Source organism: Natrix helvetica (assembly GCF_964273705.1).
Source record: "Natrix helvetica genome assembly, chromosome: 1".
Taxonomy (NCBI): Eukaryota; Metazoa; Chordata; class Lepidosauria; order Squamata; family Natricidae; genus Natrix; species Natrix helvetica.
The window spans coordinates 72,096,853-72,214,619 of record NC_138548.1 but is presented as its reverse complement, the minus strand read 5'-3'; the positions used below and the strand labels follow the sequence as shown (position 1 = coordinate 72,214,619).

Genomic DNA, 117,767 nt, shown 5'->3' with positions numbered 1-117,767 from the left:
TGGACGTAAACTGATGACTATCTTTAAAACAGCAAGACCATGGCATCAAACAAAGTGAGACAAAGAATTAATCCAGCCTCATTTTCTATCGTAGCCTTTAGTAATCAACTGGATTCTCAGGGGACAGGCATAGACCACCTACTGCCACCAGTAGCCTCCCACCATCCAGTACGATCCCACAGAGTTGGCCTCCTCAGGGTGCCGTCGGCCAGACAGTGTCGGCTGGTGACCCCCAAGGGGAGAGCCTTCTCTGTGGGAGCGCCTTCCCTCTGGAATGAGCTGCCCCTGGAGCTTCACATAATCCCTGACCTCCGGTCCTTCCAACATGCCCTAAAAAGTTGGCTTTTCCAGCAAGCCGGCCTGGCCTGTTAATTTTAACTTATTTTAAATATTGTCTTTTAAATTCGGTTTGTTTTTTTGGATATGGATTTAATTTTTTTTTTTAACTTTTGGGATATATGTTTTTTAATGATGTACGCTGCCCTGAGTCCTTTTGGACTCATGTTGCATTGTTTCAATCCAAATAAACAAACAAACAAGCATAGTATAAGGCAGTGATGGGATTCAAAATATTTTAATATTTTATTATCAGTTTGGTGGGCGTGGCTTAGTGGGCCTGGCAGGGGAAGGATTCTGTAAAATCTCCATTCCGTCCCCACTCCAGGGAAAGGTTACTGCAAAATCCCCATCTCCTCTCAATCAGTTGGGACTTGGGAGGCAGAGAAGAGATGGGGGCGGGGCAAGTCAGAGATGATATTTACCAGTTCTCTGAATTACTCAAAATTTCCACTACCAGTTCTCCAGAACAGGTCAGAACCTGCTGAATACCACCTCTGGTATAAGGGAGGAAAAGATTTATTAGAAAGAAGGATTATCACTGCTCTGTACTTCTGACCTCTTTAATAATTGTTTCTCTGTGTATCTCTCCACAAGAGGCTCCCAAGTGCTATCTACAACATAAGGGATTTTCCAGGATGATACACCACTTCCATTACAACATTGCTAACAGCCCAACAAAGTTACCAAACGTATTTTCCCCCTGAATCATGTTGAAACCCCAAAGGATTGCTAAATAAAGTATGCTAAAATAAACTATGAACAATAGTTCATACATGGGCTATTTTTGGCCAATTCCTAAGACGTCCCATCCAACTATAGCTCTACGGAAGATTTCCCAACCCTTAGGATTCTAAAATATGCATGAAAACCCCTTTGGTTAAATAGTAATTCAATATTTCTGGTTGTATGTACTTGTTTGGAAGACAGAAGGCATGCAATAGCATTTTGTTCACATAGGATTTGATGCTGCATTAGAAATTTCCAGGTCATCAATAGTACAATTACAGAGTTTGAGCACAATATCTGTTTCTCTACTGTACAGCTTTTGGGTTGAGGCCATATGAAATTCCTTTTTTCAAATATTACGGTACTTCGTTTTTGTACTATTGCTAAAAATCTTGGATGTAATCTATTCTTCGACATCTAATTTTGTTATTGTTTAGGGTCACATGTTGCATTGTTTCAACAATTGTATTTCTCTCTTTTGCAGTTTTCAAATACAGCAGTCTTTTAGCCCCCCCCCCCATTGCTAATGGACTTAAAATAATTGCTATTTATTAAAAGCAATGCAAAACGTTATTTTTTTCTGCAATGGTCTGCCATCTGGTGGTTACAAATAGCATTGATATTAGACTACTGCAGTATTTATATGTCACTGATATAAATTCGGTCAAAGATTTGAAAAAGTGACTGTTCTGATTGTTCTGATGTTTTTCAGTGCTTGAAATATTTCAATGATTTTAGATGAATAACTGAAAATTTCAAAATTCAGGACATTTACTTCAATTCAGCTTTGAAATGAAAGCATATTGTACCCTAAAACTTTTTTAAAGGTTTTAAATATGTGCGTAAAAAACCAGTTTGGTGTAGTGGTTAAGGCATTTGGCTAGAAATCAGAAATCATGAAGCAGAAATCCAGCTAAGTGACCTTGGGCCAGTCATACTCTCTCAACTCTAGGAAACCACCTCCAAAAACATTGCCGAGAACTGAAGGGACTTGTCAACATTGGAATCGACACTGACTCAAAGGAGAAAATATTGTATTTGGTAAACAAAAACCAAAAAACTTGTTTTTTCCCAAGAAAATTGAGAGAATGTAGGTATTGTGAAAAATGGATAAAGGACAATATAAATCAAACAACTGATATTTCACAACTGGCAATAAATGTGCTAGGCGTCGCTGGTATTTATAGTGGTTACTCACTATAAATTTTTTATTACCAAATCGTATTTCCTACTGACACTCAGGGTTCAAAAATTCACTAATGCAAGAACATGACTCATTTACTTTAAAAGAAAAGGAATTTATTAGTTTCGGAATACAGTCATGCTGGTTTCCTTGAGTGTCACTCTGAAGTTGTGCCATTTTCTAGAGAACCTTGAGTTTTAATGTTTTATTGGTAGAAGCCTGTAAAAATAACACATTTTGCTTCATAGCTAGGATGGGATATACCTTTCCATATTACATCACCACTAGCCAAAATGGTTGGAATTGGATAGTTGAAAGCCTCCTTCAAGTCCCTGGAAATTGACACCACCTCCTGGGAAACCCTGGCACAAGGTCAATCAACATGGTGTGCACTGATCCACCAAGGCTGCCAGACATCTGAGGACAGAAGAACAACCATAGCACAAGAGAAGGAAGCAAGCCAGAGCTGCAAATGCTGCAACAATGGTGCCCACACATGTCTGCCCAACATGTGGCAGAACATTTAATGCCCGTATAGGCCTTACCAGCCAACTGCGGACACATCGTGGACAGCCCACAACCTGTTAGATGTCAAGGTCCTCTTCGAACACGACGGGCAAACATCATCATCACATCACCACTGACCAAAATGTTTGGAGTTACTTGAAGTTCTTAATCCAGCAAAACACATCTTGAATGTCATGATTTTCCCCATTCCACTTTAACTCATTATTATTTGAAGTCACTCATTGTCCTCATAGTTATTGCTCTGAACAGGTGATAGTTCTTTTTTCTTCTTCGTTGGTTCTTGAAAGGCAATTACATTAGGCAGTGGAAAAAAAATATTTTCTATCTTGAGCCCTTTTCTTAAAAAGTAGATTTTAGCTACCCCAGAGCATAACATAGCAGAAAATGTTAAGAGGAAAAAAGTTTAAGATAATGAAGTTTCTTTAAAAAGAGGGAGTATTAAAAGTACAGCTGCAAAAAGTTCCAGTGGTGGGGTAGGAGGGGATCCAATAAGAAAAAAACAATGGCAGATAGCAGAAGAAGCCAATGCAGCTTTACAAAAAGCTTTCTGAGGATCACAAAACAAAGATAAATAGGTGCATAGAAACAGACCACTTCATCAAGTAACAGTACATCAGATAAATCAGAATGAAGGCAGAGAGATGACATTCTGAGACACTGTCCAATTACCTCTCTCATAAGAATATATTGTTAGATTTTTACTAGTAATACTTTTCTTCACATATCATTTTCAAATTTGTTTTTGTTTTTAGTCACGCCATTCCCCAGACCCAAGTTTAAAAAATAGTATTTCCAACAGTCTGTTAGGATTAAAGGAATAAACAAACATGGGAAAAGCACAGAGACCCTGGTTTTGGGAATTATTTCATATTGCCCACAGGCCATGTCTATACCTTGTTTCCCTGAAAATAAGGCCTATCCCACAAATAAGACCTAGTATGTTTCATATGTCCAAATAATATAAGTCCTACACCCTCCCCCCAAAAATAAGCCCTACTTAAGAGCCTGCACAGCCGGCTGCCCCCCCCCCCATTTTATCTGATTGCTCATGGTGTCGCAGCCACAAGGCGAAGTGCGGTGCCCCCTGCACCGGCTTAACTCAGGGTCCCACACCCAGGCGGCAGCACCAGCAGCCATGTGCAGTAAGAGCCCATGTGGCTGCTGGCCTACTTCTACTTGCTTGTGGCCACAGCAGAGCAAGAAGCCGAGCAGCACACTGGTGCTGGGGCCATGTGGCGAGGCAGGTGCCAGGGCATAGATGACCTGGCTGCGAGGACTCTGAGGTAAGCCAGTGTGGAGCATGGGCAGCTCCACCTCCCTTGCCCGGTCTTATTTTTGGGAAAACATGGGTATTTTCTTCTGTGTAATGAAATAACATGTTATTTCTTTATGCATTGCGCTTTTTTCTAGGTATTGACCAAGTTGTATACATATGCATATATACTTCCTATATGTCCCAATGTCTATGAAAGTCAAACTAGGCGGGGGTATAACTATTGTGGCTTTAGGTATGTGTTTCTCTTCTCCCTTTATGTTGTGTCTGTGTGTGTCTGTGTGCACTGAGGAGCATGGTATGATGTGGCTGCAGAGAGGGCAAATGTAAATTTAAGTTACATGAAAAAAGTATAGTTTCCGTATCACAGGAAATAATAGTTCCATATTATTCTACATAGCATTGGAAAAATTGAAAGGGATATGAAAGCTTTTATAAGCACTTGAAGGTTAAGATTAGGAGAAAATCGTCCCCAAGAACCTTTTGTGTATACAATGCATATCAGGCTCAGGAAATAGGAAGAATTCCTCTGGGCCTTTACAAGAACAAACAGTATAAATACAATATAGTGAAGCATATTTAATTGCTGTCAACTTCAATATGGGAGGATATCTACATCCATGTATAGTAGATGTCACTCCATGGGCACCCACAGAGTGGGTAAGGAGGTGCAAATGATGTCCCATGCATCATGATATCATCATGAAAATGATGAAACTCTTGTACTAGATAGAATGATGTGATTACAGAAATATTTCATTTGCTCAGTGATATCGTGACTCATGTCATCATTTTGACATCATGATAGTTTTTTAAGGACACTTCTAGACACATCTAAACTGCACAACCTACTGGTGTTACATTGTATTCTTGTTGGCCTGAGGAGGAAGAGCATTCAAAATTAGTCTACTGCCTAACTCAATTCACACAATACTCTTAGGAAATCAGATACTGTGGTTGGTTTGTTTGGGTTTCATTAAGCAGGGGGGGAAATAAAAAGTGGAAAAACATGTTGCTTAATAGGTATAGATTGCACATGGAGAGTTATAATGAAATGTGGTCATGCATTAATGAAAATTTTACATACCTATAAACATACATTTTTTTTACATATTCATAGACATATATAAAATGCCTATATGCAGAAACACTTTGTTACTTTAAAAAGGTTACTAAACTATATCTTTATAATTGATATTTATTTATATATAGCTTCCAGAAGTTGTGAATGCTCCAGCACTGGAAGTTTTTAAGAAGAGATTGGACAAATCTCTTTCATTTCTCTGAAATGATATAGGATTACCTGTCTGAGCAGGGAGTAGCACTAGAAGGCCTCCGAAGTCTCTTCCAACTCTGTTATTCTGTTCTTACATAAATTAAATGATTGTTGCCAACTGTAGCCTTGTACCAAAGGTGCTTGTTCAAGAGGTAAATATACTTTCTTGTTTTTCTTTGAAGATGTTTCGCTTCTTATCCAAAATGAGAAGCAAAACGTTTTCAAAGAAAAACAAGAAAGTCCATTTGTCTCTTGAAAAAGCACAACCATGGGACAACCATGACCTGGACAACTCAGAATCTCCATAGACATTTAGCGATGCACTTTGGGATGAGTGGTGAGGGAACAAACGGAGCTGAAGAAGCTTCTTGGATGAGAAGCAAAACGTCTTCAAAGAAAAACAAGAAAGTCTAGCTACCTCTTGAAAAAACACCTTTGGGACAACCATGACCAGGATGACTGAGAATCTCCATAGACATGTAGACTTCTGCAGACTCATGCACCAATGTGGCATGTAAGTACCCTTTTTTTCTTTCCCGTGGCAACTTTGCATCTTTACTTGTTTTATATCAGATTCTGAGGAATGTGAAGTAGTGATTCTGAATATGCCATTAGCACAATCCTTTTGCCAAGAACCTTTACCCCCAATGTTCTGATAAACTTTTCTTTCCTGGTCAGATGTTCATGGAGATTATAAATACTTTCTTATTATCAAAGTTAGTATTCAAAGTTCATTGTGTGTGCACAAATAGGCCACTGGTTTGGAATGAAGAAGCTCTCATTTGAATGATTGCTTTCTGAATTTAACAAGAACATCTTGGCAAGATCTAAGTAAGTGAAGATTTTACAGAATTTTTTTCTATTTCTACATAAATAAGAAACAAATATGTGTTGTAGCTCTTCCTGGCAATGTTAAAGGTATGCTTATATTTTAAATCAAAGGTCATTTCTTGCTTTTTATAAGAGAAGAAAACTTTTACAGTAAAAAATGTGGATTTTCTTCAATAGAAGCAAAAATTTATATGAGAGATGAATGAAGAGTCTGTTTAATTTGGAGTGTTTCAATCTTATTAAAATAAACCAGTCATTTGCTGAAGTTGGGAGTAGTGTTAGAGAAAAAGAATTGGAAACTGGATTATTTTCAGAAGCACAGATATGAGAACTTTATAAACCTTATAGCTGCCCAGAGTTACCTTGTAGAGGAGATGGGTGGCATAGAGATTTAATAAATAAATAATATAACATATAAAATTTCCAGGGAATACAAATTGAATGAAATCTGGGAGAAAACATCTCGCAATCATAAAGGATGTACAAAGCTAAATGGCATACTATAAGCAATTAGTTAGAATTAAAAACAGGAATTAGATCAGAGTTGGTTCCATTGGTTTTGGTGTCCGTAAACTGAAAAATATCTTATTTGCTACCTTTATGTCTGTTCTGTATTTACCAAGATCAGAAGAGGACAACCAGCAGCAAAACAGATGAACTCAGTTGCAGTGGCGATGAGTGCACCATTGGAAGATCCGAAAAATCAGGTTAGAGACAGGTCATCATGGAGAAAATGTATCAATGTAGCAGGATTCTGGTGAGAGAGACATTCCCTGAGGATGGGCTCCAGCATGAGTCTGAAAGCTTAGAAGACTGGTCCAAGTGACCAACACAGATTGGATCCTACAATATTATCCTGGGATATGTATACTCATTCATGTATCAGTGTAGTCACAAAGCGTTGACAAACTCTTGATACCACACAATCAATCAATCAATCAACTTTTGCTAACAACCAATGTTATTTTTAAAAAGTAATAAATTAAACATTAACTATATCAGTATTTTGCTTACTCACAGAATTGCTTAGAATGGACTTGTGCATTGCAGATGCTATAATTCCCAGCTCATATGGACTTCTCTACAAGACCATATCTGTTCCTGAATTTTTTATTGTTAATACAACAGTTCAAAGATGGTGTCTGCCTATGGATCACAGAGTTCACTGTAATGAAGCAAAACAAAGAGAATCAAAAGAAGACATGTTCTCTATTACAATTTGTTTTGTTTTCAAATGAGAAGTTTAAAATGTTAAGTTTAATGTTTGTCACAGGTTAGATCTTGTCTTACACAGTACCATTTAAATTGTTTCCAGTGTACATGTTTATCATGATGATATGTATGTATTTAATTTACTACCTGATGTAATCCCAAGAGCCTTGGGTGTTTATGATAATAACTCCCCTCCCCCCCCCCAAAAAACAATACATCTATACTAAAAGATCACTTTTAGTAAGTGATAAAATCTAAAGACCTTAATATCTTTATCCAATCTAGGTGTCTGCAAAGGATCTTTTGGTAGACAAGTATTAGTTGATAGGTCTATCTTTCCTATTCAATACTTATCCAACAAACAATACTTTTTATCCAAAAAATGCTATGTCCAATAAATTTGATGTAAAGAAGAGGAATCAGACTAAGAACTCAGGGGAATTGGTAGTAAATTGGGACATCTGATTCTGTGGGCGTCATGTTGGAATATTCTTGTTTTTAGGTCTCCATGGAGGAAGAATATGTACAAGGACAATTCAAGAAGTTGCAAGCGCAACGTATGATCATGCAGAAAAAAACATTTACCAACTGGCTGAATAATGTTTTCTACAAACACAGTGTAGGTAGCTTTCTTGTAATGTTCTTCACAGATGATCCCTTAAAACACTTTTTGCTGATGTTAACAAATTCTTCAGCCTAATTTCACCAATTAACTTAATCTCTGATTTGTTCATTATTTTTAAAATAATAACAGCAAGAATAATACTCTGCAGAAAAGTCTTAGAAATAGAACTTCATAATAAGGTATCTGAGCCTGTTAGGTCAAGATAAAAGAGCATTGCCTCTCTTATTACTGAGCAGTTGAATAACTACTAGTCCAGTATCATTTTCATGTCACAATTTCCATAAGCAAGATAGCATTAAGAACATAACATCATGCTATTGTTGTTGGCTTTATTTGTGATCTTTTAATTTTGTAGGCAAACATTAAGATTCTAGATCTCTACACTGAACTGAAAGATGGTATTTATCTCCTGCATCTTTTGGAGCTACTGTCTTCTGAACAACTACCCAGGCCAAACAAAGGCAAGATGAGAGTACACTTTTTGGAGAACAATAGTAAAGCCATTCAGTTCCTCAAATCTAAGGTGAGGTATAATGTTTGGGGTTGTAGTAGTATTAATCAAGTTTGGTTGGGATGGGAAGATGGAAAGTCATATTGCCAACTGATATGGTTCTATCTACTGATGATTTTCAATATTTCCTACCTCCACTTTCATGATGGGGAGGGAAAATACCTACTAGGACTGTGAAAACATAGTCACTCCTGAAAATAAGTTGATTGCACGCATCACCTTTGTCCAATTGCTGAAAACCTTGCAAATTAGTCAAAATGTAAGAAAGATAGCAAAGATGGAGAAAAGTTTATCTCTATGTTTCTCATGTTTTCTAAGACCTATTCCTAAATGTACTGGTTGATTCTTCTTCTTCTTCCTCCTCCTCCTCCTCCTCCTCCTCCTCCTCCTCCTCCTCCTCCTCCTCCTCCTCCCCCTCCCCCTCCCCCTCCCCCTCCCCCTTCCCCTTCCCCTTCCCCTTCTTCTTCTTCTTCATCTTCATCTTCTGATTCTGATTCTCAGAGACTTTTGTAAACACACTAATGATAAGAGCCTCTTCTGCATTCAGCAGGTACATGTGAAGCTAATTGGACCAGAAAACATAGTAGATGGAGACCAGACCCTCATCCTTGGATTAATGTGGATAGTTATACTCAGATTTCAAATTTCATTGATAAGTCTTGACAAGGTAAAGTTGTGATTTAAAAACTCCTCACTTTTTTCTTTCGGATTTGATCTGTTGGCTTAATAATTCTTCAACAATCTAAAATTTGATATAACATTTAAGACTGAAAAGAAGGTGATTGTACTGTCTTCATGAAATTGTATGATATTGTTCTCCCATAGGTCCAAGATCAGAGCCTTCATACAAAATTTGTGAATGTTTAAGTTAATATTCTACATATCTATATAATATAATAACTGAAATCAGTATCCAGTGATCTAAGAATGAGATAAAATCTGTCACTCCTGAGACTTCTGAACCCTCGGAGAGATGGAGCAAATGCATTTAAAAACCCAACTAAATTTTGTATTTACAGCTAACTATTAATCATAGGAGAGAAGTGTTTGTCAACTCGTGAAGTTTTCCTGACCTGCTTCTGAGTTGCAGGGAACTCAGGAGGCAAGGGGATAGGAATTGACAGTAGATGTGTCCTGACAGTGTGATGGTTCAATGATTAAAGATGCTGGGCTTGTTGGCTGGAAAGTCAACAGCCCAGGTTCAAGACCCAATCACCACATGACAGAATGTGTTCCCATTCTTGCTCCAGCACCTGCCTACCTAGCCATTTGAAAACATGCAAATGCAAGTAGATAAATAGGTACCACTTCAGTGAGAAGATAACAGCATTCCGTGTGCCGTGGTGTATAGTCATGCTGGCCACATGATCATGGACAATGTTGGCTCCCTCAGCTAAGAAAGGGAGATGAGCACCACCTGCTAGGGTCAGAAATGACTGGACAGGAGAACCTTTCCTTTATTAACCATATAATTAACTATAATTTAAATCTGCATGTACTTCTGTTGCTGGCTACTAAACGTTTTGCTTTGTTTTGGTTTTTGTGGAGTCTTAGTTTTGCTGATTTAGGTTTAGATGAATGCTCTTGCCTTGTTGACTTTCTAGGATGAATTTGGATCCAGAGTTGATACTCTTTCTTCCAATGAAGCTCTACTGGTTTGGTGTCAACGTAAGACAGCCAGCTATTCTAATGTCAATGTGAAAGACTTTTCCAAAAGCTGGAATGATGGGCTAGCTTTCAATGCCCTCATTCATGCTCACAGGTAAGGAAAAGTGTCGGTTCGTTCTTTCCTAAGTGTTCTGATATATTATTTCTGTATAATTGAGAAAGGTACTGAAGGATAACAGAAAAAGATTTTCATCTGGAAGGAACATAATGAAACTTTAGCAAATTATGAGTGGTAGGGTGAATGTGGATGGGACAACTTTATTTTTTGTTGTTTCTGTCTCTCTGGTATACTATTAGAATCCATTATTCTAATGAATTGTATTCTATTATGCACTCTACCAGTGATGGCAAATCTTTTCGGCACTAAGTGCATATTCATCTGGGACATGACCTGGAAGAGGAGCTGCCCAGTAGGCATGCACACACCAGAAAATGAAGTTCTGGTTTCTGGCATGTGTATGCGCACCGGCCAGCTAATCTTCCGGTTAATGTGCACAATGATCAGCTGTCTGGCGAGCATGCTCATGCCAGAAAACGGAAGACCACTTCTTCCAGTTTCTGGCACTGCTGCATGCAAAAGGCCAGCTGATTGTCACATGCATATGCAAACCAGAAACCCGGAAGAGGAATGGGCGATGCCGCCTGTGCCAAGCGACATGTCTACGTGTGCCACTTTGGGCACGCATGCCATAGGTTTGCCATCACGGCACTATACTATATATATATTCTGTAATATTAGAATCCATAATTACCCTACAAACATGAACAGCCAAAAGTTCAGGACAGATATAGGAAGCATTTCTTATTTATTGCTGAATTATGATACCTGTTAGAGTAAGTTATAACAAGATAAGAAATTGAATAATGTCACAGAGACTAAGTTGTCAGTTGCGACCTTTAAGCTCCAAGAAAGCATGCCTCTGAGATGAGTCATTGGAGAGCCACAAGAGTCAGGGTCAATGTCCTACTTATGGTTTTTGCAACTGCACCTGTCTGGCCATTATGGGGAAAAAGAATCATGAATGCATGCTGAATGTCCATTTTGAGCACGAGAGATATTTTCTTACTATGCTCAGAAAAAAAAACTACTAGAATGGAAATTTTAAAATGCTGCTTTAGAAGATACAAATCACAGCATTTCCATGTCTTCTAGAACAGTGTTTGTCAACCTCAGCAACTTGAAGAGGCATGGACTTCAACTCCCAGAATTCCCCAGACAGCATGGTTTAAGATACATGAACTTTAACTCCCAGAATTGCTGGCTGGGGAATTCTGGGAGTTGAAGTCCATGAATCTTCAAGTTGCTGAGGTTGACAAACGCTGTTCTAGAAGACAAATTAAATCTTATTGTTCTACTGTTTGTTCATCCTTATGGACCTCTCCAAATATGCTGAAACATGTAAGAAACAATATTTTACCCCTGCACATATAGAAGCGTGTATAAATGTTGAACTATAATTTCTTTAAAGATGAATACAAATATATAGTTTGCTCACATTATTTCAGATTCTTGCATTCTATCTCTTTAAAGTCAGATGTAGAAAATAACATTCATTTCTATGTTTTGTAAAGCAGATATATATATATATACTTCTGAGGGGAATTTAATAAGATTAACATGGTGGGGATGGCTCTCCAGTAAGGTCTGAAACTCTCTTATCAGGTATTGGAAAAGTTATTTTAGGTCGTAAATCTATTATAACCTTTAATCAACTGGCCATCCCCAAATTCATATTCTTTTGATTCTATAAATTGTAATTGTATGCTGATGCTATGGATTCTTATTTTAAAGTACCTAATCCAGTCAGAGAAGAAAGATACATTGAGCTTTTCCTCCATAAATATTGTATTACATTGCCTCTGACACCCCTATCAATAGCCTATTAAAACTCTAGCAAATTTCTAAAAATCCTAAGGGAAAAATGCCCTCTATGTACACTTCCTTGCATTTTCTAAACATAATCTCCTTCATTTACTTGTTTTTATTTTTCATCTTTTCAGGCCTGATCTTATACAATACAGCTCCCTGCGGCATGACCAGCCCATAATTAATCTAAATAATGCCTTCACCATGGCGGAGAAGCACTTGGGGATCTTAAAGTTGTTGGATGCTGAAGATGTGGCAGTGCCATTTCCAGATGAGAGATCCATCATGACCTATGTGTCATTCTACTACCATTACTTTTCCAGGCAGAAGCAGGGTCAGACAGTCCAGAAAAGGCTTGCTAAAGTCAGTGTATTGCTGTTTGATAATTAGCATTTCTATTGTCTGGTATGTCTTAAGTAAATAATTTCTGTGGCCCAAATATAATGTAGACTCCATCTTTATCTATGGAACACATAGTTTTCCATAGGCAAAAAATGTCTAAGGAAATACAGATGCTGTTAAGATGAATCTTAGCTGAACTCCTATAACATGGTAACATCTGTAATTTGGAACTGATAGATTATGACTTCTCAGCACCTTGAGGATGGAACACACGTCCAATGCACTGGCTTAAAGTAGCCAGTTGCAGTCAAGCTTTTCATTCATCTAGAAGTGGTATAAACAGTTGCACATCATTTTAATTGCTATTTGCATTTTCTTCTGGGTAACTCAGCAGCATTACAGCGATAATTTTGTCTGAACACAATCCATTTGTTTCTAGCACTGTGTGATTAAACTCCGCTTACAAAAAATATATAATCATGCATATTACACTTTGGTGTTGTTTTTTCTTTATATCCAAGATAAAGTTTGGAAGAAAATTTCGATCAGGAGTATGTTGAAGGTATATTAATGTAGAGACGGTCCTGGTCCAATTAACAATTGCTGGTTTTAGTGGAAGACTAAGACCGCATGATGAATTGCTCATGGAACATGTAACTTTCTTGCATGAAATTTATCTTTGCTGAAAATGAGAGTAGAATTCTACTCACTAAGATCAAGGGAGAAAAATACGTGTTATGTTTGATCTTTCTGCAGTTCGTGTTCTGCCTGAAGGAGACAGATGAATTGAAATTCCAGTATGAACACATGATCTTTGAACTCTTGAAATGGATAAAGCTCAAAGTGACAGAACTGGATGACCGTTCCTTCCCCAATTCTCTGGAGGAAATGCGCTTCCTCATGAATAACTTTAAGGTCTTCCGCACTATGGAGAAACCACCCAAATACCGTGAGAAGGGAATAATTGAAGCCAATTTTTTCCACATAAGGACCAAACAGCAAGTCAACAATCAGCGCCCTTATTTGCCCCCTGAAGGAAGAACTTTAAGAGATCTGGAAAAAGAATGGACTGCTTTGGAGAAAGCAGAGGCCAGTCGAGGAAAAGCAATACTGCAGGAGCTGTTAAGACTTGAGAAAGTTGAACAACAGGTCCAGATATTTCTGAAGAAAGCAGCCATTCGTGAGGCCTATTTGAGGAACATGAGAGAGATAATCAAAAAGCAGAATGATTGGCAACCTGACAATGTAGAACAGCTTCAGGCAGGCACTAGGAAACTAGAGGCAATTGAAGCAGGCATGCTTCCCCAAGACCAGCGCTTCACAGCCTTGTCTACAATGGCTGCTGAAATCATGCGGGAGAACTATCAGGACAAGGCCTTGATTGCCAAAAAGTGAGTAGGATGCCTTCAGATTGGGGCAGTAGTCAGAGATTTATTTATTTTTATTAATTCAATTTATAGGCTGCACCCTCTCCACAAAGGGACTCGGGGCGGCGACAAAGGGACTCGGGGCGGTGTTGGAGAGAATGAAAAGTGCATCACAGATGTTTGTTTAGCATGAATTAATGCAACCTCCATCTTTGGAAAGAGTAAATTCAACCGATCATATTATATGTTGTATTCTTCCAATAACAAAAATGTTAGGACAGATGATAAAGGAAAAAAAGGGCAATCACAATAGTAAAACATCTTAGTAAGTAAAATAAGAAAGAACAAAATATGCTAATATAATGCAAGCATTTACAGTTTCAAAATTACACAATTAAAGTCTAATATGTCTACAAATCTTTGAGTGTGTGTCTATTTACACAACTCTTTTAATCTTATTTGCACATGCTGCATATTTTATTCGATGGGTTTTGATTTATGTAGATTTCTTTCTCTTGCCTTAATGTAGCCTATGCTTTTTTGTGGGCTTCCCTGTTTCTACGCTATATGTATTTGTGTACATTTTTGTGCATTTCTTTTGCTCCCCCTGCCCTTTCTCCCCCCCTTTCTTTTGTTGCACACATTTCTTCTCCGTGTCTTCTTTTCTTCTCCGCCTGAATCCTAAAAACCCTTTAGTCAATCTAGGTTTGGATGCTTTGATTGCAGGCTGTTTTCTACACTCTTAGCTTTGATTGCTTTTTACTTGAGCTGCTGCCAATTTAAGATTCCTATGCATTCCCTAAGCCAATTTTGTCCTGGGCATCTTTTGTTTGCTTGGCCAGTTCTGCAGATCTCACCTGCAAAACACTTGGATTTTCCACTCCACTCCAACCCATAGCATTTCCTCCTGATACACTGATGCCACCTGCCCAGAAGTCATGACTTTTTTGAGCTGGGCCATGGTCACAGTCCAACTAATTCAGCTGCACTAAGTCCCAGTGGGCATGAAAAAAAGGAAAATGAAATTCTACATGGACTGTTATGAGAGTCTCCTTCCACATTGTTCTACAATTCACTTTTTTCACATATCATCAGGTGATCAAGCTAGAAGTTGAAAAAAAATCAGAATTGCTAATGAATATTACAGTTTGAAGTTGCATTTCCCCATTGGATTAAACCTCATGTTTCTCCACAGCAGCTAATGTTATAAATAAGATATATAGAAATGTATCACGTAATGACATCCAAATATGGTGTAATTTGAATTGCCCATTAGTGAAGTCTTGTGATATCACATTTCTTCTTCTTCTTTTCTCTCTTTACAGGCAAATGGACATCATTCATCAATGGCAAGATCTCTGGGACCATCTCAAAAGACAAAAACATGCTATGGGAAAGATGGGGGAAGTGCTAGTCCTTTTGAGGGACATTGACACCATTATGGAAGAATTTAAAGGCATGCAGGTATATTGAGTTATTCATTCTAAAGACAGACGTTGGTGGCTATGGTCTTTAATGAATGCTTCCAATTCATAGCCTATGGAAAGAGAGCAAGAAGGATGTGTTATGCAGAGGGGGGTATCTGGAATGAGAATTTGAACTTAAACCATAGATCATAACTACTCTTAAAAATCTATTCATGTGTCTTTGGAGGGATTGTCTCCATTACATTAGATTATATGTTGAAAACCAACGATATGTAGGAAGGAAGATTGTACAAATCCAGAAAGCATTATTAATTAGTTTACTTTTTTTCTATTACAAAGCCTGGTATATATAAAGCCTTTTGAGGCAGACAAACAAATAGGAACCATTTGGATTTATGAAAAGATCTATATTGATAACAAAATCTTGAAAGCCTGTTAAAAGAAGTCTCCAGCTTAGCATTTATACCTAGCAAAATCAAGACAGTTACTCCAAGTCTCTTTTACATACAGTGGTACCTCAGTATATATCTAGAACCAACACTAATTGGTTTTGGGAGATGTAATGAGTACCCAAAACAATGAGTACAAAACATTTTTTCCCATAAGGAATAATGGAGTTAATCACAAGGTACTGCTGACATAGGCAAATTCTAGCTTGTGCATTGAGTACCAAACAAATGATGAGTACCAAAACAAAATGTTCACATCAAAATGTGTTGAGTACCAAACTTGATGAGTTTCAAAGCAACTGAGTACCACCTTATTAGCTTGAGGAAATTGTTTTGCAACAATCTTGTTTCTTCCTCCACTTTCCCTGTTCCATCACAACACAAGATCTTATACAACCATTTATTAGAACATTTCTCTCTATCTCAGCAGATGGCAACATATTATCTATTATTATTATGGTCAGCCAGATGTTTAAACTGGATTTGACATTTTTGTTCATTTATTTAGTCCTTCCCAAAGACCTTGTTTAATATTATTAAAGAAATCATCACAGAATATATGTCAAGTAGCATAAGTCAAACTTTCCCACTCTGGTTATTTCACAATTCTTCTTCTGCTCCCCCAAATATTAGAGGGCACCAGATTAGGAAAGGGTGTTGTAGAGCATGTCACCATTCCATGATTTCTTATATTTCTTTTCATATGTGAATACGTAATAGATGTCATGATTTAGCAAGTTGACATTATCATACTAAGCATCTACGGTGACATTACTTCTGTCAGGCCTGCAGTTATATTCCTTTTTAGGATCTTTGGCCTGCCACACTCTCTATTATTTCATTATGCTGTTTCATTAGTGTAGGAATTGGGAGGGGGAATAGAAAGGAGTAGAATTGTGGAATGTGTTGTTGTCATTCCTTTCTAGAAGCCCAAGGTCATCTTTTGTTTCCGCACCTCTGCACCTGACCAGAACCAGCTGGGTGGAGATGCCAGCGTGGCCGAAGAAGATTGGACCATGTGATGGATTTATGGGTGTGGGGTTAAGATCATGAACTTTCAACTGGGTGGAATCCCAGGAAGTTTTAGATGGATTTCCACAGATGTGCCAACATGTCTGTCTTATTAAATTGGAACTTTAAGGATAGCTCTGCCTTGGACTCTGATTTAATTCTGCATGATATTTGGAACGCTGACAACTTCATTGACTTGGATTATACCAATAATATTTGCTTGTTTTGAGTTTGATGTGTAATAAGGATAAAATTAGTCACTGTCTTTTGTAAATCAAGATTTGTGGCTTAGTATAATGTATGAACCCAACCAATTGTAGTAAATTATTTAACACATTATATTACAAGCTATGTATAAATTTGGGGACCGCCTGCAATCGAGTAGCTGAAAAACATACAAAATATTTTTCTTTCATTCTATTTCTAGATATTAGTAAGCTCTAAGGATTGTGGCAAGGAGCTCTTAGAAGCAGTGGAGTTATTACAAAAGCACAAATTAGTTGTCTCCCAAATTTCTTCTCTTGAGGAAAGCATCATGCACATTGCTGCAAAAACAGAAGATATAATAAAAAGAAAACCACTCAAATCAGAAATGCTTCAAGCCAAATATCAGATGCTTCATCAGCTACATCAGAAACTTCAGGATTCCTGCCAAACAAGGTAAAATTCTTGTAAATATTGATGAATGCTTTGACTTAATCTACAAAAGAGAAAGATCCTGATTTTAGATTGGGATTCTCTATGCATATATTGTGTTTCTTTGTTCCACGCATTCATCAGAGAGAAATGAGAGGCCATGGAGTCTCAGTCCCCTCAGATAAACCCTTTTGTCAATGATTTAAAAAGGCCTGTGTGTATGCAGGCATGCTATAAATAATCCCAAAGCAAACTATTCTCCAAAGCACCTGAGGGTAGAACAAGAAGCAATGGGTGGAAACTAATCAAGGAGAGAAGCAACTTAAAACTGAGGAGAAACTTCCTGACAGTTAGAACAATTAATCAGTGGAACAGCTTGCCTCCAGAAGTTGTGAATACCCCAACACTGGAAGTCTTTAAGAAGATATTGGATAGCTATTTGTCTGAAACGGTATAGGGTTTCCTGCCTAGGCAGGGGGTTGGACTAGAAGACCTCCAAGGTCCCTTCCAACTCTACTATTATATTGTATTGTATAAGAGGGCTGTGGGACTTCCATATCCAGACAGTCAAGGTGGTACAACCAGATATCATGGTAGTAGACAAGGATTAGAAGACAGAGTGGTGACAGATGTAGTGATGCCAAATGACAGCAACATCAGGAAGAAGCTGGAAAAAGTACCAGGACCTGAGGAATTTTTTTTATAAAAAAAGTTTTTTATTTTTAAACAAACATAGACAGACAAAAGCATATAACTTAAAAACATCTTCCATTACGTACAGTGTGTCGGTTGGTTATAAGTTTTTTGTGCATCCTTTCCATAGTCATCACTTAAACTTTATATAAAGTCATATATTGTGAATCAAATATGTTTATATACATTGTTATTATAGTGCTTCATTTATTTGACTTTCACTATTATTTCCTCATTTTAGGCAAAATATTCTAAATATGGGTTCATTTATATTGTTGTAGTTCATTACATCATCTTCAATATATCCAATAATAAAATATTTTTATACCCTATTCTGATTAATTTTTGGTAACATTCTCTAATAATTTTCAATTCCATGTGTATTTTTTTAATCTAACCACAGATAAGATAAATCCAATATCCTATAAAATTATTTATCTGCTTGTTCTCTAATTTCATATGTCAACTTACTCATTTCAGCACATTTCATTGTTCACATCATCAATCAAATATATAGATATATAATTCTTATGATTATAAAACATTCATTGAGTATAACTATTATTACCTCCTTTTTATGTGAAGCATACTAAATTTAAAGTAAATTATATATTATGGCATTTCATTACATCATCCTGGAATCCTCCAATGGTATTGTATCTTTATATTCTCACTTTCAGTTTATATAAAATTCCATATTATCCCTCTATTATATAGATACATTATTATCATTGTTAATTCAACTATAGTTATAGTTATTCAACTATATTATTACTTTGGCTTATACATAATACTCAAAATTTAACTAAATTTAACTTAATTTTCATTGCAACATTTCATTTCATCATCTTGTATTCTTCCAGAAATAGTGCCATCCAATATATCTTGCCATTTGTAAAATCTGTATTCTAGTTTTTTTCTTAGTAAATCTTATGTGGACTTATCTTAGCAACTTGTTGTTCATTGTATATCTTTTAAAGACTCGAAACCCTCCATCTGTTCTTTCCATAAGCTTGTCTTTGGTTATCACTGGTGCTTCTGCCAAAGGTATTCTCTTTATTTCTGCCAAGTTTTCTCCCCTTTCTTCTTCCATGTTTTGAGGTTTAAGATAGAGTTCCAGTTCATCAACCTCTCTAATGTCAACAGTTTTCTTATCACTTTGTTCATGTTTTTCTGCAATTTTTTGAAATCTATCCTCAAATTTCATCATCGTTTTGTGGATATTTTCAGTTCTTCCTCCCATTCTTTCTACTCTTTGCTCTATAATCCCAATATTTTTTTCAATTTTCTCTGTACTTATTAGCATTTTTGGGATTCCTAGCATATTTTTTTGCAAAATTAATTCTTTTTCTTCTTCCTGTTGCACCATTTTCCAGGTTGTAAACACTGCCACCAAAACATCCAAGGCTCATTGCTAGATGTCAAACAAATTCACTATAGTCTTTCAAGTCCAAGCTTTCTCTTTACTCCAGTCCAGCTACTGATAATACTCCAGAAGAACACCTGTATAAACAATTCATGCTCTTCCCACTGTTCCTTTCAATAAACAAAATCAAGGACTTTAACATATGTCAAATGATCAAAGGAATTAGTGTTTCCAAGCCTCCACTCTCTGGATGGCAGTGTTACTTCATTTTCTTCTGCTTTTACCCTTCTCTTTGTTACGAGGTTTAAGAAAAAAATGCTTAAATGTATAATCCACCCAAACATTACAAAAAGGAAGAAAGTCTTGCTCCACAGATATAAAAAGTGAGGAAAAATAGAGGAAGAAGGAAAAAAGAAACCAGTCCAATTTAAAAAGTAGGCATTTGTAAGAATTCCATTTTAAAAATGGAGTTAAAAAAAGAAAGATAAACTCTAATTTTAATACAGGCTTAATCCGCCGCTTGCTCTCTTCTGCCTTCAATTTTAGTTTACTTTAAGTCTTTTGGGTATTCTCTTCTCTCATAGTAAATAGTCAAGTTTATCTCACCAATTCCGACACACTCTCTCCTGCACATCTTCCATTCAGGGGTCTGTCCCAACCTTATGCAGCTTAAAATGGCTGCTTCTCTTGTAGCTGGCAAAAAGAGCTTCTTCCTGGATCAATCAGAGACTTTGCGATGTCCCTGAGATCAGCAGGACATGCCCTTCTCTATCACCGTCTCTTCAGGATGGTTTGGGTCCAAAAAGAACTGACCAGCAACAGAGATTTGACAGCAATCCTGGAGCACCAAGATTGCATGTCGTGTTGTAGCGACGTCAGGCCCCACCTCTCCAGGACCTGAGGAATTAGAGGAAATGTGGAAAGTAAAAAAATCAAAGTGGTGGTAGGAGCACTCAGGGCTGTGATGCCTAAGCTGGGAACTGGCTCCAACAAATGCCAGGAACAACATTAGAGCTCTCTAGGCAGACAAATGCAGTGCTAGGAATAGCTAATATATGTTCAGGAACCTCAAACTCCCAGGTCCCTGGCAGAGGGCTCAAGACTGAGGAAGACCTATTGGGGTGAGAAGGGATTTTTAAATATATACTAAATACTATTAAATACTAGGCCCATCTTTAGAGTGAGCATGAAAGCAAGCTGTAGGAAACCTTAGCATCAAAGGTTGTGTGGAGTAAAGGTAGGGAGTTGGATTGGGGTTTTGGGGTTTTGTTTTTGTATGATTGGGGGATTTTTTGGAACATGTATTTTAATTTGGTTTCGTCATGTTTTCTTAAAGTTTGGAAAGAACTTTACCATTTTCTTGTCCCTGAATAAAAGTTATGGGGGGGGGGGAATCAAGATTTTTTTTACACAGCCATCCTTTAATTAATGCATTTTAATTTTTCTGAGAAGTGTAATAGTAAATTAAGTCTCCAGAAGTTTTGAATGCCCCAACACTGGAAGTCTATAAGAAGACATTGGATAGCCATTTGTCTGAAACGATATAGGGTTTCCTGCCTAGGCAGGGGGTTGGACTAGAAGACCTCCAAGGTCCCTTCCAACTCTGCTATTATATTGTATTGTATTGTATTGTATTGTATTGTATTGTATTGTATTGTATTGTATATTGCTATGGGAAAGTGATACACAGGAGATTTTTCCAAGAGAAGGAAAAAGCAGAAGTATAGAACTATAATTTTTCCAAATCAATTTATAGCAGCAAATATTTAAAAGATTGTTCCATGGTTTCTTCTGTTGTATGATTCTGGAGTAAAAGTAAGGTTGGAACTATACTATATTTTATATTTTAATAAGTTGGGACTACTAGAAAAACCTGAAATAATCTCTAGTTGTAACCCTTTTAAAGTACATAATTTATTTCTTTAATTCAGGCAACATCAGTTGGAAGGGGCATTTAAGTTTTTTGAATTTTTTCATGAGTGCAAAGAAGAAGAGAAATGGTTGTCTGACAAATGGAAATTAGTGAAGATGGGAACCTTAGAGGATGATCTCACTCATATTTCAGCCTCTCTCCAAAGCCATAAGGTTAGTAAAATATATTTTCTTTATCATTTGTGCAACTTTAATAGAAATCCACAGAAAAGCTGTGAATGGAATGGTGAGACTATATTTCTCATTGTTATCTCTGATGAAGCCATAAGGTGGTATTACAGAGAGGAAGAAAACAAAACTCGCACTAGCATTCCTAATTACTTAGATTTCTCTAAAAACTGTAAGAAGCACATACTGCCCTCCTTCTTCCTGCTTTTTCTATATAATTTTATTAAGAATTTTGGTTACCATAGTAAAATCTATTTTCTTTCTTTGAAACTTAAAGAAAGAAGATTAGAAAGGAAGAGTAAAAAACCAAGAAAAAAGAAAGAGAAGAAAGAGGAAAGTAAGATTATAATAAAGGAAAATAAATATACATCCTTTTCTAAGCCATTCTTTTGTCAATTTCAGAACCACTTTTGAAACCATCTCTACATCATTTCATCAATATTTTTGGGCAAAATCTATCTATGCCTAAGAAGCAGAAAATCATTACTGACATTAATATTGTGGCTGCTACCAGCATCACAAGTAGACCAGATAGGAAACATAAGATAAACTAATTCTACTTTATTGTAAGGCTTCATACATTGTAAGAATTTTGCAATTCTGAAAGTACCAATTTCCTACCATCTTTTTTTACTGTCTGATAAATTAGGGTGGATCCTTTCTAAACTTTTTTCTCTCTCCATTGCTCAACTGCATGCTCCTCCACTTTTTATTTGTTCATTTCCTAGGCAACGTCTCTTACTCCTATATTCCAAGGTCATTTCACATACCATTAACCCTTGGAAAAATTCTATCCTATGTTCTTGTGAGGAACAGCTGTCCAAAGCACACGTGGGTAATCTCCCATCCTCTCCTTGTCTAGAGACATTCCAAGGAATCAATCTACTCATAAATTCCTTGGTCTTTGCTTCATTTCATCATTCCTTCCTCAAAAGTCCCCCCCCCTTTTTTTTCTGTACATTGGTTGATCTGAGAGAAAAATCCTAATTTAGGCTAGTCCTAAATCACCCATGTTTTAAGGTGGATTAAAAACTCCCCACTCCGATTCCTTAACCACTATATCTTATTGGCTTTCTATAGAGTTATAGCAGTGTCCAACAATAACCTCCCAATTTCTGTCTGGCAGTCTCTCCAAGTTGAGTGTGACTCCCATCAAGCAATTTGTTCTAAAATAATTTGCAAAGGCCAAGAGTTGAGCCAGAATAATCCTTCAAACCAAGCGATTCAGAAGAAGCTGAAAGATATCCAGCAATTGTGGCAACAGCTCCAAGATGAGATGACTAATTGTAAGATCCGCTTGGATACAGCTACTCTCATTCAACAGGTAAGTCAATCTCCTCCTTTGTCCAAACCAGGCAAAAAAAAGTTGAAAAAAATATTATTAACTTCTACCTTAAATTCTGTAAGATACTCTATCACCATATCATAAGTGAATGGTTTTTGAACAGGCCATTGTTCTAGCAGTTCTCAATTTTCTGGGCTTTTTACTTGTATAGACATGATTGGGTGTTTCTGTGTTTTAATATCATTTTTAAAAATACTGAATGAATTTTTTCCCCACTTCTAATATACTATCAGTTTTGACCAAGTCTGATCAATTTTTTTTCCAATGTGAGCAAAATGGAGCTCTGGGCCTACATTGGGATTTAAGCAAATGATTCTTTTCCTTTGCATAAATTGTTCTGCAGTGGAATGTTATCTGTAGGTATAACCACAATACCTCGATCTTGTTTCTCCCTTCAGTATTTTGCAGATATTAATGAGGTTGACTCCTGGCTCCAGGAAAAACACACTCTTCTAGCCAGCAAAGATTTGGGGAAAGATGAATCTAGTGCAGAAGCTTTGTTGCATCATCATCTTCATTTGGAAAAGGAGCTTGCTGCTTATTTTACAGAAATAAGCCACTTGGAGGAGCAGGCCCATTCTGTGGCACAGAAAGTGGTATGTAACAGCCAGGTTGTTACATAACTGTCTTCCCAAAATATACAGAAATATATTGATGCACTTAAACCAATGTTTTTTAAACCTGGACATTTTAAGATGTGTGGACTTCAGCTCTCAAAATTCCCCACTGACATACTTAAAGTTGACAAGCTGGAAAAACACTAAATGAAACAGACAAATCTCAAATTGCCCTTTTAATTCATACTTATTTAAAATAAATTCCATTCCTGTGATCTTTGATTAAATATTTCTCTACAAATGGCACGTTTTCCTTTTCCATGGATCTATATATAAGGCCTGAGATTTTAGCCATCATGGTGTCATATTTCCATATGAGATTTCTTCTTACTCCACAATATTGAATGCTTAATTTGTAAAAAAAAAGAAATTGCCATTCTGAAACTATGAAGGCAAACTTATTTGGAATATATGATAATGTAAACACATCCACTTGTGCTTTTGTTTTGTGATTAAATTCTCATTCATTCTCTCTAATGATCAAATCAATTTCCCCCCCTGTGTTGCTTGCTTATTCAAATCTTAATGTTTTAAGGCAGTCTCATTTTATCTTTTTTGTATATTTAAGCATCTCTGGTTAATAAACTCTTATTTGGTATACACAGAGCCTTTATTGTCATTGTACAAAATAAATACAATGAAATTGGTTAATACAATGAAATTGGTTAATACATTCCCCCAAAATAGATAGCTTAAAATAGATACCAAAAATGTACAAAGTTTGTTTTCTATGAAATATCATACCATCACTTTTTATTGGCTTTATCTAAAGCAGTGACGTGCGGTGAGGTTTATGGCTGGTGAGGCTGGTGATGTCATCAAATGATCATCATGAAGGGAGGACTGTGACAACTTTGATCTTTGCAAGCGTGCAAGCAAAATACCCCAGGATCACAGTGACGGGGACAGCAACTCCTTCTGCTGTGCTGCAAAGAAGAGCCATGCTGTGCTCCTCAGCGCTAGCCTCAGATCAGCGCAAGCTGCGGTCCCCTTCATGTTGGCTCAGGAAGGAGGGGAATGGGACCGCGTGTGCAGGGGAAGGGGACCGCGGCTCGCGCTGATCTGAGGCTGGCGCTGAGGAGCCTCCTGCACACGTGGTCCCATTCCTCTCCTTCCTGAGCCAACAGGAAGGGGACCGCAGCTCACACTGATCTGAGGCTAGCGCTGAGGAGCACAGCATGGCTCTTCTCTGCAGCGCAACAGAAGGAGTTGCTGTCCCTGCCACCGTGATCCTGGGGTATTTTGCTTGCACGCGCAAGAAAGAGATGAAAGAGAAAAGGGGAGAATTTTTTTTCTTTTTTTTCTTTTCATGATGAGAGCAGTGAGGCTCCGCCTCCCCTGCCTCCCCTGACTGCACGTCACTGAAAAGTATGATGAAGCATTATAAACATATAACATCAGCATACAACCTCAAGTTAGTTCCATCATTTAGCTGAAATTGATTGTTAGTATGCTTTATTGAATGTTTGAGAAAACCAGGCCTTTTCCCTCCAATTATATTAAATACTATATTAAATACTATATAGTATTTTATAATACTAATCAATCTTTAAGAATATAAATGAAGTCCCAAAGGTGCTTTTTCAAGAGGCAACTTGATTTTCTTGTTTTTCTTAGAAGATAGCTCCGACTGCATGGTGGGGAATGGAAGGATGTATACTCCTTGCAGACAGCTGGTCATTTGCATTATTTTAGAAAGGTATTGAGGCCACTTGGAGATTTATCTGTGTCCTCAGGGTCACCTGAATAATGCAAATGAGTGTAGAGCTTTCTTGGAACTGCTGAAAGCACAGTTGAAAACACAAATAAACCTCCAAGTGGTCTCAATGACTCTCTAAAATAGGGCTGTCAAACTCGTGACCTGTGGGCTGAATGTGTCACGTGCTAGCCACGCCCATGCTCAGTTTAATGAAGGGGGGAATCCAATGTTCCCTCTAATTTTTTTTCAGTGTGAGCAGAAAAGTATAATGTTTGAGCGGCACATTTTTATGCCTGAGCAGCACCTGAATTTTTTTCACAGGTGTCACCTAAGACAACAACAAAATCAGTATTATTTGAAACTCAAAGTTATGTTCATTCAAGGTACCCGCTTAATTAAAAGTGTTGTATAGTATCACTTAACAACGCTCCTGCTTAGCAACCAAAATGTTGGGTCAGAAACTCTGGCATTTAAAGCACGCAAGTCTTAAAGCTGTCAAGTTACAAGATCCTTGCATCCCTAACCCTTTAGGGAAAAAAACCTCAAGGGGTCTTCAAACGTGACAGCTTTAAGACTTGTGGACTTCAACTCCCAGAATTCCTCCTCCAGTCATGTTGGCTCAGGAACTTTGGCATTGAAGCATGCAAGTCTTAAAGCTGTCAAGTTGCAAGACCCTTGCACCCCTAACTCTTTAGAAAAAAAAACCAGGGTCTTCAAACCTGACAGCTTGAAGACTTGTGGACTTCAACTCCCAGAATTCCTCCTCCAGTCATGTTGCGGCGACGTCATCTGCGTGGATCTGCTCCATCTTCGGTTTTTTCACAGGGGGCAGGGCTGCTGCTGAAGATGCCGATGACGAGCCCCTGCCGCCACCAGAATAACAGCTGCCTCCTCCTCCTCCTCCACCACCACCACATTTGGAGTGAAGCTGCCAAAGCTCCCGCTGGCGCCCCCGCCCGTGGCAGCAGCGGCGACGCGTCCTCCTCCACTCGGAGCACCTGAGCTGGGCACCGCATTACCCCTGCTGCCCCCTCCTCCTCCGCCGTGCTTTTGAGAAGCCATGAGGCCTTTTTCCCCTGCTCCCGCGCCCTCCGCCACCTTCCTACTGGCTCCCGCAGCCTCATGGCTCCTCAAAAGCACAGCAGAGGAGGAGGGGGCAGGGGGAACGCAGGGCTCAGCTCAGGTGCTCTGAACAGAGGGGGAGGCGCCACTACCATGGGCGGGGGCGCCGGCGGGAGCTTTGAAAAGGCTTTGGGGGTTTATTTTCGCCACAACGCCGGGCACAAGCAGCTAGGATTGGCCACCCACAAAGGACCTCCCCGGGCTTGCTTTCCTGAACTCAGTCGCCCCGCGCTCATCAAAACAAGTCCGGAGAGATCCTTTGCGGGCGGCCAGTTCTAGCCACCTGCAAAGGACCTCCGGCGCCTGTGACAGTACAAAACACTGCACGGCAGTTGGAAACTGCTGCACGGTGTTTTCTTGCCACCTGCGCAGCCATGCAGCCGCGCACGTTAGAGGGAACAGTGGGGGAGTTCCAACACATCACTTGATACCTACGTGATGATGCAAATTTGCACCCTCTCTAAAAGAATGCAAATGACCAGCTGTCTGCAGGGAGTATAAATTTTTCCTTTCCCCACCATCCAGTCAGAGCTTCTTGGGTGAAGTGTGAAATGTTTCCAAAGAAAAACAAGTAAGTCCAGTTGCCTCTTGAAAAAGCACCTTTTGGACAACCATGACTTGGATGACTGAAAATCTTTATAGATACGTATATATAAATTAAGATGCCACTAAGCGTATTTAGCATTTGTGAATGATAGAACTCAATATTGAGCATAGAATTTTGTGCCTAGTTCTCTGAGCAGATGGCATCTGTGCAAGAACAAATTCAGAAATCAACAACCAGAGAGTAGCTAAAATGCCATTAAATCATTATCTTTCACAGATTCTTGTCAAACCTACATTTACTGGACACCTTGGCTCTGATTCACACTTTATTGTAGAAAGCATATGGAAAATGCAGAAGAACATTGTTTTGCTGTATGAAAAACTGCAAGCCATGGCTGAGGTATTATTTTTTCCTAATAATCTTTAGTTGGGTGTGTAGAATGAAGGGGTTAGATACATGGATTTTCTTAAATGCAGTTAAAATTTCTTTTTTTTTTAAAATTAATTTTCAAAACAAACACAACAAAGAATCCTCCTTTTTTACATACTGTAGAAAGTGTATCAGTTGGTTAGACGTATTCTTCCTGTTTACCGTCTCTGCAGGATGGTTTAGGTCCGATTGGACCACCCAGCCACAAAAGTATCGGCTGCGGTCTCGGAGCATCGACACCGCATGTCCATATCGTCGTGACATTGGCTCCTTCTCATTTAAAATTTTTAACTAATTTTATTGATAGAATACCTACATTATCAGCAATGTTTTAGTGCTTATTCTAGCATATCTAATTTCTTCCAAACAGCATAGGAAAAAAGAGTTACAAGAAAGAATCCAACTCTATCAATATTACAACTCCTGTGAAGAGTTTCAGTCTTGGATAGATGACAAGGAGAAAATTTTCCAGACCATTCAACCGAAAGCCAACAATGTGGAAGCTATGCAACAAAAATTCCAGGTCTTTATTAACAGGCTGTACTTTGAGTTCCTGATTTGCCTTCATTTACAAAAGATTAACACTGACATAAAATATTACATTTCAGTAAAAATATGGCAGTAAAAATTATTACAAATCTTAGTTGACTGGTAAATCTGCAAAGAAAACCACTTGTGCTTGTTCAGATTATGAAATATTCATTGTTAGTTTATGGCATCCAAAACAACAGAGACTTAATTGAAATTGAAATACCTTTGCAGGCTAACTATTGGACAAGCAGAAGATCTACAAGTTATAGAAAATAATATTGCAATTTGAAACCCAGTGCAAAGATTAAGCAAATGAATTATTCAAAATAACAATTGGTGATAAATTATTTCTGATTTAACAAGTCCAGTCCTAATTACCATCATTAAATAGGGACTACCTCTATTTGCGGGCAGATTATTGTAAATCCATATCAGTGGTGGGATTCAATTTTTTTTACCACCAGTTCTGTGGGCATGGATTGGTGGGCATGGCATGGATTGGTGGGCGTGGCTTGGTGGGCATGGCAGGGAAAGGTTACTGCAAAATCCCCATTTCCTCCCGATCAGCTGCGACTCGGGAGACAGAAAGTAGATGGGGGCGGGGCCAGTCAGAGGTGCTATTTACCGGTTCTCCGAACTACACAAAATTTCCGCTACCACTTCTCCAGAACCTGCTGAATACCACCTCTAGTCCATATTCAAAAGTAGGACTAGCCTATTTTTTAACACCCCTAACTCTTTTGAAAAAAACCCCCAGGGGTGTTCAAACTTGACAGCTTTAAGACTTGTGGACTTCAACTCCCAGAATTCCTCCTCTCGCTCTTCATCTTGATGATGTGCGGACGGGCAGGGGGAGGGAGCTGGAACCAGTTCTAAACAGCATTGTAGATTCGTGGAACCTCTTCTATAGAAGAGGTTAGAACTGGCCGGAACCCACCCCTGAGCTGTTGGGGACTGGCTGCTATTTTGAAAGGTAGAGAGAGCCTGTTCAACCAACTTTCAAAACATGTCAGCCAGCAGCAAAGCGTGTTCATTATCTCTTAAACCAGGTTGAGAAATGGTTGTGTGCTTGTTCAAGAGTAGCCCTAGTTGGAATGTTGGAGGAAAAGATAAAGTCAGCTTTCTTATACACTCTATCTCGGAACTCGTCCTTCTACTAGCACCTGTTCGAAACAAACAAACCAGGAGTGAGTTTTGACTGACAGACAAACCCACTGGTGTTGTCAAAACTCTCCTCCCCTCTAAACCCCTCCAGTGCAAAAGAGTATGATTATGGACCCACTGGCACCAATACAGATTAATTTTAATGTATCAATTTGCCTTTTAATAACACCTACTAATTGCTTTTATTATACTATCAGTATCTATAAATTCCATCTGGATTAATACATTGCATAAATAAATACTGGTATACTGTAGTTTTCTGCCCATTCAAGGACTGAGTTTATCCTAAGCATTTTAAATTAGAGAAACCCTGGGTACCCAATTAAAGTGATATTTTTTGATGTTGTCATTTTCCATTTTTAGTACCCCCAATTTCCCCACCATTTCTTCAGACTTCGGTTCAGTCTTTCAGAAATCTGTATGACATTGGAACAGCTTACCCATTAGGTTTGGCTGATAGTGCCTGAGTCTGCCCCATCTGGAAACATGTTTGATATGCAAAAACATTAATTATAATAAAGAAACTTTTCATATGACAGTGATTGTAAACAATTGCAAACAATTAACAGCTTCTGCAACAAATTAGCATCAAAAAAGCATATGTTTGTCATTTTACTCCTCCCAGGCCAGCCAAAATAATTTCCATAAATAAGTATGGCAGAGGTGAAAGTATATCATTTAGGTTACTGTCTCTTTTCTTAGAATTTCCTAATAGAATTGGCTGCTGGTAAAAAACAGCTGGATGAGATCAGTTCCTCAGCAGATATGTTTTCTAAGAGGTGTCCCGGAAAGCAGAAGGAGATCCAAACTCGTAAGCAAGAGATAAACAAGAGGTAAAAATAAAATACAACTGATAGCAAATGAACATATCAGCTTTGATATATGGTCTTTAAAACACTTGGGTGCAGTGACATATAAGACTCTAATGTGCAAATGTTTGAAAAGACCCACACCCTTAAATATATATGTCATAATTAGCTTTTCTAAAACATGTACGTTGATTCTTATTTTACCCTAATAATAATGATTATGAGAAGCAGTTTGGTATACTGGTTAAGGCACCAGGCCGGAAATCTGGAGACCAGGAGTTCTAGTCCTGCTTTGGCACAAAGCCAGCTAGGTGACTTTGAGGCAGTCATTCAGTCCTAAGAAGGTGGCAATGACAAATTACAAAATCCCAAGAAAACTGCAAGGACTTCTCTAGGCAGCTGCCAAGAGCCTAAATGCATTAGATACTGAGGTATATATTTGTATTCCAATGTATTTGTCACTACATAATGACTATTGCTATTCTCTGCTTTCTATATTTAAACTATTCTTAAAACTTAAAATTCAAAATCTCTCTATATACAGACATATTCCTGACTAACCCTAATGAGCTCTGCTTTATTATTGTGTATTTTTTTAAGGTGGGAATGTCTGGAAGCATTAAAAGAAGAAAAAGGCTCAGAACTGATTGGGGTTACTGATGTGAAGACGTTCCTTCAGGATTGCCATGACACTCAAGAACTGTTACGAAACAAAATGATCAGCCTTGAGGATTTGGGGCAAGGGAACAAGCCTGCTGTCTTGGAAGTGCAGTCACGCAAGCTTTCAGCCTGTGAAAGAGACATCTTAGTTCTGGCGAGAAAAATTGAATACCAAAAGAGGATAGCCAATTTGTAAGAAATCAATTCTTTACTATGTTATAGCAACAGTATTATAGTGGTTACACTTATAATCTGGATGCCAGTTTAAGCAAAGAGTGACACCTGCACAACTAACTTGATTTAGGTACAGCAGTGATGCATACCTCTTTCTTTAGTTGATTAGCAGTAATAATAAGGAGATGCATTTTTTTCTTTTTAGAAAGGTTGTTAGCCTCATTGAATAGATCAGAGTTTGGAATGACTTTGAATAGAAAAAAATGGATGGATGGATGGATGTAGTGGTGGGATTTAGCCAGTTCGCACCTTCTTAGGGCTGTTTCAATTTGCATCCCAAATACAGTAGCATCATAAATACTATCAATATTATTTGTTGTGGTGGTTCAGTCCCTAAGTCCTGTCCGACTTAGTCTTCACGACCCCATGGACTATAGCATGATAGGACCCCCTTATTATCCACTGTCTCACAGAGTTTGCCCAAGTTCATGTTCATTGCATCAATGACATTATCTAACCATCTCATCCTCTATCATCCCCTTCTCCCTTTGCCTTCATTTTTTTCCAACATCAGGGTCTTTCCCAATGATTATGTGGCCAAAATAGTTGAGCTTCAGCTTCAGTATCTGTCATTTTAAAGAACAGCTGGGGTTTACTTCCTTTAAGAATCAATATTTTTAGGAATGGTCTTTATACTCAAAACAATATTTTTCAAGGTCCTTTCTCTTCATTATGGTAACTCCTGCTTTGCTTCAAGAGACACATAATATACAATACAATACAATAGCAGAGTTGGAAGGGACCTTGAATGTCTTCTAGTCCAACCCCCTGCCTAGACAGGAAACCCTATACCGTTCCAGACAAATGACTAGCCAACATCTTCTTAAAGACTTCCAGTGTTGGGGCATTCACAACTTCTGGAGGCAAGCTGTTCCACTGATTAATTGTTCTAACTGTCAGGAAATTTCTCTTCAGTTCTAAGTTGCTTCTCTCCTTGATTAGTTTCCACCCATTGCTTCTTGTTCTACCCTCAGGTGCCTTGGAGAATAGTTTGACTCCCTCTTCTTTGTGGAAACCCCTGAGATATTAGAACACTGCTATCATGTCTCCCCTATTCCTTCTTTTCATTAAATTAGACATACCCAGTTCCTGCAACCGTTCTTCATATGTTTCAGTCTCCAGTCCCCTAATCATCTTTGTTGCTCTTCTCTGCACTCTTTCTAGAGTCTCCACATCTTTTCTACACCGTGGTGACCAAAACTGAATGCAGTATTCCAAATGTGGCCTTACCAAGGCATTATAAAGTGGTACTAACACTTCACGTGATCTTGATTCTATCCCTCTGTTTATGTAGCCTAGAACTGTATTGGCTTTTTTGGCAGCTGCTGCACACTGCTGGCTCAAATGTAAATGGTTGTCCACTAGGACACCAAGGTCCCTCTCACAGTTACTACTATTGAGCAAGGTGCCATCTATACTGTACCTGTGCATTCCGTTTTTCTTGCCTAAATGTAGAACCTTACTCTTTTCACCATTGAATTTCATTTTATTAGATAGTGCCCAATGTTCAAGTTTGTCAAGATCCTTCTGTATCTTAAGCCTATCTTCTGGAGTGTTGGCTATTCCTGCCAGCTTGGTGTCATCTGAAAATTTGATGAGTTCCCCATTTATTCCCTCATCCAAATCATTGATGAAGATGTGGAAGAGTACTGGGCCTAAAACAGAGCCTTGGGGTACTCCACTGCATGCTTCCCTCTATGTAGATGCAGTTCGACTGAGGACTACACGTTGAGTGCGGTTGGTCAAGCCAGTTACGAATCCATCTGGTGGTGATGCTGTCCAACCCACATTCTTCTACTTTATCTAGTAGTAGGTTATGGTCTACCTTATCAAATGCCTTACTGAAGTCCAAGTAAACTATATCGACGGCATTCCTCTGGTCCACTAATTTTGTCACTTTGTCAAAGAATGCAATAAGATTAGTCTGGCATGATCTGTTTTTGACAAACCCATGTTGGCTTTTGGCTATTACTTTGTTTACTTCTAGGTGTTCACTAATTCATTGCTTGATTATCTTTTCCAGAATCTTTCCTGGTATTGAGGTCAGGCTGATAGGTCTATAGTTTCCTGGATCTATTTTTCCCCCTTTTTTGAATAACCTGTAAAGTTATCTTACCCCTCTTTGGCTCAAGTTATTATATCAATCATAAAATTGTATCATAAATAAAATTAGCTTAGTTGAAAGGGAGCCTATACCTAGAAGAAGGCTCCTGGCTATCAGCCCCAATAGTACATAATTTGTCTTACTAGGTAGTTTCAATCCTGACACCTTAAAAGCATCAAATATAAAGTGTTGTATACAATCCTCCCTGAGACATTGAGTAACACTTCTACCAGTACCATCAGACAGAAACTGATTAAAAGAAGTCATTCCAGCTAGCATAAGTAGCTTCCTAGTTTCTATGACTGTCCCAAAATTGCTTAGTGATATTCACAGTTAAGTAATTTCAAATTAACTTTGTGTCTGTGCTTCCAAGCCTGGAAACTGCCCCAATTAATTCATGCAGTTTTCTTGACACCAATTTTTGAGGAAGTGGTTTTGCCATTCCTTTCTTCCTAGGGCTGAGAGAGAGTCTCTGGCCCAAAGTCATCCAGTTGGATTTGTGTCTAAGGCAAGACTAGAAATCATGGTTTCCTAGTTTTTACCATGGTTATTTAACCACTGCACAAACCTTGGCTCTCTTTGAATTGACTACTCTACTACTATTCATGGTCCTATCATTTCTCTAAATACACAAGACCTCACACCAATTTAATATTTTCAATTAATAAAGTGATCTAGGAAGGCAGACCTCCATTCATCAAGCTGATGAGTTCATAACTAGGATTAACGTTCAGCTAATGTCTCTTAGCTCAACATTATATGCATTTTTATTCTATTTTCCCTACACATGCTAACATAGATTCTAATTAATTTCCTGGAAATATGTTTACACAAATTTCCAAATCATGGGAATTTATTATATTGCACTCATCATATAATAATATTTAGATGTGGAACAAAATCAATGAATTAACAATATTCAATATATCAGGCATAACTTTTTTCAGTGAAATTAACATTCGGTTAATAATTGTGATTAATTCTAACTCAATAATGTGTCTCCGGCTTCGTTACACAGAATCCAAGATTCTAATCCTGCAGAGAGTCATGCCATAAAAGAACATGGAGAATACATGGACAATCTATTATTAATGTTAAAGTTAAAAGCAGAGGAGAAGAAGGTGGTTTTGCAGAAAGCAAAGGATCAACAAGCTTTTCTGCAAGAGAGCCACAGACTTCTCTTATGGATTGATGGTATGAAGGAGAAACTGACAAGTGAAGAGATGTGTATTGATGTGATCTCTGCAGAACAGCTCCTGAAAGAACACCAGGACTTGCTAAAAGAGATACACAGCCAGAATCACAGGTACTTGTAAGACCATGTAGTAAATATAAGAATTACTGAAATAGTAATCATGATACAATCTGCAATACCTATTTGGACATTTTAAAATCATAATTACTGTAATAAAAAGGACAATCAGAGGTGATTACTCATTCTAGTCATATATTACTTCAGTTACCAAAAGCTGGGGGGGAGGGGGAGATTGGAAATACTGTGCTAAATCATAGTTATTGGCTACCATTGTTGACTTTAAAAGATTAAGTCCTGGTAAGTCAAATATGATGGTTACAATCTATAATGGATGAATTAACAGAACTCTCTAAACCAATATAACATACTATTTTAATGCAATATAAGAACCAGGACAATACTGTATATTCCACAATAACAATTGAATGCTATCATCGTCCATTTGAGAATAAAATATTGAATAGATATATTTAATCCATTATGCCTCTCTAAGGAAGCATGTGTAACTCTGAAAACCTTAAAACATGAATATGTGTAGATACTATTCAAACAAGAGAAAGATGTGATATAGGCAATTGTTTTGGAACCTTTGGCAGATTTAAACAGCTGCAAGAATTAGGTGAGAAGGTTGCAGATAGTTCATCCAACGTTGGCGAATATATAGCCAGAATTGCTCAAGGAAGAAATGAGCTGGATGAGTTATGGACGGAGCGACAGAAGAAGCTACAGGAAAATATAGCATTGCACAAATTCATCAAAGAAGTTGATTCAATCCTTGCTGCTATCTCCAGCCATGAGGCCTTTTTTCAGACGGATAATCTTGGGGTAAATACTAATGATTTTACTTCAAATTTAGACTGGAATTTATTTATAGATAGTCCTGAACCACAATTGACCCCAAAATTTCTGTTGCTATGTGAATAGCTGTTAAATTAATTTTGCCCCATTTCTTGCCATATTTGTCACTGTGGTGCTTAAGTGAGTAACATGGTTGTTAAGTGAATCTGGCTTCCCCATTGACTTTATTTGTCTGAAGGTCCCAAAAAATGATCGCATGACCCCGGAACACTGCAATCATTATAAATATGAACCGGTTGCCAAGTATCCAAATTTTGATCACATTACCATGGGGATGCTACAGTGGTCATAAGCGTGAAAAATTGTCATAAGTCACTTTTTTCACTTATGAACAGTCACTAAATGAACTGTTGTAAGTCAAGGACTACCTATATTTACAAAGCTTATATACCTCACACAACTCCAGACTGCTTACAATTACAAGATTAAAATGCTGAACTAATCACTTCAAATCAACACTCAGATAAATATAAATAATAACAAATATTCCATTCATTTTAAGTCAAGAAAAAGCACACAATGAGTCACAAAACACCCTGTTTTACAAACTACATTCTTGCTTTAAAAAACACCCTCAGCGAGGTAGGAAGGTGGAGGTAGAAGTGTTTTCAGACTGATATCTCCTGTTTTGATGGAAGGTCAGGAACCTAAGCTTTGCCTCCATATTTGTACACTCAAATTCCACTCAGGTGGTCTCAGAACTTCATAACCAATGAACCAAATGGAGAATAGTAGCAGTCCAGACCATCTAGCATCATTGTTAAAAATTCTAATTAAATTAATTAAATTCAGGGGGAATGAATACTCTTAGATTATTGTTACATTACTGTTGTTGCCCGCCAGTGGCCAGCAGAGCTCGCAGAGATTTGGACAGTGAGGAGGTTGGGGAGGAACATGGGCCAGTCCTGGAGTCTGGAGAAGGCTCTGATGAGGGCTCTGCATCGGAGGCACAGAAGGGGCTGTCTGACAGTTGTCAGCTGCCGTCACAATCAGTCATCAGTGAGGCAGATGAACAATTGGAGCCTGTTCCCAGTGTGCACATGCGCAAAGTTGCCAGACAAAGGGAACAGCTAAGGAGCAAGGGCCAACATGGGAGTAAGGCCACAGGTGGGTGATAAATGGCTCCTCCCATAGGTAATAAAAGAGGAGTGAAAGGGGAGCAGAGTTTGCAGAAGACAATTAGTTCACTTAATTGTGGCTCTCAGACGCTTCTTGCCAAGTTTTGAAGATATCGGCCTGGCAGCTCTCCAAGCCAGATAGGGTCTGTGACTGTATATTCACCTTTGAAAGACTTTGCTGGATATGAATGAGAGGAATTCACAGTAACTTAATAAAAAAGAGTTATTTGTCAGGACAAGGAGTCTGCTTCATGGTTTGGGAAAACATGTTCTGGAGATAAGCATGAAATAATATTATGGGGATGTCGTAACTCTTATGGTCTTTCTTTCAGGATCACATGGATTCAACTCAGAGTCTCCTGAAGCAACATGAGGATTTTGAACAAGTGCTGTTGGTGTTGAAACGTCGAATAAATGCAGCCAATGGCCAAGGAGAGCAGCTGATAGAAATGGGTCATTTTGCTTGTGACAGGTATGTCATCTGAGAACTATAAAAGAGTAGTATTACCAAGTATTACCAAGAAGCTCATAAATTCCTCCCTTTGACTTGGATGTGTGTTTGTGTGCATACTGTAAAGTGAGCCCAGGAAAATAAATAATTTATCTTTTCAGAAACTGGCTTAGTATTAATGTTGACAAGTCGATTTATATCTTTGCAACCTATTTCATTATTTTTTAAATACACTTTAAAAACTTAATAAAAATTTAATTACTTGATTTCTGTATAGAATAAAGCAATTTCTGCATTTTATTCACTCTTCTGCTGAATAAAATGGACCACCAATATTCTCTTAAGCTTTCAGGATGGCTTTACAGTGCATTGAGAGCAGTGGTCTGGATAGCTCATGTCTGAAGATGACCATTTCTCTCATTATATAACTAAAACCTTCCAAATTATCAATGCTTGAAAAGTTGAAAAATCAGGGGAGCAGTTCTCAAAAATAATTTGTTGGGGTTTTGTTTGTTGGTTGGTTTAGCAATAGCAATAGAACTTGGACTTCTGTACCGCTTCATAGTACTTTACAGACTTCTCTAAGTGGTTTACAGGGTCAGCATATTGTCCCCAACAATCTGGGTCCTCATTTTACCCACCTCGAAAGGATGGAAGTCAACCTTGAGCCGGTGAGATTTGAACTGCTGAACTGTAGCTAGCACTCAGCTGAAATAGCCTGCAGTACTGCACTCTAACCACTGTGCCACCTTGGCTCATTTCTCATTTTTCATTTGGAATGTTCACAGGAGAAGATGTTAGAATTACTCTTGTGCTTATTGTGTCCTGCCCCTTTTCTCATTTTCTTTCAATTTGATGAGGAAAAAAATTGACTTGCAGAAATTAAAGATCAGTGTCATTCTCATTGGGGATTTTAAGGCGTTTTAAATGTTTCTCACTTATCAAATCAGCAAAGCCTTGCCTGAGAATGTGCAGTCATTCATTCAGTAGTGGGGTTTTCCCATGTTGTAATTAAATTCTGAGGGAAGACTCCCCAGGGAAAGTCATCCTATGGGACTTCTTCAGACCAGGAAGTATCAAGGATCACCGGAGAGCCTAAAAAGTGATAGATACTATGGTACCAGAAAAAAAACAATTGCTGTCACCAGATACCAATAAACCCAGCACAAAAACAACACATTAAGAAAACTTCTAAGCAGCCTAAGCATAAAGAAGAAAAACAGAAACTTTTACAGTAAGAGAAAAATAGCTTATGGGAACACAACTTTTGGCATTGTGTTAATTTTAATGGCTAGTGCAAACCATGAAGAGACCTGTTGCCTGAAATGAGCCCACTGAACAACTTAAAACACGCCACTTAGATTCACTGTGCCTCAGTTTCCCTTAGCCACACAAAGAAAACTTTGCAGCTTTAAGTTCATAAAAGGAATTTGTATAACAATTACTTTTTTTTCTTTCTAACCAGAAAAATCAAGTATATTTGCTGTATTAAATGTTTGAAAAACTGAAGCATCTGTTACTTCTTCCGCAGGATTAAGAAGACAATGGTTACCTTATGTGAAAGATGGAAATTGCTCCTAAATAAATATGAGCAGAGAAAAAAGAGGCTATTGGATTCTCTTCTACTACAGGTCAGGATGTTGATCTGTTGCAGACTATTTGTAGAAAGCTTGAACTTATCACTCTGAACTATGCATTTTCCAACTCAACATATTTCATCTGACTGTTGTGTTACATGTATTAAATCAGAAGCATATAACCAGTGACCCCAGGATCATATGTGCCCTCCACGTTCTGAAATGTTTTAGTAAATTACAAAATATATGCATGCGTGGCAGAATGGAAAATGATTAAATACAAGAACTATATTTAATTTAAAGGAAATGTGGGAGTAGTTTTGTCTCTTTCCCGCCGTCTATTTTATGGGAAATGACTCATAGCACGCCACTGAAAAGCCAAAGGTGACCCTCTGGAGAGCCCAGAAAAGTTGTACATTCCTGTGAGCCAAGTTATATAATGGTTCATTTGGTCTTGGCCTAGCTTGACATGGGAATATACAGTCTGCACATATAGACAAAATGCATGTGTTATACTTCTTTTACTTAATGTAATTAAATGTTGTTTAATGAGACGTATATGTCCCTCTGCCTGCATGTGACTTTAAGTGCTCACACTTCAAATACAGTAATGGTATTTGAAGTGGTATGGTATTAAAACTAATAATAATTTATTAAGAGTATATGCCAGAAGGCAGGAGCATCTGCAGAAAAAGTACATTCTCCAGGTCCCAACAGATGACATTAGTTAATCGAAGGAACTCAAATTACACCAATTTTGCAGGATCAAATTGCCTGAACAGATACCGTGTGAGACAAAACCAAATGCACATTACTAGCAGAGGTGGGTTGCTAATTTTTTTACTACTGGTTCGGGCACACTCCCATGCGCACTTGCACACATGCATAACACTTCTGCGCATAAGCAGAAGCATCCAGGCAGATGGCTGGAGCCTTCTGCCACCGCTACTACTGGTTCAGTTGATCCGGGTCAAACCAGCAGCAACCCACCTCTGATTACTACAATGTTCCACAGACAATGTTGCGAGGAAACTAAACACACATATTCCCCCAAGGGCACACAAGAAGAAGCCAGATCGTAAATGCCTTCTGGAATCCTGCTAGAGTTAATGCTACTCTGATCTCCAGAGGTATGCTTGTTCCAGTTGAAAGATCACAGTTCTAAATGTTTACCTCATTTAAAATTATTTCTGTGTAGGCCAGGTTACAACTTCATATTTTTATAGTTTCACATGAGAAAACACCACGTTTCACTGAGATTGTAAAAGGCAGCTTGGACATTCATTTGAAAGTGGCCAATATATATTTTTAAAGAACAGGTATAAAATCCTTAACTCTCCTGGGGAATATATATATATTATTATATTATAAAATATATATTATATTTTATATTTATATTTATAATATTTTATATATTTATTTGTGTGTGTGTGTGTGTATGTATATATATATGAATTAGGAAAAATATAAAAGAAAAAGTATGAAAAACAGTACAAACAAGACAAGAAACAGATAATTAAAGAACTGAGTTCAGATCTTTTTATAATAGTTACAAACCAACTTATTATCCTTTCTCCCCCCCCCCCCTAAGATTACATCATGTAAGTCTTCTCTATCCCATATTCAACATTTTTAATCAGCAAATCCAGAAATCACCATTTCATTTTCCCCCCATTTTCAACAAAAAGTCCGCTAAAGGATTCCAGTCTTTTATAAAAGTATTTTTGGTCATAGGAGTCTTTAATATGCTACATGTATGACACATTTTTACTGTACTGTCTACTCAAGTTCTCAAAATCTAATGTATACAATTGTAGGAGTTCATTCATGACACTGCTGAACTCTTGGTATGGATGGAAGAAAAATACAAGATAGCCTCAGATGAGTCTTATCGTGATCCCACAAACATCTTATGGAAGCTGAAAAGGCATGAGGCTGCGGAACAAGAAATGATGGCCAATAAGAAGCATTTTATGGGGGTGATGACGGTAAGGTGGTCTCATGCAGGTAGAAAGATAATTAGTAGAAGGGCTAGTAATTTGATAATCTTTGGCTAATGAGAGAATTGCAAAATTACATACAGATATTCTATGTAAATTGCTATGATACAACTAATAAGAAAACAAGCTTATGTCCATGTATCCAAAACACAGGGTTCAAATCTTGGGAGATTCTACGCTAGCTGTTTGTAAAATAATGTAACCATCACATAAATGATATAACATAAGACTATAGCAATGGCAGGTTAATGCTACAAATCACTAGTGATGATTTGCTCTAGAATTCCTACAAAACCTGTGTTTAATTTTTTTTTTTAAGAAAATTAAAATTAGAGTACAGATTTTTAATATTCAGCTTAAAACTGTACAGTCACTTTAGAAGCTTCATAATTTAGGTGCTTTCATTTTGGATGTATCAACATATGAGTGCACATCCTGGCAATGCAAGTGAATTAATGATTGCAGAATTTCTCTGCAGAAAAAAAATAACAGCATTTTAATTGTTCATGTCTAGTTCTTTAATATCACCGAACATACAAAGCTATCAACAATGTATGAATTTGTACTTTTATACCTACCCAGAACAAACTAGATTACATAAATTTATAACTTCTGATATTAAATCTACACCTTCACTTTTTCTGCAGATATTCATCAAATCCGCTAGTAGGATCAGACCTCTTTCATTCAAATCAATCATTACCAGGTTATCCCATAGATAATTGACTTCTTCTACTCTTCATGCCTTTCACATAAAGTAGCTTATTTTAGTAAATTGGAAAATGTATTGACTAGATTACCAAGACTAATCATATCCATGTCAATATGACAGTGTGTCTTCACTCAAGATGTATAGTGGTAATATTATTGTTATTGATAACTGATGATCAACAATTGGTATGAGTTATGAAGGTTTTTACTATACATGCACTTTCTCTGAATACAGATCAGCAGGTAGAAACAACCACCATAATTTTGGGGGTTATCAAGAGAAGAGGTTTTGACTAAATATATTGCATTTCTCTAGGCTGGAAATCAACTGATACAAAATGGCCACTATGCTGCAGATACCATTCAGGACAAAATGTTGGAAATAAAGAAGAAATGGGAAAAACTCTACAGCAAGATGATAGAACATGGAGATAAATTGAGGCAGGCTGGCCAGCAGGAACAACTGATGGAGCTTCTTGAGGTTAGGAGCAATGCATGAATGAATGATTTATTACAGTCAACTTCAAAATACCTTATAAATACTAAAATATCTAAGACATTATATGAAGGCAATAGGAAATTACAGAAATTGAAGCACCCCTTTTAATTTCCCTTAGGTTTCCTGCAGCCAGATTCTGCATGTTGCCCCACAAAATTTAGCAAGATCAAATATAGAGGCAGGTGTCCTATCTGAATACAAAAAGAGTAGAAGCATTGAATTGGGAAGACCTGGAAAGTTTTGTAAAATGGGCATAATAAATTTGAGCATCACCCGTATTTGTATCTGATTTCTACTTTTCTTTCCTTAGGATGCTGACGAGAAGATAGAGAAGATCGAAAGGATGCTTCGAAGTGAAGAATTGGGTCATGATTTGCATTCCAGTCGTAATTTACTCAAGGAACATAGACAACTAGAAAATGAAATGCAGGGACTGGCTGAGAAAATGAATTCCATTGTGTCTCATGCCAAGAGTGTAGCTACACATCACTTCAATAGAGAGAGGATTCTTGATGAGACCCAGAATTATCTGGACAGGTGAGATATTCTTCTTCCAGGGATCCAAAATCCAAAAGCTACTTCTAAACTAGAGCAAATTATTGTACAAGGCAGGGAGCAGAAAAAACTGCTAGTATGCTTGCAGTGACTGAATACTGAGATTGGCTTTCGGAAAAGTTAACGAGACAATCATTCTTCTCTTCTTCTATAGAAGAATAACAAGACATTTTCACCTTAATCTGCCTCACAGGGTTTTTTTAAGCAATAAAATATTTTAAATATTATGTACTTAATTAATTAATTAAATCTTGAAATGTTAAAGTTAAATACTTGCTAATGAAAAATAAGATAATTGGTGGTCCCTTCAGGCAGCCTCAGAGCCTTTTTTGTAGTCCCTAGAACATTTATTTATTTATTTATTAAGTAGATTTATATGGCCACCCAATTTATACACAGTGATTCTGGGTGGTGTACAATTCCCAGCTTGCCCGGCTGAATTTCAGTTTTTTAAAAAAACCCTTCAAATTTGTCTCATTTAAAGCAAGAAAATAGTATGAAATAGGTACACCAAGTTTGTTTGGTTTAGCATACTTAGTATATACCTTTAAACTTTCTATATACATCCTCATCGCACCATCACATACTATGGAGTGACCTTATTATGTGATTTTTTTCTGTCCTTACAGATCAATAAATAAAAAGAACAATGCTGTTTGCAATCACTCCAAAAGATTTTTTTTTAAATTTCTTTTATTTTTCTGGAAAGTACTGCATAAGAAAATACATCAAATTACACAAAAGCAATGCACTCAAATTAAAATTGCCACACATTCCATAGATTGGATAATTATAATGTAAAATAGTTGTGGAAAATGTCCCTATATTGCTTTCTCTTCTTGTCTAGCATTATTACTTTACTAATACTAGCAAGGGCATTTGTACTAATAGGACCAATCAATTAGACATGTTTAGTTAGTTATGATTCTTTTTAAGTATACAAATGTGAAGAGCCTTTTTAAAAATTCTAATCTACAGATTTGATTCCCTCCAAAAACCTCTTGCCGAGAGGGGGCATCTGTTGGAGGCAAATGTGGAACTGTTTCAGTTCTACCATTACCATGACATGGAAATGAAATGGATTAATGAGCGAATGTCCATTGCCAATTCCACAATCCAAGGAAAATCTTTGAACGGGGCTCAAAGCTTGCTACAGAAGCAGAAGGTAACTCTTATAACTTATAATGGTTCTTTAAAAGTCAGACTGGGGACTTTCAAGAGCATTTCACTTTTTACACTTGGGTTAGCGTTAGCCACTCATTCTTCAGTCAGATGGAAAACTTACCAGGAACAAGAATTCAGCCTATCCAAATATCAGTCCTACATTAGAAACAATTCTAAACAAAATGAAACATGTACTCTCTCAAGATGCCTCAGCTTTGCTTACTTTCCTGTTTTGAATGAAATCTCCAAGGTGGTCAAGAACCATAGAGAAGCTTAATGCAAGTGAGCCAAGAACTTTGCATTTAATTATTGATTAATTATATTTATTTGTTTGTTTGTTTGAGTGATTGATTGATTGATTGGTATCTTGCCTGCATTGCTTAATAAATAACTCAAAGCAACTTGAGTTGTTTAATACCTTCCTTCCTCCTTTTATTCTCACCACAACAACAACCCCATGAGGTGAGTTAAGAAATAGTGACTGGCCCAAGGTCTCCCAGCTGTGTCTCTCATGCTTAAGATAGAACTAGAACTCACAGTCTCCTGGTTTCCAGCACCTTAACCAGTATAACAAACTGGTTTTTTTAATGTTGCTGGGGACCAGTTTCAAAATATTATCACTATCATGCATCAGGTTTAAATCATGAAAATTATATACCTGTAATTAAGAGTGAAGATACGGCCTGGTTGGCAGAACAGTGATGGTCAGGTCATCAACACAATTGTTCCCGCAACCTGCCGTCAAAACAATATTAGAGGCAATAGATGCATTTAGTAAACATTTCCTTCAGAATAAAAATAAGAATTTCAATCCATGTTTTTCTCATCTGGTTCAGATATATCTCTGGATATAAGAACAAACACTAGGACAGTGATGGCTAACCTTTTTCTTTCATGCATGTGAGTGTGACAGTGCACACATGCATGCCCACACCCATAATGTAATGTGCCCCACCCCCCTGAGCATGCATGCATGACGCCTCCACACTCACCCCACCCCACCATGCAAGCTATCCCCTGCGCTCCCCCGTGCTTGCACACGTTTCCCCTGCGTCCCGTTTTGGTCCTAGCCGGCCGCCCTGAAGCCTTCTGAGACCAAAAATGGGGTGCGCCCCTTCCACTGCTCCCTCCACCCCACCCCACATGTGTGTGCAACATTCCACCACCGCCCCATGCATGTGTGCGTTTCTCCCACAGGCACAGCAGAGACCCAAAAATCAGCTGGTTATTGGGTGGCGTGCATGCATACATGCATGCATGGTGGAGCTGAGCTGGGCAACGGCTTGTGTGCCCACAGAGGGGGCTCCGCGTGCCACCTGTGGCACGTGTGCCATAGATTCGCCATCATGACACAAGAAGAAGGTCATTTTAAAAAAAGATTTGGGTCACAAAAATAACTCCGTAAACTTTAGGCTTTGAAAAATAGCACAGAGACTCCAAGTTTCTCTTGGATTGCTTCTTTTGGCTATTTGTCCTGTCTCTCACCTTTCCATCACATTTCTGCCTGCTTGTCTTCTAGGAATTACAGGTCGAAGTAAAAGCCCATAAGCAGCAAATCTCCAGGGTTCTAGAAAAGGGGAATGCTATGGCAGAAAATACATGCATGTCTTCTCAGAGAATCAAAGAAAAGTGCCAGGAACTGAGCAAAAACTGGACAGAGCTGGAAGAAGCATGTGATAAAAGAATAAAGCAACTGCAGCAATCAGTTGTTTACTATCAGGTATATACTTTTTAATATTATAAGCTACCTAGGGCTTTTGGATATGATATGGGTGGCAAATAAATTTTATAAATAAATAAATATGACTGTATTTTGACAACGCTCCCTTTTACATCATGCAACTAACACAAGAGTTCCACGCAGTTTGGTGTTGGTCTTAGAACCGCCTGTTTCTTATTATGGTTGGGCAACTGAACTAATTTACCTCCAGTTCTGTCATCGCTCAACACAGATTGAAAACATTCCATCTGCAATATTGCAGACTGCAATATGGAATTCTACAAAGCTTAAGGAGCCCATTTCCCTTTTGGTAAGAATTCCCAGGCTTTTGCTTGTTTACCCTGCAGTTCTCTGCTACAATACAACCATTACTCTGCAAGTAAATTCGCCTGCATTTCCTGTTTAGCACTTCCTATTCCAATTTTTTTAATTTCCCATTTATTTTTCAAGAATATGCAATGTATATGTCAATAAAAAAGAGATCTAAACCAGTGTTTCTCAACTTTGACAACTTTAAGATGTGTGCACTTCCAGAATTCTCTAGGTAGCAAGGAATTATGGGAGTAGAAGTCCACACATTTTAAAATGGCTGAAGTTGAGAATAGTGATATTGATGATGATATCAATGATAAGGCATAGAGAGGAGGCCTGTCTACTTCAGGATGTGGAAATCAGACCCTGTATATACATCAGTCCCCTGATTTAAATCCTAAATCCTTTTCCTCCTTTTCTTTTGAAGCAACAGACTTTTGGCCATTCTTTTCCCACCCTTCAAAATAAGGGATAGCTGCCTTGTCTTTATATGACAATTCTATTTTGGCTGAGTTGATTTTTTTCCTGCTTTATCCCTTACAAAGGCTAGCCGAAATATATATCTCTTGCTTTTTTTCCTTTTGAAAAAGGATAGACTCCTTTCTGACCTGGCTGATTTGTTCTTTCAACTATATCTTATCACTGTAGTTTCAGATTTATAAGTCCCTTGGCATTGTCTCCTGAAGCAGCAGCCAAGTACTTTGCTTTGTACTGAAAGATTCATCTCTGACCTTGTAGGTAATTAATATATGTGGTCCTTTCAGTCATCTTTTCATTTAATATTGAGAATGCAAAAATACTATTTTATTGAAATAATCTATGAAAGTGACTGCCTCTTATGTTTACTTACTATCACCATGTGTACTTTTCATTTTTTTAAAGTTCTTAATGGATACTTGGGATCTCGAGAATTGGGTGGCAGAGAAGCTTCCACTGGTCACCAACAAGGATTGCGGTAATGATGAAGCTGGAACTCTTAATTATATAGCAAAACATAAGGTAACATATATACAGACTACAAATATGTAGGATTACTGAGATGTTGAATAGTTGCATTCCCAGCCTTAAGGATACCTATACAATGTAGAGGCTAAATTTAAAATATTGGTTCTTAATTGGTATGACAAATTCATATTGCCTATTGCAACTCAGACTTATATACCACTTCACAGTGCTTTGCAGCCCTCTCTAAGCGGTTTACAGAGTCAGCATATTGCTCCCAACAATCTGGGCCCTCATTTTACTGACCTCAGAAAGATGGAAGGCTGAGTCAACCTTGAGCCTGGTTCTAACCACTGTGCCACCACGACTCTGAACTATGAACTATGTTGTGTTCAGACAGCAATAAGATCTGGTCTACCACCACCCCTTATTTTTCTTGGCCTAAGACAGGGGTTGGCAACCTTAAACACTCAACAAGCCATAAAGGTCCTAAACAGAAGCCAACTGGAAGTTCAGTTCCCCCATCCTAGAGTCTCCTCCTAGCATGGAGTCCTTTTTCCTCTGCTTACTGGAAGTCCAGTTCTCCCACCATAGAGTCTCCTCCTAGCGCAGCATCCTTTTCCCCCTACCTATTGTAACTGAAAGCCCTATCAATTGTGCCGCCAACCGACAACAGGGAGCCACAGCAGACGGATGAAAGAGCCACATGCGGCTCCAGGGCCATGGGTTGCTGACCCCTGGTCTAAGAGAAATACTGCTGTAAGAGCCCTGTAAAATTCCTGTTGATAAACCAATCGACATTATCAATATATATTGGATTCCTGGTGGTCTCTGAGCCTATTTCTGTTCCTGCAGATATTTCATTTCCAAATTAAGAAATATCATGAGTGTGTGGGATCTAGGAGAACAATCTAAATCCAAAAGTGAAAGAAAATTCTTGGGGACATGGCACTCTGATGAGTCATCCATTAACAGATATATTAAGATAAGCTCAGTCTATAAACCATTCAAGAAAAGGAGCAATTGAAGGTCAAACACTCATATATCTATTAACCAATATTAGATAATTAAGATCCAGCACCAGATAAACAAGAACAAGCAAAGAAGAAACAATGCTCCTCCCAAAAGTATTTAAGAAGAAATAATACTCCAATCAAGGTCGGTAGGAGAAGTTACCATACTGTATATACACAGTCAGAAAATTATGTCCCTCCTTGCACTAATGATGTTATTTAACTTGCTAAGAATTTTACTGACTTCAGAAGGATGGAAAGCTGAGTCAACCTTGAGCCTGGTTCTAATCACTGTGCCACCACGACTCTGAACTATGAACTATGTTGTATTCAGACAGCAATAAGATCTGGTCTACCACCACCCCTTATTTTTCTTGGCCTAAGACAGGGGTTGGCAACCTTAAACACTCAACAAGCCATAAAGGTCCTAAACAGAAGCCCCCTATTCAATTCTGGAGCCAACTGGAAGTTCAGTTCCCCCATCATAGAGTCTCCTCCTAGCATGGAGTCCTTTTTCCTCTGCTTACTGGAAGTCCAGTTCTCCCACCATAGAGTCTCCTCCTAGCGCAGCATCCTTTTCCCCCTACCTATTGTAACTGAAAGCCCTATCAATTGTGCCGCCAACCGACAACAGGGAGCCACAGCAGACGGATGAAAGAGCCACATGCGGCTCCAGGGCCATGGGTTGCTGACCCCTGGTCTAAGAGAAATACTGCTGTAAGAGCCCTGTAAAATTCCTGTTGATAAACCAATCGACATTATCAATATATATTGGATTCCTGGTGGTCTCTGAGCCTATTTCTGTTCCTGCAGATATTTCATTTCCAAATTAAGAAATATCATGAGTGTGTGGGATCTAGGAGAACAATCTAAATCCAAAAGTGAAAGAAAATTCTTGGGGACATGGCACTCTGATGAGTCATCCATTAACAGATATATTAAGATAAGCTCTGTCTATAAACCATTCAAGAAAAGGAGCAATTGAAGGTCAAACACTCATATATCTATTAACCAATATTAGATAATTAAGATCCAGCACCAGATAAACAAGAACAAGCAAAGAAGAAACAATGCTCCTCCCAAAAGTATTTAAGAAGAAATAATACTCCAATCAAGGTCGGTAGGAGAAGTTACCATACTGTATATACACAGAAAATTATGTTCCTCCGTGCACTAATGATCTTATTTAACTTGCTAAGAAACTTCTGCAAGAAAAGAAGCAAACTTAGAGAACACCAAGAACTCAACAATTCAGCCTTAAATATTTTTCCACCATGGACTACCCAGCGCCTTGTTCAAAGTTCAAAGAAATAATATATTTCATCATATTCAAGTTCCATTCAACTTCATGGGTCTATCTAGTTTTTCACATTATCTATATGAAAAACATCGTCACGTGATTTATTTTTAATTGCCATGAACAGTATCAACATGTCAAAGGACGGAGGAAGTAGGCAATAATTACAGTCATCTATTGATGAATAATTTCCACATACACTCTACAAGACTCTAACCAGGTTTCTGCCCACTTAAATATGTCCCAGCCTATATTTATAGTTCTGTACAGTCCTGAAATAAACCTAGTATGGTATTTCAATCTCACTGTAAAAAAATAATACTGAATGCCCAAACAACTGTGAACCAACATCTAAAGTGCTTAATAAAGTTGCTTCATTGAGACTATGATCAGAGTGTTTTCTCACATATGATAAATTTTGAAAGAAAACAAGCACTTTTATCAAGTTGGTTGGAGGCATCACGTTCATATGTACCTTAATAGGATCAAATAACAGTTCTCAAACAGTAATTGGTTGATTTTGAAAAATGACTTCTTTGCCTTTAACCATGTACAGAGTTATCATAAACTTGCTCCTTTCTTAGGAAATCCTATGTAAACAACTTGCTTCTACTTCAATATAGTTTATGCTTCTTATTAGTAATTCCCTGTCAGTACATTATTTATGTACTTAATCTGTTTTTACAATGGCTTCTAACAAGCTTTGCATTTGGAAGACTTGTGTAAGTGCCTTCTAGCTTGTTTTATATGTATTGAATATGGCTTCAGTTAAATCTGATATTGTCTGCTAATTGGGGTTCTTGGATCACTTTTGCACATTAAGTAAAACTGGACTACTTTTTGTCAGTATTGAATGTTCTATGTTTTCTCTCCAACTGTTATTTATTTTGGGTCAGGCTCTAGAGCATGAAATTGGCATTTATCAGAACTTAGTCGTGGAACTAGAGGAAACTGCCAAAACTCCACCACTTTCAGACTCCATCCATTATGATGAAGTTGATATGCCTCAAATACAAGTTCGCACAAAGCTTCAAGAACTACAAACATTGGCCAAAGCAAGGTAGGGGAGAAAAAAAGACTTGTGTGGTCCAATTATATATTTTCCTGTTAGCTTTTTTCTCCCCCCCCCTTCCCCCCCCTTTTCACCAGGAAGTGAATTTCAGTCATGCAATGTGAAAATTATGGGAATCTTTTGGATTGTTTTGTTTGTTGGTTTTATATTGCCTTGCCAGAGAGCTCAATCCTAATAATTCAGTAGGATATAATCATATATCATGTCTGCAGAGGCAAAAAAATGCATACGGGTCTACAGTATGTTGTCATGAAGAAAAGTTGCATCATGTGTTGGTTTCTGCATAATCATACGTGATGTTTCATATATAACATGGTGCAAGTATTTGTCCTCTTAATGGAAATAACCTTGGCTAAAAAAAATAGGCAGTTCATAAGAAGACAGGGAAGCAGGAACGTATGCTTAGATGCAGGATTATGTCACAGCTGACTTCACATATGCACCATCCATCCATATCCAGATGAACTTCCTTTTGTGGCTGTTTTCAGAGGAGTATGTATTGTTAAACTGATGCTATCTCTTCATTCGTATATAATGAAGCCACATTTTTGCTGATATTGTTTTTATTGGTGTTGTTACCTATTCAGAGTCACACTTGCAAGAAGGGCAGCCTTATAGATTGATAAAATAAACAAATAAAAGTGTAACCCATGTAGAATCCACCTATATTTTTATAGAATTCTATCTATCTTTTTTCCCTTAATGGAAGAAGTCTGGCTATTTTTAAGGAGGAAAGTTGAAGAAGGCAAAGTACACTAGACTTCCTTAGCCTAACGCTGCATTCATAAGGGTCTTCTATACATATCTTATCAGTTGTAATCATTGGCCTTACGCAGAGGTCTTCAAACTTGTCAATTTAAAGACTTGTGGACTTCAACTGGCAGAGCTGGCTATAGAATTGAGGTCCACAAGTCTTAAAGTTGCCAAGTGTGAAGACCTCTGGCCTTATGCTTCAAAATGATATTGAATGTGTCATTTTTACATAGTGGTTGTATCAAAACTCCTTAGCTTTCTGTTGCCTTTGTTCTGTCTATTTTATTTTCAAATTAGGGGTAAAAAGTTGGAGGAGACACTTGAACTACATGACTTCCTGAGAGAATATGAAGATATTGAGGGGTGGATCAATGAGCAAAAGCAGGTGGCCAGTTCTGAAGACTATGGAGCTGATTATGACCATGTTCTTGTAAGTTATAATGCTAATGGTTAAAAAGATTTCCAGAATATGTTGCAACAGTATAAAATATATAACATGACTGTTCAGGAAGAGGGGCTTCATACATGATTTTTGCAAGAATGGCTTCATACATGTAAAATAGACAGAGCAAAAGAACCTGCTCTTTGGGGATGGAATAATCTACTGAGCTGCGGGTTAAGGTGTTGGTGAAGCTGATTACTTTCAACTGAAACTAGCCTCTGGCCAACCTCGTCTGGGCTCATAAGGTAAGTTGTTTGAGTCTAGCTAATACTTGCATAGGAAACTTGGAAACATCAGATCTATAGGTTGGACTGAGGAGTTGAAATAGCATCTCAGAAGACAAAGGTAAACTGTTGCTGTCACGGGTAGTATGTGAATGTATCTATGAAGTCATCAGAATTTGACTAATCTTTTTAGCCACATTAATGCATTGATTAATCATTATTTTAGAAAAGCTTTTGCAGGCAAGAAATATTTATGAAATTTAGATGCTTGAATAAAGGGCAATTCTATTCATGATTACTCATTGTTCCAAATAATTAGTAGGCTATCAACAGGATAATGATGAAAATATTATTTTTCTGATCAAGGAGATTGCACATAAAAAAATCAAAAGAATCTTATTTGAAATAAACATAGATATGATCATCAATTGGAGTAATAACTGAACCCCCTTCGATTAGAGCAGGGATGTCAAACCTGAAGCCTGCAGGTCAGATTCAGCCCACGGGGTGCTTGGATCTGGCACACTGGGCCTCTCTGGAAACAGCAAAGGGCTGGCCTGCAATACTCCTGCCAGTGAAAAAGAGCTTAGGAGGCCCAAGCATGGCCTCCCCAGGCTCCGTTTTCAGCCATGACCACCTTCAACAACCCTCTGCCAGCAAAAACAGATCTCAGGGGGGTGCAAAGGGAGGGAGGGAGGGAGGGAGGGAGGGAGGGAGGGAGGGAGGGAGGGAGGGAGGAAGGAAGGAAGGAAGGAAGGAAGGAAGGAAGGAAGGAAGGAAAGAAGGAAGGAGATTATAACAAGATGGAGGGAGGGTCTGAGAGAAATCCTGCCTTAGCATTTAACCACCACAGGTGCTCCTGACACAAGTGACATTGAGCTGGCTATGCCCACCCTGGCCATGCCCACATCGCCCCCCCCCCCAGATCAAACATAACCCTCAATGAAATTGAGGTTTGACACCCCTGGATTAGAGGCTAAACTTTGAAGTCCAAATAAATAATCCTCCCCCTCCAAAGCACTGTTCATATGGTGCATGATCTCACTGAGGTCACTACTTTTTTTTTTTTTTGCTTTCTTTTTTGGTTTTTACACTTGAGATGATTTTAAAAAATAGATTTTGCATGATTAGATTTCATTTATAAGTAGCATCATAGAATTGGAAGACATTTTCAAGTAAATGAGGCCAAGACACTACTTCAGTAAAAGTATTGTACTACTAGATGCCAGACTAATCTTATTGCATTATTTGACAAAGTGACAAAATTAATGGACCAGAGGAATGCCATCAATATAGTTTACTTGGACTTCAGTAAGGCATTTGATAAGGTAGACCATAACCTACTACTAGATAAAGTAGAAGAATGTGGGTTCACCACCAGATGGATTCCTAACTGGCTGACCAACCGCACTCAATGTGTAGTCCTCAATGGAACTGCATCTACATGGAGGGAAGTATGCAGTGGAGTACCCCAAGGCTCTATTTTGGGCCCAGTACTCTTCAACATCTTCATCAATGATTTGGATGAGAGAATAAATGGGGAACTCATCAAATTTGCAGATGACACCAAGCTGGTAGGAATAGCCAACACTCCAGAAGATAGGCTCAAGATACAGAAGGATCTTGACAAACCTGAACATTGGGCACTATCTAATAAAATGAAATTCAATGGTGAAAAGAGTAAGGTTCTACATTTAGGCAAGAAAAACTAAATACACAGGTACAGTATAGGTGGTACCTTGCTCAATAGTAGTAACTGTGAGAGGGATCTTGGAGTCCTCGTCCTATTTAAGTATGAGCCAGCAGTGTGTAGCAGCTGCCAAAAAAGCCAACACAGTTCTAGGCTACATAAACAGAGGGATAGAATCAAGATCACGTGAAGTGTTAATACTACTTTATAATGCCTTGATAAGGCCACACTTGGAATACTGCATTCAGTTTTGGTCGCCATAATGTAGAAAAGATGTGGAGACTCTAGAAAGAGTGCAGAGAAGAGCAACAAAGATGATTAGGGGACTGGAGGCTAAAACATATGAAGAACATTTGCAGGAACTGGGTATGTCTAGTTTAATGAAAAGAAGGACTAGGGGAGACATGATAGAACTGAAGAGAAATTTCCTGACAGAACAATTAATCAGTGGAACAGCTTGCCTCCAGAAGTTGTGAATGCCCCAACACTGGAAGTCTTTAAGAAGATGTTGGATAGCCATCTGTCTGAAACGGTATAGGGTTTCCTGCCTAGGAAGGGGGTTGGACTAGAAGACCTCCAAGGTCCCTTCCAACTCTGCTATTGTATTGTATTGTATTGTATTGTATTGTATTGTATTGTATTGTATTGTATTGTATTGTATTGTATTGTATTGTATTGTATAGATTATAAAAGTCAGTTGGCAGAATTCAAAATCAATGCAAAAAAGATCTTCTAATGGCATAAAATGGCATAAGAAGCAAGCACTTCAATCTAATAAATGCATCACCAATCATCTCACCTTATTTGGTTTCCAATGGAGACTTTGGCATTTCGACAGACTCAAGTGGAGATAAGAGGTCCTCTATAAAAGTTGAGCAAAATTTTAGCTCTTATGAAATAAAGTCAATGCCATGAAGAGACTCCCTGTGTAATATTTATAATTGTTTGAGCTGACATAAAACTGCAGGAAAGATGGTAAAGCTTTTGAAATTGTTCTAGGATTATCCTTCTAAAGCAAAATATGGAACAAAGATGTTTGGAATTTCAGACTTTCGTAGACACTGTACGTTGAAATAAATTCATACTGGGATCACACAGGAAAAATCAGATGGGTTAAGTTGGAAAAGTTATTCAAAACTATTCATCACTTCAATTTTCCTTCTATTCATCTTCTTCAAAAGCTTCTTTGCGTCAAATATGAAAAATCCCAGCATCAGGTGGAAATTGCTGCCCAGAGAGTTGCTGCATGTCATCAGTTAGCGCAGAAAATGTTGGATCATGGCCATGTTGAATCCAGGGAGATTCGAAAGAAGCAGAAACAGTTGAGGTAAGAAAGCATTCTTGTCTTTTTCCATTATTTTTTCAGTCTGATCTTTTCTTTCACAAGACAAGGATCGGGAAGCTATAAAAGAGCCATATGGGGGGAAAAATATTCCATGAAGAAGAACATTTGGGTGGCATGTCTACTTTGCTGCAAGATCTAAGATCTTTCTTAAACTATTCAGAATTTTGCAGAAGTGGAAGGAGAAATGTAGATTTGATTTGCAACAATGGATTGCAACACACACACACACACACACACACATTTTGATTATTTCTATATGATCGTATATTTTTATTAGTTTAAAGTATGGTATTAGTTTGTTTATATAATTTTATCTGTATAAAAACCTCTCAGAGATGATAGATGATAGATAGATAGATAGATAGATAGATAGATAGATAGATAGATAGATAGATAGATAGATAGATAGATAGATAGATAGATAGATAGATGATAGATAGACAGACAGACAGACAGACAGATAGATAGATGATAGATAGATGATAGATGATAGATAGATAGATAGATAGATAGATAGATAGATAGATAGATAGATAGATAGATAGATAGATAGATAGATAGATAGATAGATAGATAGATAGATAGATAGATAGGTGATAGAAAGAAAGAATGGTTGGCTATTTACAGAATCTTTTCCATTATCATCATCATCATCATCTCCAGTCTTATATGCATACATGTATACTTTTGTTAATTAATTCAGGAGAATAAAGCTGTACACATGCACACATTTCTTAATTTGTTTTAAATCTTAACTCAAGAAAGTCTGATAGATTTCTTGTAAGAGGAAGGTTGATAGATTTATAGTATGACACCACTGTGTATTTTTTAACTTCCATTCCAGAAAAACACCTTCAGAAATTCGCATAGTTGATTGATAGGTAGCTCATTGCTGACTGACGCATTTTTTCATGACTGTCCACTTCTGTCTTGCTTCTGGATACTGCTTCATACGTCTGACTTTTTTCCCGCTTTAGCAACAACTGGCAGGAGTTGCTGGAGATGACAAACTACAAAGGCAAACAGTTGCAAGATGCTGAAGCAATTTACAAGTGCCTGCAGGACTTGGTGGAAGCTCTGAGCCACATTGAGGTAAAATTGTGTCAGAAAGAAAGTTTTTCTGCCCAAACATGTGTCTTTCCGAGGTTCGTATTAGATAGGAAACAACAACCATTCATTTCTATTGTTTACCTAACCTTTCCACCCTAAGCAATATATTCTTTTTAAAAAATATATGTTTTTATTTTATTTTCTTACATACAAAAATTCCCATTTCAATTGAACAGTGTGTTGTCTGGGTACATCCATTCTGGGAAGTAATAATCATAATGTTCACAACAATATTCCTTTCATTAATAACAATTATATTAATCTTAATAATAATAACAGCAATCTTAATATTTATTTAACCAAGTTAACATATATTTCTTACATCACTAGTCCTTCCTTATATTTCCCTGTTTCTGGCTCCCGTTCTTATCATCTAGCCATTGATAAAATGAATCCCAGGTCAAAAAGTATTCAGGTTTTTTTTTTCTTTTCCTTAATTGTGAGTGTTAGCTTATTCATTTCTGCACATTCTAATGTTTTTCTAATTACATCATCATCTGTTGGGCTCTCTTCACTTTTCCATTGTTGTGCAAACACTGTTCTCGCTGCAGTACATTAAGCAATCTTGATGGCTAACAATAAATGTAAAATTATAGTATTGTCTAAGTTTACATTTGTCCATAATATTTTTAAATCAGGAAAATATAACAGGAGAAAGAAAAAGAGTTGTCCAATGTTTTATTCCCATATTTCTCTCATATGTACATATCAAAATGTGGAAATTTGGCTTAAATGAATAATGGGCAATGGCAGATTAAGGCTCACTGGTGCCCTAAGCATTGACAAATCTTGGTGCCCCCTCCCAGTGGTGGGATTCAGCCAGTTCACACCACTTTGGGAGAACCAGTTGTTAACTTTCTGAGCAGTTTGGTGAACTGGTTGTTGGAAGAAATCATTAGGGCAGAGAACCAGTTGTTAAATTATTTGAATCCACCACTGCTCCTTCCTTTGTATATACTGTACAAATCTTCATTGGTTTTTTTTTCTTTCTCAACTTTGTGGTGCCCCCTTTGGGCCAGGTGTCCTAAGCACGTGCTTAGTCTGCTTAATGGTTAATATACCACTGCTAATGGGATTAAATTGTACCCCACTGCATGAAATACTTTTTTCTTCAGCCTCTTTCTTTCCAGTATCAAAGTTGGGTTGGAGAGCAAAGATTTTATACAGTGGAAGGGGAGGGATTTAGATCACTTTATGGGTATGATTCTTTTCATTTACAAATAGACTCCCGCATATGCAAATGAAAAGAGTTTTATATACTTCCCTATGCCTAATGTAGAACAAAATCAAACCAGAATGATTAACAGAAAATGTGTTTGGTCTTTAGGACAAATTGAAGACCATCCCAGATTCCATTGCTAAAGATCTGAATGGGGTGCAGTCACAACTACGTAAGCAAGCAACTCTTGAGCATGAATTATTTGGGAATGAGCAGCAGGTAAGATATACTGCGTTCCTAAAAAAAATGTATTAAGAAAATTTAATGGCTGCCCAACTCACAGAAATTCTGTGCAGCTTACAGATATAACAGTCTTGAATGTGCCTGTGGTTCTTGTCTTCTAAATATGAATATGCTTTAAATATGAATTTGAACTTAAACTAATCATCAGCAAGATGCCATCAACAAGTAGTTAATGCATTGGACTAGGAGCAGGAAAGGTCAGGTTATAGTCTACCTTCAGACATGGAAATTCATTGGGTAACATTAAGCCAGCCTCCCTGCCTCAATATTAGGTGTTGTTCCAGGGAAAATTAGGGATGCAAGTGCTAGGTATGGCACTTTGAATTCATGAATGAAATATGAGACATCATCATCATCTTTTAATGATCCCATAATTCCTTGTGGTGGGGAGTCTGGGAAACTGAATGGAGTTGTTTACTGGCCAGATGTCCTTCCTGTTGCCAATGTGGAGTTTTGTTCAACAGATATATTTTCATGTGCCCATGGAGAGAAATATCTGCCTCTACCTAGGATCGAACTCACAGCCTCCTGACTGTGAGGCGAGAACTCCACCTCTAGGCCACCCCACTACTCGAATGAAATATGAGACATAAATTTAATAAATGAACCAAGGAAGAAAGCCTTGGAGTAGGACTTTCTCAGAGGGTTCTTTCAAGTGCTATGGATGAGATGGTAGAGCCCTTCCTTGCCTTGAAATGAGGGTGCCCCACCTATAACTCTTTTACCTCCTTACCACACAGGAGGAGAAATTATATGGATTACCAGGCTGAGACTTTTGGGAAAGAAGAGGAAGCTCCATAGCTGCAAACTCAGTCCACCCAACCTTGCCCTTACGAAATTTCACCTTCCCAGTATTTGTCCAGCATTGTTTTTGCTACCTTGTGAGCTGCTAGCTTCAGCAATTCTTCCTCCACCTCCTTTTGGAGGAAGAGAGGGAAAGGCAATGAACATATTGAGTAGTGAGAAGAAGCAAAAGCAGCACTTGGCCTGACAGATTTGCTGATGGACGAATGAGAGGCAGAAACAAAAATGATTTGGCGGCATCTGCTCCTCTATATTCCTGCCAGTGCTATCAGACTATTTCTCATATAGACATGACAGATTGTCCTCCTGGGCTACTTAGTACAGCCAGCTACAGATATTGTGCCAGTTTCAAATCCCCAGTTAGTGTAAATAGACTAGAGACAGTCTGTTTCAATAGTTTAATTTTCTGAGGCCTGCTCATCTCTGCAAACTGGAATTCAAGACTCTGGCTGCTTATGAAGCTCTGTATAGAGTGGAGTGGAGATACCCATCGTTTGGGAGAGATGTCATTGATGGATGAGTTCTTCAACTTTTATTTTAAACGTTAAATGATTCACTTCGGGGGTTTTTCCTGTTTTGCAGCTGCATGTTTTGATTGATACCGCAGATGGCGTGCTCTGCCTGTGCTCTGAGAGGCAAGCAGCCGAGATCAAGGCAAAGCAACAGGCCTTAGTAGAGAACTGGGAAGTCTTGCGGTGCAAAGTGGAAAAAAACAGGGAGCAGCTGGAGCACGCTTGCAGATTATACCGCTTCCAAACCTATGTGAGGATTTCAATGTTCTTTTCTATTTTTTAAAAAAAATCCTATATTATTCAGCTCTCCAGTTGTATTGGCCAGTATTATCCAGAATGGTCAACCAATATTCCGCAACTGATCCATACAATTGCACACATTTAACTGCAGAATGTCATATCATGTACCTGTATTAATGTGTTCATTTATAGTATACATTCTAAAGGTGCATGATCCTGATTAGGTCTTATGGAAAACAAAAGGCCTTTGCAGGCATGATGTTCTATGAAGCTAAAGGATGACATCCATCTTTCATATGGATCTATTAATATAATATTGCCAGCATACTTATAATGAAAAACATTTAAAAATCTGTCTCAAAATCAATCTTTGTAAAGTTCTTTTATCTAATAAATTTCTAGGGTAGTTATTCAAAATATTTGAAATCCACGCTGTTGTGTTTATCGTATTGTCTAAGATTTTCCTGAACTTGTAGTGAGTGTTCAACTTGACTTTTCTCAATTCTTTCCTTTATTTCTCTCACTTTTGTTTACTCGTATAGTCTTCCTATATGGTTTCTTCTCATAGCATTACTTATTTTTTCACTCCTCCCCTATTTTCCTAAACCAACTTAAATCTGTGGGGGGGGGGCCTTCTATTTTTGTCACCACCCTTTCTGCTAAAGGCCATGAAATCTATGAGAAGAGTGTTTTTTATTATAGCAATAGCATTTAGACTTATGTACTGCTTAATAGTGCTTTACAGCACTCTCTAGGCAGTTTACAATATCAATATATTGCCCCCAACAATCTGGGTCCTCATTTTACCATGGAAAGGATGGAAGGCTGAGTCAACCTTGAGCCTGTCAGGATCAGACTCCAGGATCTGGGCAGAGTTAGCCTGCAATATTGCATTCTAAGCACTACGTCACCAGGGATCATTGTGATGGAAAGTGTAATCAAAGTGGCCTTTGTTGGGTATGGTTCTCAACCAACCAGAAGGCACTTTGATTAGGAGAAGACACCCAAACACACCCAGGCAAGCAAATCTGGCACCATTTGTGTTTTCCACTGTGCTCACCTGTGGAACACCTAGGGCACTGGAGAAAAATAAGCTGAGCTATGCTCAGAAAGGTTCAAAATGTTAATGAGGATCCAACAGGATTTTTATTTCATGGAATTCCATAGCAATGGACCCTGTCATTGTCTTGGAGCTCAGCAGTAGACCCCAAACATCTATTGTTAACACTGACCACATGATTTTTTCTTCTTCTCTCATTTGAATTCCTTCCCACAATTGCAATCTAGTAAGGCAGGCATAATAATGAATGACACACAATTAACCATCAAAGAGAAGGTCAAACTGGGGAATTATTGTCTCTGAATCTTTCTGGTCCTTTGGTAGACACAGATCCCGAGCATATAGAAGGACTTTTCTGAACATTTAAATAAGGAAATAGTTCCACCTAATCCTGTTCCTTCTGGTTTTTTTCCCAAGTCAACTGCACTACCTTTATTTCCTATTTGTGACATTAGGATCATACCTTTTCCTTCTGGACTTCAGAGTCATGCATTACCTTCATTACAATCATGTAAAATAGGGGGATTTCCCCCAAGAATTTTAAAGCTGAGCAGAGTTTTGAGTCAGCCATTAGCTCAACAATTCAAATACTCTATTATACTACACTTGCTCAAGCAGTTTAGTTACTTTGTGAAAAACTGGAAGATGCTTGTTGGTGTGCATTTGAGATACTGCAGGTATGTAGCTTGAAGCTAGTAAGGTCAAAAGTCAAGATTGGAGGCCAAACAAAACCATTATCAAAGTACTGTGCAAGTGCCATCAACATCCAAACCAGTAAGATAGTATTTTACAAAATGGAAAATAATACAGTTTTAATATTTAGGGTTTAACATTATTTTGCAATTGTATTATGTTATAATTTTGGTTCATACTGGTTTTATCATCCTGTAAACTCTTGTACTTCTGTTGCTATTCGACTACAATATTGTTCTTCTGCTCCATTTGAATTAGAATAATATTGCATTATTACATTTTAGGAGAAGGGCTATGTGTCTGCATTAGATCCATACTTTATTATTAATTATTATGTATCTGTCATATTAAAATGGAGCTGAGAGCACGTAGATCCATACCAATTATTGAGAACACTGACACTGACTGGATTCACATATCATAAAAAGTCATTATGTCATTATGAAAAGAAAACAGCTTGATATTACATTAAGCATTTAATATCACAAAAACCAGGAACAAATGGAAATGATACTTCCTGCCCAAGAGAGATTTACCTCCAGAGCTTTATGCAAAGCAAGAAGAAGAAAGAGGCACCGGAAATTTGAAATTTGAACATGAATTGTTATAAATAGAACTTGCATTTGATGTATGCAACGCAGTTACATGGATTTCTTTGTAATTGCTTTACAGTTTTGCTGCAATAAATCCACATAGCTGAGCCTTGATGCCCCAAGGACATACAATATATTCTATACTTGATAAATAGATAACCTTGACAGTTTTTGGTTTGTTTGAGGCAAAACACAATGTGTAACCAACCGCATTTTAGTGCTATGTGTGAACTGAGCCACAGGAAGTATCATCTGTTACCTACTGTATATTATCTTTTAAGGATATAAATCTTACCCCACATCTTAAACTTCCTGTCCTCAATTTTAAGGTATGGGACTATTCTTCCTGGGCATCTGAGATGATAAGAGAAATGACAGCTGAGGAGACCATTCGTGATGTATCTACCAGTGGTCTGAAGATTAATCAGCATCAGCAGCTACTGCCAGAGATTGAGTCTCGAGATGAGATTTATGAGCGAGCATCACAGCTGGGACAAAAGCTTGCACTGGAACAGAAAATGGCAACAGGAGAAGTATACATACACATGATACAATTTTGTAACTTTGCACAGAGCTCAGACCACCAACATTTCCACAAAATTAACCTGTTATGAGTAGGTTTTTAAATCCAAAGATTTCAAGAGATAAAAACCAAGCAAGATATGGCACTTTTCAAAGGAAAAATGAGTTTTATTAAAACACACCCACCTGCTTCCTTACGTATAAACAGACAATTGATGTAATTATAATTGGAAATTGAGCCTTAGCATATTTTTTTTACAGCCATATAAATTACATATCAACCACTGCCCCTTCATGGATTATTACTGACATTTTATAGCAGTTGGCTTCTTCTTTTCAGATTCAAAGTGTATTAAAAACTCTGATAGAAGCAAAACACAGGGTGTACCAGGTATGGACACAAAAGAAGGAATGGCTGGAGAAGACCCATCTTTTGCAGATATTTTACCGAGACTGTGAATACCTGGACAACATCTCAAACTCCCAAGAGGTAGTGCTAGCACATGCTTTATTGGTGTTTTGATGCATTATAAGGTGCATTTTAATCTATTAAGTTCTTAATCTCTTCTTTTTGTCTATGCTCCACCTATTCCTTCTATCTTATACCTAAATAGTTGCATGTATAGAAAACGCATCATATTAGTAAGAAAACATTTGCTTTCAATCAACCTTATTGTTAGTCCTAAAAGGATATTTGGTTTCTAACTTCTTAATAGCATGGTCAATAATACACCTGTGCAAGGGTATATGATGTGAAATTAATCCTTTGATTCTGAAAAAAAACTATCACAGAATAACAAAACAATAGAATAACAAAGTAGGAAGGAACCTCGGAGGTCTTCTAGTCCAACCTCCTGCTCAAGCAGGAGACCCTGTACCATTTCAGTTAAATGGCTGTCCAGTCTCTTTCACTGGAGATGCTCCTTCTCCAGTGATGGCGCACCCACAATTTCTCAAAGCAAGCCATTCCATTGGTTTGTTGCACTCACTGTCAGGAAATTTCTTTTTAGTTCTAGGTTGTTTTTTTCCCCTTGATTAGTTTTCATCCATTGCTTTTTGTCTTGGCTTCTGTGCTTTGGAAAATAGCACAGCCTCAGGCATTACAATCTGATACTGAGTTTGGTTGATATTTTAGCATTAAATATTTGCTTTTTAAGTTAGCAGCAGCAAAGGAAAGCATCAGGGGTTAGCTATTGTAGCAGATGAGAAGGAAGAGATTATTCCTTTTCTATATAACATGGTTCAATTGAAAATTACTTCCCTGGTAACTGTGATGTGTCCCAGAAGTGAAGAAACTGTAAGCTGCTGACAGTGTCCGCCCCATTACTCCCTGGTTAAAATAGCAGTTTCTGCTTGTATGATTATGGTGTAGAAAGTATTTTGTGAATCCATGATACAGGTCATAAAATCTTGAACTCATTTCCACCAGGTTTATAGTGGAAGCTCATTCTATATTTGAAGAGGACGAATTCTTGTTTAATAGGGTTTTTTTTTGTTATTGTTCTTTAGAAAGGAGACCAAAAGTCTTTCATCTAAATTCTTACATTTTCCTGTCCCATAATACCAAACTTTCAGATGGAGCTTTCAAGTGGCTTTATCGCAGCCAGGTTAGCCCTTGTTAAGTTGCATGATACTAGCAGAAAGCAAGCATTTAAAACTGAGAGGGCAATGCACCATTAACTTTTTGTCTGTATTTGGAAAAGGGAGTGTGGGGATGGTGTTAACTGTGTGTGAATATTTGTCTTTTATTGCAATGGATCTTGATTGAACTGAACTGTAAATTTATATAAAGACTGTCCCAGCAGTGGCATAGGAAAGAAAGAAAAGCATGGGGTCATGTTCCGAAGTAGAATGCTTTTCCATTCATTCCCTGTGCCAGTGTGCCTGGCCTTGATTTTATGCCAGCAGCTTAGGTTACATCCAAATTACTTAAAGCTTCAGAAGATTTCAGCAAGGTTTAGTCTGGGATTTCTCTGTCCTAAAGTAAATAGAAGCACATATGGAGGAAATTAAGCAAGTATATATCTGTCTTTTTATTACTGACTCTGGGTATGCCATTACTTGGAAGAGTTGTAGGAAATTTTTCTAAGACTTGTTAAACAGAGAAGCTGCTATTCCTTGTGCAGATTGAGAGAGGGATAGAGTGAAGCTCTTTAGCTTTTAGCACCAGTGGAACTTAATCTTGTCTTTCAAGCCTATAGAAGCATTGGTGAGTTAATAACTTTAAAAAAAAATTAAGAACTGTTAATTAGGTCTTGGATTACATTTCTGGCTTTTGCCTCATCATTCTGATCGTTTTTTTCAGTTTGCTGCATGCTCCTATTATTTTGCAGACTGATTGAGCAGTCATGCCAATTCTACTACGTCTCGTTCTTAATCAAATACAGATGCCTTCATTATAGAAATACTTCTTTACATTTCACTTATTCACACCAGAGGAAGAATGGAGATCTCTACTGCCAAGCTAAAAAGGATGAAACATTTGTTTTAAGCAACAGCTCCGAAGCAGAGATTGCTTTAGCTTTTCAAACTTGAGGATTAAAAACTGCAGGATGTCATGCAAATATCTTCCTAACAAGACTTCAGGCACACCCATCTATATTTCCACAGTGGAAGTTATGTTGTCTTCTGCCATAGGGGTTCCATCACCAATCTCCAGAGCTGCTGTTTATGATGCTTCTTTCCAAAGGATGCCACCAGCAGAAAGTATATCAGACTCAGCCTGGTATTTTCCAGCTCATTCATCATCTGCAGAGACCTTATCAATAAGTGACATCTTGCCTTCTCCCTGCCTGTCTTCAGAGGTTCACAGCTCAAGGCTAGATATAATGTTGGCACATTCGAAAAAGAGGAATGGTTTAGAGAAAGATAACAGTTGTATTAATTCCTCCACCGTCAAGTCTGCCTGCCCCACACTTTTGAGAGATACTCGATGCAAAGGACACAACAGCATTGATGCTCAATCATTGCTTGTCTCCTGCAGTGGTGCCAGTGACTGGAAAGGAAATGACTGGGATGCTTGTCATTCTTCTGCAGCAGCTTTCCATTCGGCTGCTTCAAGAGCTCTACCATGCTGGACATCACGTCTAGATGTTTCTCTGTGTGCCATTCCAGACGCTTCATCATCTCAGAATAAAAATCTGTATCAAATTCTTGCACCTTGCAACTCCAAGTTGACAGAGCAGAACTATCATCGGTGCAATTCTCAGTTTTCAGATCTCCATGCTTCAGTAAAACTCTATATTTCAACTTGCAGTGTTGCTATCAAACCAATTAGAGCTGCTTATTCCAGTGTTCTATTACCTCATCAGAAAAAGATCTCAGCTACATCTCCTGGTCTTACAAGAGGAACCCAGAAGAGTCATCAAGTTATCCCTTCTGGAAACTCTGCAGATCACCAGGTGAAACAACTTCATGTCACCAACCCCACTAAGTGCCCCATTCTTCCTCCACAGACAGTCTTCAAAGAAATATGGTTGACACCATCTACATTAGCTAAAGCAGATGCCCTTCTCGGCAAAAGAAAAGTTACGCATTCAACATTAGATCCTGATATGCTCATCTTTCAGAACCATCACTCAGCTAGCAAAGAATTTCAGAAGACTTCTAGTATTGGAATAATTCCTGCTCATCACAAGATTTCCAAGATATCTTTAATACTTGCCACCCCTTGGACATCCTTTCCTATTAAAGTAGTAAGAGAGTTCAGAAAACAGCCAGCTCCTTCAGTCTTGATCAAAGCTTCGTGTTCAGATATGGGTGGTTCTACTTTACAGTCAGATTGCAAAAGCTCCAGCATCTTATTGTCCATAAATCCTGTTTATTGTCCTGAATACCAACCTTCACAAGAGCATCTTCAGGATCCAGATGCTGCAACGAATGCAAGTCAAACTGCATTCTTAACAAATATGCGGGCATCATCTTATGGACATGGTGAGAATACATGGTGTCCATCTATCTCAGTAAAAATTGCTTCCTTTGGAACTGGGAGAAAGGTGGTGAAGATTTCCATTCCATTTTAGAGAAATGTACCCTCAACTGTAATTTGTTCTGGGATTAGTTTTAACTGACAGTATTATCACTTTTCAGGTTAATTTGTTGCAAACGTTTCTAGGAATGGTAAAGCCTCCAAGAGTACTTTTGTTTTCTTAAAGTAGGATGATTAGAAACTGTAAGACTATAGAGGTGGGTTTGTTTCTTGTTGACCTTGGAAGCCTGTTTACTATTTGTTGCTTAATTTATGCTGTTTCAAGCTTTCACATGGAGTAAAACCAATTATGCCTTCAGTGGCTCTAAATATTAGGCTTTAGTGAAATAGACTTCTGTGTGTGTGTGTGCGTGTGTGTGCATACACATGCACATGCACACACACAGCAAATGCTGTTCACATTTGTTGAATTTCCCAGTGGTGTGTGTTTGTATGTAGGTATGTATATAGTGTCGGTAAACTGTCATTAGTTGTAAGAACCATAAATGTATTGAGAGAGAGAGAGACTGTGTGCATAGATACACATACATATATATATTTTCAAACCAAAAATATATTAAATCTTTTTTTCTAGAAATGCCTTATTAGTTTGTCAGCTCACACCAGGAACAAATACATTTGGAAATGTATCTGGTTTTGGGATAAGGTATTAGAGCCCTCCGATTTTTAATATTAGTTTTAACTGAAGGAAAATAAAATATGAGGAACAAATTTTAAAAATCCACTTGTATATTATGCAGTGTGCAAAAATGAAGGTCTTCTGTAAGAAAAACATTTTGACAGCAGGTTGGTGGAAGATTAAACAATTTCTATGAAAGAAGAAAAAAAGTTGCCATTTCTTAAAATAGCATTTCAACAGAGAATTCAGTCTGATTTGAAAAATACATTTCTAGTTGTTATTATGCTATATATGCATTTTTGACCACTTTAAAAATGTCTTTGAAAAGATCTCTTGATTTCTTTTAAATGTTATTGTTTCTTGATAAGATTTAATTGCAAAAGATAAACAGTAAAATGTAACCTTAATCATGATCTGCATTTCACTGTTATGTAAATACGATGATAGAGCCTGACATTGGTTCATGTGTCATACTTTGTGAAATATTTAGATCTCATGGAGAATATTTCAAAAATAAATATTGCTTAGTTCTAGAATGCAGAATCCTGCTTTCCTACCTGTACAAAGATTCTATTCTATTCATTTTTTTTTAATTATGGAAAACCCTTGTGTATTATTGCGACGGGACATCGGGCATACCATTCTTCAGTCTGTGATAAGCTGACACATACTTGAAGTAATGACCTCAGGAGCTGTAATGTTAAATATGAAATGCCACTCTGAGTATTGTTTTCATTAGTGAGCTGCTCAAATTCACTGCAGTATTTACATAGTGATGCAACTGTACTCTCTGAATCTGCAAATTGTCATGGGTAATTAATGGCAGCTACAGTTTGATATGTAAATTTTAAGATGGGATTGAAACAAAAAACTCCCCTTTCCAATAGTCACCCTTGCATTAATGCCCTTCAAAGAGGTGGGTGAATTGCAACACCGTTGAATCTAGAAAAAAGTTCTGGACAAGAAGTCCTGGCTCCAGTCTGCACTAGGGTGTAACTCAATAGGTGAAGAAATCTCTTTGGAACTGCTTGACCTGTTGTCTTCTCAGATATCATCCTCAGATGAGACCATGACAATCTAAGTGGATTCAGTTTAGAATGGGTATGAGGAGAAGAATTCGAGGAGGTTCTGCTATATGAATAGCCCTCTGGATGGAATCCCTTGTGACACATATATTTATATTTATTGTGCATTTTACTTAAGAGTATTCAGTTTCCTGTGTTACAAATGTTTTGCAGCTATTTGTTTTATGAGCACTTGCTATGTAATATAAAATGATTCACATAAAGGAACAGCTACTATAACTGTCATATATTAAAGTTGGTAATTTTTAAAGAAAAGGTAGCAATGTAAAATACTTACTGTACTTTACAAGGGAGTATTCTGTTCTCATCTATGTTCAGAGGTGAGTTCCTACCAGTTTGGACCGGTTCAGCTGAACTGGTAGCAATTTGGCGATATGGGTCGCTGGAACCGGCAGTGACCCAGGCCTGCCATGCCCCCGAACCGATTATCCTACAGCGCCACCATCTTGATTTTCAGTTCTGTGCATGCACAGAACAATTTGCATTGAAGAAATGTCATTTTCCCCTTTTTTTACATTTTGAGCATGCACAGACCTTTTTAGGTGCAAATATGCACACAGGCGGAATGCGCATTTGGCGTGTGCGCCGAACTGGCGGTAATGTTGGCAGCAACCCATCCCTGTCTGTGTTCCACGTCAAAATGTATTTATTTACCTATTTTATTTGTGGGTATAAGAGGGAAATATATGGGTATAGCAATCAGTCTTTGGGAATGACACCAGAGTCCACAAGCACACAATATTAAAAAACAATAGAAATCAAAATATTAAAAAAGCAGAATGTCCATCTTAGAAGAAAACATTCAAGTAATATACGTAGTCCCTGAAGAGGCTTCCTGCTCACCCTAACCCAAGGGCCTGGAAAAAAACCAGGTTTTCAAATACTTTTTAAAAATAGTCCAACTGGGACCTTTGTGGAATTCTGTTCAGAGGGCAGATACCATGACAGAGAAGGCTTGCTTCCTGCATCCTATCAGGTGACATTGTTTAATTAAAAGGATCCTTTAAGTACCCATTTTCAGGCAGGCAGAAACTATTGGAGATAAACAGTCCTCCGAAAGCCAAGGTGGTGACCAGCATCTTGAATATCATCAAAAGCTAATTGACAGCTGTGCAGCTTGCTGAGTGGCAATGTTACATGGATATATCATGGCACACTCTCGTCACTAGCAATGTGCTGCAGCTGCCAAAAAAAAGCCAACACAGTTCTAGGCTGCATTAACAGAGGAATAGAATCAAGATCACGTGAAGCATTAATACCCCTTTATAAGAAGAGGGAGTCAAGCTATTCGCCAAAGCACGTGAGGGCAGGATAAGAAGCAATGGGTGGAAACTAATCAAGGAGAGAAGCAACCTAGAACTAAGGAGACAGTTAGAACAATTAATCAGTGGAACAACTTGCCTCCAAAAGTTGTGAATGCTCCAACACTGGAAGTTTTTAAGAAGAAGATTGGACAACCATTTGTCTGAAATGATATAGGATTTCCTGCCTGAGCAGGGGGTTCGCTTAGAAGACCTTTAAGGTCCCTTCCAACTCTGTTATTCTACTCTATCCTATCCAATCCTATCCTATCATATTCTACATTTGGCCAGCTACATAAATTTCAGGGGCAGCCCAGTGAAGTGTTCATTGCAAAAATCTACACCTAGAGTGACTAGGACATAAATGATAATTTAGAGGACTCAGGTTGGGAGCATATACTGTTTGGAATGTATATAGCTAATTTATTCCTGTGCCTAATTTTCAAGCTATATTCTTTCAGGGATGGGTGGCATATAAATTTAATCAATTAAAAAATCTTTATGTTATCCATTGAACATGGTTTTCTATTTGGAATTCTTGAAAATAATATTTACAAAAAAAGAAAACCAAGCTCCAAACAGGCTACACTATATGCCTCTTCTCTTGATTAATTCAAATATCTGAACTAAGAAGCTCTGGTCTAAGAAGAGACCAGAGCTGTGTAAGAAACACATATTGTAAATCTCTTAAAATCATTTGATCATCTGATGTGTCTTGAGTTTCATTCCAAAAAGCAACAGATTTGGGCCCATGATAATTCCATGTACCTTTTAAAAAACTATATTGCCAGAACTGATTCCAATTTTTCACAGATGTATTTGAAAAGCTGTGATTTTGGAAGCAGTGTGGATGAAGTGATACAGCAGATCAAGAAACAGGGGGCTTTCGAAAAGATTCTAGCCTCTCAGGAAGAAAAGGTAAAATCTTTATATATAATATATTTTAAAAGACGTGGGAAAATATCCAGGTAAAACCTGATGTTTATGTGTCATGTCGGTGGACTGGAAAACGTATTATGCAAAAGCAATTCAGACAATAGATATAATTTTTTTTATAGAAGCTGCTTTATAAGACCACTTTAAAGGGCTGATTTTCAAGAAATATGGGAGTTTTTTCAGGGAACGTATCTGAGAAATTTTACCTGGGGAGAAAGAATATCTTAGTTTGACACTAAATGTCACAGAAAACAAAATATACAGTGAATTTAAGGATTTACCCTTAAATAAAATTTCCCAAATAATATTTTAGATAATATCAACAAGGTAAGAAGAGATTCTCAGAAAGCTTTGCATTCATATCACACAAATACACATCTGTATATTTTTTTATTACTGGTGTTAAGTTATGGGCAATTTTGTTCTACTAGAAAAAAATATTTTATGTATGCAGCCTGTGATCAGTTAACTGTAGTTGTGATTTTAAGTGTTGGTCTTTCAGGAGCACTCTCTTCGGGAGCAAATGAAAAAATTGCAACCAGGTAGTGAGTTGGAAGTAACACAGATTGAACAGAGGCTGAGTGTGGTGTTAAAGAAAAGAAGATGCATCAGAGATCTTTCTCAAAGTAGGCAAGAAAAATTGCAGGTAGAACTCCTGCTAGCTCTGTTCTACCAGAGTCTAACTGAGGTAAGAATAAGTTGCGTATTACTGAAGTATTGTCTGGGAAATAGAAATGTTCATTCTCTTTGCAGACAGTGAAGGTTGCTGTCTCACTCTCCATTCAGATCAGGAGTGAAATTCAGCAGGTTCTGACAGGTTCTGGAGAACTGGTAGCAGAAATTTTGAGTAGTTCGGAGAACCAGCAAATACCACCTCTGACTGGTCCCAGAGTGAGGTGGGAATCGAGATTTTGCAATATCCTTCCTCTGCCATGCCCACCAAGCCATGCCAACAGAACTGGTAGTAAAAAAAAATTGATCATGGTGATTAAGATTAAATCTGTGGTTTCCTGCTGTTTACCCAATGACATTGCTTGTTAGAAGCTGGCTGAGAAGGTTGCAAATGGTTACTCAGATGGGATGCTGAGATAGCCCACGTTTGAAAACCATGATAAATCTCCTTTTTCAGTGTTGTCCTGACTTTGAACGGTCACTGAATGAGCAGCCAGTAAATGAAGACTGTCTTTAATGGTTAATTGTTGTAGTGTATGTGTGGATCAGTAGTGGGTTATGACCAGTACGTTCCGGTACGGGCGTACCGGTGCCTACCAGAAGACTGGTTACCATTCCGGTACGGTACTCTGGAAGGCCCACCCGCCTGCCTGCGCTCCTTACTGGTATTTGAGCTCTTCGGTACTTCTGTGCACGCGCACGGAACGTACGGTGCCTGTGCAACACTCCGTCGAGCAGTTGGAACATCGCGGAGGCGTCGCGAGCATCGCAGGCGGTAAGTGCATGTGCGCGCACGCTATGCACATTTATGTGGTGGACGCCAGGCCCTGTTGCACTGTACCAGTTGCACCGGGATCCGGAACCCACCGCTGGTGTGGATATAAGAAGATGGCCGGCTTCAACATAGTAATCAAACTTTCTGTTAAGGAAATAATTGAGGCAGAATAATTGAAGTATCATCTGGAAGCAATCACTGCATCTCATTTCCAGAAGAGGTCATTCTGAAGAAGATCAGACACAGTCATCTGCGGTGACATCCATAGGATCTTGCTGCTTGCATCAGAATGACAAAAGCGATATTGTGACATCACGCCACAAACTCCTTTTGGACCATGCCTGTAGCATTACCACACTGCTTTTGTCAATCTAACCCCCACCCTTGCCCACCCCACCAAGACACCTGTGGTCCCCTGACCCCCTTCTGACCCTCTTGTGTTTTCCCACTTTTTGAGTTTTTTATTTTTTTCACATCTTTTAAAGAAAGAAAACTCAAAAGAGTTGTTGTTGTTGTTATCATTGTTTTATTGTTATAATTCTGAGGCTCTGTGCTTTGGAACATGGTTTTCACATTCCATGTATTCTTATATACATTTAAACATAAACAATATAATGCAGCATTTAAGTGCTACAGCACCTTTCCCCTCTACTCGTACTTAGATTAATCTCTAAACCAAAATTTGTAGCCAGTGTGGCTAGGTACAGTATATGGTCTATGAATTACAGCAATAAAATCCAGTTCACCTGGAGAGCAAAGGGCTGGGAAAGAACATATGAGTACTAGAGAGTTACTATTATATCTCATTCCTCTACAGTTGGAAGAAATCCAAGATATTTCTTTATCAACTAGCTGATAGCCTTCATTTTATCAGTATTTCTTGGCCTGACTCAGTTCTTCAGGAGAGCCAACTATAGTAAAACCTGAAGGAATGTTGCAACCATTAACTTCCACTTGGCTCTTCATAGTGGATCTCAAGTCTTGTAAAAAAAAAAAAAAGTTTCACTGCATTAATTTAAGTCTGATCACTTTTGATGTAGAAAGTTAAGGGACTGAGCAAAGCTTTTGTTTGCAGGTTTATTTCAAAGCTAGTTCAGTTATATCATGGGTGTCAAACTTGCAGTATCATATTGCTGTCACGTGCTGTTTCACGATGTTTTTCCCCTTCGTGGAGCTGTGGTGGGCGTAATCTGCATGTGGCAACTCCAGCCCACAGGCCACCAGTTTGACAACCCTGAGTTACATTATATCACATATTTGAAATGGCAAACTGACTTACAGATTCAATACTTTTGCAAGAGACACACATCTTTAGCAAATCTACAAATTGGAAATTCAGGCCACACATTGGGCTGAATAGCACTTTTAAACTGAAAAACAAATCTGATCTTATTAGATTTGCATATACTACTCTTAGCCTTACGTGCAGTGATAATCATGTTGCTCTTTTGGTGACAGGCAGAGGATTGGATTGATGAACGCATGCAGAAGATGAAGGTTCCTTCTTTTCAAAACTTCAGCAAGTCATGTGACAAAATGAAGCTTCTTCAGAAGCATCAAGCCTTTGAAGCTGAGATTCTGGCTCATAAGGATATAATTGCAGCTGTTAAAATGGCAAGTATTGGTAGCTTACATTTTGTGGTCTTTGGTTCTTGTGAGATTCTTCTGTAGCATGAGGTCAAGCCATGGATAGATAAAATACATACAAAAGTTGGATAAATGATGGGTCAAATGTTTTCCAGCTTAGCTTCATTAAACAGTCAGATCAATCTGTATTGCAATTGTTAGAAAATCTCAGTAAGAACCAGGAATATATAGCCTTAAATATATTGATGTCTCACATCATCTTGGCTGCCCTCTGCCAGGTAGACAACATTAGACAGGTATAATCATTCTACTTCTCTCTCATATCTTGAATAATTTACATGTCAAATCAGTCTGTTAGGGTTTCAAGTAACACCCCCAATAAAAGAAGACTCCAAGGCTTGAGTTTCCTTACAGTTCCACTTTATTAGAGATGTCATATTGGCATATCTGGGAAAACCCGAATCTGAAAGTTTCCAGGTTTTCCCCACCCAAGTGAAAGTTCAAGTCCCTGCCCAGCACCCACACGTCCATCGCATGGTCCAATCAGACACTGTCCCAAATTGGAGATTCCTCCCAGTCACCTCATTGCAACTGCCAGGCAAAGTGGCCTTGACTTTCTGAGAAAGAATGTTATTTTGACTATATATCTCCCATACTCCATATAATCCCACCTCCCATTTTTCCACAGTAGAAAATGTGGCAGGCCTGAAGGCCCAAATGTAAAAGATGGCTTCCAGGCCTGACACAGTCAATCCCTCTACCTCTGCTGGATACAAATCTGGATCAGATACCCTAGAACAGGGGTGTCCAAACTTGGCAACTTTAAGACTTGTAGACTTCAACTCCCAGAATTCCCCAGCCAGCTATGCTGGCTGGGGAATTCTGGGAGTTGAAGTCCACAATTCTTAAAGTTGCCAAGTTTGGACACCCCTGCCCTAGAACCAGACTTAAGTATACTATGTGTTTAACCTTTGCCACTGGCCTTCCGATCTTTTAGAACTGAGTTGTGTTAGAAATAGCACAGAAATATTGCAATCTTCTTATTATTAATGATTCCCTCTTAACTATTTAAAGAGAGGAGAAGCTCTACTACACCACAATATTCCCCAATTGGAAGACATCTACCAAAAGACGTACTTGCTCCAAGAGAGGTGGGAAATGTTGAATCAAGCTGTTGCTGCTCATGGAAAGATGCTTGAGGAGAGTAGGGATTTTCTTGAATTTCTACAAAAAGTCGACCACGCAGAGGCTTGGATCAGAGACAAGGTTAGTGAATTTTCAGGCCACTGTTTCTGTTTAGAAAACACATTTATAGCTGGAACGTTGTAATGTAAAATGGTAATTGTAGCAGAAAATGTACACTTTTGTTTCATTTTGAAAAATGCCTGAAGCATTTTCCTGTTTTCAAATATATGGATATAAACCAAGCCTGTATTAAACAGAGGCTGCTACTGTGTTTTATATGCATGGCTAATCTTCGAGGACAGTGATGGCGAACCTATGGCACACGTGCCACAGGTGGCACGCGGAGCCATTTGTCAGGGCACGCGAGGCTGAGTTCCTTTTTTAAAGCCATTTTTGCCCTCCCCAGGCTCCAGAGGCTTTATAGGAGCCTGGGGAGGGCCAAAATAGCCTCCCTCAGACGCCCTCCGGAGGCATCAGGGAAGCCTTGGCATCAGGACAGTCCCTGAAGCCTTCAGAGCGCTTAAAATGACCCTCCGAGCAAACCGGAAGTCACTTCTGGTTTGCTCGGAGGGTCGTTTTGAGCGCTCTGAAGGCATCAAGGAAGCCTCTGGGCGGTCCCTGAAGCCTTCGGAACGCTTAAAACCACCCTCCAAGCAAACTGGAAATGACTTCCGGTTTGCTCAGAGGATCGTTTTGAGCACTCCGAAGGCTACAGGGCGTGTCCGAGGGGGGTGGGGAGGCTGTTTTCTCCCTCCCCAGGCTCCTATAAAGCCTCTGGAGCCTGGGGAGGGCGAAAAAAGCATGTAAAAATGGGGGGAGCGCCTGTAGTGCATGCATGCACACTGGGGGGGTCACGCATTGCATTATGGGTGCGGCACGCCCGCACATGACCCCACTGCACTCCCCCCACTTATGGCACGTGAGCCAAAAAAGGTTCGCCATCGCTGTTCTAGGATATGACCTTTTTATGCATAGAGATTTATTCTAAAAAAAGTGAGCAATATTCAAAAGAGTACAAAATGTACATCTTTTGACTGTTAATTTGGTGATCACCAGTGGGAGGGGGATTTGTTATTCCAAAATGTATAAAGACACTTTTGTTAAACATTTTTATTCATTTTGTTGTGGGTATTTTAGAAAGTTTTATTTTGCACAAAGAAAACTGTTACATAATTATGAACTGCAAGTGGGGATTTATTGGACTCTAATGTTACATCATTGTAGGACCAACTGAAAATATTTAATATTCCCCAAAATTCAAGAGAAATCTTAATGTTATCAAACAACCTTTTTTCTTCACGAAGCAGATTTTGCAGTCATTTTGTCTGCCACTGGTTGCAGGATTTTAAGATTTTAAGAATTAGATGTGTGATTCGAATCGAAGGTAAGGATTAAATCCTAATTCATTGGTATCAGAAAAGAACTACTAAATCTATTCACTAAAATGTTGCATTTATTCCTGCAAGCTTCTGCACCGATTTCTGATTTTTTTTACTTCTATGAATACAGTCTTTTTTTAAAAGATCCAATGAATCAATTTGCATTAAAGTAACAAGTACTGTTTTACTTGTTTTCAAACAAGTAACAAGTACTGTTATCAAAAGAACTCATAATGCAGGAGGGTGTTATTTAAAATGTTATTGATGTTGCATTCAAGAAGGCCGATTGCCACTTCAAAAATAAACTTGAATTCCAGTGAAAAAAAAGATTAGCTAAACATTGAAAATTGCATTTTGTTTTAATCGACTCCTAATGATATGGGTGTTGCTCACCAGGTCGTCATGGTTAATATTGGTGATGTGGGGAATGACTATGAACACTGCCTGCAGCTTTTGAAAAAATTAAATGAATTCCGAGGAATGTCAGAGGTAAGTGATATTGTTTCCATTAGCTAAATAAATAACATTTCAGGACATTGGTATTTTAGGACAATTTGATTGATGAAAGTTAGTGTAACATCAGAATTGTTGGGTTTCTAAATCCTATAAATTGTTGGCCTTCTAATTTACCATGTGAATGCGAGAGTTAATTATTTCCCTGAATTACATTATACCAAGAGACTTCAAAATGGTATGCACAGCATTTCTTTTCATGTTTTATCCTTATAATAATCCTCTGAGATAGATTTGGTTTGGAGACTGCAGTTGGTCTAGAGTTATGTGGCTGAGAGGATTTGGGACTGATTAGAAAACTCTAATGGGATGCGCTGGCTCAGTGGCTAAGATTCTGAGCTTGTCGATCAGAAAGGTCGGCAGTTCGAATCCCTAGCACCACGTAACGGAGTGAACTCCCATTACTTGTCCCAGCTTCTGCCAACCTAGCAGTTTGAAAGCATGTAAAAATGCAAGTAGTAAAATAGGGACCACCTTTGGTGGGAAGGTAACAGCGTTCCGTGCACCTTCAGCATTTAGTCATGCCGGCCACATGACCCCAGAGATGTTTTTGGACAGTGCTGGCTATTTGGCTTTGAAACGGATATGAGCACCGTCCTCTACAGTTTGGAACGACTAGCACATATGCGCGAGGGGAACCTTTACCTTTACCTTTAGAAAACTGACATGGATCTTTATGTTCCATAATGTCAGGAAGGTTAGAGTTGATTTATTTCTAGAGCAAATGTGATCTATTTGAAAAAGCTAAGTTTCATTTTGTTTGTAGAAGCTGTAACTCCATTAACAGCTAGTCCTCGATTTACAATCACAATGGAGCCCAACATTTCTGTGGCTAAGTCAGACATTTGTTAAGTGAGTTTTGCCCCATTTTACAACCTTTTTGCTACAGTTGTTAAGTGAATCACAACAGTTGTTAAGTTAGTAACATGGGTATTTATTTATTTATTTATTTATTTATTATTTATTTATTTATTTATTTATTTATTTATTTATTTATTTATTTATTTATTTATTTATTTATTTATTTATTTATTTATTTATTTATTTATTTATTTATTTATTTATTTATTTATTTATTTATTTATTTATTTATTTATTTATTTATTTATTTATTTATTTATTTATTTATTTATTTATTTATTTATTTGGATTTATAAACCGCCCCCTCTCCCAAAAAGGGACTCGGGGCGGTATTCACTGAATTTGACTCCCCCATTGACCTTCCTTGTCAGGAGGTCTCAAAAGGTGATCACATGACCTGGGAACACTGCAACCGTCATAAATATGAGTCAGTTGCCAAGTGTCTGAATTTTGATCATGTAACCATGCAGATGCAGCAACAGTCGAAAGTATGAAAAATGGTTGTAAGTCACTTTTTGGGGTGCTGTTGTAACTTTGAACAGTCACTAAATGAACTGTTGTAAGTCGAGGACTACTGGTACTTAACAGTAAACAGCTGACTGAAATGGAATTATAGGACTCACGCTGTCAAGATGCAAAGTTTTGTAAGTTTTGAGGATTACCTGAATTTTATATATTGAAGAAAACTCTTTCACATTTTTGTTTCCATTTCTACCCTTTTTCATAGCAAAGAAAAAAAATACATACACACACATACATAGTGACACGGCAGTTTAAAGTGCCAATTTGAAGGACGTTCCTTCTATTAATCCAGAGAGATAGTAAATGTTGAGAAATGCAGATACTCAATAGGAACTCACAGTTAGACATAGATGTAAGACTTAGACTCCTAGAAGGAAGGAGAAGAGGGTGGAGAGAATTAAGACTTTGCTTTTTCTTTGACTTTCATCTTATAGGGGACAACAGTGGATGATGCCTACATCAAAGGCATCAATGCTCTTGCTCTGCAATTGAAGAGGCAGAATGAGGAAGAGATGAAAATAATATACCAACGTCGAGAACAGCTGAATGAAAGGTGTGTGGATAAATTCTGCTGATCCAAACAAAGAGGAAAATGTTCAATCAAATGTGACTAGAGACAGAGAGAAACGCTGACATTCCCGTGTTGATGTTTACATGGAGAAGGCTGATCTTCTTTCATATATCATCTTCAAGTAAAAATGAATTGTCATAATGGGTGTGTAAGTGTAAAGAGGGAGTGACTGTTTGAATTTCATTCCCAACACTAGTTAAAAAGTTTTATTATAAACATCACTGAAATATAAATTGCTAAGGCAATGGCAATCTTCCAGTTAGGAATAAGTGTCAATGTAACCTCAAGCTACTCAAACCATTTAAAATATATAATTGTGAAATAAGAACGATTTCAATTAACTGGGTATTGTCTGATTAAAATCCTTCTGGTGACAGAAAACACGGGTCAGCAGAATGGAAGTCAGTACTATTGGGGAGGCAGTGATCCCCCCAAGCCCTTTTATTGCTACCCAATCAGATCCAGTCTTATACATTAATCACTTTTGATGTCATTTTGTTTGTGCTTGCTTAATTACATAGATAAATAAAGTTGGGCTGGTGAAAATCACAAACCCAAATATATAACTGTTTTATTTTTCTAATCCCATATTTGATCTAATCCATATTCGATCTTCTCAAATAAAATTAAATGTTTTGCTGACAGGTGGAACAGTTTCTATGGTGATCTTAAAACGTATAAGAGGAAGTTGGAAGAAGCCCTGCAAATCCATGCCTTGATTAGAGAAATTAATGACATCATGGAGAGAATTGGTGAAAAGGTGATTTATTTTATTATTTTTAAAGGTGCTTTTTTACCTTGACAAGTTCTCCAAGGTGGATACAATTTCAGAAAACCAAATAGTAATAAAATATCAAGAGGGAATTTTGACAGTCAGAGGTACAAAGAAAAGAGAGATTCAGAAGAACATTCCCAAACATTATCATATCAAACATTTCTTGCTCCCTGTCTCTTCTTAAATCTATCTATCTATCCATATATCTATCTATCTATCCATCCACCCATCCATCCATCCATCCATCCATCCATCTATCAAAGTTATATGCCACCAAATCCCAGTGATGCCCCAATCCATCTAGAGATATACTCTAGATATATTATGCTATATGTAGACATAATACTATACTGTGGGTGTACTATTATATTTTATTTCAAAGTGATACTCAGTGCGTAAAAAGTTTTTCTATAGGTCTCTTGTAAATCCTCATATTATATAAAGATGCAAAGTTTGATAGAAATATCAAAAGGTTGAAAATATCAAAGATGTAATTTTGCAAAGAATCAAGTTATCATCTTTTCTTCATTTTTTGTATCCTCAGAGTTCACTGATACAAGCATTGGATTATGGAAAAGATGTTGAAAGTGTAGAAAATCTACTTCGAAAGCATGATGAAATGGAGAGAGAAATTGGCATCATTCAATCCAAGATGGAGGTAAAACATATAATTGATACTTGAAATATAATTGCAAATAATACTAACATAGATTCTGGAAATTTGCCCTGCATATATACTACTTAGAACTGTGTAGTAATCTCATTTCTGTAATCTCAATCCCAAAACGTGGTTCTTTTCAGAAATTTCATTTATTCTCAAGTTTTCGGTAGGGAATCAGAGGAGTATGAATACAAGCATACCACATCTAGATTCTTGGGATGACTCGGGGCAAGGCACACAGGCAACATAGTCAGCTGATAGTTCAAACTGCCTGTTTATTGCTCCAATTTACCCTAAAACACTCCCACGTTTCTGGCAAATCCAGAAGCAAAGTGATCACATGCACACCTCCAGCATCTTATGGCTGTATGTAGTCCAGCACAATGCTGTGAGCACAACAGCTGCAAAGCAAGAAATCCAGAGGGACAAGGGAATAAATCAATGAGTCCAGGAAGCAAAGGAACAAGGCAATGGTTTCAGGAAGCAAGAAAAAAACGAAGTCCGGGAAATTCCAATCATCAACAATGGCACAAAACGCTCCATGAATTCAGTATTTATTCCCAACAAAAGCTCCTCCCCAAGCATCTCCTTCAATCTCAGTCCCCAGGTGTGCTTTGTGAAGAGGGGTGGTGTGCTCTCCTCCTAAGTCATCCGTGAGATCATCCGTGGCTTTGGGGTTGAGTACCATCTGTACGCTGATGATACTCAGCTGTACATTTCAACCCCAAGCCACCCCAACGAGGCTGTCGAAGTGATGTCCCGGTGTTTGGAAGCCGTCGGGGTCTGGATGGGGGACAACAGACTCAAACTCAACCCCTCCAAGACTGAGTGGCTGTGGCTACCGGCACCTCGGTTCAGCCAGTTAATTCCATCACTGGCCATAGGGGGCGAGCAATTGCCCCCTGTGGAACGGGCGCGCAATTTGGGCGTCCTCCTAGATGCCCGGCTGTCAATGGATGATCATGTGGCAGCCGTGGCAAGGGGGGCGTTCCACCAGGTTCGCCTGGTGCGCCAATTGCGCCCCCTTCTGGACCGTGATGCCCTACGCACAGTCACTCATGCGCTGGTGACGTCTCGCCTGGACTACTGTAATGCTCTCTACATGGGGCTTCCCTTGGGACGCGCCCGAAGACTGCAGCTAGTCCAGAACGCAGCCGCGCGGGTAGTCATGGGGAGTACTAGGTACTCCCACGTAACACCTCTCCTGCGCGAGCTGCACTGGCTACCTGTGGTCTTTCGGGTGCGGTTCAAGGTTCTGATTACCATCTTTAAAGCGCTCCATGGCATAGGGCCTAGTTACCTGCGGGATCGCATCCTCCCGCACACATCCCTGCGGCCAATCCGCTCTCACAGGGAGGGCCTTCTCCTGGTGCCGTCCACGAGGCAATGCCAACGGGCGACACCGAGGAGTAGGGCCTTCTCTGTGATGGGCCCAACCCTCTGGAATGACCTCCCCCCCGACATTAGAACCACTACTGACCTCCGCTCCTTCCGACAGAAACTGAAGACACACCTGTTTCGACTGGCTGGTTTGGCATAATTCACAACGTCTACCCCCCTGGCATATACTTTTTACTGGCTTTTAGAGGGATAGTGTATAAATTGTATGATATTTTAAATTTTTATATTGTTTACTTATTAGCTGTACAGTTTTGGCCTATTTTATCCTCCTCCTATGCATACATGTATTTTATTTGGTGTTTTTTAATACGGACTGTACACCGCCCCGAGTCCCTTTCGGGAGAGGGGGCGGTATATAAGTGCTAATAAATGAAAATGAAATGAAATGAATAAGTCGTCGGGTCAGCCTGTGCTGTTCCCACCTTCTCTCTACTCTCAGTGCTCAGGGATTAGGAGGCGATGGTCCTTGCTCATCACCTGAACTGTGTCGCTCCTCATGTTCACTGCTTAGCCTGTCTTAGTCATCCTGCCCCTGTTCCTCCCTGCCAACAAGCCGTCTCAAACCTAAAAGGCCCTGGCTTGACTTGGCCTGCTCCTCTCCACATTCCTTCAAAGCCAATGAAACCACCCCCTTGATCTCCATCGACTCCAGCTTCAACTCATCTTCCTCTGCACATTCAAGCTCCAACGGGGGCATGACAATTCTACATTTGAAACCTTAAGAATAGAATAGTGGAATGAAAATTTTCTTTAAATAACAAATTAAATTGCAGCCTAATACAGTTGTTCACTTTCAGGGACAAGTGTGATTAGTTTCTTTTTTGAATGACCAGAATATTTTTACAGTGAGTTCAAAGAATGCTAGTTTTATTGTGCCTGTGTTTTCAACATAAAAGTGTCAGTAACTTGGTAAATCAAGGTGTCCCCATCATTCAAACTTTACTGTCAGGTCCCCTCTGAGACACTGCCATTCCAATGGAGCAGGAGGGGAGACTATCAGAGTTGCATTCCTTGCATGCTTTTGCTTTTTCTGTAACCGTGTGGGATTTAGGGAACGGGACTATCTTGAAGACATGATGGACTTCCTCCCAGCCAGTTCTACCTAACACCAAGGTCACTGTGTTTTGGGGATGAACTGTTGTCAAGCTAACATATCAGAGTTCTCAAAACACCTTTTCAGACTTCTATTGGCTACTGGTGGACTAGTGAAGGGATGGGGTTTTCAAAAGGGAAGAATAGCTTAATGCTTTGTGCGGGAACTTCGGATTCTGCCTGACTTCTCCGCAATCACTTTCTCTCCGTAAAAGTTCCTTTTGATAACTACTTATTTCAAGAGTCATGCTTTCCTGGGGGTGAGATAGCTGAAGCAGGTCCTTACATTTACATTTCATTTTGGGGAGTGTCTCAAAGATGTTTAATTATCTTCATGTTTAATACTTATTCCAAAACTGGGTCCCATCAGAGAACTCTAAATGTTACTGTATGACCCATGCTTTCCTACTGCACCAAAACCAGTTGCAGAATTAATAATGGATTTCTTAAGAGCAGCAAGAACAGCACATTCAAGCAGGAAGAACCCTGTTATCCCATCCATACCTCAGCTAAGCTTAAAGCTGCAAGGCAAAGCCAGCTAGGCATGGGAAACAGGCAATCTACCAATGATTTGCTGAGAAAGCATGTCAGCCAAGCCTTATTCTGTCACAGTAATGAGGCTGGTGAGCAATGTTGCCCATACAGTTTTAATAAAGGACAAATTAAAGGAACTTATTGATGGCTTCCTTTCCCATCCCATCAAGTGCTACCTAACAGTAGGGGGAAAAAACACCAATTTATTCTTTTTAACTTGTGGTGGGGCAGGGCTAGGCAAGTGTAGGCAGGTGTCTTGAACAGCAAGTTTTATTTCCTGTCAAGTTGTCTAATCTGATGCTCCACGCCTGTAACCAGTCCAACCAAAATCTATCTGTATTGTATGCATCTCAGTCCATAAAATGTTTTTTTTTTCTTTTAATGGTACAAAATAGGGAAGGGATAACCTGGTGTCCTTTTTATCCCATCTCTGTCCTGCTGCTGTGATGTAGATAAGAATTAAATCAAGAATAATGAAAGGCTATTCCCTAAGATAGGAGGGTCAAACTCAATTTCATTGAGGGCCGCATCAGGGTTGTGTTTGACCTTGGGGGGGCTGGGTGGGTGTGGCCAGGGTGGGCATGGCCAGTTCAACATCACTCGTGTCGGGGGCACCTGTGGTGACCTGAGAGCCCACCTGATCTCCATTTACGCTGGCACAAGGCTGCAGGAGGCAGTAGCAGCTGAAAATGGAGCTAAGGAGAGCTGCATACGGCCCTCCTGAGTTCCGTTTTCGCTGGCAGAGGCACCACGCATGAGTGTTTTGCTGTTTCCAGGGTGGCCCCATGGGCCAGACCTAAGCACCCCATGGGCCAGATGTGGTCCGCAGGCCTTGAGTTTCATACCCCTGCCCTATGAGATTGTCCATGCTAATAATCCTCTATATACTTTTCATTAACTCTGGAAATGTCTGTGATTTTTTAATCTATAGGTTGAGATATTGATATTACGTTCCTCTGCCCTTTTGGTCTTCTATCATATCTTTCTTCTACTTTCTCCCTACCTTTGCCTGCTTTTTATCCTGAATGGGTTTTTTTTTTCATAAGTGGCTGATGTTTAATAAATACATAAATACCAAGCTATATGTTTGGCCAGGTGAATTGAGTGGTATATGTGCTTGCTCTGATTTGGTTACAAAGATTGGGTGGAGATTGGGTGGAAATGTGGCTTGATGCAAACTAAATTGACTCACTCTCTCTTTTCATTCTGATAAGCATTTTGAAGTGTCATAAAAATAAAAGCCTGACACAGAATAGATTTTTAAACTAAGAGCAGCTTCAGAAGGAAAAGCATGTTAACTAGACAGAGTGCCTGTTTTTCTTTTAGTCACTGGAACCAGAACTATGTCAATTTAAAAGGAATCCATCTACTATAAGTAACACACTGACTACAAAACAAAAGGAAATGAGAAACCATTGGTTACAACTGCAGAATCAGACTAAACAAAGGTAAATTCAAGGTGCTGGATATTACCTTTAAAATGCTACATGGCATAAGATCAGTTGTCCTGGGGGACCGTCTTTGTCTGAGGACATCTGTATGCCCCATTAGAGCAGATAGGATAGGCAAGCTCTGTGTCACTTCCCTTAAACCTCTTAGGAATGGGGTGAAGTCCATGGTAAACAATTTAGGGTTGAAGATGTGGGGGTTAGGGGATGTAACAACGGAGTCAGGTAGAGCATTCCAGGTGTTGACCACTCTGTTGCTGAAATCGTATTTTCTGCAATCAGGTTAGGAGCAGTTTACTTTGAGTTTGTATCGATTGTTTGGCCGTGTATTATTGAGATTGAAGCTGAAGTAGTCATTATATTATAGAATTACGTTTATGTTGTTTTGTGTACAACAGGGGTGAGAAGCTGACATCCTCTTACCAGTTACAGAAGTTTAATTCTGAACTGAAGGAATTGTTAGATTGGATTCAGGAAATCAAAATTCAAATCGAAATTGGGGATCTTCCTAAAAGTCTAGCTGAAGCAGAAAGCCTGATAGAGGAGCATCAAGAAATAAAGGCAAGTATGAATTATATCAGCATAGCATTGCCATCTTCGTAATAGTTTCCATTACTTTAAAAAGTTCCCTAACGAGCAATTTCAATACTTGACAACTGAAATAACATTGATTGTAGCAATACGCATACCAGGTAATTGCATTCCCATTACTTATTTCTGTGCTTACTTTTTGAGCTGGAACATTCTTCGCTAAGATCAGATGAGGTCTGTTTGCTCTGTAAACCTGAGTTTTCTTTGAACTCTGCTAAAATTCATAGCAGTGTAAACATGAGCACATTTTTGCAAGTCTAGAGCTTACATGGAATATAATTGAGCTACTGGCAATTTGCAATACTTATTGTAAGTACTTATTGGTTTGAATACTTTTGCTACTGAAGAAACCGACAGATGTCTAAATGCTCAAGCAATTGTTGAAAAAAAAGAAGCTAATAAATATCATGCTCAGGGTGGATGCTATTAAGTCTATTGAGGTCAAGACAAGTTATAGAGAGGCTCCCTTGGAATATACATATTTGGAGGTATCGTGCTAAACTTGTACTTATACTACAGAGAACCGCAGAAAAGGAAAGGAGAAAAGAAGAAACATCAGGGTTTGATAGCAGTGGTGAAATTCAAAAATGTTTAACTACGGTTCTGTGGGCGTGGCTTGGTGGGCGTGACAGGGGAAGGATACGGCAAAATCCCCATTCCCTCCCTACTCCTGGCAGGAGGATATTGCAAAATCCCCATTCCCTCCCTACTCCTGGCAGGAGGATATTGCAAAATCCCCATTCCCTCCCTACTCCTGGCAGGAGGATATTGCAAAATCCCCATTCCCTCCCTACTCCTGGCAGGAGGATATTGCAAAATCCCCATTCCCTCCCTACTCCTGGCAGGAGGATATTGCAAAATCTCCATTCCCAACCCACTCTGAGGCCAGCCAGAGTTGGTATTTGCTGGTTCACTGAACTACTCAAAATTTCTGCTACCGGTTCTCCAGAACCTGTCAGAGCCTGCTGAATTTCACCCCTGGTTGATAGTATTAACACATGTGACACTGAAAGCTCCATGAACAAGATGCAAATTCTCAGGAGGAAAGGAGGGAGAAAAGAGTAATTATATATCCTGATATATATTCTTTCTTTTTTTATTTCTGTTATAATTTTGCACCAGTGAGGTTAAAATAAAATTCCGTATTTAAGTACAATGACAATAAAGATTATACTTAGACGGTCTTCTACTTCTGCTCGGAAATGATATAAGGTGCAGAAGTTCATTTGTTCAGAGAAATAAAGATGAGGGGAAAAGTTTATCTTTTGAGGGAAAGGTGGGGGCAGGAGGATCATCCACACTATTAAAATGGCCAGTGAGTCACATAATTTACTGGCAGACTAAAAAAAAAAAAAGGTTTCTGGAATGCTTCATAGTATCCAGTGCTTAACTTAGAGGTTCTTACACTAGGGGTAAATGGAGTGTATTCTGGAGATGATGGAGCAATTTATAATTGCTTATTTGTGAGCTACGCGTCCAGTTTGGGATAGCTGTCACTAAGATGCTTCTGTAAAATAACAGAGCCTGGTTTTGTCTTTTTTTTTGTTTTGTGGGGATAATGACATTCAAGACTAGGAAAAGGGATAATGGGTCAAATAGTTTAAGAATCAATGATTTCACTTCTTTCACAAATTTGAAATGATGGAAGGAAGATATCCATTAAATAAACACATTTGATGTTATCAATATTAACATCAAGAATCATCAAAGTGCTTCATATACTGAAACCTGCTGAAAACACAGGAAGATAATTGAAATTTTGGGGATATAGTTTACCTCTTTTGTGGGCGACACTGCTTGTCTGAATAATGTGCAATTAAAAACATGTTTCATTTATAGCTCAAAGTTTCCAGATTTAACTAAAGTAAGTCTTTGCTAAGGTAAAAGACAGGGTAACTGGTTCTTTATGTTTTTTTCAAATTCTGAAACCTTCCTTCTTTCCCAAACCACGTTCTCTTAACTTTCCACATAAATATAAATGGTGGAAGATTGCTGAATAAAGTTTACTATTGTTTTCCAAAAAAACCGAATGTTGATTCTGTTTAAACATTTACCATCAATCTGTCTGACATCTTTTAGGCAGAGATTGAAGCTCGAGGGGAAAGATTTGGTGCTCTTAGCAACTACGGTCAGAAACTTGGCAATTCTGGCCATTATGCGGCTCCTGAGATCCATCATTCCCTCATCAAGTTACAACAAGCATTAAATGAAATGATCCAGGCCTATGAAGAGCAAAGTCTAAAATTACATCAAGCCAGAGACTTACAGGTAGTTAAAAAAAATAAAAATAATTCTGGAGTAGCCCATAAGAAGGAGAGTAAATGCTGTCAGGAAGGTTTTGATTGGCAGTTACGGCATGGCAAATGGAAGCAAATAGCAGTGATTGCTGGTGAATATTCTTTAAACATAGACTCTTCTCCAAAGAGAAGAAGTATATTTACATTTCTTTCTTTTTTTCTTTTTTTCATCCTGAAACAGATCTTGAGCTCAGCCTCAACCTTTTTTTTGGTAATTTTGAATTAGTGGGATATTTGGTTGATATATGGTTTCAATTTTAAATGTAAAAGGTATTGGAACTTTTGGTCTACTCTTCCTATATGGGAAAATCTTGAAAGAATGGGTGTGTTTAAGGATCCCATTTTCTTTGAAATGGTGTATGAATCAGGGAACAACTGCGGTATACTGAAGGACCACATAACACATGCAGAAATTCGTGATTCAGTCCCTAATGTTCCCAGTTAAAAGTTAAAATGCTGGGTTATATAACCTGAGCTAATTCTTTTAGATTAGAGAGAACTGATTTAATCACAACTTTTGATGACTATCATATCTGCCCTGTATAAAATATGGATAATTACTAGTAGATGGCTGTAGATCAAATTAATAGAACAATGATAGCCACCAGTCTTGGTGGATAAAATCTATTTACAATACTTATGCAATCTTGCAAATTCAAAAAAGGCAAAACTGCCCAAAGGAATTACTTTTCTACCACTATTCTGAACCTACAAATTTCTCCTTTGTTAATACTGCAATGGCTCAATGAACAGTTTTTATATACTATAGTGTTCATCACTGTGTCCAGTTTTAAGCACTCTTATTTCCAACTAAGCCCCATTGAACTTTTAAATGTACAGTAATTATATTGGGAAGTGACAGAGCTTTTTTTCTCTCCTAAATAGATATTCTTTGGTTATGTGGAAGAGAGTGAAAGTTGGCTAAGCAGCAAAGAGGCCTTCCTAACAAACAAAGACTTGGGGGTAAGTGAAACACTCTCTATTCTCACTATTCTCACTCAAAAGTGGAAAATGTAGGCATAGAACAAAAGTGCAGAACAAAACATTTTTGAATACTTACTTTCGGGGTTTTTTCTACCACAGTCCCACTGAATTTCTCATTCTATCATGTACCTTTTGTCATGCTTAGCAAGATTATTAGATTTTCTGGTCTGTGGCATCATTCTCCAACCCAGTTTTGCTGCCATATACTCAATAGAAGCAGAAGTACATGCAGAATGACTGAAAAAACTGCAGTGCTCTAAAGTTAATTTATTTATTAAATTTATATTCCACTCATCTTACCAATAAAGTGACTCTGGACAGCTTATTATATCTGAGTTCTATCAGTGACATGCGGTGAGGTTTATGGTTGGTGAGGCTGGTGATGTCATCAAATGATCATCATGAAGGGAGGACTGCGACAACTTTGATCTTTGCAAGCGTGCAAGCAAAATATCCCAGGATCACGGTGGCGGGGGCAGCAATTCCTTCCGCTGCACTGCAGAGAAGAGCCACGCTGTGCAAGAGGCTCCTCAGTGCTAGCCTCAGATCAGCGTGAGCCGCGGTCCCCTTCATGTTGGCTCAGGAAGGAGATGAATGGGAAGATGAGGCTAGTGCTGAGGAGCCTCCTGCATAGCGTGGCTCTTCTCCGCAGCGCCACAGAAGGAGTTTCTGTCCCTGCCACCCTGATCCTGGGGTATTTTGCTTGCACTCTTGCAAAGATCGAAGTTGTTACAGTCCTCCCTTTTTTAGAGGCTTTTTTAAGCCTCATCTCAGCACTCGCCTTTTCCCTTTTACATTTTTTTTCTTTTCATGAGAACAGTGAGTCTCTGCCTCCCCTGCCTCCCCTGACCGCACGTCACTGAGTTCTATAGACCTGAAAGTAAACAAAGATTGCTTTGAGAAGAACCCAATATTCTTTGATTTCATAGTAAAAAGGAAGTTTCATAGAAATAATTTGAATCCTGTTTAGGATAGTGATCCCCAAACCTTTCTTTTGTTCTGTTCATGCATGATTTATACACATTTAATCAGTTTATAAAACAACTCTTTATTAACATAACTTTTCTAATGGAGAATAGGTTGGATTAATTCATATGGCATTAGATCAACTCTTCCCAACCTGGGCATTTTTCAATTGCCAACCAACTCCCGGAATTCTTACCAATTGCCATTCCATAATACATTAACTTGTTCTAATTGATACAGGATTCAATATCCAGTGTGGAAAGTCTGCAGCAAAAGCATATGCAATTTGAAAAAGACTTGAACACCCATCTGATGAAGGTTGATAATATAGCTGTCTTTGCCCAAAAGCTGAAGGACAGTCAGCATTATGATTCAGAGAATATAATGACTAAGTGCCAGGCTGTGTTGAGAAGGTACCATTCAAGTTTTTTCTCCCGTTTCATCTCTATATCCTATAATGGTTTAACCACCCCACCCCTCTCCTTTATTGTCATTGTATATCATGTATACAACGAAATTGGTATCCTCTCTCTTAAAAGGTTTTTTTTTATTACTTGCCACTCATTAATTACATTATTGTGTGCTTCAAATAAAACCTTAGGAGAATACAGTGATTATCCACCCATCTTGTCCTTCTGGAAATCAGATAAGATTTTTATAATGTGCCCGTCTGAGGAACAACTCTTCTGTGGCATTTCCTGTTTCATTTCCTCACGCTGTTCTTTTTTAGTTTTCCTTCTATTCCCCTGGCAAAAATTAATCTTGCATTTATAATCACTTCTGAAATGAAAAGCACTTTAACAAGCTGCGTTGACTTACATCATCAGTATTATGTATTCTTCCTAGAAAAGAAAAACTTCTGGAAATTGCTTTAATGCGCAGGCGTCTGCTGAAGGAGTCCTGGCTGTTACAAAAATTTCTGCACAATTCTTTTGAGGTATAATGTGTTCATTTAATTTCCTGAGATTACATACATACGTACATGTATGTGTATTTCTGTACCAGAAAAAAGATATTTGAAAACTTCCAATGCTCAACAAATGTCATGAATCCTAGCCAACATAACCAATAAGAACCAAATGTGGTACAGTAGTATAGTCCAAAGAATATAGGGAGAGGCCAAATTGCTTGATCCTGATTCTTGGTAGACTTGATGTCATTCTTTCAGGGTTTTGGGAAACTGTTGGGAATTTAATCTAATCAGTGGGGTCTGATAACTGTGTTTTTCTATCCAAAGATTGCTGCCTGGATGAGTGAAAAAAACAGTATTGCCCTTGATGAGAGCTGGAGAGATCCCAGCAATCTTCAAGCTAAACTACAAAAGCACCAGACTTTCCAGGCAGAGATTGTGGCTAACAAAAATCATCTCAACAGAATCAAAACAGTAAGTAAATACCACATTATGTTGTGTTATGTTTTTTTTTGTTTATGTTTTATGTTTTGTTATGTTATGTATTATAATTATTCAAAAATAATTCAGAAGAGGTAGTTTAGTACACCTGTAACTATGAGCACATTACCACCTTATTAGGGGACTGGAGGCTAAAACATATAAAGAACAGTTGCTGGAATTGGATATTTCTAGTCTGATAGACATGATAGCAGTGTTCCAATATTACTTCCACAAAGAAGAGGGAGTCAAGCTATTCTCCAAAGCATCTGAAGACAGGACAAGAAGCAATGGGTGAAAACTAATCAAGGAGAGAAGTAACAGAAAACTAAGGAGAAATTTCCTGATAGTTTGAACAACTTGAAACAACTTGCCTCCAGAAGTTGTGAATGCTCCAAAACTGAGAGTGTTAAGAAGAGATTGGACAACCATTTGTCTGAAATGGTATAGGGCCGTGGTGGAGAACCTATGGCACATGTACCACAGGTGGCACACGGAGCCATTTCTGAGGGCATGCAAGGCATTGCCCTGTCAGCTCTAGAGTGCATGTGCGCGCTGGCCAGCTGATTTTTGGGCTTGATTTTCAGCCGTTTGGGGACTGGTTTTTTTGCCCTCTCCGGAGGGTGAAAAACAGCCCAACGGGCAACCCAGAAGTCCATTCCCGAACTTCCGGTTTGCATGTTGAGCCATTTTTCACCTTCCCCAGGCTCCTAGAAAACCTCTGGAGCCTGGGGAGGGTGAAAAACGGACCTACTGGGCCTGTTGGAAGTCAGAAAATGGGCTGTTTCTGGCCTCTGGAGGGCCTTTGGGGGTGGGGGAGGCTATTTTCACCTTCGCCAAACTCCAAGAAAGCTGTGTGTGAAGTAGCAGAGGGGGTGCCACGCGTGCATGTGCAGGGAGCATGGCGCATGGAGGGCATTAAATTATGGGGGTGGGTGTTAAGTAATTAAGCTCCCCATTAGAAGAGCGAGTATGCAGAGAAGCGTAATCTGAGTGATATGGTAGAACACGCACAAACCAGCATACAGAGACACTGAATAGTATAAAAATATAGTAGTTTACTATGTAGAAATATAGAGGTATTCAGAGTCCAGTTAACAGTCCAGGTCATACACGGTTCAGTAATTCAGTTATCAAAATAATCAGTCTAACACACAAAGTAGAGCTAAACAGTAGCAAACCACAATACCTCAGTATACACCGATCAGCTTCTAACAAAACAGAGAGCTAACAGCCATTCTGGCTCCCTCTTATAGCTGCTTGAGGTAGCAAACCAATTACATCTCTTAAGCATTTAAAGTAACAGTAAAATAATCATAGCTTATATACATTGCCAAGCCAAGCCTAGGGTTACATCCCTAACAGTGGGCACGCACGCGCACGCAATAGCGTGTGCATGCTTTTGGCACCCAAGGCAAAAAAGTTTTGCCATCACTGATATTTCCTGCCTGAGCAGGGGATTGGACTAGAAGACCTCCAAGGTCCCTTCCAAATATGTTATTTTAATTCTAATTCTTAAAACAGCTATGTCTTCTGTATACAAAAAAATTGGCTCCTTTAAGGAGTTTCATTAGACATACGGTTACTTTAATTAACTGCTTTATAAAAGTAGCTATCTTCTCATTCAGGCTTATGCAGAAATCTGACAAAAGATGCATCTTTTTTAAAAGAGATGCTGTGCCCTTGTTCCTATACATTTTGAATAAATTTTAAAGCCTGGCCAGTTTCAGCACATTTCAAAGAATGAGACTTTCTGAAAAGGTGTTTCTGGAGGTATCTTACTTAAATAATTTACAGTCTTATCTTAGGCAAAAAAAAAAAATCTTAAATTTTATTATAATGATAAGATTGATGGAAGGTGTAGTTGCTTAGAGACATCATAGCTAAGCCACAAGAGATGACTTGGAGTATCTTTTTTTGCAGGAAGGAGAAAAAATGCTCCATGAAAGGCATTATGCTTCTGATGTCCTCCAGTCAAGACTCCAAGAAATAGATGAGCTTTGGGATGAGTTGCTGGAAAACTGTGAAGAAAAGAAAAGAAAAATTCTGGATGCTTACAAGGTAAAACACAACAGGAAAGAACTCAAGGCTTTAGTGGTAACTGAGTCATTCTGGAAATTCCCCAACTAACTAACTGGTTAACTAACTTTCAGTTAGCAAAAAACAAAAATACTAAGATAAATGTATTGTGTTTATGTGTACGCTTCTGAGAGGCTGTTGTAGAGACAGAATTGATCAATCCACAAATGCTACTAGTAGCTACAGTGTTTAAATGTCATTATTTATATGGATTTTCCCCCTCTGGCTTCAGGCTCTGCAATTTCTACATATTGTGGATGAGACTGATAAATGGTTGGAAGACCTAGACAGCGAGATGAAAGTGCCAAAGAGCAGTGATAATCTACTGATTTTGAATGCTCTCCTAAAGAAACAGGAAGAATTGGAAGCCAGCTTTGCTGCCCACAAGGACCATTTCCAAAGTCTGATCAACAGAGTTCAAGAACTCCAGGAGGAGAAACATTTTCTGGCAGATGAGATAGAGATTAGAGTGGACCAGGTGGTACACAGGTGCTTGAATGGTTCTGCAGTTTCTCCCTGCTCTGCTCCCCCTTTTAAATATTCTAATTTTCACATTTAATATTATCATTCTTCAGTTTATCAGCCTGGTGTCTTTAATTTTAACAGTCAATGCATGCTAGTTCATAATCTTTCTTTTTTATTTTTATTTTATTTATTTTGTCAAGCATGTATAAGATAACAGATATAAGTATAAACATGATTATAAAAACAGGAAATGGGTATGAATAAGTGGGGACAGTAGGACGGGGACAGTAGGCATGTTGGTACGCTTATGCACAACCCTTACAGACCTCTTAGGAATGGGATGAGGTCAACAGTAGACAGTTTAAGGTTAACATTATGGGGTTTGGGGAAGAAACCACAGAGTCAGGTAGTGCATTCCAGGCATTGACCACTCTGTTGCTGAAATCGTATTTTCCGCAATCAAGTTTGGAGCGGTTTACCCTAAATTTGTATCTATGGTGTGCTCATGTATTGTTACGGTTGAAACGGTAGTCACTGACAAGTAGGACATTGTAGCAGATAATTTTGTGTCGTACGCTCAGGTCAGACCAAAGGCAGCGAGGTTCTAAGCAGTCTAAGCCCAAATTTTCAAGCCTGGTGGTATAAGGTATTCTATTGTGAGCAGAAGAGTGGACGACTCTTCTCATGAAATATCTCTGGACTCACTCAATTGTATTAATGTCTGATATGCAGTGCGGGTTCCAGACAGATGAGCTGTATTCGAGAATAGGTCTAGCAAAGGTTTTACATGCCTTACTTTGTAGTTCAATATTACCGGAGAAGAAGCTATGCAAGATTAGGTTTAAAAAAACAATCAAACCCACGGTTTCATTTTGAATCTCCAGATACAAAAGTTTTAGGGAGCCACTCCAGGAAAGGCGGCAGCATTTGGAAGCCAACAGATTGCTGTACCAATTCCTCCAGGATGTCAATGAAGAGTTTACCTGGATTCACGAGAAACTCCCTCTGGCATCTTCCAGAGACTATGGTCAGTCATTGGCAGCTGTTCAAAGCTTACAGGAAAAGCACCAGGTAAAACAGTTGGAGTGACAAAGCAGGAAATACTGGAGCAGAGAGAAATTCTTTGTCAGCTCTTCTATTGCTTTTTAAATTTTATTTTTATTTATTTTAGCTAGCTTACCACAAGGCCTACAAGCTCACTTTCTGTTCTTCAGAAAGTTGCATGTTTTTCATACTTCCACATCAGTGACGTGCGGTGAGGTTTATGGCTAGTGAGGCTGGTGACGTCATCAGCGCGAGCCACGGTCCCCTTCATGTTGACTCAGGAGTCAGGAAGGAGGGAAATGGGACCACGTGTGCAGGAGGCTGAGGCAGCTTCAGCCTCCTGCACACGTGGTCCCATTCCCCGCCTTCCTGAGTCAACATAAAGGGGACTGTGGCTCACACTCCGCGGTCCCCTTTATGTTGACTCAGGAAGGCAGGAAATGAGACCACGTGTGCAGAAGGCTCCTCAGTGCCTTTTCCCTTTTCCTTTATTTTCATGATGAGAGCGGTGAGGCTCTGCCTCCCCTGCCTCCCCTGACCGCACGTCCCTGTTCCACATCATAGGGAAGGGAATTAAATGAATAATATTTTTTTCTAGAGCAGTTTTTCCCAAGTTCAGCAATTTTAAGGCATGTTGCTGGGGAATTCTGGGAGTTGACGTCCAGATGTCTTAAAGTTGCTCAAATTGAGAAACACTTTTCTAGAGGAAGAGTAATCTTCTGCAACATGAAACACCACTGCCCCTTATTTCTGCTATTATTCAAACTATCAAGAAATAGGTCTACACCTCTTAACTGAATACAAACAAATATTACATTCTCTGCCTCGCATCTGCTATTATTTATTGAAAAAAGTTAAAGACAATAGTACAGAAATAAAAATCATGCTAACCTCTTGGACCCATAATTTAAAACAATGACAATTTTATCTATTTTTGTTTAATCAGTTTTAAGCCACCTCAGTCAACATTGTGGTGTACAGATTAACAGCAAAAATAGTGTAACTACAAAACCTACATCAGGGCCATATTTCATTCATACTTAATTATTACTGTTTTCTTGTAATTAGCAAAATAGGCTTGTTTGTATTCTAAAAAAGAAGCACATAATATTAATTAGGTGGTTTCTGTGATGGTGACAAGAAAAGTATCTAAATCTCCATCTAAAATCCCCAGAGCAGTTTTGCATTCTATTGGCAAATGGAAGGCATTTGCCCTCCTGGCAAATGTATTATTATCTGGCTATCTTAGGGGTTTTTTAATTTGTTGTGTCTGTTTTAGGGATTTAAAATTTATATTTATATTAGCTTTGTACAGTTCTTTTAATTGCATTTTAACCTCCTCCAAACTGTACATATTTCACTTTTTTATTGTATTTTGTGATATTCTCTATGGACTGTACACCGCCCCGAGTCCCTTCTGGGAGAGGGGGCGGTCTAGAAGCACCAAATATAAATAAATAAATAAATAATAAATAAATAATAAGGCGTGACTTTCTCCTAACCTTTTTAAGTTGATAGCTAGAGAAACAAATTGGGATGTGCTGACCTTCTTTACCTATTGGTATAGGACAATTCAGCTGTTAAAGCGAATCCACCAAAGTGGAGACTTTTATTACACTCATGTGAGTAGACACTTGCTAATGTTGGCAATTTTCCTATAGATGCAAAACTCTGCATGGATATTTAAAATTGTTCACATAATCTAAAAGAGGTGTGACACAGCTTGACAACCTAAAAACAGACACACTGATGAATATATGGAGAAAATCTTTACATTTTTAAAATACATGTATCTCTTATCTTGTATTTTCCAGAATTTAGAGAATGAGATTAACAGCCATGATGCCTTGATTAAAAGAGTTATCAGTTCTGGGCAGAAGCTGATGCAGGAAAAACAGGTTGCTTCCCAGACAATCTTGGAACAAATCAAGGAACTGATCATTTCCTTTGAAAATCTGAAGGATGAAGCTCAGGAAAGAAGATGGAGGCTTGTAGAATCTCATAAAGCCCAGCATTTTTTCAGTGAGGTAAAGTAGTGATGAAAAGCCATTTTCAATTTCTACCATTTAGATCCATCAAATTATAACTGTTTTGCCAAGAGGGCATCACTTCTTTTTCAAACCAATTCAGCTGAACTGACCAAATTTCTTTACCCTGATGCAGTCCTTCTCTTCTAACCCATTTCCGTTTGAACTATGTTATTACAAGGAGTTTTTGCAATTCAGGAGCCTCTTTCCATAGGTTGATGAGATATAGACAAGCAAAATCAGGGAAGCCATTTGGTGTGACCAGACAAGCTATTTGCTTGTCTCCATCTTCAGATATGTGGAGAGTGAGATATTTTCCATTAATTTAGTATGTACATTATTAGAATCTGAATAGATATTACTGCCTACGTAAAGGTAAAAGTTCCCCTTGCACATAAGTGCTAATTGTTCCCGACTCTAGGGGGCAGTGCTCATCTCCTTTTCAAAGTCAAAGAGCCAGCGCTGTCTGAAGATGTCTCCGTGGGACGGAATGCTGTTACCTTCCCACCAAAGGTGGTTCCTATTTTTCTACTAGCATTTTGTACATGCTTTAGAACTGCTAGATTGGCAGAAGCTGGGACAAGTAACGGGAGCTCACTCTGTTATGTGGCACTAGGGATTCAAACCACCAACTTCCGATCTTTCTGATTGGCAATCTCAGCATCTTTGCCACCAGGCCACCGTATCCTAGTTAGTTACTGCCTAGTTTTTATTAAATTAAGGGTTAAATGAATGAAAAGAAATATAGTGTTTCCTCTTTTTGGAAAATTCTGACTCCACAAAAGTCCAAGTATTGTACTGGTTTTTTTTCAATTTTGTTCCTTTTCCTCATCTGAAGCAGAATGCTGTAGGGCTTTCTTTCCTGCAGTTACCATTCCTTTTCCTTGGAATTTTATGAGGAATCCTGTCAGCATTGAGTCAACATGTTCCTGTGTACCTTTGAACTATGGTGCTGAAGAAGACTCTAGTGAGTCCCTTGGACTGCAAGGCTAGCAAACCAGTCAGTCCTAGAGAAGATAAACTCTGACTGCTCCTTAGAAGGCCAGATCCTGAAGATGAAACTCAAATACTTTGGCCACCTAATGAGAAGGAAGGACTCACTGGAGAAGAGCCTAATGCTGGGAAAGATTGAGGGGAAAAAAAGAATGGGACGGCAGAGAATGAGGTGGCTTGATGGAGTCACTGAAGCAGTCGGCGTAAGCATAAATGGACTCCAGAGGATGGTAGAGGACAGGAAGGCCTGGAGGAATGTTGTTCATGGGATCATGATGAGTCGGAGATGACTTTGTAACTAACAACAACATTGCATACGTTTTTGCATTAAAATAATGTGTTGAATACTTGAAATAGGAACTAATATATGTATATATGCTATACTGGCATGGATAGGATTTACATTGATCCACATATTTAGTTGAGAGCATGCCTAATTTGTTTTGTCTCTATTGAATATAATTCTGTTTCAGCAGATTACTAAATCTGTTTCATGAGCAAATCCCATCAGCCCTGCTTTTCTTTTAGCTTTTGGAAGTAGAATCCTGGATGGGAGAAAAAGGACTTCTGCTAGAAACTCCAGATTATGGGAGAAATGAAGAATCAACTCAAGCACTGTTACGTAAAATGGAAGCTACAAAGCTTGATCTGGAGGGATTTAAATCCCGAATTGAGAAGCTGAAGGAAACAGGAGACTATTTCTTGAACAGTAATAACCCAGAAAGGTAGGTGTCCATAAACCGTCTAGAGGAGAATCAATTAGTAAAACAGTTTCTGTTATTTTCAAAACTTCTTCAGGCATTATTTCATAAAGCCCCTTCTGCATGCAAACATTTGTGCTATTTGATTTTTTGCTTGTCATAAACATATGAGTTGTAAAACTCTTAACAACCCTGTAACTATTTGACTGAGTTGATAAATTTCAAATGTGACCTTCTCAAATAAGGTTATGAAATCTTAACACGTTTTCTTAATGTCACTATAAGGTTTATTGTATTTTCAAGAAGATCAGCATGCCTACACTGGCATGCAGGTAAAGGTACCAATGCAGATACTCTTACCTATGGCAGCTGTTGGTTGTATCAGAGGGGAGGTGGTCAAAAGGCAAGGAAGAAAACAGACAAAGGAAATTATAGCTTAGCTAGTTGCAGACAGTTTCTGATGGCTAGCAATCACTTCTTAATAGAAAATCCCAGAAATGCTATTAAAATCAGGTTGGCTCCAGAGGATACGAGGATTAAGAAGCTGTAGACGCAATCATTAACATAAATAGGGCAAATGTTACAAGGCATGGGAAAACAGATCAAGAGGCTAGAGAGATATGTAGAAGTTCTTGGGATAGAACAGAACTATGGGGCTGTTTATCCTTTAATATTTTTTTTCATATTTGCATACTTAAGCCATCTTCAGTAAACTGGATGGGAACCCCTTTGTAATTGGAATTTTTGTATAATGAAGCACATGTATTCATACATAAACAGCTGGGAATAACAAGGCATGTTAGGATTTTAAAAATTATATACATGTTACTCACGTTCAGATTTATGAATGCAAATCATCAACTTTGTGGTGTATTTATTCCTACAATACTTCTGATGTTTGCAGACTCAGCAAAATGCAGAATCAACCATAACAAAGGAAACAGCTTTATTACACATTCAGGCTTCTTGTCTGATAATTTCTTGTTCAGAATCCATGTCCTTATTTAAGTCTATTTGTCTTCTGTATGAAAACTGCATGTTGTTTTATCATTTTACCTTTGATAATCAAAATTTGAAATTCTATATATATAGGAAGTTAGGTAGAAATTACAAATATCCCTTCTGATTTATCAGGAATATATTATTTATTTATGTATTTACTTAAAATATTTATGTATCCACCCTTCTTTAACAAACTCTGGAAAGCTCACAAACAAAAATCAAAACAACATAAAGGCCATATTGAAGTTATAAAAACCAAGCATATTGAAAACAAAAACCTTGTACCAAGTCAAGCTTTCACTATGCAGTTACCTTGCCTTATCCCAAAGCTTGGGAGAAAAGCCAAGGTAAAGGTCCTTTTCTCTATGAATAGAATACCATCAGGGTATTTAAAAAGTGGTTATCCTGCTTAGATTTAAGCATGGCTTGGATTACCTCTGGAATTAATAAAGATACTGTTCTAATTTTGCAAACAATGGGTTGCTCTGCAATCAAATTTTATTTGTGCACATATGAGATGTGCATAAATACTATTTGATTCCAGAGCAACCTATTCCCATTGATTCCCTGCAAACGGCCAGAGTTCCATCATGTCTGAAAGCAGCCACTATCATTCCAGTCCTGAAGAAGACAGCAATAAACATCCTGAATGATTGCACTGACGTCTGTAGTCATGAAGTGCTTCGAGAGATTGGTTCTTCAACACCTCAGGTCATGCCTTCCAACAAATTTTGACCAAATCAGTTCACCTACGGAGGAAATAGGTCGACAGGCGATGCCATTGCTACTGCCTGCCCTACATTCTATATTGAGACACCTAGAGAAACCTGGGAACTACAGTACTTCAGAATGTTTTTCATAAACTACAGCTCAGCCTTCAACACCATTTTGCCGAGCATCCTCACTGAAAAGTTGACTGACTTGAATTTCCCCTCTCTCACCTGTGATTGGATTAAAGACTTCCTGATGGACCATCCACAAACAGTGAGGATTTGGTCTTTCACATTCTCGTCCCTGAAGCTCAGCACTGGCTCTCCTTAGGACTGTGTGCATGTACACACATGACTGCATATTTTCTGATCTATCCAATATGATAATAAAGTTTGACCGTACTGGGTCTTATTACAGGAGGAGACGAATAAGCATACGGGGGGAAAGTCCAGAAGTTATCTACATGGTGCTCAAAAAAAAACTTGCATCTAAACATCAGCAAGACAAAGGAGATGGTGCTGGACTTCCTGAAGCAGAGAGAGGAACCCTCCCCGCTCTATATCAAGGGGGGCTATTGGAGAGGGTTTCCTCTTTCAAATTCCTGGGAGTGCACCTTAGCCAAGATCTCATCTGGAAAAATAACACATTCCAGGTGGTCAGAAAGACTCAACAGAGACTCCAATTTTTTAGGGTCTTGCAGAAAAATCAGGTGGAACAATGACTGATAACTTCCTTTTACCAGTGTATGATAGAAACCGTCCTCACATATTGTGTTACGGTATGGTATGCTGGCTTGACAGCCATGGACAGAAAGGGTGATGAGCACAAAATCATGGGCTGCCCTCCTGACCCCACTGGATGAAATCGCCAGGACCCGGTGCCTTAGCAGAGTGAGGAAAATCCTCAGGGATGATTCAAACCCTGGTCAACACTTCTTTACTCTCCTATCATCGGGCATGAGATATAGAAGCATTTCCAGTCAAACAAATAGACTGAAAAATAGCTTTTATCCTTGGGCTGACAACTTCTAAATGCAGCATAACACCACAATCAGATTTAATATGATAGACTTGCAGGGCCAGCGTAACATGCAACATGCAACATGGTTATACCGGTATAATATAATGTTATATATATATATATATATATATATATATATATATATATATATATATATATATATATATATATATATATATATATATATATATATATATATATATATATATATAGTTTGAGTTAGACAAGAGCTGTATATGAACTGGGAACAGGGATAGTGATATAAATGAGTAATGCCTATTTTCTAAACTCTCTTCTCTGTCTGTGTCTCTCTATCTCTCTTAGTTCAACTATCCTGCCTAAACTCCAGTCTGTTTTAGAACAATACCTGTCTCTCCAGGATAGAGCAGAGAAACAAATAAAAGCTTTGCAGGAACAATCACAACTTCATCAATTTGAGAGGGAAACCCAACTGGTGGATGCTTGGCTGTTGAGCAAACAGAATATGGCTGAATCAGATAATTATGGTCAGGATTTAGAGAATGTGGAGGTAAAGCAGATGTTGTCATTGGAATACCTCAGCTATATTTTTATATTTTATAGTTCCTGATGTTCCTTGATTATTAAAAGTTACATGAGATTGATTACAGATAGCAGTGGTTCACATATGCTTGTTATTAATTAAGAATATGGTTTTTTTAATGCTAAGTGACTTACCAAGCCCTGTTCATCACTTTTTTATATTATTTCAAAACTAATATCAAGAAATAGGTGGAAGATTTTGAATAACTCTCTGCTACTTCTTTGTTGATGCTATAGGTTCTGGAGAAAAAATTTGAAGATTTTATGAAAGAGGTAGAAACTCTAGGCTATACCAAAGTTCTGCTGATAAACAATCTAGCATCTCATCTTAGAACTGTGTGTCACAATCAAATAAGCCACATCCAGAAAAAGACCGAGGATATCCATGACAGATGGGAGAAACTGCAGCAAGCTGTCCAAACAAGAGCAGAGGTGAGCTTCCTGGTATCCAGATGTGCTCCTCAGGACATGAATGAGCAATGTATGTGTCATGTGTCACCTACCACCCCAGTCCTCTGTTGTAGTTTTTTAAAAATTAGATCACCCAAGATTGACAGAATGATTCTCAGCTTCTCTATTATTCAGTTATATTAAGTAAATAATAATGTTTGTAATAGGCTGTATATATCTTTTTTTATCTTTGTACCTTTCAACCTCTGAATATGAAAAAGTTTAGCCCTGACTCTCCAGTTAACAGATTATTGCTCTGCCTTTCAAAGAAGAAATGTGTTAAAATGTAGCTTTGGATGCCTACAAAATGGCCCACTTTTGCATTATGGCAGTGATGTCATGATTGAAAATGGTTGATTATACGTTTTGAGTTACTATATATCAGGGGTGTCAAACTTAAGGCGCGGGGGCTGGATCCGGCCTGCGGGGCCACCATGGAAACAGCAAAGAACCAGCCCGCGGTGCCTCTGCCAGTGAAAAGGGACCTTGCGAGGGCTGTATGCAGACCTCCCAAGCTCCATTTTCACTGGTAGAGGGATGCAGGATGCTGTCGCAGCCAAAAATGGAGCTCAGGAACCCATTTTCGCTGGCAGAGTGCTTGAGCCATACAGGCGCCCTCAACAAGAATGATCATGCCCACCTTGGCCACGCCCACCCCAGCCCCCCAAAGTCAAATGCAACCCTGATGCGGCCCTCAGTGAAATCGAGTTTGACACCCCTGCTAAGCTGATCCACATGAATTGAACCCCTGAATACAGGATAACAAGATGAAAAGTATGGTGTGGTTTTACTGTTCTTGATCATATAACGCTATTACAAGTACCACTGATAATGTACCATTAGAATAAGATTTGTTCACTGGTAGTGACTCTGTCTAACAACATTCTCCTTTAAAAATGGAGCAGATGTAACTGAAACTTATCAGATATTTAGAACATAATTTGTAATACACTAAAGCATGATCCAGCAGCAATTTGAATCAATATCCTTCACTTCTATCTGTTTTACATCATAAGCATTTTTGAACTGGTGTGTTAGCGACAAGTCTTACTGGAACATTTTTCCCTTTATCAGAATCTCAGAGCAGCTCATCAAGTTCATCAATATGATCGTGATGTGGATGACCTAAAAGGCTGGATGCAGGAGAAAGAGGCTGTTGTGACCAGAGATGATTATGGTTATGACCTACTTGGAGTTCAGACCCTCCTTAGCCAACATGAAGGAGTGGAGGTAAGCAGAAACAGTCGCTTTGAAAAAAACAGACTGCGTGTCTGTGTCTGTTTTCAAAAGATCTGACATTTCAGTTCTGCAGAATTTCCAATGATGGGATTATTTGTTCACCGCCTTAAAGAAATTGGCTGCTCTCTTACTATAAGTCACTTACTCTTATTCTCTCTTACTTATCTACTCAGGGTTAGCTTAGCCATTTATTTATTTATTATTTATTGTATTTCATATTGCTGCTTGTGAGAGATATTTGATTTTTTAAGAAAATGATAAAATATTTGATTTTTGATTTTTTTTAAGAAAATGATACAATCGTTCTAAAATAGAACAAGAGTGAGGATAATAAACAACATAAGAAAAACAAAGTAAAACAGAGTGTAAACGTATATCAACATGAAAATATCAAAGAGAGTTAGGACTACTCTTTTTTGCCAAATCAATGCAATGCCTTCAAGTCCCTGAGTGGGCAGTTTGCTTTGCCCTGACAGATTATCTCTTCCATATTCAGTGAAAGTGCTGTTATCCTAAAAAGTTTACTTTGGGATAAGTTAAAGAAATTAATTGATAGATTTCCTGCTGGGAAGAAAACGTATGTGTCATTTGCTTTTCTAATGTAAGTAGGGGAGTAGGTATGCATTGACCAAGCTTGCGATGGGACTTTTGCATTACCCAGGAGCTCCTTCCTCTCTATTAGGCAATCCATGGATGCCATCTCACATCAGTTCTTTCACTGTCCTTTGTTCTGACTTCCTCTTTTTCTCAGATGGTTTCCTTCTTCACATTGTTTGAGATTGTATTAATGACAGGTGAGTCAGATCCATCTCACTCTACCTAATAAAATGATATGAAGCCCTATGGCTATGATGGCGAACCTATGGCACGTATGCCCAAAGTGACCCACGAAGCCATGTTACCCGGCATGTGCAGCCTTGCCTGTTTGTGTTCTGGTGCACTTACACATGCAACAATCAGCTGTTCTTCATGTGTGCAGCAGTGCTGAAAATCGATGTGTGCATGCACCCCGGCCAGCTGATTGTTTAGTGCGCATGCATGCCAGAACCCGAACGCTTGGCTTTTCCAGAGCATGATCCCTTCATGCGTGCAGCAGTGCCGAAAACCAGCCTGTGCATGTGCATTGGCCAGCTGATTGTCGGGCATGTGTGCATGCCGGAACCCGGAAGTTCAGCTTTTCCAGAGCGCGGCCCAGACGAAAAGGCCCTTCGTGTGCGAGCATGATGTTTCTGCGCAACCTTTTCAACACTCCATGCCAAAAAGGTTCGCCGTCACTGCCTAAAAGGGTGGCTTGAATATTCCAAGCTAGTTAATTTTCCTTTGTGTATTTCAGAGTGAATTGGCAGCCATTGCAAAAGACTTGGAAAGGGTTAGAGGAGAGGCCTGGCGCCTGGGCCGCCTCTACCCTCTGCCCAGGGAGAACATGATGAACAGACTTTCTGAAGTGGATGAGTGCTGGGAGAAACTAGACAAGAAGTGTGTGGAAAGAAAGCTGAAATTGCAGCAGGCTGAACAAGTCCAAATCTACTTCAATGACTGCAGAGAGTTGGTGTATGTATGAATTAGCCTGATAGAGCTTCCTTCCATAAGATTAAAGGGGGCGGGGTGCAGATGAAATCTTGATAGAGCACATTTTTAAAACATTTGGATACATATGTACTATACCAGTGATAGCGAACCTATGGCATGCATGCCATGGGTGGCACGCAGAGCCATTTGTCAGGGCACGTGAGGCGCTGCCCTGTCAGCTGGCCAGCATGCATGCTCGCTGGCCAGCTGAGTTCACCCTTTTTTAAAGCCATTTTTCACCCTCCCCAGGCTCCAGAGGCTTTATAGGAGCCTGGGGAGGGCGAAAACAGCTACCCTCACCCCCCTGGACGCCCTCCAGAGGCGTCAGGGAAGTCTCCAGACAGTCCCTGAAGCCTTCAGAACGCTTAAAACAACACTCCGAGCAAACCAGAAGTCAGTTTGCTTGGAGGGTCATTTTGAGCGCTCCGAAGGTGTCGGGGACCATCCAGAGGCTTCCCTGAATGCCTCCGGAGGGTGTCCGGGGGGGGCAGGGGAGGCTGTTTTCGCCTCAGGAGCCTGGGGAGGGCAAAAAAAGCATGTAAAATGGGGGGAGCACCTGTAGTGCGTGCATGCACACTGGGGGTCATGCATTGCATTATGGGTGTGGCACGCATGCACACGATCCCCCTGCGCTCCCCGCATTTATGGCACTCAAGCCAAAAAAGGTTCGCCATCGCTGTACTATACTTATACCTACCTTCAATGCTTTTGAATATAATACAGTGGAAACTGGATTTCACATTTTGAGTTATGCGTGGATTATATATTTCATCAGGTAATTAATCTACTTTTTAATTGGGATTTTTGCAGAGCCTGGTCAAGAAAGATGCATTCCCTGATTATTTCAGAGGAGGTAGCACATGATCTTCTGGGAGCTGAATTGCTTATTAAACGCCACAAGGAATACAAGCTTGACATAGACAAACAATGGTTGAAATATGAAGATCTGGAGCAAATTGGAAATAATCTAGTGAAGAAAGGACATTTTATGTTCCTGGAAGTAAGCTACTGATTAAAGAAAGCAATAAATTGAAATAGCAATTATAGCATGTTGTGAAACTTTAGAGTATACAAACAATATGGTTAATCTGATTGCTTCTTGTTATTTTATATGTCTGCATTTTCACCATTGTTGTGAGATGCTTAGAACTGCAAGAGAATGTGCTTTAAAGGCATTAAATGAATTGAAACAATGAATACACTTACTGGCATTAAAGCCCTTGAGTGAGTGAACTATGAACTGCCTTCTTACAACCAAGTGTTTACATCAGTAAATAGTACAGCATAAATTATTATTACTGCATACACCTGTACACTACGGGAAGGCTATAGGAAAAGGAGCAAGATGAAGACAGACTTGTGATCAAATCTAGGGTTCTTTCATCAAAACAGAAGAGATTATATATTAAGCAATTGTTTTAATTGGGTTTAACTCACACTACAATGAACCTTAGTTCTACACATCATAAGCAATGATTCTTGGAGATGGGCATGCATGAAAATTTTGTATCTTTTTTTTCTACAAGGAAAATTATTTTAAATTAGGGGAGGCCAGCTTTCCCTAATCTGACATTGTCCAGATCTCTTTAGAGTGCAATTCCAACAATGTTATCTGGAAACTCTGAAAATTGCAATTCCAACACATCAAAAGGATGCCAGGTTGGAAAATGCTAAAGTGGTTAATTTAATTTGTTTCACTTCTTTAAAAATTACTCTAAATCTTGTGTCTAAGTTGACTTCAACAAACATTACCTAATTATTCACTTGCATTTGTGGTATGGATATAGAAATGATTCAGGAGATTCTAGTTTAATTTTCTTTTCAACTGCAAGAGCCACTTGTCTTACCCTCTTTTCAGAGTGATTGAGAGGATTAAAATAGGTATGGCAGAAGACATCTAGATAAAGTTTCAAAATGAATAAATTGATCTTGTGATCTAAAAAAAAGTACAAACAGCATAGGGAGAGAATAAGGTGGTAACTTGATATGAGAAACCAAAATCAGGCTCAAGGTTTCCAGAACTAACCACAACATATGATCCTTCAGACTATATGAAGAAAGAGGAAAGAAAAGAACAGAATTTGCTTGAAAACTTCCTTATGGTCATGATATCTTAGTAACCATGTTGACTTTTATAATGCTACTCAGCTTGCCTTATGAATTGTAAAAAGATTTGAAAATGATGCAGGGGGGTAAATATTGTTAAGTCTTATTACTAAATATGAATTTTGCTAGGTATTTTTGGGGAAACTATTCTATTTGCATTTTTCAGGATAAAAAATTAAAAGTTATTGTAATCTCCAAAAACAAATTGGTCAAGTCCTCAAAATATTCAGCTTGCTACAATATCTTGGATCTGCAGGACTTCCAGATAAAGATTATATTGTACAATTGATCTGCCTCATTTTTGGCATTTAAAGTCAAACCTTATGTTCACTCTTCTCTTTGTCCATCTTTCTTTCTTTCTTTCTTTCTTTCTTTCTTTCTTTCTTTCTTTCTTTCTTTCTTTCCTTCTTTCTTTCTTTCTTTCTGCCATGGCAGAAAAACAAAATGCAACTGCATTTAGCACCAGCTAAAGCTTCCAGAATTCTTCAAAAGCGGTTATAACTTCAAAAGTTATAACATGTAAGGCCATGTTATAACCCACTCTAGAGGTAAACAGGGCATGTAGTTCAGGAAAATGCACAACTGATTTACAACTCAAAGTTATGCAAAGGCCCTCCTATCCATGCCTGCCACCTGCTCCTCAAGTAGGAATCATCAATTTAGAAGGACACTCCGATTGCATACAGTTTGTCTGTGCCAGATCATGAAGATCTGGTCCAGAAGGCTCCAAGGCCACTCAGTCCTGTTAGGGTTCAGCTGAAACCTGTTGTTTCCCTATCGATATGTTACTATAGCCATTTGTTGTTATACTCTCAGTTACTTAAAATATGTTATTAAAGACTAAAGAATACTCTTTGTTGCTTATTGGTTGTTGGCATTTAGTGGGTATTGTATATCACTTTGAAATTCTTTTGAAATTCTTGTTTGCGGGGGGGGGGGGGGAGACCATTTCACTACTGTATATTAATTTGGGACTGAATTCCCCCAAAACAAAATAGCTCAAGAGGTTTCCTGGAAAGATATCACAAACTCAGCTTACCTAATAAATGAGAAATGAAATGATCAGTTTTTTTGTATTTTTGTTCCCCTCCTTCAATTTCCATATGGGAATTCGTTTCCTCTAGATTGAGGAGAAGCTCTCTGAATTATTGGAGTTAATGCAAAAAGTGAGGGAAATCTGGGATCTGAAGAAGGATTTGTATGAGGAAAACTGGGAGATCCAGCTATTAAAAAGAGAGCTGGACTTTGCTGAAACCTGGTTGACAGCAAAGGAGAATTTTCTTTCAGATTCAAATTATGGGGTAAGTAAACATAGTATAGTGGAAAAATGCCAAATTCAAACCTATCCCAACACAACTGTATCACTTCTGAAACTTTTTAATTACCTACTTTTATTTTTTAACTTTTCCCCAGAACACTGGGAAATTTCTTTTGAATTCCTCTTATTGCACGAAATAAGGAAAGATATTAAACATTTTTCTATCACTCTATTTTTCCCAGCTGCCATTTTCCCAATGGGTAGAGAAGTTTGTGTCTGATTTATAGCGTGCCTTTCCTTCAGGAACTCACATAAGCTCCTGTCATTTTGCCCTCAACCACTCTGTAAGATTAGTGCTGAGGCAGAATGAACAGCTCAAATTCAGCCAATGAGTCTTCTAAAAACAAACCCATGAGATGCAGGCTTATGGCTTAATTGTATAATACTGAAAGAATTCCATCCCCAGCCACAGTGACAGCAAAGCTGACTTGCTAGGCCTGCAGAATGTTGCCATCAGGAGAGAGAAGGAAAACGCCCACTGACATCAATGCCAGCTGGGTGGGAATTTCTAGTGAAATTGCTGCAATCACTGCATGCAGCTGAGCCAATAACTATTGCCACCCCGCCCTTCCCCTAAACAAAATTCCTTCAAAATTGAATGCTATTGTCATATAAAGACAAGTAAAGACACAAATCTTGTTGCCTTCCAACATTCATATTCCAAATATAACCTTGTTAATTAAGAAATGGAAAGAGCCATCTGTGCTTCATTAGCTGGAAAGCTTCATAGTCATTCCTCACAACCAATTTAGATGTTTCTCTCCCTATTCTGCTCTTTCCTCTCCCCCCTCCCCAAATGGCCTTTCTATATTGAATAATTGCTTGCATTTATTGACTTATTTCCCTAGAATTCTGTCTCTGATGTTAAACATCTGTTGAAGAAGCATCAAGACTTTGAAAAAATGCTAGAAGCCCAAGAAGAGAAGTTTTCACAGTTGAATAGAAAGACAAAGGTACTGGGTTAAACCCAGTAATGGGATTCAACATTTTTTACTACCAGTTCTGTGGGTGTGGCTTGGTGGGCATGGCATGGCTTGGTGGGTGTGGCAAGGGAAGTATAAATCTGTAAAATCTCCATTCCCTCCCCACTCCAGCGGAAGGTTATTCAGCTGGGACTCGGGAGGCAGAGGATAGATGGGGACGGGGCCAGTTAGAGGTGGTATTTACTGGTTCTCCGAACTACTCAAAATTTCCACTACTGATTCTCCAGAACTGGTCAGAACCTGCTGAATACCACCTCTGGTTAAACCCAAGGAAGACATGTGGGGAACAGGCCGTATATAAATGCCTTTTATCATCTTTCCAAAATCATGTGGTTTTATAGTTAAGCTTAATAATAAGGTGACAATTCACTCAAACTTGGTTTTTATATTATGCTTGGTCTTCTTATGGTTACGCATGGATTACTTTGTGCAACAATAGCCCAATGGTTTTAAAAAAGAAAAGGCAGCCTTTTAACCACAGAGATCTAAAATACAGGAATGATGGGGGAGCATCTTTAGTTGGTTTTTCCCCCCTCAGTGGTCTTGCACATGTGCCCTCTGTTCTTCCCTTATAGAGCAGTATGAAAATTACAGAGCATTACATCATACACACTTTTCATTTCCAATGGATAGCTATAAGGAAGTGTCTATGTAAGTAGACTGTCAGGTTCTGCAGACTTTTCTTTACAGTTTATGGCTGTCATGTGGCTGTGACAGCCAGAGCCAGAAGTGCTACTTCATGGATGTATGAAGAGATCTATTGTTCCATAGATGTGATCTTGCGTGGGCAGGAAGAGAACCAGTTTAAGACAATGGCAGTTAAGGAATGGATTGACCTTATCCTGCCCTGATTTTTTTCTTCCCTTAAATCTCAGCTTTCAACATTCTTACTGATTTTGCTCCTTCTATGAAATAGCTATCATAGAAGGTCACCTATAAAAACATCAAATTTCTTTGCCAACTTTCCAAAAGTTTCCTTCCTCTGAGAAAAGATTAATGTTTTTCTACATCATTCTGAAAATGTTTTAAATTTCTTTGGGTTTCTTTTTAAACTGTGTTATTTTTGCAAAATAGTAGAGTAGTGTGGCTAATCTTATTGTCTCTGTAGCCTCCATGACTTCTACTTCTCAATATTTGGCCAGCATTGTGCAATATGTTAGAAATGAGTATTCGACAAAAGAAGCAAATAAGACTGGTTTTCTGCCTACATTGTTTTATATATAATTGAAATCAGAAAAAAAATATTTAAGTAAGTTGAATGCAATGGCAAAGGATTACTTAAGAGCTGTGAGTAGGAAAAGAAGACATAAGAACAAGAATCAATGGATAAAAAGTGAGCATAGATTAAATACAAGGGAGAGTGATGAGCATGAAATCACATTGCTAATACAAAAAGAATGAATGAAGATCAAATTGCAAAGTAAATATTTGAGGAAAGAGCAAGAGGAAGGAGAAGAGTGAGAATGTCATGTCTGGAAAGAATTGATGAGATTTTCAGTTAGAGACAAGCGAGTAATTTAAAAATAAAAGACAATACATCATTCATTACTTTGTTGTAGTGGAAATAAGAATGGTTTGCAAGGACCCAAAGGTATTAAATGGGTTTGCTATGAACAGTTAATTAGAATTCCTTTTCTCTTATTTCACACCTTTTGTTTCTTTTACCCACTATTCTTCACCCTTAGTTTCATTTTGCATAAGCCACTCTGAAAGTGTCAGTGAAAACTGCCAGTGACTATTGGTGTACATTACAGCCATAAAAGAGCAATAGAGACAAAATAGTAATGGTAGTATAGTAGTAGTAGTAGTAGTAGTAGTAGTAGTGGTGGTGGTGGCGGTGGTGGTGGTGGTGGTAGTGGTGAGACTAAATAGTGAATCAGTGGAGCTGTTACCCAGTTGTGTGCTTTCTTACACCATTGGAGGGAGGACAGGCATGAAAATTCAACATTCATACTCCATTGTGGTTTCCTAGTGGTATAGAAACTATGTGAGGCATTTGTAACAAATTTTCATATAGAGATGAAATCTTCCATGCTGATATGCATATGTATTCAAGGAATGAATAATTCCACGTGCAGAAGCCTAAATATCATTTGATAAAGTGGTCAGAAACTTGCAAATTTCATACACTAATGATATATTTTCAATAGAAAACAGAAACAGTCTTTTGTGTGTCCTCCCACTGATTCCAAATGATTTTTTTTTCCAGAGAGAATTGAAGCTACTGAAACAAATGACTATAGAAGAAAATAAGCAAATGACCACATTGATCAAAGTCCCCTCACTAAGAAGGCGACATTCAGATAGAAGAAGAACAATGCTTGAACCAAAGAAAACTCAACAATTACCACTTATGTCCTCAATTCCCAACTTAAGAGATCCCTTCAATATCTCTCCTACCCAAAACTCCAAAGAGAGTTTGCATCAAATCATTTCTGAAGAAGACTTGAAGTTGATCAATGATTCTCCTGAACCAAGAGTGCTTGGCTTAGAAAATTCCATGCCAGAAACTGAGAATTCTTCGTGTCCTTCATTGACCTCAGACTTGAATATCCAGCAATCTGGTGTTAGATTTTTGGAGTCACACCATAGTGATTTTAATCCATCAGATGTGATAAACAGTTGTGAAACTTCTACCTCTGAGTTAGAAACTAGTGAAATGAAAACTCTGGATGATAAAGGATCCCCTGATGATTGCCAAAGTTTTCTGCACTCAGATTTATCATCAGAAGGATCAGAAACTGCTCCCCAAGTAAGTTATTCCCTTTTGTGTCACCCTTTTGTTGACTGAACAATGACATCATTACTTATTTTTATAAAAAATAATGTTGATTCATAAGAAACATTCCAAAATTCATAATCAGGTGATGTCTTTCTTCAGAACAGCCAAAAGTATTGCCAATTGTGAGCAAAATTTTCCAGTCTCATTTTTCCCCATTTTTATGGGTCAATGTCCTCCAGAATTATAGCACTGAAATTCAGCTGCAATCTAGTAATTAAGCAGAAATGCCTGCCAATTTTTAGCAGAAATCCCCTCAAAAAAACAGGTAGATTGATATCTATCCCCACCCACCCTGAAATTGAAGGAGAAAACACCCAAGGCAAAAATTCTGATCTCAACACCTCAATAATGTAATTTGGTAAGTATCATAAATAGCCTTCAGTCATCAAAAATGGGTTGAGGGGAAAATGAAAATGTTAGTCATTGCCATAAAAATGTTGCTTTATATTAAGAGAAGATAAAAAGACTCAAGCTGAAATAACCTGCTTAACTTTCTACAAGGATATTCTAGAATTCCTTGTAGGCATTCTTAGAACTGCAAGTTTTAGGTTCACCTAGGACTGCACAGATAATGGTTGATCTCTCAATATTTAAAACCCAATATTTATTTATATTTGATTCAAATCTTAGACAAAATAGATTGTTTCTTTGCCCTTTTGTGCTTGGTACCATTTTTCTGTGACTGCATCAGATTTTGCCACATATGGAAAACTTTCTTGGCATCATTAATTAATGCTGCATGAGTAGTTTCATTGGCTCTGATGATTGGCCTAAGGCAGTCTGTGTACCTGTCGTCAGTACATCTGATTTGCCCTACTATCCATCTTTCAGTGTAATGATAAAACATCAAGTCTTAATAAAAACTCATGCAGAAAAAAGACAACTACGATAGGAAATCAGATGCATTCAATTTATTGTATTTTACTTTATAGTGGTCATGGAAAACTAATAGCTGGGATGTCCTGTTTGCAGAATGTGGCTAGTTGTCTGAAATTACTCATAGTAATTTTATATTTGCTGAGTATTAAAGAAAACAGTTACTCCAAATTGCATATAAAAGACAATAATCCTCAAAAATCCACCAGAAGCATTCTAAAATCCTAATTTTTAAGCAATATTGTGTATTAGGATAAGTGTACAAAACTGTGCACAGAGACATGTATATAGCATATAGGTGCAACTTTTCAAACCAAGGACATATTTTTCTTGCCAAGAAGTGTAGCTCCTTTAAGGAACTATAGATGTTGCTGGAGGCTCTGAAGGTTTTTTCCATTCAACTCCAATGCTGAACAGCATATTTATAAACATGTGCATGCCTGCACCAGACAGACAAACTCATGTATACAGTACATACACAAACTCAAAAGATCAGGATAAATGAGACCAAAATCAACTTGTCATTACAGCGTATGATAAAAAAAGACAACTATTATTTATTTTTCATAACAGAAAGCACACTTCCTCTTTAAACACACAGTTCTTAATGCTAAAAAAACCCTGCCATGTCTTTTTCTTATGATTTATGGCATCTTCTAACATCACCCGGCCATCAATAAGGCAAAATATAATCTATCACCATTAGTCTCCCTTTGGTAGAAGAATGGTTAGACTAGTTGGATGATCCAATGAAAGTTTATAAATCATTAGTGAGAGCAGTAGCCCAGTCAGAGGCCTCTGTTGTGTCAGATTGCTTCAGTAATTCAGTCTTCATTATACAAATACATAAAGATTAATATTTCTAAGACTAGAGACTTAATTATCTACTGATTTTGTATTCCCCAAATAAAATCCTTACTTATTTCCTTCTCCTGACACTCTACCTCTACCTAGATTGTGTGCATGGCGTTTTTCTATCATATTATTGTAGAAATGAGTGAATGAATTGTTGTATTCAAGCTTTCATCATAACAGATTAAATTACCTGTAAGAGTCTTATGCATTTCAGATTTCTGCAAATCAATACATTATGGCAGGTTTTCTAGAAAAAAGAGACCAGGTTTTTTCAAGAAGAAAAGAGATAAATGTAAGTATAATGATGTGGATGAAAAATTAAGATGTGGCATCCATGCCCTTAGTATGGCTAACAAATTGATATCTTGTAAAAATAAATGTATGAACCATTTATTCAGTTGATAGAAGACGCAAGTGCACTTGCCACTTATGAGCAGATACCTACTTATGCTTATAAATCTTTGACTTTGCAGACTTTTTATAGACATGTATAATGAAACATGGGGCTCATTTTCACAAAATATAGTAGGTAAAAAAAATGGTTGTATAAATGTATTCGAAATCTACACGTATTTAAATAATATTTGCATTAGATGAATATATACTGTAGAATTGTAAATGGAGCACGGTCAATGTAATCAGGGTAATTATAAAGATTTACCCCTCACCAAGGATAGTCTAAAGATTGTGTATATGTGGACCCATATACACAGAAGGAGAAAGCGGCAGGCTCTAATTACAGCAGAAGTTTGACCGTGGCCTAAGGACAGAAAGATTAAATTAATATCAGTTATTTCAGAATGGAAGCAAGCTACCAGTGGTGGGTTGCAGGCAGTACACCCCGATACGAGCGTACCAGAGCCTGCCCGGAGCACTGAGTACCGTTCCAGTATGGTGCTTCAGAGGGCCCACCTGCCTACCTCCGCTCCTTACTTGTCTTTAAAGTCTTCGGCACTTCCGCACTTGTGCATGGCATGTACAGTGCCTGTGCGACGCTCTGCTGAGCAGCTGGAGCATCGCAGAGGCTCACGGAGGTGTCGCTGGCTGGTAAGATGCTTGCGTGTGCTGCACGCTGTGTGCGTTCATGTGGAGGACACCGGGCCCTGTTGCAACCGTACTGGTTGCAACGGGATCCGGAACCCACCAATGCAAGCTACTAATGGATAAATAATTTTAAATAATGATGAGATTCATGCATAGTATGGAAATAGTTGATTTTATTTTATATTATTTCAGCCAAAGGCAAGAGCTTGGAACACTTTTTATGTTCAACTTCAAAGACATAAGCTTGACTTCTATAATGATGAGAAGGAAATAATTCAGGTACTTTATTTTATAATCATTAAAATCTTAAAAATCTATTGCAGTCTCACTGAAAATCCTCCTTCAGCCTTTTTTAGCTAGTTAAGACAAGCAGTTTGATAAATGACTATGTTTTCTAAGATTTCTAATACCATCTACTGAAATTCCAGCAAAAATCAAAACTGCTGACCTGTATCATCAGCAAAATCCTTGTTTAATATATTTCTGGATTAAATTTAAAATACATCTATATATTGATTGATTGGCTGATTGTTATGATCCTTGGCAATTTTTATGGAACAATGCAGCAAACTATGATATTGTCATATTTTCTAGAACAATGATTTGGAAAGTTACATTTTGAGAAAAATATTTAGGCTACAAAGTTTACATGACATATTTCAGACAGCACTATTTCCTTGAAGAATTCACCTAGTAACAAGATGTCCTACAATGAATGGACATTATCTTGCCAATGTACATCACAAATGTTGATAGATTATAATGGACAGGCCCTGCCTACAAAATGCCTATTTCCCACTACCCATTTTTATTTGAGAAGCATTGATGGCATTTTACAGTTTGAAAATCACTGCTCTAAAGGATATGGAATCAAAAACACGGGATAGAAAGTCTCTGCTTATTATGTCTTGTCTTTCTTCTTTTTTAGAAAATACCTCCAGATTTATCACTGAGCATAGCTGGAGCCAGGTGTGAGAGGCTAACGAACTATCCCAGGAAAAAATATGCTTTCAGCTTAAGGTAAAATGCATCACTGTTAATTAGAATCAAATGCAGTTCTCTCATTTGGGTAAGCTAAATACTGCTTAGCTTAGAATGATTTTGTAGAATTGGATGCTGCCATTCTTGCACCATAAGAATCATAAGGCACTTGCAAATAAAAGTGCCCACAGAATGTAAACGATGTCACACTTGTCAAGGTCAGAGGAGTTTAAAAAATGTCATTCAAGGGCAAAAGGACTTTCATCAGTGTACAGCAGTTGAGCTATCATCATTAATGATCCTGAAGCATAAATTCCTCTATCAGTTCTGTTCACTAGACTAGAGCTCAACTGAACCATTACTGCATTTAACAAAATGGAGAGAGTTTTGGGTCTGAAATAAGTTATCAATTTCATTTAGGAATTACAGGACAGAATTTATCTGAAATCAGTGCATGAGAAGATTTCTTGGGCTTTGCTGAAATACAAAAATTACCACTTGTGTTTATTTTGTGTAAGAAAAAGAATGGGACTTTTGGTGGGTTTGTTTCTGTATATATTATCTTGTGAAGATATATCAATTAATATATCGAATAAATCAATTAATTCCATCTTCAATACATGGTTTACAGAACAAGTGATGGAACAGAATACTACCTTGCAGCATCGTCTCAGAAGTTAATGGAGGATTGGATGTATGCATTATGGAGTAACTTAGGTAAATTGATAAGGTCTAAGGAGTCAGAAGTATCTCAGCTTGCCCAGGAAAGAAGAACAGAGACAGAATATTGGGCAAAAGAGGACAATTAATGCTAAATTTTCAGATTCTTCATAACCAAGTTTTTGTGTTTTATTCCTTTGATTTCTTATATGGATTCCTGAAGATCATAACAGCAATCAGAAGGAAGTTTCAATCAATGAAAATGTGGTGAAACCTCAGATAAAACCTTGGATTTCGGCAGCTGGAACTTCTACTCAGAAACAGACTAGCAAAAGTTTCCTTCTGAGGTAGGCATGGGTTTCTGTTCACCTGATTATATTCAATTCAATATATTCGGGTTAATTATTTCTCGTTTTTTCAATGTGCTCAACAACATTAGAATACCAAGCATCAAAGAGAGTCTTTAACTTTGAGAACAGTATTTGTGTTTACAGCCCTAAACAAATTGTTCCATCTAGTTCTTCTTTGTTGAATAGACAAAGTAGAGGTTTCAGTTTAAGAAAGGAATAAACAAGAAAAGACAAAAAGCTGCATATTTTTATTTCCTTATGGTTATGCTAAGACAGTGGTTCTCAACCTGTGGGTCGGGACCCCTTTGGAGGTCGAACGACCCTTTCACAGGGGTTGCCTAAGTCCATCGGAAAACACATATTTTCAAAAAAATGTGGAAAACATAAAATAATGTTATGGTTGGGAGTCACCACAACATGAGGAACTGTATTAAAGGGTTCCGGCATTAGGAAGGTTGAGACCCACTGTGCTAAGTGGTTGAGCACATTTTTATTTCTTGATGATAGCTACCATGAAAATATTTATAGCTAAAGATAAAATAAAAAATACTGTATTTATGTATTTTAAATGTAAACCCTTCTCTACAGATTCAGGAAAGAAAAACTAAATGCTGCCCAGACTTGCATTTGTGAAATGGGTGGCCATATAAATCAATTTTGTTTAAAGAATTAATTATCTTAATCTTGCTTGGTAACAGGAGAACTCCTTCCTTCAAAGCTAATCGAGAAAAAAGGCTTGCTGGAGGTTCTGCAGAAACATTGACACAAAATTACAAAACTCCTGCTCAGAATTCAGAAGATCCTGGTAATAGCACATCACTGTTTTTTCTTTTCTTTTCTTAAGATATATTTCATAAAATAATACAGAATGTCATATAGAGGTGCTCAAAGTTTCATAAAACCAAAATAACATCATGCTGGGTTTAGGTGTTTTTTTTTAATTACTACAATCATTTGATGACAATTCAGTTATCTTTTGTCACTGATTATTATAACATAGAGGGCATTTATATCAGTTTAGAATGGAAGCTCATAATTTTCTCTGTCATGCATGCATAGTTTTGAGTTTGAGATCAGAACAGGTCATTTATGGATTGCTTAAAAGGTTAAAAGGTTTGGCTTCTTATTTTTCATTCCCATAATTTGCCCTATTATAAAATATTTAATGATGAGGAGGAGTGATAGATGTTAATTTATTATGAGATTTAGCTATGCAGTACATGTGATAGTAAAAGAAATAGTCAAATTTTATCAATTAATTAATCAATGAGCCTTGGAGGTGCAGTGATTAGAATGCAGTACGGCAGGCTACTTCTGCTGACTGCCGGCTGCCTGCAATTTGGCAGAACGAATCTCACCAGGCTGAAGATTGACTCAGCCTTCCATCCTTCCGAGGTCGGTAAAATGAGGACCTAGATTGTTGGGGCCAATATGTTGACTCTGGAAACTGCTTAGAGAGGGCTGCAAAGCACTGTGAAGCAGTATATAAGTTAAGTGCTATTGCTATTGTTATTAAAACTATTTTAAAAGGGGAATGTGAATAGTACATAACATACTCTAGATCAGGCCATCATAACTAGTGTTCAATCATGTGAATGCAAGTCAGACCAGCTGTATGGCTGGCTAAATGTTTGATGATCATCTTAATTTTGCATTTTCAAATGACAGCAAAATGATGATAGGATAATAGAACGGTTCTTTAGGCTTCACTTACCTTGCTTTCGTGGCAACAGCATTATTTAATTCAAATACTTCATTCTTGGTTTGTAACTTTAAGAGAACAGTACAAATTGAGAAAGATTTCTGCTAACTAGAGTTTTTATGCTGCCCAGAGTCACCTTATAGGGGAGGTGAGTAGCATTAAAATGTAATAAATCAATAAATGAAAACAGCAGGACTATAAATTGACAATTTTGAGCTAGATAAAGTGCTTAGACTTGATATAAAGCAGTTTCTTTAAAGCTGTTTAGAAAAAGTGAATATACTGGCTTTCTGTTTTTCTTTCTTTCTTTCCATTTATATGGCTGCCCATCTTAAAAATAACTTTGGGTAGCTTACAATAAATTAAGGGTTACAATCCATTGGTGCAAAATATACTTTTTATCACTGAGCTACAGACACGTCACTCAGGAGAAAAGTCATGAATGGGTAGAATTAAATTGGCAGCAGTTTTTAATTGAATTGTTTGCCATACAGGTGTTGTAAAATATCTCTTTTTTATACAATTTCTATTGTCTTCTGTTTCTATAGAGTCTTTCTCATCCAATGCTAATCTTTTTTTTTTCAGGCAGCAGAACTGAGCCCATGGTGAACACCACAAAGTGTGTAGACAATCTTGATGCTGCAGAGAGATCTAGAATAGAGACAGATCTCAAGAAACAGAAGGGGATCTTTAAATATCTTTTCAGGAAGAAATAGAAGCAATACAGTTTGCTGGAATTTCCTAAAGATGCTAGGTTCTTCAGTTCTTTTCATCCTATTGCCTTTACGATTAATTTAAGAGGTACAACTGAAAGAGAAATCTGCACACTATCTATTGAACAGGCATCCTACAAAAATGTACATTTATATCCCTCCAATATTTCTGCCAAAAATTATAAACAATTATTACTTAAATTGTCTAGCGTCATGAATTTATAATTGCACGTATTTGAAAGCCATGAAAGTTTGGTGTTAATGTTGGACAACCGTGAGTATATCAATGCTATCATCATCATCATCATTATTTAACATGAACATGAGGAGAGAAAGATTTATCCTGACATACTATTTTACCCATTAAAGATATGAAGTGGTCTAGGGGTGGCTTCCCACAGTCACTACTGCCGGTCCGCACGCGGATGTGCCACCTGCGTGTGCGCTTAATGCATGCTGCATACACAGAGCAATAGAAATGGCAGCACCTATCGCGCCATCGGGAAAACTGGTTTGGGGGCGTGGCAGGCCTGGGTGGCTGCTGGTTCAGCGGCCCAGGCCACCAAGCTACTACCAGTTCAGCCGAATCGGTCTGAGCCGGTAGGAACCCACCACTGAAATGGTCTCCCTGAACACAAGAACTTCTGGGTCAAATATTAGCCATATCACCCTCCTTAACATCCACAGAAGAGGGAAAAGTGAGAAGTAGGATTTCCAT

At 38.3% G+C, this 117,767-nt stretch overlaps 1 protein-coding gene across 1 annotated transcript; it reads left to right on the top strand.

Moving 5' to 3' along the window:
• Positions 1 to 7,876: 7,876 nt before the first annotated feature.
• SPTBN5 (spectrin beta, non-erythrocytic 5) lies at positions 7,877 to 117,239 on the top strand (the record flags this gene model as incomplete). Its single annotated transcript, XM_081942792.1, has 68 exons — positions 7,877 to 7,987; positions 8,349 to 8,516; positions 9,055 to 9,171; positions 10,109 to 10,266; positions 12,174 to 12,402; positions 13,138 to 13,772; positions 15,074 to 15,212; positions 17,063 to 17,295; positions 21,262 to 21,415; positions 22,557 to 22,754; positions 23,174 to 23,371; positions 27,037 to 27,159; positions 27,560 to 27,712; positions 29,587 to 29,717; positions 30,294 to 30,545; positions 33,710 to 33,997; positions 34,543 to 34,771; positions 36,255 to 36,394; positions 37,905 to 38,004; positions 39,768 to 39,938; positions 40,978 to 41,142; positions 41,471 to 41,697; positions 42,694 to 42,880; positions 44,399 to 44,599; positions 45,794 to 45,910; positions 49,060 to 49,223; positions 50,286 to 50,418; positions 53,526 to 53,671; positions 54,667 to 54,781; positions 56,127 to 56,237; positions 57,648 to 57,827; positions 60,493 to 60,696; positions 61,026 to 61,175; positions 68,492 to 68,596; positions 69,117 to 69,302; positions 71,520 to 71,679; positions 72,727 to 72,914; positions 74,609 to 74,701; positions 76,543 to 76,661; positions 77,325 to 77,439; positions 77,999 to 78,112; positions 82,469 to 82,590; positions 82,989 to 83,155; positions 85,265 to 85,449; positions 86,364 to 86,441; positions 87,669 to 87,841; positions 88,275 to 88,365; positions 88,666 to 88,812; positions 90,742 to 90,879; positions 91,130 to 91,386; positions 92,247 to 92,433; positions 94,221 to 94,433; positions 95,955 to 96,151; positions 99,185 to 99,389; positions 99,659 to 99,853; positions 100,946 to 101,101; positions 102,444 to 102,661; positions 103,490 to 103,679; positions 105,910 to 106,086; positions 106,952 to 107,056; positions 109,296 to 109,838; positions 111,814 to 111,891; positions 112,836 to 112,922; positions 113,572 to 113,663; positions 114,256 to 114,341; positions 114,508 to 114,631; positions 115,333 to 115,439; positions 116,922 to 117,239. 68 exons carry the CDS (start codon positions 7,877 to 7,879, stop codon positions 117,050 to 117,052), a joined length of 11,556 nt encoding a protein of 3,851 aa, XP_081798918.1. The 3' UTR covers positions 117,053 to 117,239.
• Between the last annotated feature and the right edge of the window lie 528 nt (positions 117,240 to 117,767).